The sequence below is a fragment of the Lutra lutra genome, chromosome 3, assembly GCF_902655055.1.
Source record: "Lutra lutra chromosome 3, mLutLut1.2, whole genome shotgun sequence".
NCBI lineage: Eukaryota > Metazoa > Chordata > Mammalia > Carnivora > Mustelidae > Lutra > Lutra lutra.
In genome coordinates, this window is record NC_062280.1 from 102495787 (window position 1) to 102639965 (window position 144179).

Genomic DNA, 144179 nt, shown 5'->3' on the forward strand with positions numbered 1-144179 from the left:
CACCCTCAGTTTGTTTTGTGAGATTAAGAGTCTCTTATGGTTTGTCTCCCTCCTGATCCCATTTTGTTTCATTTATTCTTTTCCTACCCCCAACTCCCCCACGTTGCATTTCCACTTCCTCTTATCAGGGAGATCACATGATAGTTGTCTGAAAGGTAAATTCTTATGGGGAAAAATGAGTAAGAGGAAATTAGGGAAATATGTGCTACAGCTGGTTGACAAGAATGGGGAATCAAGAAGAGATATAGAGTAGAAGTTTAAAAAGGGATTGAGGTTATGGGTTTTAAAGAATGATCACAGAGGAAGTATTGTAATAGTGATATTTAGGCAAAGGCCTGCAGAAGGTAAGTCAAGCTGATACCTGGGGAAGAAACTTCCAGAAGTCAATATACTGAGTGAGAAGTTTTTGGTTTGTTCTAGAATGATTGAGGATGCCAGTGTGGCTTGATGACTGTAGTGTTATGTCAGACTTAGTCTCAAAGTGACATATAATTCTTATATTTTGGATCCATTTCCTGAAGCCTTTACTTTGCCCCTATTTATTGGTTTGTGTCTCTTTGTTTTTTACCAATCACTTAATTTTTTTCTCACATTATTAACAAGTCTTTAACCATTTTAGTCAATGCAGAATACATTATTTTGGATATATCATGGTTTATTTAAACATTACTTTTTGTGCACATTTATTTATCATCATAAATCAGTGTAAGTATTACTGCAATGAGCTTCTTTACATATAGATTTTTGTTAATATTTCTGATTATTTCCTTAACCACAGTGGCCAATGAGTCGTAGGTGACAACAGAATTGAGAAATGATTTCCTATGAATAAGTATCGCAATTTCCTCCTAGAAATACTAGGGTACCTAGAGAGAGAGAATAAGTAGAGGTATCCTTAAATCATGAAGTCTAACTAGGTTATTTTCCCTCAAGAAGAAGAAATATTACACTATATCATTAGTGTAAGCAAATTGACATTGAAGAAATCAGAATTTGGGGCTCAGGCTGGCTCAGTAGGTTAAGTGTCATAGTGTTCATACTCAAACTCCCATGGTCCTGGAGTTCTAGGATCAAGCCCCACATTGGTCTCCCTGCTGAACAGAGGGCCTTCTTCTCCTTCCCCTCACCCCACTCATTGTCACTCTCTCTCATTCTCTCTCTTGCTCTCTCTCTTTAAAATAAATAAATAAAATCTTTTTAAAAAGAAAGAAATCAGAATTTGTTTGAGCAAATGTTTTCTTAGATTATAGAGGCCAAAAAACTATCACTAATGCAAAATACAAACAATGAATAAAATATATCCATGAGTTATTGTTTAGTCAATAAGTTGTGAGGGAAGAACAAGTAAATACTTAACTTGTGGGCTATACATTTCCTTTAGTGCATTATGAAAGGAAAAAAAGAAGAAGAAAGGAAGAAAGAGGGGGAGACAGTGAGAGAGGGAGGGAAACAGGAAGGAAGGGAGAAATAAAGAAAAGAGGTAGGAAGGGAATATCAGGCTTCAAAGTCAATTTTGGGGAATGGGGGTCTAAAATCTGACCTGCTCACCATCACCAAAGCCCAGATACTCAAACTCCCACTATTCCCCCATTGATAAGATATAGAGAAAATGGAAAATTTGAAACATATGATAATCACTAGAGACCATTAGATAGAGAAGATGGACAATAAAACATAAATAGCAATTATTTGAGGTCTGGACAGAGATGGTCCATACCTCAGCTCTCTCCAGCTTGGAGGATGTGATCATATTTAATTACACAAGAGAGCTCAATGTTACCTTTCAACAACTTGTAGTCAAGAATTATGGAAGGATGTGCTTCTTGGTGAACCCCCTAAATTACAGAGTTACAGAGCTGTCTTATTCAGATTGACTCATAAATTGCTGTAACAATGATTGCAAGATAGGAGTTCACACCTTTTGATAGGCTCCTAACAACTGGAGTTTCTCCTGAACTTTTAGAAGGTGGTGGCTGTCATGGCTACAGCCAAAGATCTTAAGATCTCTTGAATAGACAATTAGCTCTAAAGGCAAGGATATTTTATATCTTGCTTTTCAGTAAAATCATGGTAATGAAATTCTCATTTTACTGGTTTCAATTAAACTGATGCCCCTATTATTTCTCTTTAAAATAAAGCAGGGAAACCATGACCCGAATTAAAAAATGTTGATGAATGGAGAGAGAAAGATAGCTGGATGGGAAAGTCATAGTGTTCTAAATAGCACTAAAACAATAAAAAGTTTTTATTGGATTATAGGAAAGCAACATATCACATAGTCGGCTAGTGGAAAACCTGGATCAGTCTGTCTGGGGTATTAGTATAAACCTTCTTAACGGAGAAAGACACTTTTACCTAAAGGGCTTGTAAAAATGGATGAAGGTCTTAAAAAGCATCTGGTGACTCAGCTCCTCAGAACTGCTGATGTAGTTTTCTACATCCTGAAGCCCAGTCTAGACATGATACAAAGTCACTGAGAAGGCAGTTTCTAAAATACTCACTCGGTAAGTCCTGGTGAAGAAAAACTTTGTGTGGTAGAGTTGAATGAGAAAGCCAGGTAAATCCGAGTATGAATTCCATTTCTCTACCTTCCAATAGCCATGATATAGATTAAAAAAAATCAACCTCATGAATTCTCATCTTTAGTATTGAATTGCTGATCTCCATAATGTAGAATTGTGGTCGAGTTGTGTGGGAACATTTGAGTGTAAAAAGCTCATCATCCAATGACTGTACAGAACACTCATAACACGGTAGCTCTCTCTCTCATTCTTCCTTCCCAATCCAGAAATATTATAATGCCTCAAAGTTTTTCTGTTTAATTATCCTCCATAGCATAGATTCTCAAGTTTTGCTGTGATCTTATATAAAATCACCTGAGAACGTTTTTTGAAGCATACCTTTCTCAGAGTCTACCCTCAGGGATTTTGATTCAGGAGGTCTTGAATGTAGCACGAACCTGCATTTTGTCAAGTCCTTCCTGTGACTTTAATGGCCCCTTGAAGACACTAATATTTGTCTTCCTTGGTCTATATATGGTGCATTTCCTTTGTATTATTGAATAATTAACTGTATTATCCCCAATTACTGAAAAATTTTTTTCTAAATTCATAGTTTTACTTTGTTTCTTTCTGCTCATGCATTTATTGACACAGCTCTTGATTTTATTATTTCTGTCAAAATCATCCATGAACTTTTAGCTTTTGATGCCTTATACTAACCAGGAAAGGTATTTATGGTCTTTATTTTTCAGCCAAGGAAACCGGATGAATCAATAGCTAGCGCTCATAATTTAGAAGAAAGAGTTAAAACTGAGATCTATGAGACACTCCTTAAATATTCAAACTTACAAAGAAAAATCTTAACTTAAAATAAAATATCTGTAAGTCACTTTCCTAACACTTTATGTGAGAGCTGAAGTGGTCTTGGGCATTGAACATGGCTTAGAAGAAATGTCAACATGTAGGACATATTTTAATTTGGAATCAATCTCACAGAATTATAGCAAATACAAAGATCAGTAAATCAGACCACACAAGAAAATGAATAGCCAAGGACTGATGACGTTTCTCCAATAGAAAGAGATTTTTTTTTTGAAGTGTAGTATCTTGGATTGAGCTGATACATTGTGATAAGAAGCAAATGTAAAGTACAATATATAAACTCAACTAATATAGATCCAGCAATAACTTGATTCATCCAAGAAAATTTTGAGGCAAGTATTGATTTGTTAGTAGGATTTTATTTTTTTATTTTTTTATTTTTTCAGCATAACAGTATTCATTATTTTTGCACCACACCCAGTGCTCCATGCAATCCGTGCCTCTACAATACCCACCACCTGGTGCCCCCAACCTCCCACCCCCCACCCCTTCAAAATTCTCAGATCGTTTTTCAGAGTCCATAGTCTCTCATGGTTCACCTCCCCTTCCAATTTCCCTCAACTCCCTTCTCCTCTCCATCTCCCCTTGTCCTCCATGCTATTTGTTATGCTCCACAAATAAGTGAAACCATATGATAATTGACTCTTTCCGCTTGACTTATTTCACTCAGCATAATCTCTTCCAGTCCCGTCCATGTTGCTACAAAACTTGGGTATTCATCCTTTCTTTTTTTTTTTTTTTTTACAGCTTTATAAACATATATTTTTATCCCCAGGGGTACATGTCTGCGAATCGCCAGGTTTACACACTTCACAACACTCAACATAGCACATACCCTCCCCAATATCCATAACCCCACCCCCTCTCCCAACCCCCTCCCCCCATCAACCCTCAGTTTGTTTTGTGAGATTAAGAGTCACTTATGGTTTGTCTCCCTCCCAATCCCATCTTGTTTCATTTACTCTTCTCCTACCCCCTCGACCCCCCCATGTTGTATCTCCTCTCCCTCATATCAGGGAGATCATATGATAGTTGTCTTTCTCCGATTGACTTATTTCGCTAAGCATGATACCCTCTAGTTCCATCCATGTCGTCGCAAATGGCAAGATTTCATTTCTTTTGATGGCTGCATAGTATTCCATTGTGTATATATACCACATCTTCTTTATCCATTCGTCTGTTGATGGACATCTAGGTTCTTTCCATAGTTTGGCTATTGTAGACATTGCTGCTATAAACATTCGGGTGCATGTGCCCCTTCGGATCACTATGTTTGTATCTTTAGGGTAAATACCCAGTAGTGCAATTGCAGGGTCATAGGGTAGTTCTATTTTCAACATTTTGAGGAACCTCCATGCTGTTTTCCAGAGTGGTTGCACCAGCTTGCATTCCCACCAACAGTGTAGGAGGGTTCCCCTTTCTCCGCATCCTCGCCAGCATCTGTCATTTCCTGACTTGTTAATTTTAGCCATTCTGACTGGTGAGAGGTGATATCTCATTGTGGTTTTGATTTGTATTTCCCTGATGCCGAGTGATATGGAGCACTTTTTCATGTGTCTGTTGGCCATCTGGATGTCTTCTTTGCAGAAATGTCTGTTCATGTCCTCTGCCCATTTCTTGATTGGATTACTTGTTCTTTGGCTGTTGAGTTTGCTAAGTTCTTTATAGATTTTGGACACTAGCCCTTTATCTGATATGTCATTTGCAAATATCTTCTCCCATTCTGTCAGTTGTCTTTTGGTTTTGTTAACTGTTTCCTTTGCTGTGCAAAAGCTTTTGATCTTGATAAAATCCCAAAAGTTCATTTTTGCCCTTGCTTCCCTTGCCTTTGGTGATGTTCCTAGGAAGATGTTGCTGCGGCTGACGTCGAAGAGGTTGCTGCCTGTGTTCTCCTCGAGGATTTTGATGGATTCCTTTCTCACATTGAGATCCTTCATCCATTTTGAGTCTATTTTCGTGTGTGGTGTAAGGAAATGATCCAATTTCATTTTTCTGCATGTGGCTGTCCAATTTTCCCAACACCATTTATTGAAGAGGCTGTCTTTGTTCCATTGGACATTCTTTCCTGCTTTGTCGAAGATGAGTTGACCATAGAGTTGAGGGTCCATTTCTGGGCTCTCTATTCTGTTCCATTGATCTATGTGTCTGTTTTTGTGCCAGTACCATGCTGTCTTGATGATGACAGCTTTGTAATAGAGCTTGAAGTCCGGAATTGTGATGCCACCAACTTTGGCTTTCTTTTTCAATATTCCTTTGGCTATTCGAGGTCTTTTCTGGTTCCATATAAATTTTAGGATTATTTGTTCCATTTCTTTGAAAAAAATGGATGGTACTTTGATAGGAATTGCATTAAATGTGTAGATTGCTTTAGGTAGCATAGACATTTTCACAATATTTTTTCTTCCAATCCAGGAGCATGGAACATTTTTCCATTTCTTTGTGTCTTCCTCAATTTCTTTCATGAGTACTTTATAGTTTTCTGAGTATAGATTCTTAGTCTCTTTGGTTAGGTTTATTCCTAGGTATCTTATAGTTTTGGGTGCAATTGTAAATGGGATGGACTCCTTAATTTCTCTTTCTTCTGTCTGGTTGTTGGTGTAGAGAAACGCAACTGATTTCTGTGCATTGATTTTATATCCTGACACTTTACTGAATTCCTGTACAAGTTCTAGCAGTTTTGGAGTGGAGTCTTTTGGGTTTTCCACATAGAGTATCATATCATCTGCAAAGAGTGATAGTTTGACTTCTTCTTTGCCGATTTGGATGCCTTTAATTTCCTTTTGTTGTCTGATTGCTGAGGCTAGGACTTCTAGTACTATGTTGAATAGCAGTGGTGATAACGGACATCCCTGCCGTGTTCCTGACCTTAGCGGAAAAGCTTTCAGTTTTTCTCCATTGAGAATGATATTTGCGGTGGGTTTTTCATAGATGGCTTTGATAATATTGAGGTATGTGCCGTCTATCCCTACACTTTGAAGAGTTTTGATCAGGAAGGGATGCTGTACTTTGTCAAATGCTTTTTCAGCATCTATGGAGAGTATCATATGGTTCTTGTTCTTTCTTTTATTAATGTGTTGTATCACATTGATTGATTTGCGGATGTTGAACCAGCCTTGCAGCCCTGGAATAAATCCCACTTGGTCGTGGTGAATAATCCTTTTAACGTACTGTTGAATCCTATTGGCTAGTATTTTGGCGAGAATTTTTGCATCTGTGTTCATCAAGGATATTGGTCTGTAGTTCTCTTTTTTGTTGGGATCCTTGTCTGGTTTTGGGATCAAGGTGATGCTGGCCTCATAAAATGAGTTTGGAAGTTTTCCTTCTATTGCTATTTTTTGGAACAGTTTCAGGAGAATAGGAATTAGTTCTTCTTTAAATGTTTGGTAGAATTCCCCCGGGAAGCCGTCTGGCCCTGGGCTTTTGTTTGTTTGGAGATTTTTGATGACTGTTTCAATCTCCTTACTGGTTATGGGTCTGTTCAGGCTTTCTATTTCTTCCTGGTTCAGTTGTGGTAGTTTATATGTCTCTAGGAATGCATCCATTTCTTCCAGATTGTCAAATTTGTTGGCGTAGAGTTGCTCATAGTATGTTCTTATAATTGTCTGTATTTCTTTGGTGTTTGTTGTGATCTCTCCTCTTTCATTCATGATTTTATTTATTTGGGTCCTTTCTCTTTTCTTTTTGATAAGTCTGGCCAGGGGTTTATCAATCTTATTAATTCTTTCAAAGAACCAGCTCCTAGTTTCGTTGATTTGTTCTATTGTTTTTTTGGTTTCTATTTCATTGATTTCTGCTCTGATCTTTATGATTTCTCTTCTCCTGCTGGGTTTAGGATTTCTTTCTTGTTCTTTCTCCAGCTCCTTTAGGTGTAGGGTTAGGTTGTGTACCTGAGACCTTTCTTGTTTCTTGAGAAAGGCTTGTACCGCTATATATTTTCCTCTCAGGACTGCCTTTGTTGTGTCCCACAGATTCTGAACTGTTGTGTTTTCATTATCATTTGTTTCCATAATTTTTTTCAATTCTTCTTTGATTTCCTGGTTGACCCATTCATTCTTTAGAAGGATGCTGTTTAGTCTCCATGTATTTGGGTTCTTTCCAAATTTCCTCTTGTTATTGAGTTCTAGCTTTAAAGCATTGTTGTCTGAAAATATGCAGGGAATGATCCCAATCTTTTGATACCGGTTGAGACTTGATTTAGGACCAAGAATGTGATCTATTCTGGAGAATGTTCCATGTGCACTAGAGAAGAATGTGTATTCTGTTGCTTTGGGATGCAATGTTCTGAATATATCTGTGATGTCCATCTGGTCCAGTGTGTCATTTAAGGCCTTGATTTCCTTGTTGATCTTTTGCTTGGATGATCTGTCCATTTCAGTGAGGGGAGTGTTAAAATCCCCTACTATTATTGTATTCTTGTCGATGTGTTTCTTTGATTTTGTTATTAATTGGTTTATATAGTTGGCTGCTCCCACGTTAGGGGCATAGATATTTAAAATTGTTAGATCTTCTTGTTGGACAGTTCCTTTGAGTATGATATAGTGTCCTTCCTCATCTCTTATTATAGTCTTTGGCTTAAAATCCAATTGATCTGATATAAGGATTGCCACTCCTGCTTTCTTCTGATGTCCATTAGCATGGTAAATTCTTTTCCACCCCCTCACTTTAAACCTGGAGGTGTCTTCGGGTTTAAGATGAGTTTCTTGTAGGCAACATATAGATGGTTTTTGTTTTTTTGATCCATTCTGATACCCTATGTCTTTTGATTGGGGCATTTAGCCCATTAACATTCAGGGTAAGTATTGAGAGATATGAATTTAGTGCCATCGTATTGCCTGTAAGGTGACTGTTATTGTATATTGTCTCTGTTTCTTTCTGATCTACTACTTTGAGGGCCTCTCTTTGCTTAGAGGACCCCTCTCAATATTTCCTGTAGAGCTGGTTTGGTATTTGCAAATTCTTTCAGTTTTTGTTTGTCCTGGAAGCTTTTAATCTCTCCTTCTATTTTCAATGATAGCCTAGCTGGATATAGTATTCTTGGCTGCATGTTTTTCTCATTTAGTACTCTGAATATATCATGCCAGCTCTTTCTGGCCTGCCAGGTCTCTGTGGATAAGTCTGCTGCCAATCTAATATTTTTACCATTGTACATTACAGACTTCTTTTCCTGGGCTGCTTTCAGGATCTTTTCTTTGTCACTAAGACTTGTCAATTTTACTCTTAGGTGACGGGGTGTGGACCTATTCTTATTGATTTTGAGGGGGGTTCTCTGAACCTCCTGGATTTTGATGCTTGTTCCCTTTGCCATATTGGGGAAATTCTCTCCAATAATTCTCTCCAATATACCTTCTGCTCCCCTCTCTGTTTCCTCTTCTTCTGGAATCCCAATTATTCTAATGTTGTTTCGTCTTATGGTGTCACTTATCTCTCGAATTCTCCCCTCGTGGTCCAGTAGCTGTTTGTCCCTCTTTTGCTCAGCTTCTTTATTCTCTGTCATTTGGTCTTCTATATCGCTAATTCTTTCTTCTGCCTCATTTATCCTAGCAGTGAGAGCCTCCATTTTTGATTGCACCTCATTAATAGCTTTTTTGATTTCAACTTGGTTAGATTTTAGTTCTTTTATTTCTCCAGAAAGGGCTTTTATATCTCCTGAGAGGGTTGCTTTAATATCTTCCATGCCTTTTTCAAGCCCGGCTAGAACCTTGAGAATCATCATTCTGAACTCTATATCTGACATATTACCAATGTCTGTATTGATTAGGTCCCTAGCCTTTGGTACTGCCGCTTGTTCTTTTTTTTGTTGTGAATTTTTCCGCCTTGTCATTTTGTCCGGATAAGAGTTTATGAAGGAGCAAGTAAAATACTAAAAGGGTGGCAACAACCCCAGGAAAATATGCTTTAGCCAAATCAGAAGAGATCCCGAATTGTGAGGGGGGAGAAAGGGGATAAAAAGGGGTTCAGAAAGAAAGAAAAGAAAAAAAAAACTATTAAAAAAAAAGAAAGCCGATAAAGAATAAATATAAAAAGAGGAAAAAAATATATATATATTAGATAAACTATTTAAAAAACGTTAAAAAAAGAAAACGGTAAAAGTTAAAAAAAAATTTAGCAGAAGAAGAGAAAAAAAAATTGAAAAAGAAAAAAAAATTAAATTAACTGCAAGGCTAAAAAATCATGGGGAGAAAGCCATGAGTTCCGTGCTTTGCTTTCTTCTTCTCTGGAATTCCGCCACTCTCCTTGGTAGGTGAACTTGGTCCTGGCTGGGTTTCCCGTTGATCTTCTGAGGGAAGGGCCTGTTGTAGTGATTCTCAAGCGTCTTTGCCCCAGGCGGAGTTGCACCGCCCTTACCCGGGGCCGCGCTGAGTCATCTGCTCAGGTTCGCTTTGGGGAGCTTTTGTTCCCTGAGCCCTTTCCGTAGAGTCCGGAGGACGGGAATAAAGATGGCGGCCTCCCGGTCTCCGGCCTGGAGGAGCCGAGAGCCCGGGGCCCCACTCCTCAGTGCGCCCTCAGAGAACAGCGCCCAATGACTCCCGTCAGCCTGGCCTCCGGCCGCGCTCCTAGCTGACCGAGCCCGCGACTGGTTCCAGGCAACCCTGAGCTGAGAGTCACTCCTCGGCTCTGTCTCTGCAACCGGCTTCCCCGTTCTAATACCGGTAAGCTCTGCGACACTCAGACACCCCCGATCCTTCTGCGACCCTGCGGGACCTGAGTCCGTGCTGACCCCGCCTGGGCTTCACCCCAGTTAAGCCTCTGGAGCGATGTCCCTCAGCAGAACAGACTTTTAAAAGTCCCGATTTTGTGCTCCGTTGCTCCGCCGCTCGCCGGGAGCCGGCCCCTCCCCCCGCGGTCTATCTTCCCGTCGCTTTGGATTCACTTCTCCGCCAGTCCTACCTTGCAGAAAGTGGTTGATTTTCTGTTTCTGGAATTGCTGTTCTTCTTCTCTTCAATCTCCCGTTGGATTTGTAGGTGTTTGCAATCTTTAGATAAGCTATTTAGCTGATCTCCCGCTACCCGAAGTAGTCTCAGCCTGCTACTTCTCCGCCATCTTGACTCCTCCTCTGTTAGTAGGATTTTAAACTTCATCTTTCTCAGGTAATGGGCCAAAATTTGACAATACTTGGTAATAGAGCCTTTAATATACATAAGAATGAGGATGATATATTAAATTAAAACTGACACTCCAGTTTGGGTTTTAAAAAGAATCAGATTATTGTCAGTTATAGATTAGTCTGTCACTGCTCCTGTTGGTTCATTCCCTATTGGTGTTGTTTTTCCTTTTATCTTCCTTTCCTATCACACTTGTATTCTTTCTCTCAATCTCTTTGTATTCCCTCCCTCTCTGTCTCTCTGTGTTACAGAATTTTTGTAAGTCTACAACCATGAATTCATAACTATAAAAATAGAAAGAAAACATTGTTTATAAGAATCTCAAGATGTACCCTCTCACTCACTGAATTGAGATCTGGCTAATTAATGGTGTCTCTAAAGAAAATAAATACTTCTGACTTACAATGGAAAGAATCACTGGGGCGTGTTTCTGATTCAAAAATCATTGCGAGAGCATTTTTTTAAAAAGATTTTATTTATCTATTTGTCAGAGAGAGAGAGAAAGTGAGCACAGGCAGACAGAGTGGTAGAGGGAGAAGCAGGCTCCCTGCAGAGCAAGGAGCCTGACGCGGGACTCGATTCCAGGACCCTGGGATCATGACCTGAGCCCAAGGCAGCTGCTTTAACCAACTGAGCCACCCAGGCGTCCCGTGAGAGCATTTTAAATGGATGTTTTAACATATGGCTCTAACAGTTGCTGCCAAGTACAATATAATTTTGCGACACATTGTTATTCCTAAAAACTTTTGTTACTTCAATAACAATTTGTTTTGACTCACTCTACCAAGTGGTCACTTGGCTAATTTTCAAAATTTAGAGAAAGATATAAGTACAGTTCATTTATAAGTTTTCTTCAGGTTTTAGAACCTCAAACCTGACAAATGAAAAGTATTCACTTAGATATAATAAATCAAATTTCTTAAAAGACTTAAAATATATTATTCCCATTAATGACATAGAGAAGAAAGCTTATCTTTCAACTCCATCTGTCCTCACTCCTGAAATACAATATATATGTTGAATGAATGTGTGAGTAAACCAATGATACAAAAACAAACAAATGAGTCATCTGCAGATATTAAGGGCATAGAAAGGTTTGTTTTAAAAATTTTTTTATTAAGCTCTTTATTTTGATTCCAGTAGAGTTAACATACTGTGTTGTATTCTTTTCACTTGTACAATATAGTGTTTCAACGATTCTATACATTCCCTAGTGCTCATCATGATAGGTGTGTTCTTAATCCCCTTCACCTTTTTCACCCATCCCCCTACTGACCTCCCCTCTTTTCTTTCGTTTTTCTTTTAAGTACACAATTTATTGGATTATGAATATGTTGGGAATCATTCCAAAGCTGTGAAGCCTCCTCTACTCCTACATGGTTTGTTTTTTTGTTTTTGTTTTTAAGCTTTTATTTATTCATTTGCAAGAGAAAGAAGAGTGAGCATGGGCAAGGGGAGGAGACAGAAGTGGGGGAGAGAGGGGACCCAGAAGGAGAGGGAAGGAGCAGAAGAGAGGGAGAAGCAGATTCCCTGCTGAGCTGGAGCTGGAATGGGGCTTGATCCTAGAACCTTGAGATCATGACACTGCCCTGAGAGGGAGACACTTAACTGACTGAGCCACCCAGGTCCTTCTGCTACTACATGTTTTAACTCAAATTGCCCCCTTCTACATCCTCTCAAAAATGAGAAATGGGTTGCACTGGCTATAGAAATAAGTCAAAGCAGCTACCATCTACTAAGTTAGTTCCGTTCAGTGCACGCTTTATTCACACACATTGATGTCCCCTGTAGCAGAAGTATTGCTTATTCTGTAGTTCTTAACCCTCAGAGTAGAAATGAACCTTAATACTCTTCTTGATGCATTTGATGTTTGGTTCCGTGTGACTACATTTAAATTTTATACTTGCAAGTTGGATGCCTACAAAAGGAAGGAAGTCCAGCATAACCTAAACTGATTACCCTAAAATTCCACATTTACACCTTCATGTATGTGAACAATGAGAGGATGATAAAAATTTGTGAGATATATGGACATTTGTGCTCTTGTAAGTCTGAAAGTATCATATTAATAAAAGTGATAATCCCTTAGTAAGTGTAAGAGAGAGAGAGGTAGCAAGTGAGTGAGCTCATTAGTCAAAAATACAAGAAAATGTAGAGGCAAACACCACTAGAAATCCTGCAGACTCCAAAGATAAGACAATGTTATAACAACAGTACCATTACATTTAACAACCTAGATGAAACCAATGAATTCTTTCAAAACACACTTTGTCTATCAAAATAAACCCAAACAGAAACAGAAAAATTAAATAATATATATATTAAATAAATGTAATCAATAACTTAAAATGTTCCGAGAAACAAAGCTTTGAGCATAGATGGCTCACATTTGAATTCTTCCTAACATTCCATTAGGAATAACATGATTTTTCACAGAATTTTTCAGAAAGGAGAGACCACTTCCCAATTCGTTTTATGAGACAAGCATTATCCTGACACTATCACGAGACAAATATTACATGAAAAGCAAATTATAATACCACATTACTCATAAATATAAATTCAAAAATCCTAAAACAAAATAAAATAGAAAAGGACAATACAGGGGCACCTGCATGGCTCAGTCAGTTAAATGTCTGCCTTCAGTTCAGGTCATGATCCTGGTGTCCTGGGATGGAACCCCAAGTCTCCACTTCCTGCTCAATGGGGAGACTGCTTCTCCCTCTGCCCTACCCTTTTCCTCCTACATCCCCTACCCTCTACCCTTTCCCCTCCACCCTCATGCCCTCTCCCTCTCTCTCAAATAAACAAATAAAATCTTTAAAAAGAAAGAAAAGGACAATACATCTGGCCAAATGAGGTTAAAAAATGTTTATTGAAGAATAGTTGACATATGATATTTTACTGGTTTCAGATATACAACCCAGTGATTTGATATTTATACACATTATCAAATGGCTACCACAATAGGTGTTGTTAACATCTGTCACCTTACAAAGCTGTTAAAATATCATTGACTACATTCCCTATACTGTTCTCATATCTTATTTATTCTCCTATTACATTCTCATATCTTATTTATTCTATAATTGAACACTGAACTTCTTACTCCCCTTCGCCTATTTTGTTCACTGCATAACCCTCCCCTCTGGTAGCCATCAATTTGTTCTTTGTTATGTGTCTGTTTCTGTTTTGTTTGTTTTGTTTTTGTAGATTCCACATAAGTGAAATCATGTGGTGTTTTTGTAGATTCCACATAAGTGAAATCATGTGGTATTTGTCTTTCTCTGGCTAACTTACTTCATTTAGCATAAATCCTTCTAGGTTCACCCATGTTGTCACAATGGCAAGATTCCATTATTTTTGATGGCTGAGTAATATATATTTATTTATTCACCTATCAATGGACATTAGTTGCTTCCATGTGTCGACTATTGTAAGTTATGCTGAAATGAACATAGGGATGCATATGTTTTTTTGAATTAGTGTTTTCATTTCTTTGGATAAATACCCAGAAGTAGAATTACTGGATTGTACGGTAGTTATATTTATAAGTTCTTTTTTTTTTTTTAAAGATTTTATTTATTTATTTGAGAGAGAGACAGTGAGAGAGAGCATGAGTGAGGAGAAGGTCAGAGGGAGAAGCAGACTCCCCATGGAGCTGGGAGCCCGATGTGGGACTCGATCCCTGGACTCCGGGATCATGACCTGAGCCGAAGGCAGTCGTCCAACCAACTGAGCCACCCAGGCGTCCCTATTTATAAGTTCTTGAGGAACCTCCACATTATTTTCTATGGTAGCTGCACACATTTACATTTCTACTAACAGTGCATGAGGATTCTCTTTCCTATAAATCTTGCTAACCCTGGGGCACCTGGGTGGCTCAGGGGGTTAAGCCTCTGCCTTCGGCTCAGGTCATGATCTCAGGGTCATGGGATCGAGTTCCGAGTTGGGCTCTCTGCTCGGCAGGGAGCCTACTTCCTCCTCTCTCTCTGTCTGCCTCTCTGCCTACTTGTGATTTCTGTCTGTCAAATAAATAAATAATCTTTAAAAAAAAAAAATCTTACCAACCCTTGTTACCCTGTCTCTCTCATACTAGCCATTCCCACAGGTGTGAGGTCATATCTCATTGTGGTTTTGATTTGCATTTCCCTGATGATAAGTGATGCTGGACATCTTTTCAAGTGCCTCTTGGTCATCTGTATTTCTTCCTTGGGAAAATGTCCACTTAGGACCTCTACTGACTTTTTAATTGGATTTATTTTAATAATTAGCTGTACAAGTTCTTTGTATATTTTGGATGTTAACCCTTTATTGGATATATAATTTGTGAATATTTTCTCCCATTCAATAGGTTATCTTGTCAGTTGATAGTTTCCTTCACTGTGCAAAAGCTTTTTAGTTTGGAGGTATGAAGAAAGTTCTTGGGTGATGAAGTGCTCTGAATGTTAAAAAGGTTATTGAATAAGTTAAGTAGATGTATTCATCTGTTAAAATTGATCAAACTATACATTTAAGATCTATGAATTTCACTCTATATAAATTACACCTCAATAAACTTAACATTTGGGGAAGGAAGAAATTAAGAAATTAAATCATAAGAATTGTGGAGCTGAGAGTTTTTTATTAGTAATATCCAAAATAAATATTCATATTTATTACTAGTAACTTAGTCTGCTTATATTTTAACTATGACAATGTAGCTGCTTATAACTCTTAAGTGTACCAATAAATTATCAAATAATTAGTCTTTAGGAACATTGCATATGACCTATTACATATTTATAATATTTAGCATGTAGTTTTGATATACTCCATCTTGACATTAAAGAAGAAGATTAAGCAAAGGGGAACTAAAAATAAGAAAGAAGTTGATAAAAATGAACAGTGTAAAGAAAGGTATGGTATAAGCCTTCATGGCCTCCTTTATTCACTCAGCACCAAACAATGATTATGTGTTACCACTAAACACATTGTTATCTGCTGGAGGTTTGTAAAAGAAAATATAAAACATGAAGTGAGGAACGATTTCTGGTATAATTTAATTTAAGGATAAGTTTTACATGTAAGAATTAAGTAACAGCAATGCAATGTTTAATTATTTCTCAAAATCAGTGATAGAAGTTGTGAATATGTAGAGAAAGATGGAGAAACAATATTCACAGTACTGGTTTTGTTTTATTTTCCTGTCATTGAGTCTGAGAATTTAAACTGAACCCTTAGGCAGGGGACATTATAGTGGCAATACTTCTTCCTTCTATCTCTATGAAGGTAATGTCAGTCAGTGGGAATGAATCCCCAGAGTGGTGTTGGGGTTGAATGTGAGGACCCATAGATTAATGTACGTAGGAGAGGTGTATTTGGACGGCAGATTGAGAGTTTTGGTTACATGTGTCCAAGATTGCATTTGGGGCGCTTATACCATAAAAAAAAGATAAAGTGCAAAGCAACGTATTTGATCCTAAATCGTTGATTTTTGTTGTTGTTGCTGAAATAGGAACACAAATGCTTACTAAACCTCCAGATGTTTCAAAAGATGCTAGGCTTGAATGAGATGACAATCTCAAGGTGGACAGGCTAAGAGAATTTCCAAGGACTACCAACCCCCATGAACACAATCATATGCATACTGAGACTTCCATCTTTCTTCTCTTTGAATATCATTCTATTATGTTTTGTCTGTATTAAAAATAAATTAGGTAATTTGCTCTGTTTTCCTTCCTCATTTCCTTGAACATTTCATTTCTTAAAACAAATGAAAATATGCTGTGATCGCAATGCATGACAATATAACTCAGAAGATTGAAACTGAGCATCTTAATTGCCATTTAAAATCATTTGATATTTCATTTACAAGCAGAACTTTTCATATTGTCCTCATATGTGTTTCTGGGATACCCAAATAAATGACATCTTTCATCATTATTTCATTGTCACCCTCCAAAATCCCTATATTCTGAGAACTGAAAATGAAATATTCCTTTGTATCCCATAAAAAATTAGCCAAGTTTATTTGTTGCAACCAGTAATGTCCTATATAAATTTAGCTGATTTGCCAACTTATTTTTCTCATTTACAAAGAGAAAGCAAATGATTTTGTCCACATAAACAATTTCAAAAATTATGCCAAATGGGATGTTATAAATAAAAGTGTTTTACATATCTAAGAAAAAGAGGAAAAAAATAAAATTCTTACTATAATTATAAATATCAACTATTCAATTTATTTGTAGTCATTTTGAAACAGGCATGCTGGAAGAACAGGAGTCAGTCTAAAGTCAAGGATGAGGACCCTGGAAGCGGAGTCTGAGAAGGAATCCAGAGTCCATTAAAGGACCTGGCTCTAACACAGGTTACTTGGGTTCCCTTATTTTCTCCCTAGAACATGGGCAGATTTATACTGTTTAAATTTAGTATTAATGATACCACTAAAAATGAAACATTTTGTGTAATCTCAAGATGGAAACCAAATGAAATAGGAACTGCTTTAGTTGAATCTAGGAAGCTGGGCTCAGAGTTTCTCCATCTGCCCTCTCATTTTCCTCCCATTAGGGAATTTCCCAGATTCCGAAAGGCTCTTGACATTGACTATCTCAGTGATCCTTTCCATTTTAAAAATCCTATAAACAAAATTCCTCAAGTGTGTGCTGATTCAAATCCTTTGTTCCCGTGATCTGTTTCTTTTCTCCTACTTCTACTGGACTGTAACTGACTTGACATACTGCCCTCCTGACTTTCATCAGTTCAAATTCTGATTGCTATATTCCTTTTCTTTTTCCCAAAGCATGTTGCTGGCACTTCTCTTTTGATAATCTTGATATGCCAACTCAACTAAAAAGTTCTGGCTCCCTCTCTTTCAAGTATCAACCAATTCCATTGTGCTGTTCACCAGCTGCAAAACCTTTGTAGGCACCACTGCTTGGGGGAATCTAATACAAACAAATCTACCAAGTCGTAATCTGTCTTCAAACTCTATTTGTAAGCTTATTGTCAAAAACTGCCCAGTGTTAGTTAATTTCATGATAAATACACACCCTTCATATTTTCAAACATGCATTGCAAATTCCCATCTCCCTGTATCTTTTATTTCTGTCTTTCCACATGAAGTATCTTACTACACATTTCTCACTTATGTGAATTCAAGATCTTTTTCTAGTCAAGATTGTTTTTTAAAAACAGTCCTTTGAACACAAGCTCACTCTAACTGAAGTAACAAATGGAAGGTTTACTTTTGTTAGATAGTGATTTCACAGTTCCAAGGAATGAGACATAAACTGCAGTCAAATACATGCACAGGAACCAGAAAGTCAGGAACCTACAGCATGTTCCCCATTTCTCTCTTCTCTGCTTATCTCTAGGTACCTCCCCAAATCCCTTCTCCCTGTGGACAAGTTCCCTCCACTTACTCTTTTACATGTAGCCCAAGAGGGCTACCAGAGTCACCTCTGTATATTTAAACCAATACCAGTTCTGATTTGGTTTGGATGTTCTCTCTTTAAGGACCACAAAAATCCCCCATTTTCCATGGAGTCTTGCCTCTAAGCTCTTTGTACACACATTTACAGACTTCAAATAACTCCTAGGATTGCTTGAGTGTGAACTGTTTGGATTGGGGGATAGCAAACTTGTTCATGAACTGAAACGGCAAACTCCAAGGGTGCCCTCTCTTCTATGGGTTAGTGGAAAGTGTTTAGACACAAGAGCGAAATTTTGTAATAGGGAGAAAAGGTGCTTTTTAAAGTTTGTTGACTAACCTTAAGACAAGCTTTAAAATGATGAATCTTCCTCTTTGCTATGTAACCTATTTAAATAATCTCTTTAGATGTTTGGACCCAAATTCATCACCAAATTCATCAGTAGTACCTTTAGAATTAGGTATAGGCAGAGAGAATTATTTTGGTCTCTGGACCTCTAATTAAAAACAAACAAACTTTGTTTTATCATTCCAACTGTGGCTACTTACCTAAGGATTTACCTAAGCATATGTCAGTGAAAATTCTCAAAGGTGTGGAAACTAATTGGAAGAATGCCAGTGTTTAATAGGAATATCATAAGCTCTCTCCCATGCTCAGATAAATCTAAATTGCAGAGATGTTTTCCTAATCCCCGTGCTAATATATGACATTGTCTTCATAGATTTGTAATAATTTACATGGCAGGGAGCATTAGAGATAATTAAATATATTGTATCTATTTTATCTACATACTGCAATTAATTTCTGCTTACTTGCATGTGCATGTCTCCACAGCAGTAACATCTGCTTTTACTCATTTTCCCCTTGCACTTCCAGGATTCAACAAATATGGATTATCCAATTCTAGACTGACATGCTTTTGAAGAGAATATATTTGCAGCTCACGAAGTAATGCCTTGGGCTATATATAGAAAGGGGATTTTCTGACAAAAAAGTATCATTGATATCTCTTATATAAATGTTAATATCAGTTTACCCTAACAAAATCTATAAATGGCTCCCTGAGGCATACCTTGCACTTATTTATATGTTTCCATAAAGAGAAAAAGACAAAGAATGACCCTATCAAGGAACAAGTACATTACAATTAAATACATATGCCATAAATATTGCCTCTTTTCTATGTCCTGACACGTAGTGCATAGACCTACTGATTAGGAAACCAGTGGCCTGTGCTATGGTCTGAATGTTTGTGTTCCTCTGAAATTTACATGTTGAAAGCCTAATTCCCAAGGTAATGATATGTGGGGCTTGGGGAGTTGATTTGATCATGAGAGTGAAGTCCTCATGATTGGGATGAATACCCTTATGACCAGAGACCAGGAGAGCTAATTTGCCCCCTCTGCCAAGTGATACTACAGTGAAAGACAGCCATCCAAAAGGAAGTGTGCACTCACTAGACACTAAATCTGCTGGCTTCATGATCTTGGACTTCCCAGACTCCAGAGTTATGAGAAATCAATGTTTGGTGTTTGCAAGCCACTCAGTTTATAGCATTTTTGTTATAGCAGCCTTAATGGACCAAAATAACTCAAGATTTCTGAGAATTTGGATTTGATGGTCTAAGTATTGTTTTTGAACTGGATGGTGAAAAATCTTAAACTGTGAAAGTAAGTTGTCTGAGTTGTTTTTATGTCTGCTCAGCATCTAAAATAGGAGTAGTTGTCCTTCAATAATTATTTCTTAATAGATGGAAAGAATGAAGCCAAAGGGAAGTTAAGGAGACATTGACTTTATACAATTATTTTCAAACTTGCTTTGTAAGTATAATGGATGAACTTGTATCTTAAAATGCAGCCCCTGAGCAATCTACATCATCATCATACATGACCTTTCTTTAAGTGTAGCCCATCTTCCATTCCTCAGTCTTCTTGCCTAGATGAAGAACAGGTTTTACTCCCTTCCTTACTGTCCATTTTATGTTTCCAAAATTATGGTGGATATGGACGCTAATTATAGCCCACAAGCCATTTCCTCTCTCCCCACCTCTTTAGAGGCTCAGCAATTGCCTTAATCAAATGGGGAAGGGGGTAGACATTCTGAGAAATCACCACTTCCTGTGGACATCCATATAGTTCTTTTTAGGTCTGGTTTTTTTATTCTGCTAGGGAAATCTTTGCAATTCTGTCTTTTGTCCTTACCAGTGTAAAACAATAATCAGAGCTGAACAGTAGTTAAAATGATAAAAGCAAATTTTGTTTAGAAGTATTGTAATGGGGGAAAAGAAACCTCAGTATTGAGCTAGTCTCAATTCCAAATACAAGATGGACACATGGGAAGTTATAGCCAGAGAATAGAGTGGGGTTTGATGGATGGAAAAGTATTAAGGGGAAGCACTAGGGATAAGAGGAGATTATGGTTAAACCCATCTAACAGGATTCTTACTGAAGGCTGGCTAGGGTGATCAAACCTGGGGAATGGCAGAGGATGAGGAACTCAATTGGATATCAGGGGTGATCAGATATGAGGGAACTGCCCATTCATTAACCTGCTAAGTAATTACTGGGTAGTATCTTTGGATATAATCAAACAAATATTTACTAAGCAACAACTGTATTTATTTTTAATCATTTAATGATATTTTATTGAACAACTACTATCTGCCTGCTGTATTTCTAGATGTGAGGTATATAGCAATAAATAGAACACAGGTTGTACCCTGATGGATTTGACTTTCTAGTTGGAAAGGAACAGAGTATAAACAAATCAAGTAAGTATAATACATGGTATTTGGGTGGAGTTAGATTCTATAGAGAAAAAATGAAGCAGGGAAAGAGGACAGAAAAACTGAGTTGGTGGGAGTGTTACAGTATTAGATAGTGTGGCCAGGGTCTCACTGAGAAGGCAGCATTTGGATAAAGACTTAATGGAGATGGAAGGGATGGCATTGGGTTTATCCAAGGAAATGTGTTTCAGGAAGGGAGAGAAGCAACAAGAAAGTCTTCACGTGGGGGGTAGCAGACAGATTTGAAGAACAGAGATACACCAGTCTGACTGGGGCAGCGAGAGTTAACACTAGGCTTACAGGAAATGAGTGCAGAACAGTAATGGAGGAAAGAGACCAATTAGGTAAATCCTTAAGAAATTTCACTGGCTTTGATTCTAAGAAGACCAGAAAATATTAGAAGGTTTTAAATAGCTATGTTGGATGAACTGACTTAGGTTTTGCAGATATAACAATGACTACCACTCTGTAGAGATTAGATTAAAAGGGGCCACAGGCAGACTCAGGGAAACCGAGGAGATCCTTGACAATAAACCGGGTGAGAGATTGAGGGTGGGCTTGGAATAGAGTGAAAGTGGGTGGAAATGAGAATAGTGGTTGGATTGTGGACATATTTTGAAGGTGGAAACTAAATTATTTGCTAATGGATTACATGCTAATAGATGGGTTTGAAAGACATAGAAGAGTCAAGAATGATCCTAAAAATTTTGACTTGCACAACTGGAAGATAGGAGATGCCATTTACTGAGGTGAAAGACACAGTAGGAACAGCAAGTTGGGGAGTTGGTAATCAGGAGCCCAGATTATAACATGTTAGCTTTGAATGCCAATTTAATATTGAATAGAAGTGTAAAATAGCCAGTTGAACAGAAGAGGGAAAAAACAACTCTGAATTTTATGAACACATTTAGGTAGAGATGTCAATTTGGAAGTCAACAGAATATAGAGGTTCATACAGATGTAAGGTCTAAGGGAGATCTTGAGGAAAGCAGTGTGGAATGAAAGGAGCTGAGGCCCTAAGGTGCTCCAATATTTAATGCTTGAAGGGAATGAGTAGAACCATGCCAAGGAGACAAAGAAGGAAAATCTAGAGAGATGCCAGTGAATATGGCCTCCTTGGAGCAAGTGGAGAACTGTGGGTTCACACAGGAGAGAAAGGACAGCTGTAACACAGGCAGCTGATAAGGAACAGGAAGATAGAGTACTGAACTTGGGATTTAGTAACATAGAAGTTCTTGCTGACCTTGCTAAGAGAAGCTGGTGGAGGGGTGGTAGTCACCTCCTGATGAGAGGAGGTCCAATGGAGAACAGAGGAGAAGAATTAGAAATAATGTGGTGCATAAACAATGAATTTTGGAACATTGAAAAAAAATAAAATTTAATTTAAAAAAAGAAATAATGTGTATTGAAAAAATTTTTAAAGAGTTTTATTTTAAAAAGAAGAATTAAGGGGTGGCTGGAAGGAAAAGTGGGGTTACTAGAGGGCCAGGAATTGTGTTATGTTGAGGAAATATGAGAGGTATGATGCATAGGCCTATTCTCAGTGAACATAGAGCTTTAACACCTAGTTCCAGTCCAGGAGGAAGTTAACATCTCTTTGTTTAGATAATAATGTAATCTGTTAAACCATTGAGTAAAAACATCCACTAGCCTGCATCCAAAATGAGTGGCACAATGGACGTGGGAAATTAGAGAAGAGTGAACCGAGTCACTTCCAGAGACTTCCTGGAAGAGGTGAAGCAGGAGCTAAGCACTGACATCTCAGCGCATGAGAACAAGTGGAGGAAATAGTTGTACTGGTGTTTTTATTCTCAACATTTTCATAAGACTTTGAAATTTGTATCACTTTGACAAATCCTAGAAGACAGTGATCATTTCTCTTGCTCTCAACTGTTACCGTAAATTGCCCAATGCGTTCAGCCGGGCCCAGCATATGTCACTCCAGCAGACAGATTGCAGACATGGCAGCCACAGGCACTGAACACTGTCGTGCCGAGCCAGTTCCTAATGAGGAGATGCCAGCTCTGCCCCGTGAGTCAGGCCTAGAATCACAGACTGAAACCAGCACTTGGAGTCAATCTCAGAGTCATTAGCTCTTCTCCTTACCCCAATGTGAGTTAAAGGATTTCTGATAAACTGACTTCACAGACATTGTATTAAATCATTTGACCAGTTTAAGAGCTATCCTTCTACTTTGTCCAATTCTTACTTTAGCTGAAGAGCTGCTTCCAGGAGACTGACAGGAGGAATTAATTTCTTGTCACCAGGCAGGTCACCCATTGGATTTGCTGGCTGTAGGGATCATTTATTGTAGGAGAACCTGAGATTAAGATGTGAATTGTCCTGTATGATGATTTTAAAAAAGCTCACCAGCTGGCCGTTGCACAGTTGGAATATTACCTCTCTGGGGTGTCTGAATTGAGTGGTACTGGTTAACTTACTTATCTCCATTTGCTCCTTCCCAGCGATATTATCTTAGAGCTGGAAATGACCATCATGCATACGATTTCTGAAGAGTCCCATAATTTGCTTAAGTTAAGTCTTACTGGCTTGCATCCTATCTCCGCCACAGTAGGGTGTGAATAGATGAAATCCACGGAAGTGAAAATCAGAAAGGGACTCAAACCCGATGGCATTTACTGAGTAGCACTGATGAGATCCACCTATAAAGCAAGAAATTTGTAGGGCAGATTTCGCGCCTTCAGTTAATTACTTGGTTGGAAACAACACTAACATAAAATCAGCATACGATCTACAGGAAAGTACAGGTGATAGGAGGCGTGGCATACAGATTTCTGTCACCCATGAGTTGACATATTGGGAACTGTAAGTCAAAACCACTGGGATACTAACTGCCAAACTGGTGATGAGGGATCAAATTAATTATAGGGGGCTGGGGCGCCTGGGTGGCTCAGTGGGTTAAGCCTCTGCCTTCAGCTCAGGTCATGATCTCAGGGTCCTGGGATCGAGCCCCGCATGGAGCTTCGCATCTGGCTCTCTGCTCAGCAAGGAGCCTTCCCCCCCCCCCCTGACTGCCTCTCTGAATACTTGTGATCTCTCTCTCTCTCTGTCAAATAAATAAATGAAATCTTAAAAAAAAAATAATGAAGGGCCACTAGAGGTGTAGCTACCTTTACACACACTAGCTAGAAAGAGGAATCTTTTCAGATGAGGACTCTGCTTCATGAAAGACTTTCCTGATTTACGCATCTTCTTTCTTTAAAAAAAATTTGTTTTAATTTTGTTATAAACATATAATGTATTATTAGCCCCAGGGGTACAGGTCTGTGAATCGCCAGGTTTACACACTTCACAGCACTTACCATAGCACATACCCTCCCCAATGCCCATAACCTCACCACCCTCTCCCTACCCCCCTCCTGCTGGCCACCCTCAGTTTGTTTTGTGACATTAAGAGTCTCTTATGTTTTGTCTCCCTCCCGATCCCATCTTGTTTCATTTATTCTTTTCCTACCCCCCAACTCCCCCACGTTGCATCTCCACTTCCTCATATCAGGGAGATCACATGATAGTTGTCTTTCTCTGATTGACTTATTTCTATGCATCTTCTTTACAATATTTATGTTTTAAAAAAAATAGCAGAACAGAACCAATAAGAATTTTAGAAACATGCTCTGAGACAAAAGAAGGTCAGCAGGCCTTTATTTCAACTAAATTCCTAGACTGAATTTAGCTCTTTAAAGGAAAGACCTTATTCTAGGCTTCCTGGGGCAGAAGTTGAATACTCGTTCTTTATTTTAGTTCTTACAAGGCTTGGATTGTTGGACCATAGCTACCTCTCAGGATGCCAGTAACCACCTGTATAAAGGAGCTTCGACAGTCTTTGGGGTATTCACATGAGAAAGTGAAACAATCATCCACAGAGTGGCATGGAGAGACTAGCACTGTGGATTCTCAGTACAACCTTATTTTCCTTTCTATTACTGAGGGAGAAATACTGAAACAAGACTATTACTTAAAACTTAGGTGTTTTATCTCAATAGATGCTGAAAAAGCATTTGACAAAGTACAGCATCCCTTCCTGACCAAAACTCTTCAAAGTGTAGGGATAGAGGGCACATACCTCAATATTATCAAAGCCATCTATGAAAATCCCACCGCAAATATCATTCTCAATAGAGAAAAACTGAAAGCTTTTCTGCTAAGGTCAGGAACACGGCAGGGATGTCCATTATCACCACTGCTATTCAACATATATTAGAAGTCCTAGCCTCAGCAATCAGACAACAAAAGGAAATTAAAGGCATCCAAATTGGCAAAGAAGAAGTCAAACTATCACTCTTCGCAGATGATATGATACTATATGTGGAAAACCCAAAAGACTCCACTCCCAAACTGCTAGAACTTGTACAGGAATTCAGTAAAGTGTCAGGATATATTATCAATGCACAAAAATCAGTTGCATTTCTCTACACCAACAACAAGACAGAAGAAAGAGAAATTAAGGAGTCAATCCCATTTATAATTGCACCCAAAATGATAAGCTACCTAGGAATAAACCTAACCAAAGAGGCAAAGAATCTATACTCAGAAAACTATAAAGTACTCATGAAAGAAATTAAGGAAGACACAAAGAGATGGAAAAATATTCCATGCTCCTGGATTGGAAAAATAAATATTGTGAAAATGTCTATGCTACCTAAAGCAATCTACACATTTAATGCAATTCCTATCTAAGTACCATCCATTTTTTTCAAAGAAATGGAACAAATAATCTTAAAATATATATGGAACCAGAAAAGACCTCGAATAGCCAAAGGAATATTGAAAAAGAAAGCCAAAGTTGGTGGCATCACAATTCCGGACTTCAAGCTCTATTACAAAGCTGTCATCATCAAGACAGCATGGTACTGGCACAAAAACAGACACATAGATCAATGGAACAGAATAGAGAGCCCAGAAATAGACCCTCAGCTCTATGGTCAACTAATCTTCGACAAAGCAGGAAAGAATGTCCAATGGAAAAAAGACAGCCTCTTCAATAAATGGTGTTGGGAAAATTGGACAGCCACATGCAGAAAAATGAAATTGGACCATTTTCTTACACCACACATGAAAATAGACTCAAAATGGATGAAGGACCTCAATGTGAGAAAGGAATCCATCAAAATCCTTGAGGAGAACACAGGCAGCAACCTCTTTGACCTCAGCCACAGCAACATCTTCCTAGGAACATCGCCAAAGGCAAGGGAAGCAAGGGCAAAAATGAACTATTGGGATTTCATCAAGAGCAAAAGCTTTTGCACAGCAAAGGAAACAGTTAACAAAACCAAAAGACAACTGACAGAATGGGAGAAGATATTTGCAAACGACATATCAGGTAAAGGGCTAGTGTCCAAAATCTATAAAGAACTTAGCAAACTCAACACCCAAAGAACAAATAATCCAATCAAGAAATGGGCAGAAGGGGCGCCTGGGTGGCTCAGTGGGTTAAAGCCTCTGCCTTTGGCTCGGGTCATGATCCCAGTGTCCTGGGATCGAGCCCCACGTCGGGCTCTCTGCTCTGCGGGGGGCTTGCTTCCTCCTCTCTCTCTCTCTGCCTGCCTCTCTGCCTACTTGTGATCTCTGTCTGTCAAATAAATAAATAAATAAATAATCTAATAAAAAAAAAGAAAAAGAAAAAAGAAATGGCAGAAGACATGAACAGACATTTCTGCAAAGAAGACATCCAGATGGCCAACAGACACATGAGAAAGTGCTCCATATCACTCGGTATCAGGGAAATACACATCAAAACCACAATGAGATATCACCTCACAGCAGTCAAAATGGCTAAAATTAACAAGTCAGGAAATGACAGATGCTGGCTAGGATGCGGAGAAAGGGGAACCCTCCTACACTGTTGGTGGGAATGCAAGCTGGTGCAACCACTCTGGAAAACAGCATGGAGGATCCTCAAAATGTTGAAAATAGAACTACCCTACGACCCAGCAATTGCACTACTGGGTATTTACCCTAAAGATACAAACGTAGTGATCCAAAGGGGCATGTGCACCCGAATGTTTATAGCAGCAATGTCTACAATAACCAAACTATGGAAAGAACCTAGATGTCCATCAACAGATGAATGGATAAAGAAGATGTGGTATATATACACAATGGAATACTATGCACCCATCAAAAGAAATGAAATCTTGCCATTTGCGACGACGTGGATGGAACTAGAGGGTATCATGCTTAGCGAAATAAGTCAATCGGAGAAAGACAACTATCATATGATCTCCCTGATATGAGGAAGTGGAGATGCAACATGGGTGGTTAAGGGGGTAGGAGAAGAATAAATGAAACAAGATGGGATTGGGAGGGAGACAAACCATAAGTGACTCTTAATCTCACAAAACAAACTGAGGGTTGCTGGGGGGAGGGGGGTTGGGAGGAGGGGAGTGGTGTTATGGACATTGGGGAGGGTATGTGCTATGGTGAGTGCTGTGAAGTGTGTAAACCTGGAGATTCACAGACCTGTACCCCTGGGGATAAAAATATATTATATGTCTATAAAAAAAAAACAAAAAAACTTAGGTGGTTTAATTTCTGGTTACAGTTGTGATTTAATTACTCCCCTTCACAAAACAGTAAATTTGTCTTGTTATCCTCCTTTTATAAAAGAAAATAGTAGCTGAATGATTAAGAAGCATTTTGGATGCCTAGAGAAGAAATTAATTTATAAGTGACAATTATTGTTTCTGCCTTAGTTCCTGTCTTAGTTCCTGAACAAGAAAAATGAGATAATTATTTAAGAATACTGGATACCTCGGGGACCTTCCATCCTCCTTGTTTTTTGTATGATTAATGCCCCCACAAACTCCTTTTTTTGGACAATGATGAGTTCTCCATCAAAATATCTGTAATGAGGCCACCTCCAGGCTGCCACAACATTTAAGAAGTATTTATGGCCTATTCCTTAATGGAGGTCCTCTTTGTCAAGGTAAGAAAAACAAGAGTTCTATTAAGACATAAAACAGAAATATCTGAGGGTTTCTTCTAAATAACAAATCATTATCATATGGTATCTTTTCCTTGTCATACAATTCACATGAAGAAATACTCTCCTCTCTTTTTGACTCTTATAACTTGGTACTTGAATTTCTAACATTTCTATTATATACATGAAGGTAAAGTCTCATTTGATGACTTTTTAAAAAATTAAGGCAATACAGTTTCTGAACACCAAGCATATGTAATCTAAACAAGATAGCACTGGTGTGAAGAAGGAGAGAGAGACCCAGAGACCAAGAGACAGAAAGGAAGGGATGAAGGAAAGAAGGAAGGAAGGAAAGAAGGAGAGGAGGGAGGTAAGGGAGGGAGAAAGGAAGGAGGGGGGGCAAGGGAGGGAGGGAAGGAAGGGAAGAGAAGGGAAAGGAAAGGGAAAGAAAAGTAAAGAAAAAGAAGAACAGAAAAATTAAAAAAAAGAATGAACTAAGAGAGAGAGAGTGAGAAAGAATTGTCAAGTTCAAAGAAAATGTAAGGCCAAGGCCTGATTGATTTGATCTATAAAGCTAAGATCACTCTCAGATATGGACAATGTATTATTTACATAGACAGTGAAAAGAATGAGCCAAATATGCTTCTTCTGGCCTTTGCCCCATACCCCCCCAAAGACCACATGAAACAAAAATTTAATGCCACACGGATTATGAATTGAAGAGCCAAATCTAGAATGTAGCTAAAAGATTTTAAATTCCGTAGCTCTATTATTAGGGGAGCGCTGTAGAAAGAACCTTGGAGGTGATAAGAAACTGTCTTGTGACAAGGGGTAGGTGATGTCTTAGTAGCTCCTTACAGCCCTCCATCCTCTGCTGCCCATGAGTTCTCCCTAGACTCAGATTAGCTAGGGTTCAAGCCTTCACCTACAAGGGCATGGGTGAAGTGACCAGGATGCCACACATTGTTCCCCTACAAGAATCAGGATTGTGAAAAACTTATTTTGGTGATTGAGAGCCGTAGACTGCAAATACAGATCTATTACCTTTCCTGTATCTTTCAGATTTCATTCATTCAATAAAAAATATTAAATAACACTTTTTAAAAGATTTTATTTTTTCATTTGAAAGAGAGAGAGAGAGAGAACAAGGCAGAGGGAGGGTGGTGGGCAGACAAGAGGGAGAGGGAGAAGCAGACTCCCTGCTAAGCAGGAAGCCAGGTGCAAGGCTTGATCCCACAACCCTGGGACCATGACCTGAGCTGAAGGCAGACACTTAACCTATTGAGACACCCAGGCACCCGGTGTAACTTATTGAACTTATACTTTCTGCCCGCTATGGAGACTGATAGTGGAAAAACAAAAGCAAGCAAGATTGTTACCATTCCTTAAGAAGATAGAGGAGCGATGAGCAAGATGGTCTTGAAACTATATCTAAGAGTGCCATGACAGAGCTGTGTACTGGGACCAGAGGGCCCAGTGCACGTCAGCTACTTCATGGCAGAAAGATTCATGACCAAGGCAACACATGCTATGTAAATTTTGAAAGGTGAATATTGTACTCTATTTCGGAAAGGGAACTAAGAAAGAAACCTCAGACAAAGGTAGCAAAAAAAAAAAAAAAAAAAGACACATTGGTATAAGTAAACGAATTTTGAGTAGTTCACTGTGACTGAAATTTCAAATGTTTGACTGGGAGGGATAGTACAGACAGAAACAACAACAGGGACCTGGGCAAAGAAGCATAGACCTGGTGTGCAGCCATCATAATCCTTGCATACCATTGCTTTTTAGGTTTTATTGGCAAGGCTTTAAGGCATTCTGAAAGATACTGAATGGAGGGCTGACAGTGGTATAATTTGCATATCATTTGTCCTGATGGGGAGAGGGAATGGTTCTGAGAAGCATAGCCCAGGGGTCCAAAGGTATATTAAGAAATTGTCACCGATGCCAAAATGGAAATTATGGGAAATCTGGTTTTAAAAGAAAAGGCCTGCAAACTCAGTGTAAATCTCAGAAGGGATCAGGTTGGAGAACGTTGTTAGTTCACATGGAGAAAAACACTCTTCTCTTTTTGACTCCTACAGCTTGGGACTTGTTTTAATAAAATTGCTATTGAAATTAACAGTTTAATTTACTTTTCCATTTATGAGATAAGTGCTCATGTAATATAGTGCCATGGTGACACTTGTTTGCTTTGGATTTAATTTACATTGACGGCCTATTTGACTGTTTTTATGGGAACTGAATTAGGTTGTCCATGTATAACACACAGCAAGTTTAATGAGGTTCAGACCTGTCTCCCAAAGCTACCACTGTATAAAAAGTGTTTCACTTGGGAAATTAGAATCTCTGTTGCCACCTTCATTAATCTGCAGAGGGGAATTTGCTCTCTTTTGTATTACATATCTATAACAAGTGGAAACAGGATGATAAATAGTGATCTATCAGTTCCCCAAACAATTTACACTAAATCATTTATGATTGCTTCCCACGTCTAGTCGCTTCACATGGAAGTACAAAGCAAATGCACATGCACATTAGAGTTCTTGGGGTCTTTTCTACAAATACAAAGGCTTTTTGGTAACTACCACATAAACAAACACGGAAAGATAAATCCTGTAAAGTCAAAGAAAACACTCCTGCGCAGTTAATTACTTGATAAAGAGAAAGCAAGCATGACCCGCAAATCTAACAAAGGAAGTTTTTTTTTTGTATTAATGCTCCTGATCCTTCTATCACTTTATACATTTTAAGTCACTCTCATATATTTCATCCTAGGGGAATCTCATAAAGGCCTTAAAAGAAAGCTCAGCCAAGTTATCTCTGAGAGGTTAAGAAATTTGTCTAAGCACAGTGCCTAAAGGAACGTATTCTGTTGCGGTCTTTCCATGTGGATGTGTAATTAAAGGAACTGCACAATGAAAAAGGCATCCATGCTATTCTCTTACGCAGGACCGAAAGTCTAATTATAAAGAGTTATACTCCACTGGAAAGGAAGAATCCCATGGCATCTAAGTATATGAGACCGTAAGCTCTTCTTGGAACCCAGGCATATCCTACAAGAAAACGGTCTGTCTTAGACAATCCAGCAGGAGACAAATGATTAATCACGGTTGTTTGTCTGCAAGAAGGGTCTAGAAGGAAACTAAGAAAGCTGGAAGCAAGAGGCTGAAGGCTATTGGTGAGATAAGATTGGTTTGCAATTCTCTAATCCCGTCTGTATTTGCTCCCTAAGCTGTAGAAGGGAGAGTTTCTTCTTTGGCTAAAGTCTCTCCCATTTTATATTTTTCACAGCAGAACCAGGCTAAGGGCCATTTGAGTCAAAATGCTCATTCACACCAGAATGAGACGATCTTTACGTGTCCATTATTTAGCAAATGCAGTGCAAGATATTTTTCATGATCTGATTTATGACTCCTTCTAAAAAAAATGTTTTATGGCCCCGTTTTTAGGTACAAAAACGGAGACGCGGTCTGTGAATGTCCAAATTCACACGCTATGAACTTCAAAAGCAAAGAGAAAGGGATTCACCTTCAGACATAGATCCTCTAAGTCTGCTATTTTTCTGGGAAAGTGTCTTTCACTCCCAGCGAAAATTAAGGAAGGTGGGCATATTTGTAATGGTGAAATGTCAAGAATGTATAAGATACAGGGCTAGTTTTAGCAGGCATGCCAGTGATGGTTAAAATTTGAACAGATCTGTCTGGAAAGCCTAGGATGAGTGTTGGCACCCATGGGGATGTCAGTATACTACTGCCTGCATTGCTTTGGACCATAGCTTGCCACTAAATGTGTTCACAAGGGGAAGATCTTTCTGAGCCAATAGAAATCACAGTCTGCTTCTTTATATACTACATGCGAGCTGGGATATCCCCCAGTTCTTGTAGCATGGCCACTGTCTGAGTGCAAATATTGAAAATAGGTACCCAAAGTCTCCAAAGCCCAAATATCTAACTTTGTTTCAGAACTTTAAAAAAATCACATTCTCAACTTGAATATTTTGCTGGTTATATGGGTATTTTCTACCAGTTTATAGTTTGACTTTCACCATTTCTTTTTTAAGACAGTTGTAGCAATCTTTGTTTTTCCTTTTTATTTAATTGATTAATTTTTATTCTAGTACAGTTAACATACAGTATTATATTAGTTTCAGGTGTACAGTATCATGATTCAACACTTCTATACATTACTCAGTGCTCATCATGGTTAAGTGTGCCCTTAATCCCTATCACCTGTTTCATCCATCCCCTCACCCACCTCCCCTCTGGTAACCATCAGTTTGTTCTCTGTATTTAAGAGTCTGGGTGGTTTTTTTTTTTTTTCCTCACTTTTTGTTTGTTTGCTCATTTGTTTTGTTTCTTAAATTCCACATATGGGCCTTTCTCTATCTGACTTATTTTACTTATCATAATACTCTCTAAGGTCATCCATGTTATTGCAAATGGCAAGCTCTCATTCTTTTTCATGGCTGAGTAATATTCTATTGTATAGATAGATAAAACATCTTCTTTATCCATTCATCTATTGATGGAGACTTGGATTGCTTTCATAATATGGCTAGTGTAAATAATGCTGCAATAAATAGAGGATGCATGTATCTTTTTGAATTAGAGTTCATTTTCTTTGAGTGGAGACCCAGTAGTGGAATTAGTAGATCATATGGTAATCCTATTTTTAATTTTTTGAGGAATTTCTGTAGTGTTTTTTACAGTTTCTGTACCAATTTGCATTCCCACCAGCAGTGCACAAAATTTCCTTTTTTCCTACTTCTTTTCTAATGCTTATTTCTTATCTTTCTGATCTTGGCCATTCTGATAGGTGTGACGTGACATCTCATTATGGTTTTGATTGGCAGTTCCCTGATGATGAGTGATGTTGAACATCTTCTTATGTGTCCACTAACCATTTTTATGTCTTTTTGGAAAAATGTCTATTCAGATCCTCTGCCTGCATTTAATTGGATTATTTGTTCTGTTTTGTTTTGTTTTCTGGTGTTGACTTATATGAGTTCTTTTTATATTTTGGATATTAACCCCTTATCAGATATGTCATTTGCAAATATTTTCTCTTATTAAGTAGAGTGTCTTATTGTTTTGTGGATGGTTTCCTTTACTGTGTAAAATCTTTTTCATTTTGATATAATCTTATTTTAGAACTGTTATGTGGTTTTCCTCCCTTTTTGACACCAGTAGTGGCTGCATCAGCTTTTCTCCTCCCCTTAGTAGAGCATACTGTCATTGATCAACTCAGCCACTATTTTGTCTGTTAATTATGCATAGCTAATCTCATTACCATCCTATTTCTGGACAGTAGAGGAAAGGTACTGCCAGAGCTCCACTGTGGACTTTCACCCGGATCTTGCATTGCTGATTTGAGCTGGGATTTACATATGCCTGTGATTATGTAGAAAAGGATATAATGTTCATTTCCATGATCCACAAACTTGTAATCTCCCATTGAAATATGGAGCTTAGTAGAGATATGTACATAACATATTTTGGTGTGGTTGAGGGAAAATTACAAAAATGTTTTTCTTTATTTTAACCAGCCTTCCCAGGTACCATTCTTGATGTTTTTCCAGTGACAACCTTTGTAGCTGGAGCTCAATTCAAGTGTGTTTCTGGCCATTATTCACTCCTAATGCTAGTGATGCCTCCCCTTTCATGCACAATCTTGGCTTTGAAAGCACTTGTCTATTCTTTATAGCTAGTTTTTGGAAGCAAGGGATAACCAGCAATTCACAAGTAGATCACATTGCTTAATACTTTGCCTCAGTGCACTTGCAAAGTGCTGCTTGTGCCATTACCCCACTGAAGCTTCCCACGGAGAATTGCCTGGGCATCTGGATCCATTCACTCCCCACATGCATGCACTGTAGACACACCTGTCTTCTGGTTTTATCTTAGTCTCCTCCAGCACCACTAATAGGGGTTCAAGTTTAAAAACTCCTCCTTAATCTTCCTCCCTACCCTGCTGATGTAACATGTGATCTATTGGTGCTGAATACTGCCTGGGTGATGGTGTTAAAATATTTTAAAATTTCACCTTGAGTAAAGGGCGGCTTCAGGATTCATTAGCTGATCTTGGGATACTGGCTTGGGTTTTGTGCTTTTAACACCATCTTCTTTTCTGTCCTTGCCAGCATTAAGATGCCCCTGCCAGCAACTGCATTGTTAAAACCCAAGCCTTTGTAGCCAAATTCTTCCCATAGATCAAGCCAACAGAAAACCCTGCCTCTGTTTAATTTCTGCTCAGCTCAAACTTTTTGCTGCAGTGCTGAGAGACAGGAAGCCACAGGCTTTCAAAACATTCTAGATATATATATGGTTACCAATCTTTGACATGCAAAACTGTTAAAAATCTCAGCACTTACACCCTGGGGAAGTGCCGCTAGACTGGAAGGCATGAAGTCATTGAGAATTCACAACTCATTTCTCTGAAATGCCAAGAACAAAGCTGTTAAAGCTCAGAAAGCATAGAGACAAGCCCTCTGAGGTGAAGGAGGGTGCAGGAAAGCTCAAAATGAAAGCTCAGAGAGATGAACCAGGTAGCGCCATTTCCGCCTCAACCCAGGTAACAGGATATGCAGCCCATATCATGTTCTACCTCAGTGCCCATGGTCTATCTTCATACTGAATTGCCTGGTAGGTACAGATTGACATTGGGTATTTAAACGTAAATATTCACTTCTGTTTGTCTCATACATCTTGAGGTGAAAAGGACACATTCTTACTGTGAAAGATGAAAAAAAAAAACAAAAAACAATTAACAAGTACCATGAAACCAACTGAAAAGCATAACTCACATTTCTTCTCATCAAAGTTACAGAGCACTGAAAATTTCCATTCATGAAGTTTTTCCTTCTTCATTACTACCCAACTGTCTTCTCAATCAGGTCTGCCTGGAATATTGCAGTCAGTTCCCAATTTCTCTTTCTCCAGCTCTTTTTTTTTTTAATTTTTTTTTAAGATTATTTATTTATTTATTTGAGAGAGAGGCAGTGAAAGAGAGCATGAACGAGGAGAAGGTCAGAGGGAGAAGCAGACTCCCCGTGGAGCTGGGAGCCCGATGCGGGACTCGATCCTGGCACTCCGGGATCATGACCTGAGCCGAAGGCAGTCGTCCAACCAACTGAGCCACCCAGGCGTCCCTCTCTAGCAGTTTTAGCCACCAATCTGGAAACCACTGCGTTGTTTATCCAAATAATGCTGTTATGATGCTGCTCACATAGAAGCACACTTTACTTTATAAAAAATTTTAAGAAATGTATTTACTTGAGAAAGAGAGAAAGAGAGAGTACGAGTGAGGGGAGGGGCAGAGGGAGAACCAGAGAATCTTCAGCAGACTTCTGGCTGAGTGAGGAGCCTGACATGGAGCTTGATCCCACTGCCAATGAGATCATGACCTGAGCTGAAACTAAGAATCTGATGCCTTAACTGAGTGAGCCACTCAGGTGCCCCTATAAACACACTTTAGATTACTTCCCTGTTTTTAGGGATAATAAATATCTAGACTCCATTTTAAAAAAAAATTATATTTTCCCAACTGCCACTTATTTTTTAGCAGCAACATTTAAAGTTGTATATCTACGGTTTCCTCTTTTCTTTGCATATTTGATTTTGTACCATCCCTTCCCTCCTCTTAGTTTCTTCCCTTCCTGAACTCTTTCACTTTCCATTTTTATCTCCATTAAATTATGCAACCTTAAACAACAAAGGTTAAATTAAAGCCATAATAATGAGATATCAACACATCAGCCCTAGAAAGCTAAAATTAAATAAACAGAACATACTGTGTATTGGCTAGAATGTAGCACAAGCTAAACTTTAATACTCTATGGGTAGATGTAAAATAATGCAACCACTTTGGAACATAATGAAGAAGTTTCTTAAAAAATTAAATACCCAGGGGACGCCTGAGTGGCTCAGTGGGTTAAGGCCGCTGTCTTCGGCTCAGGTCATGATCCCGGGGTCTTGGGATCGAGCCCCGCATCGGGCTCTCTGCTCGGTGGGGAGCCTGCTTCCTCCTCTCTCTCTGCCTACCTCTCTGCCTACTTGTGATCTCTGTCTGTCAGATGAATAAATAAAAAAATCTTTAAAAAAAAAAATTAAATACCCAGTGCTCCATGCACCACATGGTGTGGTGCAAAAACAAGGAATACTGTTATGCTGGAAAAACAAAAACAAAAACAAAACAAAACAAAAAAAAACCCATTATGCTAAGTAAAGAAGCCAAATGAAAAAGGTCATATACTGTATGATACATTTTTTTTTTTTAAAGATTTTATTTATTTATCTGACAGAGAGAGATCACAAGTAGACGGAGAGGCAGGCAGAGAGAGAGAGAGGGAAGCAGGCTCCCTGCTGAGCAGAGAGCCCGATGCGGGACTCGATCCCAGGACCCTGAGATCATGACCCGAGCCGAAGGCAGCGGCTTAACCCACTGAGCCACCCAGGCGCCCCCTGTATGATACATTTATAGGAAATGTCCAGAATAGGCAGAAATAGTGGAAATAAAAAATAGGTTATTGGTTATCTCGGGCTGGAGAATGAGGAGTGATTGCTAATAGGTACTACGTGTTTCTTTTTGGGGTGATGAAACTCTTCTAAACTTAAGTGATAGTGATGGTTACACAACTTACATGTGCTATAAATAAACAAATTGTGCACTTAAAAAAATGTTTGGTAGAAATTAAAAAATAATAATAAAATAAAATAAATAAAAATTAAATACCCTTCTTCTTTAAAACCCAGCCATTGCACTTCTAAGTATTTACCTAAGAAAAATGAAATGAAATGCTTATGCAAACAGTTGTATTCAGAAGGTTACACCAGCTTTAATTGTAATAGCCCTGAACTGGAAACATCCCAAATATCTATGCAGAGACAAATGGATCAACAGATTTGGTATATCCATGGCAGTATGAAAATTACAAATGAACTACGAGTGCACACAAAACCATGGATGGATGTCAAAATGATTATTTCATAAGAAAGAAGTCGATCCTACCAAAAAGTTTATACTCTATAATTCTCTTTTTATAAATTATTAGAAAATTAAAACAAACCTATATTGAGAGAGAGATCAGTATTGCCTGGAGAATGGACAATTGATGGGGCATGATTGGAAGGAAAAATTCCAATCAAAAATTCCAAGGAAAGTTTGGGGGTAAATATGTATGTTTATTATCTTTATTACAGTTATGATTTTATGGGTATTTAGGTATGTCAAACTCATTATTTAACTCATATATTTAAATACATGTGATTTAGCATAAGTTGAAAACATTCTGTTAAAAATTAATGCTAGGAACAATCATCTTGTTTATAACTCAGAGACTTTATTGGTCTAATGAATAGAAGACCAGAGAGAGAATAAGGCACAGAGTTAAGACAACCCTCCAAGTAAGTCTGACATTTTAAGCTCATGAACCTGTGAAGGCTGAGGGTCCACATATGGGGAATCTCTCCCAATGAGTAGGACCTAGGAAACAAACTAGGTGGAATGATATGTAGCTGGGACTAGGGACCAGCACAGAAAGGTTTCAGTGTCTTTGGGTAACAGTGAGTGCTAGAAAAGAGATGAGTCCTGACAGCAGGAACAGAGAATAATTGCAGAGATAGTATTAAGCTAGATTGAGAGCCAGCTGGTGCTGGACCAATCACCAGTAAGTCTTGTAGGACCATGACAGTGCCCTGGGCCACTGCACAAGCTGCTTCTAGGTTGCTTTACCCAGTACCACAGAACCTTACAGTTATTTCATGACAGGAGCTTGTCCTTATCATCTTGGGTAGGGGATTTATTAACAGGCAATAGTCTTAGAAAATGGACACTTAGAACCCCCTCAGACCTTTGAGGGGCTTCTCTTGTCATCATTTACATGTAGTTATCATTATATAGCTTGAAAACTAAGATATCAGACAGAAAGCCTGGAAAGGCTTAAAGGTATGTGGATGTATAGGCAAACCTGAGGTCTTCTGGGGACTTCCTTTCCACAAAACCCACAAATCTACCTGTACAAATCCTGTACACTTAAAATTCTACCTCCATCATGAAGCTTTTCTGGACCAATACTCTGTGGCATTTTCTGTATATTATTGCACTGTGTTTTGAGCCTATTAATCTCTATCATAAACCTTGAAAATTATTTCTTCCCCCTTTGAACTCCCCAAACTTATATTATCCATATTATTCATATGTTACTTCATTGTATTTGTCTTACTGTGCTGTTTAGATGGGAAGACTGTGTCTTTTGTTGACAGGCAAGTGGACTGTAATTCTGAATGAGGCAGGAGTTATTATCTTACAGGATACATATCCCCAAATGCATGTTACAGAATGGAGTCACATGTTATTCTTTGTTACTATGATAAGATGAAAAGAGAGAGAGAGAGAGAGAGAGCGAAAAAGGAATAACAGAGGAAACACAAAGAGAGAAAGTTAATACTGATATTGATTACTATTAGTTTTATTACACATTTTTAAATTTCTATTTGTTTTTCTAAGATTTCTTTTTTTTGAAAGATGTTATTTATTTATTTGTCGGAGAGAGAGCAAGAGTGAGTGAGTGAGCACAAGCAGGGGGAGCAGCAGGCAGAGAAAGAAGCAGGCTCCACGCTGATGCAGGACTTGATCCCAGAACCCTGGGATCATGACCTGGGATCATGACCTGAGCCGAAGGCAGACGCATAACTGAGCCACCCAGGTGTCCCTGTTTTATCAAGATTTCATGATTAGATCTTGACATTGGGCTTTCTATTTCAACCATACAGTCATAAAGTTAATCAGTAAACAAAAATGTATTAATTGAGTGAAATATATTATATATTTAATATGTGCTGAGCCACTGTTTTGAATACCTGTAATGTCTTAACCTGCAAAATATCAAAGGTGCCTTTTTCTATCTGAACTGTTTCATTCTGTAATACCCTAACCCCACTTGGGGCAGGAAAACGCTGCTCCTCTATTTTTTAATTCCTTCCTCCCTTGCTTCCTTCCTTATTGTCTGCTTGTTTGCCTTCTATTTTCTTCTCTTTCCTTCCTTCCTCCCTCTCTGTATCCCTATTTCCTTCCTTTCTTCCATTTTTTTTTCTTTCATCTATGTTATGGGTTGACTGTTGTCTCTTAAAAATATATCTTAAATTCCTAACCCACTGTACCTCAGAATGGGGCCATATTTGGGAAAAGGGTCATTGCACATGCAACTAGTCAAGATGAGGTCGTACTGAAGTAGGGTGAGTAATAATCCAATGTGACTGGTGTCCTTATAGGAGGGAAAGGCAGAGACACAGAGGGAGAGACACCAAGGCAGAGATTGGAGTGATACTGCTACAGCCAAGGAACATCCGGGCCACCAGAACCTGGAACAGACATGGAAAGATCCTCCTCTAGAGGTTCTGGGGAGAGCACAGCCCTCTTAACACCTTGATTTCAAACTTCTAGCTCCAAACAAAATGGTTGTTTTAAGCCACTCAGTTTTTGATGCTTTGTTAGTTAGGGAAGCCCTAAGACACTAAGGCAATCTATTCTAAATTTCTACATTTTTATCTTCCTTGTTTCCCTTTCTTTCTCCTCCACCAATTTTGTATTCCTCCCTAGTTTAATTCTGTTCTCTTCTGTGCAACTTTTCTATCTTCTCAATTCTTTTTTTTTTTTGACAGTACAGTTATTTGGAAAAAAGTTTGTTTTCTGGGCACTAGATTAGATTAGGAAACCAACCCATAATGGAATGGAATAGAGAAATACAGATTACCAACCTCTGGGAGTAGAATATTTCCTGTGAATCCATGACTTAATGGCACAATAGTGTTGCATCATATGCATTTCATTTCTGAATATAGCTACTTATTAATGGGAGAGGAAGACACAGAGAAAATGATTGGTCCAGGAACCAGCTCCAGATCCTCTCTGCTGTACTCTAGAAGCCCTGAAAAATATTATTTAAGACAATCACCAATGGACAAGAGAGACTCTGTGAAAATCCAGGTTTCTGGTAGGTAAGTTCCAGTATACTGCTGGAACAAAAAAATATATGAGTTTTAATGCATTAAAGAGGTTAAGAAGAATAATTTCACTTTACCTGTGTTACCCTTCTTCCAAGGTAGCATAGCTCAGTGCCAAGAGAGACTTTCTCTGCCTGTGATTTCTCCTGCCAGGAAAAATGAAAGCATATGACTGACTCATGGCTTGCTCAGCTGTGTAGAATAATACCAAAGAGGTCTATTTACCTCTTGTATCATTTTGAGCTTTAAGCTGCATGACTAGGAGGTAAAAAGAGGCTGGGAGAGTGGCAGATAGAAACCTTGGAGGGCATTACAGAGATGTGGACCCTATTAACTGCTTCACAGCCTCCATGAAGGAGCCTTCAGCTGAGCTTCTAGGGATGCCTTGCTCATAGCTCCCCATAACTGGTCCATAGGCACCTCCACTGCCCCATACCCCCCTCCCTATGGCTGGCTCCCTGTGCATGCTCCCTGAGAATGACGTTTGCAGACAGCTAGTGAGCATGTGTAGAAACTGGCCATAAGCTGTAGGAAAGACAAGAAGCTTGAATTTTATCTCCCTCCATGAGAAAGCAAAAAAGGAGGCTGTCAGTACATGGTCTTGTGTACAGCAAGATTAAGAGAAGATATACAAGCTTAATAATTCTGCCACCAGAGAAAGTAAGATGCATAGAGGAGGCATAGAATTGAAGGTCTGAGAAAGCCTTAAAGTCTCTGTCAGGGCTAGAAGTCAGTTAGTACAAACTGGAAGAGGTGACTTCTACTTCAAATGGGAAGACAGTGGTACAAAACTTCGAGGAACATGGAAAATCAAGGAAACCTGATAACACCAAAGGATCACAATAATCTTTCAGCAACCATTCCTAGAGACATGGAGATCTGTGATTTACCCAATGAAGAGTCATCTTTAGGAAATAGCCATCTTAAGGAAGCCCAATGAGGTACAGGAAGGAACACAAAGATAATTCAATGAAAACAGAATATAAGGAGAAGTCTAACAAGGAGATAGAAATCATAAAAAATGAACCAAACAGAAATTCTGGAGCTGAAAAATACAATGAATGGATTGAAAAATACAATAGAGAGCATCAGCAACAGAATGGATCAAGCAGAAAAAACAATCTGTGAATTAGAAGGAAGGGCATCTGAAATGGTCTAATCAGAGAAGAAGAAAAATAAAGTAAAAGAGGGAAGAAAGACTACACAATCTACAAGGTACCATTGAAAGAAACAATCTGTACATTATAGGAGTCCCAGATGGAGAACAGAGGGAGAAGGGGCTAGAAAGTTTATGTACAGAATTTATGGCTCAGAACTTCCCAAATCTGGGGAAAGAATGGAGGTCCAAGTTCATGACACTCATATTCAATAAACAAATGCAACTTAAACAGATCCTCTCCAAGACACTTTAAAATAAACCTAGTAAAAGTCAAAGACTAAGAAAGAATCTTAAAAGTAACAGGAGAAAAAAAGTTTATTATTTACAAGAGAACCCCCCAAAAGACCATCAGCAGATTCCTCAGCAGAAATCTTACATGCCAGGAGAGTAAGATGATCTATCCAAAATGCTGAAAGAAAAATTGCTTCAAATACTCTTGTGTGGCAAAGTCGTCCTTGAGAACAACTCCATGGTCAGATTGTCACTCTCCTTGGACTCTCATTCTCCGAACACAACAGCCCCTCCTGAGGCCACTGTAATCTGTGCTGGAGTTATAGTAGATATTTGGGATCCAACTTTTCCCCCTTGAACTGTCTCTGGTTTCATTTCCTTTGCAAAGATAAGGCATAGTCTGGAGTAGAAGTTGGAAGGAAGTGGTGAAACAGAACAGTTCTTGTGGTCTTCTTTGATCTGAGCCCATTTCAGCTGAATGAGGCTTGGACAAGGAAGCCCTCCATGTTCTGGTCAACTGGAATTCTTCATCAGCTTTTGGAACCCTTGTCCAGCTAATGAGCAAACCTCACTGTGTTTTGCCTTGTGTGACTTATTTTCTTCATAGATCTATAACAGGGATTCTGCACCAAAATGTGATTGTGGGGAAGATTAATGATTTTTGGACCCATGGCTAATAAATAATTGTAATTGTACTTTAATGTGACACAAATTTGTAGGGAGTGTTTAGCCAGTGAATTTTAAATAATCTAGCCTTATTGGAAAAGCCTTCCTTGTTTTGGATAAGGCAGTGTCTGAAATTTTGAACTACTCTACTACAAATTGCAATATCATCACTATTTTGGAATATGGCATCAGGACTTTTTTTTTTTAATTATTAAGATACTTTTATTGAAGTTATTACCTAGTTACCAATGTAAATCTGCATAGCATGGAGTGACTGAGCTGGTTGTATAGGTCATATAGTTCTATGACAGGTATCTTTCATTTTAAATCTGGGGGAACTCTGTTTATGATTTGGTCTCTGACTCAGCTTGACGACATGCAGGTAAAGAGCGAAATAATCATGGGCTTGCAAATATTCTAGTTTACATCTATTCTAGCTTCAAGTGTGCCCCTCTGGCATCTTTAGACTGGGGCGTCAGGGTGGCTCAGTTGATTAAGTGAATGTCTTCAGCTCAGATCATGATCCCAGAGTCCCAGAATCCTGGGATCGAGCTCCATGTCAGGCTCCCCATTCAGCGGGAAGTCTGCTTCTCCTTCTGACCCTCTCTCCCTCAAGTTCTTTCTCACTCTTTCTCTCTCTCTCTCTCAAACAAACAAGTAAAATTAATAATAATAATAATAATAATAATAAAGGACTTTTCTCTGACTTCAAGCAGGAAGTGTCACTATCCTTTTCTGGAAAAAACACTATCTCTGCATGAGACAAGTTCACAATACAATCTGGTGCTCCACCCAAAGTGATGGGAGGATACCGCATGGTGAGAGAATGGTTAACATTAAAGCATTCTCGTTACCTGTAGTTGTTATTTTCAACAGCTCTGACATCTGATTAAAGGAGAGAAAACAGAAACAAAGGCAATACTTCCAATAATTCAATAATTGTAATTCCTTCTTCACACTGATGTGACTTTGTAATTCAGATTTTTATTTTGTCTTAAATGAAAGAATCAATATCACAAGGCAGATGGTGTTTAATAGGGTAAATTATATTCAGAGAGAAGATTTAATCCTTTATGTAATTTAATTAAAAATTACTTTATGTAACAAGACCACTATTTTACCAGTATATTAACCATTTTCTGAACAATTTTTTAAGCAGGGAAATAGTCATAAGAGTTCATTTGGCCAAGCTATTTAGTTTCTTCTATTTCCAACTTATGAAGGGAGGCAATAGACATGGGTTTGAGTTTATAGATTTCTAAGTGACTTATCCAATCCAACTCTTTAGTTTTTCTGGAATTTATGTAGTTAGAAAGCAGATATGAACTCTTTCAAGTGCATAGATAACCTAAGCACTTCTTGATGATCAGTGGATTGTTGGATGTTACACTTGTAATAACTGTTGTCAGTGTGAGTGCCAATGACATTTCTTAAAAATCTTTGCAAATTGGCTTCTGTATCTAAAAGTCTGGGCTCCAATTAAACATACAGGACATATGACAATAATTGCCAGCAATAAGAAAGTCCTTCCCCCTGAGCTGTTAAGTGAATGAAAGCAATGAGTGATGGGTAGAAATGTGCAGAGAGAAAAAAGGGCTGAAATGTCACTGTCAGTGTGCCCAACGGAAAAGCCCTGTCAAAGAAGGAAGGAAGTCAGATTCTTTCAGAGCTGACACAAGGAGGGAACTACTAAGGCTGCTTCATTTGCGAAGTCAAAGCTATTTAGTTTCTATTCAGGAATGACAGGAAAAGAGGCAGCAACATTCTCTTGTTGTCTTCCCCTTCAAATCAGACACACTTACATTTCAAGTTAAAATGTGCAAATCAGATTGTGTTGCTGGCCACGCGTAGTTTAGTATCTGTACATTAAATGAAAGGCTAATTTATTTTGTATGCCGCAGTTTCTGGAGTTTTCTTTTCATTCTGGCAATTATGCTAGAATTGTTGGTGACATTTGCCTAGAATACCCCCCCCCTTTTGTCGCTTTAGAGAGTTTTATATTCTGTCACTTATTATTGGGGACAAGGGGAAAACAGGATGTAAGACAATTTATCCCTGCCAGAAATCAGGTTATAATGTATTGAGCCTCTTTACAAAGAATATTTCTATAAATAGAAGTCATGAGGATCTGTCATAAAATATCCAGAGGCTTTGGAAACCCAGTAAGCAGGTTATATAGAGCTGTCCTCCAAAGTACCACTAGAGTCCTTGAAAATGTCAAATTCACTCTGTGTCAGCATTTCCTAGCCTACCTACATGCAGAATAACTTCCAGAGACTAAAGCATGGAAAATAAATATTTAGCAACCCTAGCTGCTTCTGAAATTGTCTATATGAATCTGCCCAAATTACTGAATACCCTGTAAGCATTCTTCTCATGTATTTTTACAGAGTGATTTAGAAGCTTTCTTCAGCAATAATCACTGGCCTGGATTTGAAAGTGGCTAGCTATAGCAGTTGTTTTGCACAATGTCTATAACAGGTTAATTAAAGGACTATTCAACGTAATTGAGGTCTCCTGGGCTCTAAATAGTTCTTCAATTCTGTAAATCACTCTGTCCATTATTGAAGGTTCAATGTGAAGAGTCTTGAGGAATAATGCAAAGGTTTTAAAGTGAGGCATATCTGGATTGAAATTCTCTCTCTACTACATGCAAATTGTGTAATCTTAGGCAGTCAATTTATTTTCTCTTCCTTTCAGTTCCTTTATCAGCAAAATGGAAACTATATATATATATATACATATATATATATGCAGATACACACACATATGCACACACAGAGAGCATTGTCCCTGCAAGGATTAAGTAACATTTTCAGTATAGATTGTCATTCATGCAGCATATGTTCATTACATGGTAATTTTCTTGTTTCTTGAATGTGCTTCTATCTGTGTGGGTCTGCTCACAGCAAGCATTTGAAATAAAAGATTTATAACCTCACAAAGAGAACTAGCTGGCTAGGTTTCAGAAAGATACCACCTTGGCAAATTTCAAGAGCTTGGCGATGAACTTTGAGAGACCAGAGTCATGAGCTTCTCAAGGACCCAGACACGGAGTATTTCAGTTTCAGAGTACAAATGTTAACAAAGGTCTATGTATAATTGCAATAGAATAGATCCTCTGTCTCGTGAAATCTTCCCCTCTGGGAGCTTTGTGTGGTTCTATGATATGTACTTATGGAGATGTTTGGTTTTGGTTGTGTTACTGCAGTGAAACGTAGATCTCTGATTGGGATATTTTAATCTTTTTTTAAAAAAGATACTATTTAGGGGCGCCTGGGTGGCTCAGTGGGTTAAGCCGCTGCCTTCGGCTCAGGTCATGATCCCAGGTCCTGGGTTCAAGCCCCACATCGGGCTTTCTGCTCAGCGGGGAGCCTGCTTCCTCCTCTCTCTCTGCCTGCCTCTCTGCCTACTTGTGATCTCTCTGTCAAATAAATAAATAAAATCTTAAAAAAAAAAGATACTATTTATTTATTTGACAGAGAGAGAGAGAGCACAAGCAGGGAGAACAGCAGAGGGAGAGACAAGCAGGCTCTCTGTCGAGCAAGGAGCCTGATGTGGGACTTGATCCCGGGACCCTGGGATCAGGACCTGAGCCAAAGGCAGATGCTTAATGGACTGAGCCCCTCAGGCGCCCCTGATCTGAATATATTAATATTATTTTCTGGGAGTTGTTGTGAACATCTCCATATAAATGTGGTACCTAGATGGCATCCTCATAATAAGGTTTTACGCTGACCCCAAGGGCCAGGGACCTCTCTTCCTGAAGTGTGTGTAAATGGATTATGTGGCTTTCCCTTTTCTTTTTTTTTTTTTTTTGAAGATTTTATTTATTTATTTGACAGACAGAGATCACAAGCAGGCAGAGAGAGAGAGAGAGAGGAGGCTCCCTGCTGAGCAGAGAGCCCGATGCGGGGCTTGATCCCAGGACCCTGGGATCATGACCTGAGCCGAAGGCAGAGGCTTTAACCTACTGAGCCACCCAGGCGCCCAGCTTTCCTTTTTCTAACCATATTTCAGTTTTGCCTTAGTGGATTAACCTATGTTAGATATAATACTTTTAGGACACCTCTTTTATCTTTATAAAGACTTTGTCTATATCATCATGTCTTTTTTTTCCCTCTATGTTTGCTACTCGGAGGTTCTGTGATAACTCATTGTGTTATAACTGGATTTTCCCCAATGATTAGTGAATAGAGTGTGTTTTTATATATTTATGAGTCATTTAGATACCTTGCTTTGTAAAGGAGATTTTTAATATCACCATGTATATTGTTTGATGTATATGGGACTGACCCTAATCCAAAAATATTTAAAGCAACTTTAAAACATGTGGTGTCATATAATAAACACAAAATTAACCCAAGTGGGTGGAGAACTTAAGGGCCAAATAAGCACAGATTATGACACAAAACTGAAGGTAAGTTTAACAAATTAAATGTATATGTTGTTTCAGATCATACATTCAGATCTGGATTCCAGTGACCAGAACAAAGTGGAAAACCTTTTCACCACACAATTCAGAATCCATTACTAAAAGGACAGCCACCTGCCATTCAGAAAAAGTTACTTCTAGAACTGGGATTTGGAAACTTTTCTTTATTAGAGCAGAGGATGGAAAGAGGTCGGGTCTCACATGCAGATTTATCAGGCTTGGTTTTAGGGCACAGTACATTACACACTTTTGAATTAATTATCAACATTTTGTATGTATGTTTTTAAATTTTATTTAAACCCTATACCACATGTGGGGCTTGAACTCACGATCCCAAGATCAAGAGTTGCATGCTCTACCAACTGAGCCAGCCAGAAGCCCCTAATTATTGCTTTTTAACATCAACATGCTTATCTACTAAATTCTGGGCTCTGGGTTCCTGTTCACAATTCAAAACAGTGGGACACAGTGTGTCTCTGTGCCTGCATGTAGCCAAGTTCCAGCCCTTGCAGAGAACATGTGCTCTCCATTTTACAAGGATTTCCATCAATTCCTGGTGTCAGATGTCATTCATCATCATTCTTCTGCTGGTCCCATTTATTTTGTATTTAGTGATTTTCTGCCACTTTACCAAGCCCATTCACCTCATTTCTGTTTCCAGCTGGTCCCTGTAGGCATCCGAGTTTGTATTCCTTGAGGAGTAGATCAGATGTATATGCATCAGTTAAGCCCTTAGAAATGTTATTTCTCAAGGAAACAATACACTGTGAGATCATCAGCTTCTCATTTTGTCGCTAAGCCTAAAAGGAAAGCACAGAAAATCCCAAGAGGCTAATAATCTGAAATTTATGTATGCTTGTTTTGGCATATGTTACCTAAGTATTTTTTGGAAATGCTATGCCTTCCAAATTATTTTCTGTGTTTCTTAATTGTGAAATTCAAATGTCAACAGCAAAATAATGCACAGGCGAAGAAGAATGGCATTAATAATGTAGAGAAATCCATCTGGAATTATTTTTTCCAAGATGATTGATAAACCACATAATACTCATATGAATAATTGAAACTTGATCACTTTACACAGTGTTCCAGACACTATGCATAATCAAGTAAGAGGATTATGTAATTCTTTTAATGTATGCATTTTTCAAGTAACTATTTTATTTAAGGTATAACAAAAAATATGCAAATTGTAAGTATGTCGCTGAATGAATGTTTGCAAGAAAACACATTGTTGTAACCGTCATCACTGAGACCAAAAATAGATCACCAAATCCCAAATCCTCCCCATCCCTTCTGCTTATCATTAGCTACCTCTTCTCATTCCCACACCAAAAGATTACCACTCTTGTGTGACTTTTATTTCCATAAGTTAGTTTTGACTCTTAATTTTGTATAAATAAAATCATACAGTATGTAACTTTATGTAATATTTCATTAGTTCAATGATTGGAGCATCAATTCATGTTTTTATATTATGAATAATATGTACTTTCTTATAGCTATATAGTATTCCACTGAAGCAACTTTTGTTTTATTTATTTATTATTTATTTTTATTATATTATGTTAGTCACCATGCAGTACATCATTAGTTTTTGATCTAGAGTTCCATGATTCATTGTTTGCATTTAACACCCAGTGCTGCTTGCAATACCTGCCCTCCTTAATACCCATCACTGGGCTAACCCATTCCCCCACCCCTCTCTTCTCTAAAACCCTCAGTTTGTTTCCTGGAGTCCACAGTCTCTCATAGTTTGTCTTCCCTTCTGATTTCCACCCCTTTATTTTTCCCTTCCTTCTCCTAATGTCCTCCCTGTTATTCCTTATGTTCCACAAATAAGTGAAACCATTTGATAATTGTATTTCTCTGCTTGACTTTTTTCACTCAGCATAATCTCCTCCAGCCCATCTATGTTGATGCAAATGTTGGGTATTCATCCTTTCTGATGTCTGAGTAATATTCCATTGTGTATATGGACCACATCTTCTTTATCCGTTCATCTGTTGAAGGATATCTCGGGTCCTTCCACAGTTTGACTATTGTGGACATTGCTGCTATGAACATTGAGGTGCATATAGCTCTTCTTTTCACTACATCTGTATCTTTGGGATAAATACCCAGTAGTGCAATTGCCAGTAATGCAATTGCTGGGTCATAGGGTAGCTCTATTTTTAAATTTTTGAGTAACCTCCACACTGTTTTCCCAAGTGGCTGTTCCAACTTACATTCCCCCCAACAGTGTAAGAAGGTTCTTCTTTCTCCAAAACCTCTCCAACATTTGTTGTTTCTTGCCTTGTCAATTTTTGCCATTCTAACTTGTGTAACATGGTATCTCACTGTGGTTTTGATTTGGATTTCTCTGGTAGCTAATGATGCTAAACATTTTTTCATGTGTCTGTTAGCCATCTGTATGTCTTCTTTGGAGGAGTGTCTGTTCATATTTTCTGTCCATTTTTTCCATTTTTGCACCAAAACCCAAAATATACCTTGAAATACACCTAACCAAAGAGGTAAAGGATCTATACCCTAGAAACTACAGAACACTTATGAAAGAAATTGAAGAAGGCACAAAAAGATGGAAAAGCATTCCATGCTCATGGATCAGAAGAATAAACATTGTTAAAATGTCTATGCTGCTCAGAGCAATCTATACTTTCAATGCCATCCTGACCAAAATACCAACAGCATTTCTCAAACTGCTGGAACAAACAATTGTAAAACTCGTATGGAACCAGAAAAGACCCTGAATCACCAAGGAAATGTTGAAAAAGAAAAGCAATGCTGGGGGCATCATGTTGCCTGATTTCAAGCTATATTACAAAACTGTGATCACCAAGCCAGCATGGCACAAAAACAGACCTAGATCAATGGAACAGAACAGAGAGCCCAGGTATGGACCCTCAACTCTATGGTCAACTAATCTTCAACAAATCAGGAAAGAATATCCAAAGGATAAAAGCCTTTTCAATAAACAGTGCTGGGAAAATTGGACAGCTATACAGAGAAGAATGAAACTTGACCATTCTCTTATACCATACACAAAGATTGAACTCAAAAGGATGAAAGACCTCAATGTGAGATAAGAATCCATCAAAATCCTAAAGGAGAACATAGGTAGTAACCTTTTCGACATTAACCACAACTTCTTTTAAGACATGTCTCCAAAGGCAAAGGAAACAAAAGCAAAAACGAACTTTTTGGGGCACCTGGGTGGCTCAGTGGTTTAGGCCTCTGCCTTCGGCTTGGGTCGTGGTCTCAGGATCCTGGGATCGAGCCTCTCTTGGGGCTCTCTGCTCAGCAGTGAGCCTGCTTCCCCCTCTCTCTCTGCCTATTTGTGATCTCTCTCTCTCTCTGTCAAATAAAGAAATAAAATCTTTTTAAAAAAATGAACTTTGGGGACGTCATGAAGATCAAACCTTCTGCACAGCAAAGGAAACAGTCAACAAAACAAAGAGGCAACCCACGGAATATTTGCAAATGACACTACAGATAAAGGGGTGGTATCCAAGATCATTATGGACTTCTCAAACTCACCACCCAAAAGACCATAATCTATTTAAATATCCTACTACAGATGGACATTTGAGTTATTTCCAGTTTTGACTATTACCAATTGTGCTTCTATAAATATATTGTATGACTTAACGCTGCACATGTTTACATATTTCTGTTACATGGGAGGAAATACTGGATAATAGGTTTTGTTTATACTCTGCTTTAGAGGATACTGACACATAATTTTCCAGAATGACTGAAAGAATTTAAACTTCCACCAGCAATGTGGGAAGGTCCCAAGGAGTTACTCCATATCCTCATGAATACTTGCTATTACCTAGCACTCCACACACCACCCCCCAAAACAACCTGAGGAGATATTGACGAGGGTTACATTAAATCTAAAAATAAATTCAGTGAGATTGCTTTAAAATATTGTCTCCCCTGATCGGTAAATACCGTATATCTTTACTTCAAGTCTGTAATTTTAAAATTATTTTTTGTTTTTTATTTTTTATTTTTCAATGTCAATTTTTTTTAAAGATTTTATTTATTTATTTGACAGAGAGAGATCACAAGTAGACGGAGCAGCAGGCAGAGAGAGAGAGAGGGAAGAAGGCACCCTGCCGAACAGAGAGCCCAATGCGGGACTCAATCCCAGGACCCTGAGATCATGACCTGAGCCCAAGGCAGCGGCCTAATCCATTGAGCCACCCAGGCGCCCCTTCAATGTCAATTTTTTATTGGTATTTCATATTTTTGAGATAACTCTAAATGTTATACTTTCCTTTTATTTTCTCTTTGTTTCATTCTGATATATGTAAATATTTTTATATTTTTATAAATATGTGTTCAACTACCTTGTCAAACTCTTGTAATTAATTCTAGAACTTTTTAAAAAAAATTCCTTTGGATTTTATAAGTCCCCAGTCATGTTGAATAAAAAAAATTAGTTTAATTTCTTCCTCTCTAAAATTTACACATTTTATTTCTCTTACTTGTCTACTGCATTGACTAAGATATGATGTTGAACAAGAGAAATGATAATTGGTCTCTGTGTGTAGTTCTTGATCACAGCAGACAGACTCACAATATTAATCATTAAGGATAACATCTGTTGTAGGTTTGTTTGTATATAACTTTATCAGATTAAGGAAGTTATTTTCTATTAATAGCTTGTCAATATGATGAATGTCAAATTTTATCTCCTTTTTAAAAAAATCTAGAGAGAATGATGGCTTTACTCTTTTATTTTTAACTAATATAATAAAGTGCATTTTCAAATTTCCATTATTAGCCAATCCTTCCATTATGATTTTATATTGCCTTTTCTCTGAGCATAGGAGAAAATCTTTGTTATCTAGGGTTAGCCCAAGATTTCTTAAAATATATTCCAAAAGTATAACCTAGACAAAAATAAATTAGATTTCATCAAATTTAGAATATTTCATTCTTTGAAAGGTACTGTTGTTGTGCCCAGGTGGCTCAATCAGTTAAGTGTCTGCCTTCATCTCAGTTCCTGATCTAAGGGTCCTGGGACCAAGCCCAGATCCTGGCCCCTGGCTCAGTGGGGAACCTGCTTCTCCCTCTCTCTTTTCCCCTCCCCCTGCTCATGCTCATTCTCTTTCTCTCTCTTTCAAATAAATAAATAAAACCTTTTAAATCTTTTTTTTTAAAAAGATACTGTTAAGAAAATGAAAAGTCTTTGCCTTGTTTTAATTCCAATATCAACATCATCTGTGAGTTCTATTTTAGTCAACTGGTCTTGTCTACTGGCATACTTGGTAATTTTGATGGAAACTCAAGAAATTACATCTATAAATTTGCAGTGATTCCATATGATATTATCTTCTTTCAGAGAGGATTTATTTTTGCTTGGCTGGCAATTATAGTAGAAAGAGTTAACCCAAAATTCACAAGAAATTTGGATAATTTTAGGAACGTTTTGCCCTTTTGAGAGTTTAAAAATATTTTAGTTTGCCTTCTTTCTTATGGTATGGATTTTTAGTAGTCTCAACTCAAAGTCTGAAATATTAATCAGTTCTCCTCATTCTTGGTCAGTCTTGAACTCTAACTATTTTTCACTCTAGTGGAATGAGACTACCAAAACTGCTACTTATATTTTTAGCTTTTAATCTCTCACTTGGCTTCTAGCCCTATCATCATTCACAGGATAAAAATCAGCAAATATCTCAAATGCAAAAATGGTAAAGAATGTTGAGCTCACCTCAATTCATTTCTTTTCTCTCTGGGATGCAGGTCCTTCAAATTCTGGATGTGTTCATTCTTACTCTTGTATCTTCAAATTGTTATTTTGTAAAATTCATTTTATATAGCTTTTATAGTTGTTGAAAGTAAAGATATTGGTCTGATAGAAACTATTTTGTCATTGACAGAAGTGCATGTCTGTCTTCTAGGTTGTTTAATAATATAAAGCCATTAAATATGAGAAAGAAAGTGGCATACAATTTTCTCCAAAGAGTTTTGAGTAATTTATTGAATCCATATCATCGATCTTTACCATACCCTTGTCAACACTGGTAACTCATTAACTATCCAAAGGTCACCCAAAAACCCATCAGAAGTCCAGAAATAGAAGCTGAACATCCAGCTCAATCCCCAGAGCCACATAGACTATTGATGCCTGATATAAAAATTACATCCTCATTCAGGAAGTACTAAGTAATTCCATCAGTGACCTATCTATCTTTTTCTCAGCTCCATATCCTCTGTAACAGAAGGAAAAGAATAAATGAGAGCATTTCAGTCTTAGATTTTCAGTAAGAGGGGTGACTAGTGTTATTTTTTAAATTCTTTTTAATCTTACAAAGTATTTTTTCCTATTCACAATAGTAAAAGTAAAAGGGCAAAGAGTCATCTGGTTTCTGATTATCTTTTCTAGAAACTTAGATAAAATGAAAACCTGGTTTTATGTTAGTTAAATCCTAGGCTAAAAGTGAGGAAGGAACCAATATGTAATCCTAACATGTCACAGAGATAACCATCAGTTATTCATTCAATAAGTATATATTTAAGATGTACTATGTGAATCACTGTTTTGGTACTAGGGACATAGCACTGCATGTAACATAGAAATTACTAAACACATGAAACATATTCTTATATTCTTAGGGAGAATAGGGATAATAAATCAATATATTTTATGTCAAGAATTAATAAATGCTATTAAAAAAAGAACAAGGTTAAGAGAAGAGGAGGAATCCCACTATACTTTTTTAAAGATTTTATTTATTTATTTGAGAGAGAAAGATAGAGCACAAACTGGTGGGGATGGTGTGGAGGAAGAGGGAGAAACAAACTCACTGATGAGCAGGGAGCCTGACATGGGGCTCAATCCCAAGACCCTGAGATCATAACCTGAGTCGAAGAGAGAGGCTTAACCCACTGAACCATCCAGGCACTCCAGGAATGCCACTTTAGATAAAGTGAGGAGGGAAGGCCCTTATAAAAAAGTGACTTCTGAATAGGGTCTTAATGAAGTCAGGATTTTGGGAAAACCATGTAAATTACTGTGAAAGCACTTTCCAAGCAGAGGAAAAATAAAGTGAAAAGACTAAAACAGGAAGGTTCTTGGAATGTTTGATAAAGAACAAGCAACGCTGTGGTGTAGTACACTGAGTGGAAGTGAAAGGTTAGGAAATGAGATGGGATAAAAAGTAAAAGGTAAGATCAAGTATGAACTTGTAGGTCATGGTTAGGGCTTGAGTTTGTTGTAAGTATCATGAAAAGCCATTGGCTGACTAGTTAAGGTGAGAGGAATAAAGGATAAAGAGATTAGAGCAGAAGCAGAAGGAGGGGATAGATTAGGAGGCACTAACTAAGGAGAGTGATAATTGGGGCTTGGACAAAGATGGCAGGAGAGAAAAAGATGAGACATGGAGGATTTCCAAATAGATTTCGTTGATGGAGTTGACAGGATTTGCTGATGGATTGGTTGGAGAAAAAAGTGAGAAGTCAAGGATAATTCCAAGATTTTTGTACAAGAAAATGGGTGAATCATGGTGCCATTTCCTGAGAGGAAATGTACTGGAAGAAGGGCAGATTTGGGAGAAGAAATCATGACCATCTTTCTCCCAAATTTTTCACTGGCTTGGAGCTCATTAATATAAATATGAATAACAGAAAATAAAATTCCTGCTGCCTATTGATTTATTTCCCCATCCTGTGCTCTTTCTTCTCTGAGAACCTAAGTTATCAATGAGTTCAAGTGGAAATCCAAGAGAATAGGAAATCAAAATATAGGAATACAGGAGTCAAAAACAAAGTGGAAAAAGCAAGTCATTGGACAAGACAGGTGATGATATCCTGAGCCAAAATAAAATTTAAGCTTAATGAAAATCAAAAGTATACTTTCCAGATTAGTGTAAAATATGTAGTGTAATGAGAGATTAAAAATTTCAAATTTGAAGGGGCGCCTGGGTGGCTCAGTGGGCTGAAGCCTCTGCCTTCAGCTCAGGTCATGATCCCAGAGTCCTGGGATCGAGCCCCACGTCAGGCTCTCTGCTTAGCGGGGAGCCTGCTTCCTCCTCTCTCTCTCTCTGCCTGCCTCTGTACCTACTTGTGATCTCTGTCTGTCAAATAAATAAATCTTTAAAAAAAAAAAAAGAAAAAAAAATTCAAATTTGTTGTTCAACCAGTGTTCAGCTTTCTTCTATAGCTCCAGATCTGTTTTTGAATAAGTATAAATAACCATTCATTCTCATCCTCATATACTTTTCTTATCCTCCCCATCTCCCCAAAGCTTATAGGGCCAGAAGCTGAAAGAAGTAACCAAATAAGTGTAAGGACACTATTTAATTTCCACTTATTAACTCTTTTGAGACCTGACACCAAATATTGTAATGGTCCATGTGTAGGTGATCACGAAAATGCTCTATTGTAATTTATTATCCCCACAGTAGTTGGATCACTCTCATCAGCCATTATTACAGGAGCATACTAATAAGTCAGTAGTGGGCAAGTTGACAAAGGTACCAAGACTCTTAGAAGTATCACCAATTCCACAAGATTCTATTCAAGTCAATTCTGTTCTCTCAGAGTCATCTCCTTTTCTTTGGCAACTCCTTCGGGCAATGTAACTCTTGAGAGCTCCAACTGGGGAAAATATTGAAAAAGTGTCCAATTGACCATACTTGTCATGCTGCATTGTCATAAAAAGATGTGATTTCATCTTCCTAGTAGTTAATTGTGAAGATGTTCACTAAATATATTGAATGTGGTATGCTGCTCATTGGCTGAAATATTAAATTTTTAATAGCTTCCCATGCATTCTCAAATATGAGTATGTTACACACTTCTATTGCCTTTGAAAGAACTCACAATCTCTGAGCAATAATCTGCCATCTAATTTACATTTTTATAATGTGTCACAGATAGGAAAATATTCTCCCTCAAGTCTACATATCTTTCTCTTCTGAATTTTTTTTTTTTGTACTGCATAAGGAGCTACAGATTTCATAAAATAATTGAGGCCAAAGAGAAGACCCTATACAATTTCTACAGAACACCTGATTGTACCACCTGAGAATTTTGAGGCATATTGCTATCACAGAATTTCTTATATTGGGTCAGAAGTATTCCTAACTTTGCTCATTCATCCTACTAACTTGATCAATATGTAAGTCTTTTTAGATACCTGTGTGTATATTTGCCATGTTTTTCCATACACCCACTATTCTTTTTCAGGTATGATACATACCAGAATAACCTGACTGAGCAAAACCACCAATGTCCATTTGCCCTCAAAAATTGACAAAACTTTATGTTCTCTATTTTCACTAAGTATTTGCAATCCCTTTTGATGGTGTATCTGGAATATAAGGTGCATCTCAAAACTACCTTATAGTTTAAATATCAAAATAAGGTAAAATGATGATAATTCCACCTAATTTACTGGTGGTTGGAGAAGAGTTCATTGACCAGTCCTGGAAAACAATGTGTTTCTCAGCGGAGCACCAAGAGAAAAGTCTGAAAACACAGAATGGGCCTATATTATTGAAGGTTCTAATCAATACTGACTGATAAAACTGTCAAAATTCTTTAAAAAGGACAAACCAGAAGGGTGAAAACTAAAAATACCATGTACTTCCTGGGAGCCATGGAAAACTCTCACCTTAATAACCCAGACCTTGACCATCTGCCTGTTTGACATTGTGTCCTCTACTGTAAACAACTACCTGCAAAGAGTCAATAAGAAAGCATGCTACAGCAAATTTGAGGTTCTTCCACCTCCCAGATAACCTAGAACAAGAAGATGGAGAAAAATTGTGTTTTTTTAATTCAATAGAAGATTATAAAAAATCCTGAATGCATACTCTGTTGTGACATTTCCCTTAGAGACTTAGAAAGCATCCTAAAAAAGGAAAATTTAAATCATCTTCACTCTCTGAAAGGATATGTAGTGTATGGTCAAACACTTAGATCTGGTGAAAGGCCACTTTTTTCTCTGTTCCTGAAAAACAGGATGGTGTTAAGTGCATTCAGATAGCTGAAGCATTTAAAGAAAATTATGGCTTTACAAAGGTGTTGAATATAGATAACACTCAGTTATGATTTAATGACTAAAAAATAGAGAGACATATTTTTTCTTTTTTTTTTTTAAAGATTTTATTTATTTATTTGACAGACAGAGATCACAAGTAGGCAGAGAGGCAGGCAGAGAGAGAGGAGGAAGCAGGCTCCCCACCGAGCAGAGAGCCCAATGCGGGGCTCGATCCCAGGACCCTGGGATCATGACCTGAGCTGAAGGCAGAGGCTTTAACCCACTGAGCCACCCAGGCGCCCTGAGAGACATATTTTAAGTCCTCTTCCAACTGATGTTTTTTACATTGTTGAATCTTTCATTTAATGCTTTATTTTTTTTAAATGTTTTAATTAAATTTGAATCTGACAAGGAAAAAAAATGTCTCAAGATCACTTACCAAAATGATATGACTGCATTTGTGATGTTTTTATTTTGTTTTGTTTTACTAATGTAAATTTTCTTAATAACTGCCCACCTGTAAAAGTCCTCTCAGTATGGTATAAGAGCCAGAACTATTAATTTATATAGATAGACAAATTAAGAAGTGCAAATCTAGAGCTAGAGGTTATGCCAACCATTAGACTCCATGGGATTTCCTATCAAAGATTTTGGCTTTAGTGTAAATATACACCATTAAAAAAGAAAACATGAATTAGGCCAACATTAGGGAGAATATAACTGCCAGTTCACCATTGGCTTATTGTGTTCATTTTTCTTTTATTTTCTAGAATCTTAGCATTGACAAGTAGCTTCTCATATCATAATTATGTGGAGCCTTTTGTCTCCAATAAAAATCTCAGTTCTATGCTTTGGTCATGGGTAAAATTTAGGTATTCTTAGTATAGTCATTAATTTGGTAAATACATTGGGAAAAAGGCAAGTGAAATGGCATAGGTTTGAACCAAAACGAATACCACATTGACCACAAGAGTATTGAGAATGGGATTATTACCTCATGCTTACCACTTTCAAGGAGAGAGTTCATGAAAGATCTAGATGCTTATTGGTGGGCACACAAGGAATAGGGGACTGACTTTGGTACAAAACACATAGGCTTGAGGTCTGGCTCTTAAAAAATATACTACTTCATAATACATACAGAAAGGCAATTCATTTCATGCTTCCCTTCTTCAATCTGAAGGCAATTGAACCAACTAGCCTTCCTCCCATTTGCATTTCATCCCTAAATTTGCTGCCTTCCAGTAGCTTTTCTCCATAATCAAGGTTTCCTTTGGAATCCATTTGTACCTGCATGCATACTTTGTCCAGTGGTTCATCAGTTCTCAGGAATGGGCTCTTGCATGGATCTGATGATGCAGGATGAAGTCCAGGTGGATGCAGGATGAGGTCCAAGTGCAACTAACATTTGCTGAATATGAGCTCTAGGAGGTCTGCCCTTATTCTCCTATAGGACCTAATTGTCCTTTCTTTTCTGAAAGACCAGAAGGTAAAGATGAGACAAAATACACATCAACTCTGTCAGAAAGACAGTTGGCACTCATTGTTGTCCCTTTCTCCAAGCAATGTTGATTTATCTTTCTTCTTCCAAAGTCAGTGCCTTTCCAGTGACCCAATTAATCTCTCAGAGAATGATGGGAGTTCTCATCTTATTTTATGGCATTGCTCCCTCTGTTTGACAGTTAAACTGTTCACAAGCATTTTAGTTTGTCCTCACCTTTATCAGTTTACCTCATTCTCAATTTTCTCTCCAAGATTCTCTTTTCTTCAGTTGTGTGAAATCATCATTCTACATATTCTACTAAAATACTTTCTTTTGGTATTTTATAAAATCTTCTATCCATTCTGAAGACATAGAGGATGGAAAGAATGCAGGTAAAGCATGAGAGTTTCCATGTCGTTAGGAATTACCTAAATTCACACACTGGCAAGATGAATCCAGCATTCTGATTTTGTAGAAGAAGAACTAAAGAGTCGGAGATACTACATAGCTTACTCAAAAGAGCTACAAACGGGCAGGTAGGTAACTCAACTGCAGTTTGAAGCTCAGTTTGACTCCTAACCCTATGATATGTTACATTTTCTCATGATTTTGAGCTCTATATGAATTTTAGAAGATTATCTCACCAAAGGCTGGTAATTGTAATTGAGTGTAAAGTAATAAAGGTTTTAACACTAATATTCCAGGTTTGGAAAGAACTGGATGTGTCAGCCCACAAGCTGTAATTTGAGAGTTAACAAAGGCATCATGTGGTTTCTTGGTATCTTTCCTCACCTGCATCCCTACTTCTTTGGAAACAGACATCTGGCGCAATTCCACCTATATGTGTGGGCTGCAACCCAGGCTAAGCTGAGCTAATCATAATATTCCATCTCCCTGGCCATGTTGATTGATCCCCAGATGGGCTCTTGAGCCAAGCAAAGCTAATTAGAATCCTCCTCTGGGACATTTTTGCTGGAGTGTTACACAAATACCTCTCCTGTCTCTTGGGTCATAGAATTCCAACTGGCTTTATTCCCTGGTTTATGGCAAAACCCTTCAGCTTTAAAAGCAATGTATGCCATTTTAAAAACAATTAAAGCAGCATGAAAAAGAATATAACCGCTAGTTCATCATGGGAATGCAGCAGAGGTGAGAAGGTAGGAGAGAGGTAAAAAAGGAGAAAAAAGAGAGAGACAATGAGATAACTTTGATTCCCTGGATTTAGTCATCATAATATTCATGAAATTTCATCCATGAAACTCTATCCCTGTACTTTTTTTGGTTAAATGAGCTGAAAAAAAAAACTTTTTTTCAAGAAGAATTCAAATGGGCTCCTGATATGCTATTTTTCTGTAACCAAAGATTTGTAATTACATACCGCCCCAAATTAATTATGCTATCCCCAATAAACTCTATTTAAAGACCTGAACACTAAGATAAAATCCAAGAACGTAATACATTACTTGAAAAGATCAAAGATGAACTCACCTGGACATAGAACATGTCTCTGTAACATACTGGAAAAAACACTTGTCTTGGTGTCCAGCACCTGGGTTTTGATATAAACTGCCAGTAATGATCTGTCTTACTTGGTGCTTCAATTTCCCCATATATAAAATGAGGAGAATTGTCCTAATGAACTCTAGCATCCCTTTCTGTTCTAAAATTCAATCGCTCTCTACTATATAATGCTTTTCAGATTAGCTTCAGTCACTTGACAAAAGTTTGTATATACCCTAAAAGGATAGCGTGAGAAATAGACAAAAGGCTGCAGGGATTGGACTAAGCCACCAACCTAGTCGCACAGACAGTCCAGGTCTCATGCTGCAATGAAGTGTGTGAAGCATGAACACAGCCAGGAAGGAGGAGCTGAAGGAACTCCTGAGGGATAAAATGCACCATGGTGTGGGATAACCCCAAATCTTATGGAACTAAGGCTAGGTATAAGGGCTGTTTGGTTTATAGGTTTTGGTCCGCTTACATGAGGTAGATAATGACTTTCTAATTTTCATTGAAACTTATCAATTAGGGCAACTTCGTTTTCCCCAGTGATTGATCACAAGTTGTGTTTTCTCAAATGCAAAACCTTATATCACAACAGCTTCCTTTATATAATATATACGTGGACCGGTATTCCTGTCCCTTTTCACCTTTCATTTTTTAGAATATACACACTTCAGTATGGTATGGTTTTGCAAATACATCCTATTGTATTAAACACTTCCATTCTTTCAACATCACTCTGCAAATCAGGTCCTTTGGACCCAGGATGACACAAGCCTGGGTGCTGCATTTTCAGTGCAGTGAAGTGGAAAAATGACAGATTTTACAATAGACAAATCTGATTCCCAAACCTATCATGTATTACCCTGTAGATATGGGCAAGATCTTAGTATACCTAAACCTATTTTTTCATATGATACTATGTAGATTATAAATTCTACCACATAGGGCTACTAAGAGCATTCCTTTAGATGGCTCATGGAAAGCAGCTGGCACACAGTAAGTGCTCAAACATGTTCACTTCCTTCTAAATGGTCAAACCTGGTTTAATGAATAAAGGATGTTATTTTTTTTTCTTAATTTTACTGAAATAACTCCATGCCCTTTGTTCCCCATAACCCCCTCCAACTCGACTTAGTGAAATCTTTAAGTCATTCCTAACTTCACTAAATTCTTGGTACCAACCATATTCTTAAATTGTTTCCTAGATTTTAGGGATAAGTGTGAGTGATAAAGCCTAATGAGGCATCATTAGGTGTTTTTCTGGTTTACTTTTACTGTAAATACTCTGTAGTCTCCTAGGAAACTCAGAGAGGTACAAAAGCTCAAGATTATTCTGCTTTTCTCGCATTCCTCAGATCGTGATTATTAGCGGGCTCCGATTATTGGTTCTTCCCACTTTAAGAAGGAAACAGAGATAATTACACCACAGGATTAACAGGATGGAAATCTGGTGAAATTTTAGGAATTGGATTGCTTACTCTGTAAGGAAGATGAATAATGTAAATCCAAAGCCATCTTTTAATTATGTTGTGATTTAATCTAAGTAAGATATTGACCAGATTTTCTTCTTTTTCACTGAGCACAGAAATAGGGAGAAATTGTTATTGTATCAAACAGAATCTGAAGCTTGACATTCTCAGACCCTTATGAGAATAAGAGTGACTAATTCTGAGTCATGCAATCACAAAAACCATGGAATTTCACATTTTAATAGTGATTACAAAAATACCATTACATTTATTTTGTGCTTCTGTTTTTCAGAACACTTTAATACACATTCTTAAACAATTCTAATAGCTCCCTATGGAGCTGAGAAGAAATTAAAAAGTTGAACTGATTCTTCTATACCTTATAAGCTTTTATAAGCTTAAAATGACATGATAGCATAAGGTAAATTCCTGTTTTTTTGTTTTTTTTTTTTTAGATTTTATTTATTTATCTGTCAGAGAGAAAGAGCGAGAGCATAAGCAGGGGGAGCTGCAGGCAGAGTGGACAGAGGAAGAAGCAGGCTTCCCAATGAGCAAGGAACCCGTTGAGGGACTTGATCCCAGGACCCTGGGATCATGACCTGAGCTGAAGTCAGATGCTTAACTGGCTGAGCCACCCAGTTGCATCTGATACAAGTTCCTTGTATTTTGATAGGGTATTTACACACTGGCTGTCACCCCCAGCTGGCTCACAGAGTTGGAAACCATGGTGCTACCCACCACTTGTGATCCTTCCCCCACCTACAGCACTGCCACAGCTGGACATGAGCCCCAGTGAACAGCCAAAGAAAGTAATATGCCTCAGAGTTTTTCTGGCTCTCTGCATAGAGGACCCCCAGCAGCTAGATACACTCAAAACAGATCCTAAATAAAATAGAGTTGTGTGTATCAGAGACAATGGTAGGTGCACAAGGAAGGAGACAACAAGTTGAACAAAAAATATTAAAGAACACTCTAGTGCTAAAAAAGAAAAATCAACATCATGCTATTTTTTAAATATTAAATGTAAGTATTTTAAGAGTATTAAGAATTTGTTAACTGATTTCTGCAGAAACTAGTGATAAGATCCAAAAATCTGACATCTCTCTTATTACAAAAGAATCTTTCTTATGATTTTGTCTTATGCATTGGTGCTTTTTTTTTTGTCTAAATTGTCCTGTTTGAAATTTTAGTATTTGTATAAATGAATCTCTGAATATCACTGTTGTAAAATTTGTCGATCATTCCCACCCCATTTATGTGCTAAAATCTAGTGATGTTTTTCCACACTAATATATGTCATTTGAATTAAGGACATCCTTCCAAATTTCAACTCATATGACATTTTCTTTAATCTATTCTTTCCTCCTTCACTTTCTGGGTCTCCTTACCTATCAGGAGCCAAGGAGCATCCCAGCCTCCAAAATTGGCCTACAATATATACTCCGTCTAACCCTATTTGATCTCTCCTAAAGATGAAATCCAATAATCTTATTAAAATCAAATGAATGACCAGATCTGTTATAATGTGTTCCCTTTTCCTTGAAGCATAGCCACTTTAGCAGACGTTAATGTTTTAACCTAAAACCATTCTCTAGAATTCAGCACCATTTAGGATCAGGAGAAGGAATGTTTGGGTCGTTGGATTTTCCATCTCTCTTCCGGTATACTATATTAGTGACTTCCTTTTGCATGTACAGCCAGCTCTGACAAGGCAAGCTCTTTTGACTTATTTCTTTTCATTTTTTTTTAAAGATTTTATTTATTTATCTGACAGAGAGAGATCACAAGCAGGCAGAGAAGCAGGAAGAGAGAGGAGGAAGCAGGCTCCCTGCTGAGCAGAGAGCCCGATGCGGGGCTTGATCCCAGGACCCTGAGATCATGACCCGAGCTGAAGGCAGTGGCTTAACCCACTGAGCCACTCAGGCTCCCCCCATTTAGCTATTTTAATGTAACTTATTCACTCATTGGGTTTTCTTGTAGTGGAAACAGAACCTGAAATGATTTTCCTTTAAGGATGATTATATACTTACATTACATATTAACTTACACTTATTTATATTCAAATTTCTTAGGAACATCCATAATCTAAACCCAGTTATCTCCCTTATTTCCTATCACTATCACATCAGGCACTAAAATCCAACCAAGAAGACCTTCTTTCTTCATTGAACATAAAAGCTTTACACTCAAATTTTAGATATACTGTTCTCTTCTGGAATGGTCTCCCCTCAATACTTCATCTAGTTAGATCATTCTTATTTTGTAACTTTCTGATAAAGTATTATCTGCTCCAAAGTAGTTCCTTACTACTCCAGTAGAGAGGAAACCCCCTTAAATACACAGACAAGACACACACACTTCTCTCAACCCTGTTTTTAAATTCTTTCTCATCAGTATCCAAATCTTTTTTTTCTTTCTAATTGCATTTTTTTTAAATTTTATTTTTTATAAACATATATTTTTATCCCCAGGGGTACAGGTCTGTGAATCACCAGGTTTACACACTTCACAGCACTCACCATAGCACATACCCTCCCCAATGTCCATAATCCCACCACCCTTCTCGCAACCCCCCCTCCCCCAACAACCCTCAGTTTGTTTTGGGAGATTAAGAGTCACTTATGGTTTGTCTCCCGCCCAATCCCATCTTGTTTCATTTACTCTTCTCCTGCCCCCTTAACCCCCCATGTTGCATCTCTACTCCCTCATATCAGGGAGATCATATGATAGTTGTCTTTCTCCGATTGACTTATTTTGCTAAGCATGATACCCTCTAGTTCCATCCACGTCGTCGCAAATGGCAAGATTTCATTTCTTTTGATGGCTGCATAGTATTCCATTGTGTATATATACCACCTCTTCTTTAACCATTCATCTGTTGATGGACATCTAGGTTCTTTCCATAGTTTGGCTATTGTGGACATTGATGCTATAAACATTCGGGTGCACGTGCCCCTTCGGATCACTACGTTTGTATCTTTAGGGTAAATACCCAGCAGTGCAATTGCTGGGTTATCATAGGGTAGTTCTATTTTCAACATTTTGAGGATCCTCCATGCTGTTTTCCAGAGTGGTTGCACCAGCTTGCATTCCCACCAACAGTGTAGGAGGGTTCCCCTTTCTCCGCATCCTCGAAAGCATCTGTCATTTCCTGACTTGTTAATTTTAGCCATTCTGACTGGTGTGAGGTGATATCTCATGGTGGTTTTGATTTGTATTTCCCTGATGCCGAGTGATGTGGAGCACTTTTTCATGTGTCTGTTGGCCATCTGGATGTCTTCTTTGCAGAAATGTCTGTTCATGTCCTCTGCCCATTTCTTGATTGGATTCTTTGTTCTTTGGGTGTTGAGTTTGCTAAGTTCTTTATAGATTTTGGACACTAGCCCTTTATCTGATATGTAATTTGCAAATATCTTCTCCCATTATGTCTGTTGTCTTTTGGTTTTGTTAACTGTTTCCTTTGCTGTGCAAAAGCTTTTGCTCTTGATGAAATCCCAATAGTTCATTTTTGCCCTTGCTTCCCTTGCCTTTGGCGATGTTGCTAGGAAGATGTTGCTGCGGCTGAGGTCGAAGAGGTTGTTGCCTGTGTTCTCCTCAAGGATTTTGATGGATTCCTTTCTCACATTTTGGTTCTTCATCCATTTTGAGTCTATTTTCGTGTGTGGTGTAAGTAAATGATCCAATTTCATTTTTCTGCATGTGGCTGTCCAATTTTCCCAACACCATTTATTGAAGAGGCTGTCTTTTTTCCACTGGACATTCTTTCCTGCTTTGTCGAAGATTAGTTGACCATAGAGTTGAGGATCCATTTCTGGGCTCTCTATTCTGTTCCATTGATCTATGTGTCTGTTTTTGTACCAGTACCATGCTGTCTTGATGATGACAGCTTTGTAATAGAGCTTGAAGTCCGGAATTGTGATGCCACCAACTTTGGCTTTCTTTTTCAATATTCCTTTGGCTATTCGAGGTCTTTTCTGGTTCCATATAAATTTTAGGATTATTTGTTCCATTTCTTTGAAAAAAATGGATGGTACTTTGATAGGAATTGCATTGAATGTGTAGCTTGCTTTAGGTAGCATAGAAATTTTCACAATATTTATTCTTCCGATCCAGGAGCATGGAACATTTTTACATTTCTTTGTGTCTTCCTCAATTTCTTTCAGGAGTACTTTAGAGTTTTCTGTGTATAGATTCTTAGTCTCTTTGGTTAGGTTTATTCCTAGGTATCTTATCGTTTTGGGTGCAATTGTAAATGGGATTGACTCCTTAATTTCTCTTTCTTCTGTCTTGTTGTTGGTGTAGAGAAATGCAACTGATTTCTGTGCATTGATTTTATATCCTGACACTTTACTGAATTCCTGTACAAGTTCTAGCAGTTTTGGAGTGGAGTCTTTTGGGTTTTCCACATAGAGTATCATATCATCTGCAAAGAGTGATAGTTTGACTTCTTCTCTGCCGATCTGGATGCCTTTAATTTCCTTTTGTTGTCTGATTGCTGAGGCTAGAACTTCTAGTACTATGTTGAATAGCAGTGGTGATAACAGACATCCCTGCCGTGTTCCTGACCTTAGCGGAAAAGCTTTCAGTTTTTCTCCATTGGGAATGATATTTGCGGTGGGTTTTTGATAGATGGCTTTGATAATATTGAGGTATGTGCCCTCTATCCCTACACTTTGAAGAGTTTTGATCAGGAAGGGATGCAGTACTTTGTCAAATGCTTTCTCAGCATCTATGGAGAGTATCATATGGTTCTTGTTCTTTCTTTTATTAATGTGTTGTATCACATTGATTGATTTGCAGATGTTGAACCAACCTTGCAGCCCTGGAATAAATCCCACTTGGTCGTGGTGAATAATCCTTTTAATGTACTGTTGAATCCTATTGGCTAGTATTTTGGCGAGAATTTTTGCATCTGTGTACATCAAGGATATTGGTCTGTAGTTCTCTTTTTTGATGGGATTCTTGTCTGGTTTTGGGATCAAGGTGATGCTGGCCTCATAAAATGAGTTTGGAAGTTTTCCTTCCATTTCTATTTTTTGGAAAAGTTTCAGGAGAATAGGAATGAGTTCTTCTTTAAATGTTTGGTAGAATTCCCCCGGGAAGCCGTCTGGCCCTGGGCTTTTGTTTGTTTGGAGATTTTTGATGACTGTTTCAATCTCCTTACTGGTTATGGGTCTGTTCAGGTTTTCTATTTCTTCCTGGTTCAGTTGTGGTAGTTTATATGTCTCTGGAATGCATCCATTTCTTCCAGATTGTCAAATTTGTTGGCGTAGAGTTGCTCATCGTATGTTCTTATAATTGTCTGTATTTCTTTGGTGTTCGTTGTGATCTCTCTCTTTTATTCATGATTTTATTTATTTGGGTCCTTTCTCTTTTCTTTTTGATAAGTCTGGCCAGGGGTTTATCGATCTTATTAATTCTTTCAAAGAACCAGCTCCTAGTTTCGTTGATTTGTTCTATTGTTTTTTTGGTTTCTATTTCGTTGATTTCTGCTCTGATCTTTATGATTTCTCTTCTCCTGCTGGGTTTAGGGTTTCTTTCTTTTTCTTTCTCCAGCTCTTTTAGGTGTAGGGTTAGATTGTGTACCTGAGATCTTTCTTGTTTCTTGAGAAAGGCTTGTACCGCTATATATTTTCCTCTCAGGACTGCCTTTTTTGTGTCCCACAGATTTTGAACCGTAGTGTTTTCATTTTCATTTGTTTCCATGAATTTTTTCAATTCTTCTTTAATTTCCTGGTTGACCCATTCATTCTTTAGAAGGATGCTGTTTAGTCTCCATGTATTTGGGTTCTTTCCAAATTTCCTCTTGTGATTTAGTTCTAGCTTCAGAGCATTGTGGTCTGAAAATATGCAGGGAATTATTCCAATCTTTTGATAACAGTTGAGACCTGATTTAGGACCAAGAATGTGATCTATTCTGGAGAATGTTCCATGTGCACTAAAGAAGAATGTGTATTCTGTTGCTTTGGGATGAAATGTTCTGAATATATTTGTGATGTCCATCTGGTCCAGTGTGTCATTTAAGGCCTTGATTTCCTTGTTGATCTTTTGCTTGGATGATCTGTCCATTTCAGTGAGGGGAGCGTTAAAGTCCCCTACTATTATTGTATTATTGTCGATGTGTTTCTTTGATTTTGTTATTAATTGGTTTATATAGTTGGCTGCTCCCACGTTAGGGGCATAGATATTTAAAATTGTTAGATCTTCTTGTTGGACAGTTCCTTTGAGTATGATATAGTGTCCTTCCTCATCTCTTATTATAGTCTTTGGCTTAAAATCTAATTGATCTGATATAAGGATTGCCACCCCAGCTTTCTTCTGATGTCCATTAGCATGGTAAATTCTTTTCCACCCCCTCACTTTAAACCTGGAGGTGTCTTCGGGTTTAAGATGAGTTTCTTGTAGGCAACATATAGATGGGTTTTGGTTTTTTATGCATTCTGATACCCTGTGTCTTTTGATTGGGGCATTTAGCCCATGAACATTCAGGGTAAGTATTCAGAGATATGAATTTAGTGCCATTGTATTGCCTGTAAGGTGACTGTTATTGTATATTGTCTCTGTTTCTTTCTGATCTACTACTTTTAGGGTCTCTCTTTGCTTAGAGGACCCCTTTAATATTTCCTGTAGAGCTGGTTTGGTGTTTGCAAATTCTCTCAGTTTTTGTTTGTCCTGGAAGCTTTTAATCTCTCCTTCTATTTTCAATGATAGCCTAGCTGGATATAGTATTCTTGGCTGCATGTTTTTCTCGTTTAGTATTCTGAATATATTAATGCAGCTCTTTCTGGCCTGCCAGGTCTCTGTGGATAAGTCTGCTGCCAATCTAATATTTTTACCATTGTATGTTACAGACTTCTTTTCCCGGGCTGCTTTCAGGATCTTCTCTTTGTTTCTAAGACTTGTCAATTTTACTATTAGGTGACAGGGTGTGGACCTATTCTTATTGATTTTGAGGGGGGTTCTCTGAACCTCCTGGATTTTGATGCTTGTTCCCTTTGCCATATTGGGGAAATTCTCTCCAATAATTCTCTCCAATATACCTTCTGCTCCCCTCTCTGTTTCCTCCTCTTCTGGAATCCCAATTATTCTAATGTTGTTTCATCTTATGATGTCACTTATCTCTCGAATTCTCCCCTCGTGGTCCAGTAGCTGTTTGTCCCTCTTTTGCACAGCTTCTTTATTCTCTGTCATTTGGTCTTCTATATCGCTAATTCTTTCTTCTGCCTCCTTTATCCTAGCAGTGAGAGCCTCCATTTTTGATTGCACCTCATTAATAGCTTTTCTGATTTCAACTTGGTTAGATTTTAGTTCTTTTATTTCTCCAGAAAGGGCTTTTATATCTCCCGAGATGGTTTCTCTAATATCTTCCATGCCTTTTTCAAGCCCGGCTAGAACCTTGAGAATTGTCATTCTGAACTCTAGATCTGACATATTACCAATGTCTGTATTGATTAGGTCCCTAGCCTTTGGTACTGCTTCTTGTTCTTTTTTTTGTGGTGAATTTTTCCGCCTTGTCATTTTGTCCAGATAAGAGTATATGAAGGAGCAAGTAAAATACTAAAAGGGTGGCAACAACCCCAGGTAAATATGCTTTAGCCAAATCAGAAGAGATCCCAAATCGTGACGGGGGAGAAAGGGGATAAAAAGAGGTTCAGAAAGAAAAAAAAAAAAAAAGAAAAAAGAAAGAAACAAAAAAAGAAAACCAATAAAGAAAAAATATAAAAAGGAAAAATATATATATATATATATTGGATTAACTAGTTTAAAAATGTTAAAAAAGAAAAGGGTAAAAGTTAAAAAAATTTAGCAGAAGAAGAAAAAAAATTAAAAAAGAAAAAAAAAATTAAATAACTGCAAGGCTACAGAATCATGGGGAGAAAGCCATGAGTTCCGTGCTTTGTTTTCTCCCCCTCTGGAATTCCGCTGCTCTCCTTGGTATTGAAACTGCACTCCTTGGTAGGTGAACTTGGTCCTGGCTGGGTTTCTTGTTGATCTTCTGGGGGAGGGGCCTGTTGTAGTGATTCTCAAGCATCTTTGCCCCAGGCGGAGTTGCACCGCCCTTACCTGGGGCCGGTCTGAGTAATCTGATCGGGTTTGCTTTCAGGAGCATTTGTTCCCTGAGTGCTTTCTGTAGAGTTCCGGAGGGCAGGAATGAAGATGGTGGCCTCCCGGTCTCTGGCCTCGAGGAGCCGAGAGCCCGGGGCCCCACTCCTCAGTGCCCCCTCAGAGAACAGCGCCCAATTACTCCCGTCACCCTGCCTCCAGACGCGCTCCAAGCTGACTGAGCCTGCAACCGGTTCAAGGTAACCCCGAGCTTAGAGCTTATTCCTCGGCTCTGTCTCTGTAGCTGGCTTCCCTGTTCTAATACCTATATGCTCTGTGACACTCAGACACCCCCGATTCTTCTGTGACCCTGCGGGACCTGAGGTCATGCTGACCCTGCGTGGGCTTCACCCCAGTTAAGCCTCTGGAGCGATGTCCCTCAGCTGAACAGACTTTTAAAAGTCCTGATTTTGTGTTCCATTGGTCCGCCGCTTACCGGGAGCCGGCCCCTCCCCCCGCGGTCTATCTTCCCGTCGCTTTGGATTCACTTCTCCACCAGTCCTACCTTTTGGAAAGTGGTTGATTTTCTGTTTCTAGAGTTGCTGTTCTTCTTCTCTTCCATCTCCCGTTGGGTTTGTAGGTGTTTGCAATCTTTAGATAAGCTATCTAGCTGATCTCCCGCTACCTGAAGTAGTGTCAGCCTGCTACTTCTCCGCCATCTTTGGTCAATATCTCTTTTGACTTATTTCATATACAACTTACATCTAAGTGACTTGGTGCTTAATATATCTGATACATTTGGTGTTTTTCTGGTGTGTGTTTTTTAAGCCTATATTATGGTACATGAAGAGTTCAGAGACTGAAATGCAGTCATCTCACAGTATTTAGAAGTTTTGTTATAATGTTTTTTGAAATTACAGTGTTCTACTAACCATGTGATAATTTTGGATAAAACCACAGTTGCATGCAATTTTGGAATTATATGGTTTTGTATTGGTTTAATTCAATGTTATAAAAATTGAACAAATAATATATTGATGTCTCTGGTAAAAGAGAAATTTAGCATCCCATTTTTCACAGTTTTGAAGAGCCTTTTCTCTCTTTCTGATTAAAGACCCACATTTCACTACTGGTTGCTATTTTATTTATTTATTTAAAGATTTTATTTATTTATTTAACAGAAAGAAAGAGAGATCACGAGTAGGCAGAGAGTCAGGCAGAGGGGGAGAGGGAAACAGGCTCCCCACTGAACATAGAGCCCCATGTGATGTTCGATCCCAGGACCCTGAGACCATGATCTGAGCCAAAGGCAGAGGCTTAACCACTGAGCCAGCCAGGTGCCCCTACTGGTTGTTATTTTAGATGAGAATATAAAAAAATTTTGTAATATGTGTGTGTGTGTGTTTGCTATTATCTTGCATTGTTGGCTTCTTCTGAAGTTTCTCTTGCTATCTATGACTGCAAGGTCATTGATATTAACTCCTTACGTGTTAAAAACATGAAGGTTTACAGAACTGTATCCATTTCTAATGTAATCTGTCTTCACAGACATTCTTCTCCATCATCTCTGCAATATTGCATCTGAAAGATCCTGCCATGTCACACAGAAAGGAAGGACACTGGGGGATTGTGAATGTGCTTCCTGAATTCCAATCTCTTGGAGATGAAATTTGTCTCCATGTATACCACTACCCTAGTCAAATATTGGGCAGAATGAGATTCAAGCCATCTTCATCCTCTATCTGGCCAGATTCCTGTGCCTGTTTCTAAGAGCATGAAAAGCTATGAGAAAGTGTAAAGAACCCCAATAAGATGAAAGTAAAAAGTAGAATTCAGCCAAATTATATTAAAAAATGTGTTCTTTGCATTGTATAAATATTTGAATACTAATTAATTTAAAGTACATTTGAGCTGTGAGAGAAATGAGTAAAAACCTGCTACAAGAAGAGAAAGAACTAGAATAAGTGCATTATTTTCTCCTCTGCTTTTTCTCTACCTTAAATATGCAAATTACCTTCCCTCTGGGGCTTAATTTCTATAAAGACCTCACAGGACAAGCAAGAATGCACATTAGTCCTCTTAACTATTCAAAGTTGTTTAGTGTCCTATAAGTTTACCATGTTTGTAGTTGATAATATTTGAGAAAAGATAGATTGCTGAGTTAGTAATTATTATATTTTGTTGTTATACTTTTCATATGAATTTATACTTTTAAAATATATACCTCTTAACTCTGGGCCTTGGAGAAGCACAAGAAGTTGAATGAATTTGTTACCACAAAGCTAGATTAGGGAATATGTTGGGGTTTTCTTTTTTCTTTTTATTTATTTATTTATTTATTTGACAGACAGAGATCACAAGTAGGCAGAGAGGCAGGCAGAGAGAGAGGAGAAAGCAGGCTCCCTGCTGAGCAGAGAGCCCGATGCGGGGCTCGATCCCAGAACCCTGGGATCATGACCTGAGCCGAAGGCAGCGGCATTAACCCACTGAGCCACCCAGGCGCCCCTATGTTGGTGTTTTCAATATTTCTCCCAGATCCTATACCTCAGCATCTCCAATCTTCCTGCATAGACCTCATCTAAATCTCTAGATGCAGGCCAGAAAGCGAGAGGATGCTGAACAATGAAGACTATCTTGCAGGATCTGCTATCTAGATGGAGAGGAGGTCAAATGTCAGGTCAACCTGGGTCTACCCAGATCCTGGAATTATAGCAAGAATAATATACATACATACATATATACATACATACTCTAGGAGGCCCCAGAAAGTTCCCACTCCACTTCTTAAAATAATTTGAACAGAACAGTTGCCTAACCCAAGGAAGTAAGCTTGCTGCAAATCAGTTTCCCAAATTTCACTGGGGTTCAGAACTACCCAGACAGTATAAAGTGCCAGCCCTCGCCGTAAGATTCTGCTTTAGTTCATTTGGGTTGGGACTCCAGAATTTTTGAATTTATAGTTTCTTACCTATTATTTTATAATGCTCCAGGTAATTCTTGGGTTCCAGGCAAGGTTTTGAATCACTGCTCCATTGACAACAAGGAAATCATCACTACTGACAACAGAATAGGAACTAATACATGTTCATTATAATTTTGTACAAGACTATGCAAGACTCTCTATTTTTCTTTAGTATATTATATCCTCATTTTATAGATGAATCAACTGAGGAACAGTGATATTAAAGCCCAAGGTGTCACAGCAAGAATTGGTAGAACAGAAAGATACCCTCTCTCTCTCTACCTCATTTTATCTTCCAGGTAGCCTTGGACAGAAACCCAGCAGTATAAGGTAACAGTGGAAAGGTCTCATTGTGTCTACTGAAAATTCCTCATTGTGTCTACTGAAAATCCCATCACCCATTCCATGCTGAGCTGAATCTGTGTGATTTTCCTACTGGCAGGCCATTTATCACTCCCTACCAGCTGTCAATAATTGATTAGGAAGATTGGATTCAGCACAATGCAGATCAGCCCATTTTATCAACATAGAGTACAGTTTGTGCCAAAATGTGGTAACCCCTGGGTCTCTCTGCTTACTCATCTTTGATAGACTGTCTGGAGATTTGCACTTACTCCTCTCACACCAAGAGAGAAAGGAAGAATTGTGCAAAATGGAAAATAAGCAGCTGGTTCTGTCATGCCAATAGTCCTAAAATAATGTGCTCCTGGCCATGTGCATTTCCCTCCCTTACCTGAAAACAAGGAAGAATAAAAGGATGCTTTAGGTCAAAGAGGCAACCCCATAGCTTTTTTCAGGTAAATCCTACAAGCCATTCTTTATATCCCCAGGCAGGGGCTACGGATTCTCCACCCAGTTCCTTCTCTCATTAGAACTACACACTATCTACTCCCTTCCCATGTTTCTGTTTCCACAAAACCCCATAGCAATGTAGCACCCAAGCTCGCCCGCTTTTGTGCTGACTGAAGAAAAGTGTACAGGTCATTTGGTTTAAAGCATCACAGCAGAGAAGAGGAAATAAAAGCAGTAAATATGAGCAAGCAGCAATGATTACGGACTCTTGACAATCCCTTTCAATGATACTTCAGGGTTTACTGGTCCTGATTCTTGGACGGAAGGAAGGAAGGAAGGAAGGAAGGAAAGAAGGGATTTCTGTCCCTGCTTTGAGTTCAGCAGGTAGGATTCATCAAATTTCCCTCATCTTTGGATCTGTATTGAGAGAAATCTCTTCTCTTTTTATAGTGCCTCTTTGGAACAAAGGCCTGAAGATTCAATTAACACAGAACAACGGGGACCTCCCCTGGTCTGAAGTGAGTGGTTGGCTTTTCTGAAGCATTCTCATCAGGACAAAGTAGAAAAGGAATGAGAGCAACTAATACTGAGAGTCTCAAATGTGCCAGCCTGGTCTGTTTTAAGTGGAAAAACTCATTCATTTCTCAGGGCAGTTCTAGGTGTGAGAACTCTGTTCCATCCAGACTGTAAACAAGGTTGGTGGGGATCTAGAGCTTGCACTCTCTTACATCTTCCACAGCTTCTCTGTTTCTGAACTTTGTGAGCGTACCCCCCATCTCTCCACACTGGAAGGTCATCTTTTGGCCTTGACCTTGATTTTAAAGTGCTTTCTCTTTTCCCTAGGGACTTATGTTTACCCCCATATGTTTGTTATGTGTGATGCTGGCTGTCAGCTGGTGTGGAGCTAGGGCTGGTGGCTTCTTGAAAACAAGATTTTGAGGCATTTTTCCATCCTCCTCCCCTTACCCATCCCTCCAGCTCCCCCTCTTCTCATGACAAGAGTGACTGAGAAAGGCTGAGGTAATCACTACACACACCAACATCAGCCAGGTCAGATCAAAACTAGCGGTCAGCCTTTAGTAATATTATTTTCCCCTGCTATCAGCAAAACAATCTGCCTGCATAAATAATATAAAAGAAAAACTTAGCTTCTTCCAGAATATGCACCTTTAGAGAAATGAACAAACTTTCGAGCTCAAAGACTGCCCAACGCCTTTTAAATAATTTCTTCCACTCATTTAGGACGGAAGCAATATTATGTTGTTACCTCTATTTTTATTCATTTTTGCTTTGGTAATATGATCAAGGGCCTAAGCTCCCCCCTGATGCCCTAATGTTAATAGGACATATAAGTAATCTTCAAAGAGGCAGTGATGCTGCTCGTCCCTGAACAGTCATGCAAGAGTGTATCTTCCCTACTTCTCCCTAACCTCTAGCTATACACACACACACACACACACACACACACACACATACACACACACGTATGTGTGTGTCTGTGCATGAAGCCGGTGACTAACACTGCCCTTTGATGGAGTCTAATCTCCCTCCAGAGCTTACTTGATCATATATCTTTTTTTTTTTTAAAGATTTTATTTATTTGTCAGAGAGAGAGGAGAGCGAGCGAGCACAGGCAGACAGAATGGCAGGCAGAGGCAGAGGGAGAAGCAGGCTCCCTGCCAAGCAAGGATCCCGATGTGGGACTCGATCCCAGGACGCTGGGATCATGACCTGAGCCGAAGGCAGCTGCTTAACCAACTGAGCCACCCAGGCGTCCCTCGATCATATAAATTAAGAAATACCTGTTTCCTATATTTTTAAAGAGAGGAGAAAATATTCAATATTAGAAAAGAACTCTGGGCATCTGAACAACAAAGGGGAAAATTAACTTTGGCTGTGTTTTTTTCATTTAAAAGATGAAACGTATCTAGAAATTCATATAAAATATAGAGTGAAATAATTCAGAATAATACCAAGTATAGGTTAACTTATGAACAAAAAGTAAATATCAGATATATTGTACCCATAACAAACATAGGTAGTCCTGAGGAAATTAAATGAGGAAGAAGATAAAGCTTATTTATGGTATTATACAAGGAACATGACTGAACTTAAGAGGCTCCCATTACTTACTGGTGGTAGTACTAGAAACTGAGGTTTTAGAAATGAAAGATATGGCACTTTCACTGCAAGGGCTCATACACCTATAATGGAGAAAGACAAGGATAATTAAAAAAAATCAATCATGTATGATGTATGGGACACAGATAGATATATTATATATATAATACATAACAGCTCTTAACTCAGTCCCAAAAGGAGCAAGAAAAAAATTGCAAGAAAAGGAGGCACTTGAGGAGTTGTTTCAGCAGGAAGGAAGTGTATCATGAAAAATCAAGGTGGGCAGAGCATTCTAGGCAGAAGGAACAGCATGTTGGTGAAAGTAGAGTGTATTTGGAGAGAACTTCAAGTTGTTACCTGTGGTTAAATATAAACTCACCATACAATCTAGCAATTGCTCTTCTAGCTATTAAGTCAGATGATTTGAAAACCTGCACATAAATCTTTATAGTAGCTTTATTCATAATCACTCCAAACTGGAAGTAATCCAGATGCTTTTCAATAGGCAAATAGACAAGGTCTATCCAAACAATGGACTACTGGGGCACCTGGGTGACTCAGTGGGCTGAGCCTCTGCCTTTGGCTCAGGTCATGATCCCAGGGTCCTGGGATCAAGCCCTGCATCTGGCTCTGTGCTCAGCAGGGAGTCTGCTTCCCCCCCGCCCCCTCCCACACCACCTGCCTCTCTGTATACTTGTGATCTGTGTCTGTCAAATAAATAAAATCTTAAGAAAAAAAATGGACTACTACTTAGCAACAAAAAGAAACAAGCTATTAGTCACGCAAGAACATGAGTGAGTGAAAGAAGCCAGACCAAAACGGATGCGTATTGTATGATTCAACTCATATGACAGTCTGGAAAAGGCAAAATTCTAGAGATAGAAATATACCAATGGTTGTCAGGAATTTGAAGGGGACAGTATTCAACCAGGGGACTGTAGAGGAATCAACCAAGAGAGAATGCAGACTGTGACCGAAGAATCTATGACATAAACTCACTGAAGATGGTCGTGGGGCAAGTTTCTGACTTAAGTAACTTTGGAAACTGTGCTTTAACTAGAAATTGTAGGACTAAAGAGACAATGACAAATGCGCACATACAGATTATACTCTAGGTTGGGGATATGAGTTAAAAACTCTCAAACTGCTTTGGAAATATACTGGGATTGAACAAATAAGTAATTGGATGGTGGATGGTGGGAGCCATTTCTCACTGTTGGACATAGAAGTTAGAGACAAGCAAGGGAAAGAGCTAAGAGCCATGAAGAATAGGATTGACTCAGTGACGTCGGTGTGAACTCATGTTTAATACATATTATAGACATATTATAGATACAAGATTATAGGTATAGAAATAATTATAGATATGTGTGTATATGCAGGTATACATATGTATATGTATATATATACATGTATATGTATATATGTATATGTATAAATATAAATTCATATTTATATTATATTATATTATATTATTATAAATATAAATATGAACATATAAGTTATATAAATATAAGTATTTATATTTACATAAATATATATACATATTTATGTATAGGTATGTATGTGTGTGTGTGTGTGTGTATAAAACCTAGTTCTGTCCATTGAGAGAACCTAAAAGCAATGATGCCTGTGTAGTAATAAGCAAGTCCAATGGCGAGATCTTGATTTCTAACATCATTTTCTAGTAAAAGGAACCTAGCTTTGGGGATTTTAAGGTGGAGCAGGAATACACTGGGAGCTTTTAGAACATCCTGTAGTTCCAGAAAGCAGTGATCAAGAATAAAGAGTCACGAGTACCAACCCAGAAGAGCTCCCAATGGCCAAAGCTGGAGCAATTTCAGGACAAAAATAAATAACATGGAACTGCAATATAACCCAAAAGTTAAATAAATATCTAATTGATACTGATATAATTAAATGTTTGAATGAAATAAATAAATTGGGGTTGAAGACACATACCTCACATAGAGAAGAATTTCAAATAATTTTTGCCGATACCACCCCTTCCAAGAGATGTAGCTTTAACAACCTTTCTCCCATTCCCACTGAGTATGAGCTGTGCTTTCAAAGAGCAGAGCATGGAAAGGTCAGTAGGAAGAAGGTACCTTTGGTGGAGAAACCTGGTTAACACTACGCTGGCCAAATGCTATAGGGGCCCACAGCAGTCCACCCCACATGCACCACAATAACATAGTGATTATTTCAAATTGAAGCAACTTGGGAAACAGTTGGCACAGGGATACTTAGACTCTCCTTTGTCCCCCAGAAAGCAGGAAACAATTCTCCCATCTGAAAGTTACCCTCTTTGTGCTAAGAAGTGAAAAAGTAAAAGGACATCCTTATCACCAGAGATAGGAACTTTAAAGCCAAGAAAGCCTGAGAAACAAACCTTGTTACTTTTTGACTAATCTACTATCTCAGCCCAAATTCCTCTTAGAATCTCTTATTAACTGAAGCTCCCAAACATCTGTTGTCTTTATCCTGTCAAGTCCTCACAAACTGATTGTCTCTGTCTAAAATGTATAAAAACTGCCTGTTTTGGTCTTTTGCCTGGATCACAATTTCATCATTGGATCTCCATTAGTACATAATAAAACTTAATATTTTTCTCCTGTTAACTCTGTAAATTTAGTTCTTAGTCCAGCTAGAAGTGGAAAATGTCTTCCTTGGTCAGTGGAAATGTCTTCCTCCCTTTCATGATCAGGTTTTACATTATCCCTTATAAGCCATAAGGACAATATGTGCCCTTGATGTGATGTGACGAGGATGGAACCTTACTTCTATGGTCCAAAAATCCATAACCTGAGTCTAATAATGAGAAAAAAATCAGACAAATCCAAATTAAGCGATATTACACAAAATCCCTGACAACTACTCCCCAAAACTGGCCAGCTCATTAAAAACAATGAAAGTCAGGAACAGTTAAGATCTCAAGGACAAGGTAACTAAGTATAATGTGGTGTCCTAGATAAGATTCTGGGACAAGAAAAAAAAAGGACATTAAGTAAAAACTAGTGAGCTCCAAAAAATGGTGGAGTTTAGTCAATAATACTGCACCAATGTTGGTTCGTTAGTTGTGACAATTGTACTAAACCACACATTACAAGATGTAACAATAGGGAGAGTTGGTGAGGTTTAAAAAGGAACCCAGTATTTGATCTGTGAAACTTTTCTGCAAGTCAGAAATTATTCCAAAACTAAATGTTAAAGAAAATACTAAACCTGGGGATAGAATGTAAAAGATGGGAAGGTGGAAAAGGTGGAAAATGGAGGTCCCTGTAGGGTCTTGAATGTCATAAGGGTTGAAATTATTCAGGATTGTGAAGGATTGGTACAAGGAGGATACTCATACTGGGACCTGGCAATAGCCCTCTGTTGTAATCCAGATGAGAGATCTTGAGCCAAGTAAATATTTGTGCAGTCAGAAAAGCAGAAGTGACATAAGCTAGTGGCAAAATGATTATAGGAACTGAGGAAAAGGAAATATCTCAGCATCAGAACCTGGTTTGTTTGAGCAACTGAGGAGAGAGTAATCCCCTTACTGAGCCAGGGGCCATACATAACAATTATGCTTAGGAAGAAAAGATTTTAAAGATGCTTTGTCAGAATTGGCCATGAACAAGCTAAGAGGATGTTTTCGGTTTTCAGGAGGCAACAGGAGCTTTCCTACTTTCTGCCTATGCTCCCTTCTTTCCATTGCTCCTGGTATCCATGCCCACACACATTCTATCTTCTCTCTGTATTGACATTTGCCCTCAAGTAGATTATCAAGTTGGTAAGACCTAATAAGTTATTTCATGCTAAGAGAGGAACCACCTTCATTGAGTACTGTTTCCAAATTTATTTAACTTTAGACAATATCAAATCATCAAACAAAAACCAGGAGGAAGCTGGGAATGAGCAGGGCTGGAACAATTGGGGGTGGGGCTGGGCACCAGGACAACTATATACCTCTTGCCTGAGGCGTGGTGAGGCAGTCCTTTTAGGGGGAAGCTTACTCATCAGAGTAGCAGTCTCCACATGAAGGGACCCCAGGAACAGGAGGTTTAGTCAGCAGGAGTGGCAGAATGGGAAAGAAGATGGTCTCGGTCACGTCTAATGAAGACTGCAGACAAAGAAAATAGCTAAACTTGAAGGTTTTTTGAAAAGGCTTTTCATGCATTTATGTCACACATATTTGTGGAGTACACAGTACATATGCCAGGCTCCATTTTAAGAAGTTTGGTAGATAAGGAAATCAGACAAATAAAGCTTCTCTTCTTGACAGAGTTTCCATTCTAGTAGAATAACAGAGATAATAATATAATAAAGAAAAATCACAGCTTCTGTTGTTGAAAGCACTATGAAGGAATAATTGAGGTGATATTTGAGCTGAAACTTGATGGCTACGCCTGAGACACCCATTCAAAAAAGGGGGCAACAAGCACCCAAAGTCTGTGTTCGATGTTTAAAGCGGAGATGCGGAATAATCTCACTCAGTCCTCCTAACAGATATTAAAATCCTCAAAGAAGTAAGTGCTATGTTTACCACTATTTTATACATCAGGAAACTGGCCTTTAAGTAACTTGCACTCTACATGCTATGCTTTATGTTGTTTTTCATCAAAATTCATATGTGGAAGCCCTAATCCCAGTTACTGCAGAGTCGACAGTATGTGGAGATTGGGCCTTTACCGAGGTCAGTAAGTGAAAATGAGGCTGTTTCTGTGGGCCCTAATTCAGTTTGACTATTGTCTTTATAAGAAGAGGAAAGGTGGACACAGGAACAGACATCAGGGAGGGGCACGCTCCCTAGAAAGACCATAGGAGGATACAGCGAGTGGGCCACCATGTGCAAGCCAAGGAGAGAGGCTTCAGACGAACTCAACCCTGCAGATAGCTTTATCTTAGACTGTCAGCCTCCAGAACTGTGAGGAAAGAAACTTCTGTGGTTTAAGCCACCCAGTCTGTGGTACAGTTATGGCAGCCCTAGAAATTCAATACGTTACTTAAGATGATGACACAGGGATTAAAATCACGTGTATTTAGTCCCACTTGCTGTGATTTTTTTTTAAAGATTTTATTTATTTATTTGACAGTGAGAGATCACAGTAGACAGAGGCAGGCAGAGAGAGAGAGAGGGAAGCAGGCTCCCTGCTGAGCAGAGAGCCCGATGCGGGACTCGATCCCAGGATCCTGGGATCATGACCTGAGACGAAGGCAGCGGCTTAACCCACTGAGCCACCCAGGTGCCCACTTGCTGTGATTTTAATTACTATTTTATATAGACCATCCCAGAAGATATTTCCAAAAATTTTTTTTTAGAAAGCCCAAGGAGAATACGTGTTCTTTCAAGATTATTTCAAAGGCAAGTGCACAACAAACAAGGGGGAAAGCACAGTCAGGAAATAAAGCTGTCTTGGTGGACCCTCCGGTACACCTGAATGACTCGATTTCCATAACAAGCTTGACTGTTTCAGGTGAGGCACTCAGGGAAGGTCAAGAATAAGCATATTAATTAAAAGCTAGGCTCTGGAGTAAAATCCAGGTTTGCCTACTAACTAGTTGTATTATATTGGACAATTTGTCTCTAAGTTTCCTGATTCTCTCATCTATAAAATGGGGAAAATAGTATCAGCCCATGCAGAGAGGTACAATGCAATCAGAATGAGAGCTGATTTATGTAAGGGCCTATTTAGCCAGAACGATTTCATCTCTGTTAAACAGTGATTTTGTTGTTTATACAGTAAAACTTAAACTGACCCTGCCCCCCCACACCCCCACAGAGGAACTTACTTAGAAGCAAGTCCAGGAAACCAGTAAAATATGGTCGACCAGTCCCTGATAACAGAGCCCAAATACAAGGGCAGGTCAGGTCAGGTGGAGATAACAGAGCCTGAATGCAAGGATGGGTCAGGCCAGGTGGAGACATCCAATCACTATCTCCCTAAAGAATGTGGGCCCCGCCTTTTGGGCGCCAATTCTGACCAAGGTGATAGGCTAGTCCAAATAGTTACTATAGGGTGAATTGTAATTCAATTGGCCACCCGTGTGTGACCTAGCATGACTGTGCAGCTTTCTCTGTGTGTTGTAATCTCATTGGCCACCTGTGTTGCTCAACCACATGGCCGTTGCTCTATAAAAGTTAGTCTGTGAGGCTGGGAGGGGTCGCGCTTTCTGTAAGAGGAGGCCCTGTCTGGTCGGTTTGATTCTCAATGCTTGGTGCGAAATAAAGCTTTGCTTGACCTTCGCTTTGTATCAGTCTCGCTCCTTTGATCACGGACCCTAACAATTTACTAGAAGCATTCAATAGATATTAGTTAATATTATTTATAATGCAACAACCTGTACCTGTTGAGAGAGCCAGGGATGGGGGTGATAGTTGCTGCCTTGTTTCGCTCGCTCTGTATGCAAAACCTAGCAGGCTATGAGGAAATAGTTGTTGAATGAATCCACCTATCTCTGTGAGAAACCAACTAGAAAGCATGTTGTTAAAAAGAGGCATACAAATCTTAAGAGACCAAGATAGAAGATGAGTTCAATGGTTTTCCCTATTATGTGACTACTGTGTCTCTTTTCCTTTTGTTCCCACTTCTCCGAAGAGCCACCCAAATGGAGAACCCTGCCTGTGGTGGCTGGTTTGGCCCTGGGCCAAATGGACAGGGTCACATGCACAGAATTATCTGAAAAGTTGGTCCTTCATTGTGTCCAGCAACAAACACTTCCCTTTTGATCTGCCTTCTTTGGGAAACAAAGACACAAAGCAGCGCAGACGGCAGTATTAGGCACAGGGAGGCTATCAACTTTCCATGTAAACAGTTCCGACAAGGAACACCTTTCTTTCCAGCAAGGACAGTCTCTGCAAGTTCAAAAAGCTTCCAGAACAGAGACTGAGTACATATAACTCCTCGGGGGCACATATAACTGCACCTTTTGGGTGGTAGACTATCTAGAGGGACCAAATAAAATAAAATCAAATCCCTCAGAATAAAGAGATGTGCCAGCTAATTGCTGGACACCTGAGAGCAGGCAAGCCGGTGACCTGTTTGAGGTCTGACAAGTGTTACATAAGGTGAGTTGGCTCCATGTGTAAAGGAAATGTGATCACCTTGAGAAAGTGCTGCTGCCGGAAAGGTTCTTGTTCTCTGATGATTAACAGGGTTATTATTTATCTTTTTTGTGATTACCCTTGAATATGGGACACAGCTCCTTTGTCATCAAAAGAAACACTGGTTTTACATTCCAGTGAGAACCTAAGAAGGGTTTAATGACTATCCACGGCATCTGCTTATTTGAGTTGTCTCATGAATAATCATGTAGACCAACGTATCCAGATGGCCAGGCTGTCTTCCCTTTTCTGTCTTTCTCTCCCTTTCTCGTGATTAAATTCCTTTTAGTTTATGTCTGGGAAGGTCACTTATGAAAAGATGATTGGGGATGTGACTCCAAATGACCAAGATAATATGGAAAAATAAATCCCAGTAATAGGAGAGCACACGACATTCACACCAATCAGTTGGTGGACATTTGCCTCCCCCTAGTAGTGTGTTACCAGCTAATCAAACAGCCCTTTGCTTTTGGGCAAAATCATCCCCTTCACCACAAATGGGAAACTTTGTTGAACTATGCCTTTAGAAGTAGGAGAGGTTTGATTTAGAGCATGTAAAACGATAGATGATATCTGATAAGAGGTAATTTGCAGAGGGCTTACTCTGTTAAGACACAAATAACCGCAAAAGTTACAAAATCATCACTAATTCATATTGATATACACGTACTGCAAGATGTTTTCTAAATAACACATAGACCAGGACATGTTACTTGGTACCTTTCTCAAAAGAAAGTGGAGAGGGTCGTCCATGATCGACTATCTTGAATACACTTAGGAGGCATTATCATATATCTTCTAAAGATTCACAATAAGGCCCAGAAATTTTATCGTAAGTGGTCTAAACCTATTCAGTATAGGTCCCTAAAGTCTTTGATCTTGGAACAACTTTGGTTTTCTGTTGTTGCTTTTACAGAAGTCCTGCAAAACCCTGGCTCTGTGGATCTCAATTGGGAAAGACGACCTTATGGATGTAAGCTTACTTCTGTAGATCCCTAAGACATGTTTTTCTTCACGAGGGTGCATTTGAAACTCCAATCATTTAGAACTACATTCGCTTCCTTTGGATGACCATGCTGCTTTCCGAACCAGTCACAGGGCGGAGGGCACCAGCCAAATAGTCTTAGAGAATTAGCCTCACTTTGAGCTGGAGAGATATTTTATGGCGTCCAAGGTAATAAAGTGGTCTATTCTCAATGCAGTACAGAAACGGTAGTTGCTTCTCACACAGACTAAAGATTAACAGCGGACTTGGATGGATTTATAGGGCAGGTTATTATGCCCTGAAAATAAGAGGGTGTTACTAATTCTCTTTCCTTCGCTTTAATAGACTGACAGCCTCCTGAGCTCCCAGGAGCTTCAAGAGACAAATAACTCTCTAAATAAACCACCCAGGAGCAGGGGAACTTGGAGGTGACCCTGCTTTCTGGGACCTATCCCTGCTCAGTGCTGCAAAGGAAAGCAGCCAAAGTAGGTTATCATACCCTGCTTCTAAGAGTATGCAATGACCTTCCTGTGTCTACCCCGGAGGAATTTGTGGTTAAGCGGGCAACTGGAATGTCCACCCGTCAGCCACTCCCTTGCACTCATTGGACTCTCCTGGGACTATCTATAGTCATTGACAATCTGTTTCCATCTCAGGACCAGTCCATAGTGTCTGAATCAACTTGCAGCTCTTAATCTCTTCTTTTTCACTCTTAGGTGAGACCCCAAGGGATATAAATCCCCAGAGACACGGAAATAACCTTTAATTCTACAGTGTGAACCTGCAGGGATGACTTCATCATGTCTCTCTTTGTTGTACCAACTACTGGGACCCCAGGTTAGATTATCGGGTTTCAAGTTTCCACTGGTCCGTCCAGGGGATTTTGAATCCATTATCAAATAGGAAACTGCCTTCATGGTATACTTTGAAGGATTTTGAAGATGCTCCTCCTGTTCAAATAACTACGGTTTGCCCCTGAACCATCTGAATTATCTGAATTCAATATTAATCCTAAAACCCTTAGAGAAGATTAAGATAGTGATAGATATTTTAAAATAATTTCAATAATATTATCTTATAATAATTTGTGGTCATCTGAATAATGATTTGTAATCCTTGTTTATGACCTAGCATTTGATTTTGGGAGTTATAGAAGGTATGGGACATTACGATGATCTAGTTCAAGTTTTCAATCGGATTCTCGAGAGAAACTGTTAAAACCAGCTCCTCTGGAGATACACATCACATCCCCTCCATCCCATCCTAACGCCCTGACCACGAGTAACGTAGAAGTCAGGGCATTCCATTGGATCAGGTGTATGTGGGAGGCAGTGTGAGTCGTGTTTAGTGGGAGGGCTCCTAGGACATGGCCTGCATTTCATCCTGACTCTGTCACTAGCAAGAACTAAGATGGGCCTCTTTTGAATTTCAACTTCCTCATCTGTTAAATAGTTTAAATATTAAAAATTAGGGGTGCCTGGCTAGATCAGTCAGTAGAGTGTGTGACTTTTGAACTTGAGGTTGTTTAAGTTTGAATCCCACATTGGATGTAGAGATTACCTGAAAAAATAAAATCTTTAAAAATATAATAAAATATTAAAAATTACTGTTAAGAAGAAGTTTTTGTTAACAAAATTTCCTATTTCATATGCTTCGTGTAAGGACTTGATAAGTTAATAAGTGTAAAGAGCTTAAAACAGTGTCTAGCATATGCCAATTTTTCAATAAATGCTAATTTCTTGGCATTTAGCCCTAATTTAATTTTTAAAGGCCCTACTGAAGTAGGTATCATGATACCCAATTTATAAAGAAATAGAAACTCAGGCAGGTTGTCACTTTCCCAGGGTCACATATTCAAGAGGTAAAATTCAAATCCATTTTCTCTAACTCCAAAAACCCCTGCTTTTATCCACAACACTGAGCTATATCCATTTAAATCCTATTGCACTTAAAGGCTGAAGTACTTTCTATTTCTAATTCTACTCCAGGGACCTTAACAACAATTCCATAAATGAATATATGGCTGCACGGAATGTAGAAGTCACGCATACTTAGTGACACTTTACTATCAATTGGAGGAGTTACTTAGGAGCCAAGGAGATTGACTATGTATATCCAGGTTGTTTTCATCATGACAAACACATACCTCTTGCTCCTTACTCCCTGTGGCCACAGAAGAATGCCTGTCTCAGATCCTCTGTTGTAGGGTGTCAGTTTCTGTGCTGTGAAATCCTTCACTGCATTTGCACTGAGGCTGTTCTTCCTATTTTCCTGTTCCCAGGAGACTTTGGGCTCCTTTCATGGTGGCTTTGGTTTAAGAACACTCTGGTCGCCTTGCCTAACTTTCTTTAGAACTGCACAGTGGTCTAGGTTGCTTCTCTTCTACTTTCTTTTCTTCCACTCAACCTGTATTTTCTTCCTTCCTTCCCTCCTTCCCTCCTTCCTTCTCTCCTTAAATGAGAATCAGATCTGTATCACAATTTGTCAGTTCACTCAAGCTCTTCCAGTGTCCAGCCCATTTTTTTTTCCACAAGTATTTTCTCTAATTCATTTCTTTTGTACTTAATTCCATCTTGGCTTCTGCTTTCCAGAGGACCTGAATGGATACACGGAGGAGCCCCAGGATAAACTACAAAATAGCTACTTGCTATCTTTAATTTTACCTTTCATTCTTCTCTTAGTATATAGATATCCATTAGTATTTTTTAAAGTACATCTGTACGAAAAGGGCAATTATCACATTGTGTATACATTTTCAATGTCAATGCTACCATTTATAGTCGAAGTGACTTTTTTTCCTAAAAAAAGGAAGGAAGGAAATGAGGAAGGGAAGAGGGAAGAAAAGATATCATTTATTAGGTGTCTACTATGTGCCAGATATACTGTTCTGATAAGATATTTTATTTCAACCTCAAATCTTGTGATTTAGAATTGTGTATGAGACTGGAAAAGTTTAAGTATCGTATGAAGAACCTAAGGATCAGAGACATGGATGAACTCAAATTTCAATCCTGTTTTAAGTCTTCTGCTCTTTTTGTACATCAGAAAGAATCTAAATGATAGTATTATCTACTGCATTTTAGAGATACTTTCCAGATGTATCTGAATATAATTTTCTGAACATATACACATATGTGTATACCCACAAACACTGAGCTATACACACATACACATACACACACACACACACGAGAACACAGAAATAGTTGAGGGGAAATAGGATTATAAGCATATATTTATATATCTATAAATACATGGTATAAACATGGATGTATAGCCATATACATAGATTCTGCAAACAGAGGTTTTTTGTGCTTGCCATACAGAGTTTGATTTATTCAAAGAAATTATACATATTACCATTAGAGTCTTTTCTTACACTGAAACAGTACTAAGTAAAGATTTTAACGTGTAGACAGCTGAAGATGTCAAAGAAGACAAAGCATCAATAACGCTCCTTGGGGTTCTGATCTGTATTGGAGCTCCATTCGGTTCAGCCAGTGCTGTTAAATGTGAGCGGTAGGAGGGGCTCAGGTGTCTGTGAACCGCATGGGAAACCAAGATCTCTGCCTAGGAAACCGACATTCTCCTATTGAGTCCTGTAGAAATCTATTCCAGTCTCTTAATGCAATCACATTCATTAGTAAGTGGGTGAGATGATCCAATAACTCTAGAAAGGAAAAGCAAAAGATATTTGCTTTCATAAGTGCCTCAATTTGTGAACTTCTCTATGCACAATTGAAAAGAAGGTACACTTGGTCTGAATTAACAATAGTTCCCATGTAGTAGACTCAGGTGAGGCATTTACCGTGAAGGTAAATTATTTGTATTATAATCCAAACTGGATAAGAAGCCATTAGAAGATTTCAAAAATAAGGCATGGCCATGATCTCAGTTGCATATATTGAAATACCACACACTATTATGAGGATATTTTTTCTTTCTCTCCTTTATTTATTTTTATTTTATTTATTTTATTTTTATGGTGGGCACAGGGTATTTTGAAGCTACTGTCAACACCTTTACCTTACTGCAAAATATTTCTTTTTGTTACTATTTAACTCCTAATGCCTTTTAGAACACATTGCCACCAAATTTTTCACCCAACAAATCCCTGTCTGTTTTTATATTAATACTCTCATTGTTTGGCGTACAAACATTGTTGGCAATGAAATTGGGAATGGAGCTCTGGTCATGTGCACAATCTGGAAAAAAAAAAAGGATTTTGTGTCTTGGCTGTAGGGAAAAGCATTTTCAATTTTCAATCTTTTGAAGAGGTTGTGTGTTAATGAAATGTAAAATTTTAAATAGGTAGCATACATGCTTATTATAACAGATTAGCTTGCAATGCACCAGTCTTCTACCAAGAACAAGGATTAATATTGAATAGAACACAAAGCGCATTTGTTTAAATACATCATAGAGCTACCAAGACAGCCAGAACTTAGGAGACCAGTATCCCAGGAGGAAAGCACAAACATGTGATTCCAACAATGAGAGTCAGTGTTTCTCTCAAGGCATTTGGAGAAGTAACCTAGGTCTTAAACTCACTTCTCAAGAAAAGCGAAAATGGGGAAACACTTTTCAAGTCATTTTGTAAGACCAAAAAATCTTAATATCAGAACCTCATGAGGTTATAACAAAGGAAAAAAATTCAGATCAATCTATCTCATGAATATAGCTACAAAACCACTAAACAAAATATTAGAAAATTGCTCTCAGTAATGAATATAAAAATCTAATATAATCCATATGAAGCTAAATCCTATTAAAATGCATGTAACAGGGGCACCTGGGTGGCTTAGTCATTGTGCGTCTGCCTTCGGCTCAGGTCATGGTCCCAGGGTCCTGGGATTGAGCCTCACATAGAGGCTCCTGCTCAGCAGGAGCTCCCTGCTCAGCAGAGGGTTTGCTTTTCCCTCTCCTAGTCTCCCTGCTTGTGTTCCCTCTCTCACTGTGTCTCTCTCTGGCAAATAAATAAATGAAAATCTTAACATAAAATAAATAAAATGCACATAACAAAAGTATATATCAATAATGCAATATTGGTTTAAATAGGAAAGTTATCAAATTCTCTCCTTTGTCCTAAGTGAAGCAGGAGAATTACGTGATCATGTCAATAAAAAAGAAAGCTCATACCCATGCTGTTTATGAAATCAATTCCAGATGAGGCCTACATCTAAATGTGACTGATAAAAAAATAAAGGTTTTAAAAGATAGAATATTATTATATTTTAATGACCATTGGAAAGGTGTAAATAAGCAATAACCATGGAGAAAATAGAGATAAATTTAGACTACTAAAAATTAAGAATATTTATTACTTGAATAATCGTGTCAAGAGAGTGGAAAGGCAAGGTAAGCCAGAGCAGAGGAAGATACAGAAACTACATATCTTTGACAAAGCCCTTGACTCCATAATACATAAGGAAGTCCTATAGGTCAGTTAAAAGAGACAACAAGGAAAATCTAAAATGGAATATAAACAAGACTTGAATAGACATATCACTAAATGGGATACCCAAATAGTCAACAAACGTATTAAATGAGCAAACGCAAAATGTAAGTAACTTCATTAATCAACAAGATACACAAGTAATATCCACAAGAAGATACTGTCATTCAACAATCAAAATGGTAAAGTCACGAAAGATATTAAGTATTGGTAAGCATATGAAGCAACAGCAGCTCTCAGAATTTGCTAGCTGAGATATAGGCATTATAATAATTACTTTGAAAAGCTCTTAATAGTATCTTTAAAGGGGGCCTTCAACATAACATACGACTCAACATTTCCATTTGTAAGGAGGAACACAGGACAAATGTATACCTATGGGTATCAAAAGATATATGCAAGGATGTTTACAGTAACACTTTTTGAAAAACCTTAAATTGATAACAACTCCAACATTCAACAGAATTAAAAGTGGTGAAAAACAGTGCTCTATTCATATACTGGAATATCACACAGTAACAAGAACGAACCACCTACTGTTTCTCACAACAACAAAAATATATATTTAAAAAAACCACATTGAATGAAGGAAGTCACACCCAAATGAACACAGAGAAGAAAAATTCATCTGGGAAATAGAAGTCAGAAGAGTGTTGTCTTTGAGGGGAAGCTGCGACCGGAAGGACCCAGGAGGGCGTTTCCAGGATGTTGGTAATTCTGTTCTGGAATCCTGGATGCTTTGACCTCACTGCATATGTGCATTCCCTCTGTAAAAACCGACAACACTGCTCTGTAATGATCAGGACTCCTATTGCCTATCTGGTGGGGTTTGGCTGCCATGTTCTTGCAGGACATGTTCTTTTCATTCCAGGACCAAGGCAGAAGGAGGGGCCCCTTCTTGGTAATGCCAATCTCATAGTGGAGGGAAAAAGAGCAAGAGTTGTACAATTATGTGATGTATCCTTAACTGCTGCTCAGTGGAGGGATGAGCCATGGCCACTCACTTATCATGCCCCAAGCAAGTCACAAGGCCAAGTCTTATGTCAGTGGGGCAGAAAGAACAATCATTGCACTAGGAGGAGGTCTATACTGAGGGGAGAAAATATTTTGACAAATACTACAATTTTCCCCCAATGATTTTCTTTTTGGCAGAGTAATTCCACACTTAAGTAGCAAACTGTTTCTTTCTTGATAAATTTCAACTTGAACAAAGTTTTAAAAAAATGGTTTTTAAGAACTCCCTAAAATTCCCAAAGAAATTATATGAAATGGATTCCAAATAAAACTGTTTGTAAACCTGTGCAGTAAGATTTTTCTTATAGCAAGATTTACAAATGCCCAATTAATGTCTCTCCTCTATCTAGTATGTCACTAATCATACTGAATTGCAACCTTAGAACTATTTTGGAATCTGCCTTTATTCTGACCCTAGAGTGTTATTTGTAAAACCAGTGTAGAAATTTTTATTTGGGTCATTAAACCATTCTTCTCCCTGACAAAATTTCAAATAGTATATACACACATGTTTATCCATTTCAATGCAAATGGTTCAGATTAGGTTGTTTACAATGGGAATTCTTTAAATCACGGGTAATTTTAAAAAGTGAGTTTTGTATTTCTGATAAATAAGATTATACTTTCTGCCCAGTGAATAAAACCAAGATTACTTTGCACTGTCCTGAGATAGTTCTTTGAAATAGTGTATATGTGAAGAATGGGGTTTGTCACCATGGGGGCTGCTCATGTTTATGGAAGACCTACTGTGTGTTGGGCATCCTGTTAAGCTCTTTTTGTACACTATCTCATGTTTCTCACAGTTACTGGAACATTCTATTTACATTGATAACACTGATGGTGGATCACTTTAACATCCCTAACAGTCTTGCAAAAGAGTTCCCTAAATCTTACCCAGACTGCAGAGCTATTAACCCAAAATCTACATGCTCTCTGACAAATCACTCACTCCTGCTTTCATCTCCTCTTTATTAATATTTGGAAACTCCCAAGTATCCTATCAGTGCCAACAAATAATAATCCAAACAGACTGCAATAACCCATGCATACTAATTGTCATTTCAACTTCAGTTCCTTGAGAATATATATATATATGTGTGTGTGTATATATATATATGTGTGTGTGTGTGTATATATATATACACACACACATATATATATATATATATATTTATTTATTTATTTATTTATTTCTCTCGGGACAGTAAAAGACCCCTATAAGTAAACTGCTACACGAGTGGTTCATTGTCTGGTGCACAGCGAGTTACTTACAATTTTTTGTAGTGTCATACAAGACCTCTTCATTACTCATTGCCGAAGCTTAGAAAATGAAGGTGGTAAAAACAATGCTGGTGTGTGTGGGTGTGTTATGTAGGCACAACCTCACAAATGGGTTTGGGATAAAGATCTCGAATGGACAGATAGGAGGACCCCTTGATAACCATGTAGTTTAGTAACACAGGCCATCATAAGCACACCAGCTGCTTGGCATTACCAACTTTGATTTAGAGCACAGATAGGATAGAAGGGAGTTCCCAGAAATTCATTTACATGCCCCTGAATTAGCAGAGTTTCAACTAGAAAAAGAAGACCCCAAGGACACAGCTTCATGACTTGATCTGTATTCCTTAACAAATGATGTTAAAAACTCAGCTTTAACATGTTTTCAAGTGATTTCAGGAAGGAGGAGAAAAAGGACAAAGAGGAGGAGGAGGAGGAAAGAGAACAAATAATAACTGTTGCCTGTAGGCAACGGTCCAAACTGTCATTGGCTCATGACTGATTTGGGTCATTCGTTCTGATCTATACCAATGCGTATGCCATCCTACGTCCATCTCTACAGCGACTCATTACACATATCGATGTTCTTCCATTTCATTATTTCAAGGAATGGCACAGCTTCTATGGCTATGGTCCCAGTCTTCCCATTCAATCTTAGAACAACATAAAAACTTGGAGACAGGGGATCAAAATAGACCTCTTATTAATTTATTTTTCCGATAAGAGGACACGGAACTTAGATGCCTGGATGGGACTTCAAAACGTTCTGATGTTACACAAAAAGTCAACCTTCACTTTTATTCGTAAAAATACTTAATTAGGACAACACAACTGTTGTTGCATCCAAAGAGTTCTATTTTCTAATGAGGCTTTCAACTATCCCATGCCTGTTGCTCCTGAACAGTTAGCATCTCAGAAAGGTGCAGGTGATGCTGGCTGAATTAGCGCATCCTTCTAAATTGTACCTGTTTTTGACATTTCTGTATCCCGAACCACTCACCTTTTAAATAATTCTGTTTAGGGCCAGATATATACATAAATACATAGAGGCATATATTTCTTGCTAGAAAGTGAAGGAGGGGCAGTAAAGTATCCTCCAGACTGATAAGGCATTTCGAGACTGAAAAATGAAGCAAGCCACTCTGTATTATTTACAGAGTTTTATTCAGGGTAACTTACTGATTACGGGGGGAGCGGATCAGGCAGACCACAGGCCAGTGCTATGCAGCTCTTCTCCACAAAGTCTGGACCTTAACCCACAGCTTTCATGGAGCCAGGGGCATTGCAGTGAGGTCAGAGTGTAGTTAAGTAAGGCGGTGCCCTCTGAGTACCAGAGGGAAGATCAGAACAAGCTTTCCTACATTCTAGTGAGGGCATACATTAATCTCCAAGGGGCTTGGAACATGCAGCCCAGAGGGAGGTCATCGTGCAGGCAGGAACAAGATGGAGGGCAAAGATAGAGTCAGTATCCTTAGCGGTTCTACAGTTACATCATGTTTAGGTAAGATGCTTTGATTTTTAACCTGTCAGCACCAATAAAACATGTTTGGCTTTGGAAAAGGCAAATAAAATGACAGGAAATAGAAAGCTTCTTTTTTTCATTTGGATCTGTTATTTTAATTAATAATAACCTGTCGCCATTTATTTTCATTTGCTAAATGCCAGTCACAGTGATAAGGGCTTTCATATAAATTACCGTATCTCATTTAATCCTCACAGTTCATCTACGACAGGAAGACCAATCCTATTGCAGTAAGTGAAATTTAAAAAAAATTTTTTTTAAATGACATAAAATGCGGTGGCATGCTGTTAACAAGATAATAGAATGACCAATGTAAATTTGTGTGGTTAATCTGGGGGAATTAGGGGCGGTGGTGGGGGTGAGAGAGTTCTTCCGACTGCAACCTGAAGCTCCACGGGTTCAGCCTGGACTTTGGCGCCACCTGCAGGTGGTTATTAGTTCCAGCTGTTCCGTTTTCAAGAAGGTCTCAGTCAATTTAGGTATCAATCACTCAGTTAGTTGATGCCCATTTTATAAGCCCTACTCAGGGATATTAGGACTCACCCACTGTTCCTTTCCCAACCAACTTGGAATGTAAGAATTTTAGCCTATCTCTCCTGGAGAAGAGAAGTGAAAGAGAACTTGGTCTACTCTTCAGCCTGTGGTAGGCATGGTAGCTTGGGCATGGTATTACAAAATTTTAATGTATTTGCATTTTGAGGAGTGAATAATTTCTTAAAATTATTTGTAGCTATTCAGAGGTGGATCTCCAGGTTGTAGGTCATGCTGGTAAGGAAGGAAATTTGTCCAAGCCCACATAGCTATTCATGCCAAAGCCTAGATTAAACCAAAGTTGGTTTACATTTCACGTCTATACTAAACTATCCAGGAAGCAAGATGAGGAAGAAATCAAGAAATAACGTATATTTAAAAAGTAGTAATTCACATGCCATACCTCATCTGGGAAATTCTTGGTGCAGGAAAAGGAACTGTTATTTGTAGATGGTCTATGATGCTTTAGGTCCTATTACGAAAATTTGCAGAGGTAAAACATCCAATGTCTGTAATCTAGTATAATACCTCATTTAGGAAATTGAACACATAGTAAGCTCTCACCAAATGGAAATTTCTTTCCTTCTCTCCTGTTATCTCAAAAATTTTAAATTATTGTACATAAACAATAATTTTAATGAGTTTTATCTCAGCAGTCTAAGTCTTACAGCTGAATAATCTGGTCTGTGAAGAATTAAATAATCTTGCCAATTCACAGTGTGTTCCAGAGCAAGGATGAATGTAAGTTTGTCTAGCTTTGAAGTCCTTAAGCTTCCCTGAATGCAATCCCACTTCTCCTTATGCAGCTAATTTAGAAACTCACTATAGGATCTTGCCTTTATTGTCTTTATTTAAATCTTTAATATCCCCTTCCAAAAAGCAGGCAGCAAAATAGGTGAACTGGCAATTATTGTTAAAGCAGAGGGAAAAGAAAAACATGCTGGTCCAATCACTCACATAAGAACGTATCACCATCCTTTCTGCCAATGAAGTGTTGCCAACGCGGTCTCATTTTCTTTTCTGTTAGAACAAGCAATTTAGGGCGCCTGGGTGGCTCAGTGGGTTAAGCCGCTGCCTTCGGCTCGGGTCATGATCTCGGGGTCCTGGGATCGAGTCCCGCATCGGGCTCTCTGCTCAGCAGGGAGCCTGCTTCCTCCTCTCTCTCTCTGCCTGCCTCTCTGTCTACTTGTGATCTCTCTCTGTCAAATAAATAAATAAAATCTTTAAAAAAAAAAAAAGAACAAGCAATTTAGACACAAGAGGATAGATGTCTGCATATTGGGCTTTCAGGACTGACAATCTACTGGTTGGTAGCAAGAGTGTTCTTCAAGGACCACGGGTACAAATACTATGTAGTGAAGCATCAAGAGAATATACCAGAAATACCCCAAAAGAAAAGCATGAATAAAATAAGATTTAAGTGCTTTTTTTCTTTTCTTATCTTTTCTTTTCTTAGTTAGTACTTAATGTTATTTGGGACAAGTCAGAGATTAAAAACAGCATTACGCAAATGAAACAGAAATCCTATATAAACAACCAAGATCTATAAAACAACCTTGTATCTTTACTATATAACCCAGGGAATGCATTCTGGAAATGTTTATTGGGTGAATCAACAAAATAATGGGTTAATTTATATGTTGTATATTTTTAATCAGGCTGAGGGTTATTCGCAATGGTGTCACCTGCATTTATTGTAGGCTTCCTGCAGCCTATCCCAACCCAAACGGTTACCATCACCTTAGAGACAATGTCCCAAAACTCTCTTACCCAGAAGGAAAACACATTTTAAAATCACTCCAAAGCAATTTATAAAAGAGAGGAAGAGAGGGAGAAAAAGGCATGTGTTTCTATCAATGAAGATTGACTTTTGTATAATAAGATTCTCACATGGTCTTCATAACGAATACCTTTAACTCTGATTTTCATGCATTCATACCTGTTCATTCTTGACTAGAGTCTTTCAACATTTCATAAGTATCAGTTTCGTCCTAAGCATCATCCTAAACATAGGGAAATATAACATTGAAGAAACATGGTTTTATGATTTGCAATTGAGAACAGTTTATTAAGGAAGATAGATAGGAAAACTAACAAGTTTGAGATAATCAGGTAAGCTCTGTCCAGGATTATGGCTATGATGTTAAAGAACCCCAGTGAAGAAGTATTTAAATCAAACATAGATGTGTGTGTGTGTGTGTTTTTAAGGAAGGTTATCAAAGAATTAAATATTGAAGACAAGTAGGAGAGAACCATTTGTGTTATTGTTAAGGGTGGAGGGAATTCTTTGCAAGCAAAGACAACAGCTGGTCCAAAGGCAGGGAACAGTGTGGTGTTTGGAAAGCCACACATAACTTGGTCTCTCCATCTGCCGAAAGGGTATTCAGATCCACATCTATAGATAAGTAAAATCATACAATTCATTAATTTTATAGCCTTGCTCCTGTCTTCGGATTTTTCATAGTTTGGTTCAGTTTTGTTTGTTTCTCTTTGAAATGAAAGCTGATTGACCTTTGGAAGAGAGAAAGGGATATTTATATGCATTGGCAATCGACCTGTCTCAAAGTCAAAGCCACGCAGAGGTTATCTTACAGAGCTTCACAAATTTAGTCGGCGCATTGTTTACTGTAGTAACATTTCTACTTTGCCTGGAGCATTTTTACATTGCCTGACCTTTATATAACACTTTAATATTCATATTTGGCTGCTGAACTATCACAGCCCTATAGAGTTTTAAAGCTGCTAATCTGATTGTTTTTCTCTATTCTTCTCACCTTCCTCATTTTAGCTACTCCATTGACAGCAAAAGAAGAAACAGATTTAATTTAAATTTTGTACCATTCAGGACTGATGACCCAAGGGAATATTCAGGGCATGGCTTCCTTTCAACATGAATATTGTGGGTAAAGAAATTCAAATGAATACAGTAATTCATAGTATGGACTCGGTTCCATCAATCAATAATTATTGCTTGCTTTCAACCCTATGCAGGCAATGTACTAGGTGCTGAGGCCAATAAATTCATGTGATTCCATTGCGAATAACCTCAATCTGATTAAAAAGATATAACATATAAATTAATTCATTATTTTATTGGTTCACCCAATAAACATTTCCGGAGTGCATTGCCTGTGTTACATAGTAGAGATACAACAGTGAACAGGACATAGCCATTACCTTCAAGGAGCTTGTATGTTTTTGTATGGCAGATGTTGACAAGTTAAAAGAAAATTGCAATACACTGTGACAATCATTAATATAAACATAAGCAAGAGTTACCAAAGACAATCTTGGAAGCTCCAGCAAAGCCCTCTAAAGAATGTGACATCTTAGCTGGTATCTGAGGAATGAAGTGGTTTCCTAGTCTATGAAGGAAGGAAAGAGTCTTCCAGACCATTTGTTGTAACCCTTAAAATGAATTTTTGGAAGCTCTAATTTCAGAATATAACTATATTTAGAAATAGGGCATTTAAAGAGATGATTGCATTAAAATGGGGCCATCACGGTAGTCCTTAATCCAATTTAAGAAAAGAAAACATGGGGACACCTGGGTGGCTCAGTAAGTTAAGCCTCTGCCTTTTCTCAGGTCATGATCTCAGGGTCCTGGGATCAAGTCCTACATCGGGCTTCTTGCTCGACAGGGAGCCTGCTCCTCCCCTGCTTGTGCGCACTCTCTCTCTGAAAAATAAATAAATAAAATCTTTTAAAAAAGAAAGAACGAAACACAGAGATGCTAGAAACACATTCACCAAGGAAAGCCCATGTGAGGACACAGTCTGAGGGCAGCCATCCATCCTACTGGAAGCCACGGGGTGAGGCCTCAGGAGAAACAAGCCTACCAACACCTTTCTCTTGGATAGCCAGCCCACAGAACTGTGAGAATATTAAATTCTGACATGCAAGCCATCCAGTCTGCGGTACTTTGTAATGGCGACCCTAACAAACAAACACACAGGCTTTGGGAAGAGAATGTTCAAAGACTCAGAAGTAAGTGTGAGCTTAACTGGAGATGGAGTCAGTCAGACAGAGAGAATGACGACAAGCCGGGGCTCGCCGTGTCGACTGAAGCAGAAGTGGGAGCACACTGACAATGGAATTGGCCATATAAATGACTAGGTGCTAGGAAGCAGAGAAGTGACCAACAAAAAACAAAGGGGTGCCATGAAGTAGAGATGCAAGATGCATTTCCTGGTCTGGGTGGGTTCTCAGAGTCATGGTGATGGCCCTGTGCACTAAGGTATAATAGGAAGTAAAAAACCAAAACCCGATTGTTCAAGGGTCTGGAGCTCTGTGGAAGTGTCCAGGAAATGGTGTGCTTCAGACCCTCCAGGGATCCCTCCCCCAATTCTCTGTCACCTTTTCATGGGAGTATCCCCCAGGGTTCCATTCTTGATTCTCCTATCTTCATTTTTCAGATTTATTCCCTTGAGACCTTCAAATGTCACCCATACACCCTTGACTCCCAAATAAATAATTTAAGCCTAGATATTTCTCTATAACTCAAGACCCACCTATTCAACTGCATAACTGATATTTCCATGTAGATGTCTAACAGGCATCTCCTATTTAGCACAGCCTAAACTTAAGGCATGACTTCAGCTCTATCCCCCAAATCCTGCTGCCAGCCCAGTCACCCTCACTACCACTGGTGTCACTTTGTTACTTATGGAAGTTCAAACCAGAAACCTCACATCATCCTTGAGTTTCACCTGTCATTCACACCCCAAATCTAGACCATCAATAAATTGGGGGACTTTACTTTCAAAACATATCTGGAATCCCCCCATTTCTCAGTAGCCCTACTCCTATGCCTGAATCTAAGCCAATGGCATCCCTTACTGGATTATTGCAACTTCCTCCTGACTGGCCTCCCGGTTTTTATCCTTGCCTTCCCTGTGGTTATTCTCATGACAGCAGCTTAAATCAAACTTGTGGAAGTTAAATCAAGTTTCTAAACCCTCGTCCCATTGACACTTCTAACCAGATGATGCTTGGTTATGCGTGTGTTGGGAGGGATATGCTGCCTAGTAGAGGATATTAATTCAGCAGGATCCCTGGCCTCTACCCTCTAGATGCCAGGAGAGTCTCTCTTCACAGTTGTGACAATAAAAAATGTCTCCAGATATTACCAAATGTCCCCTGGTGGACAAAATTGTCCTTGGTTGTGATCTACTAAGATAAATCAAATCGTAAGATTAAAAAAATGCATCAGGATAAAAACCTTAGTCCTCATAAGGGATTATACAGCCCTCTGTCCTCTCTGCATCTCCAGCCCTTTACCTTTCTTTGCTCATCTCTCACCTTTTGCTCCAAACCCACTGGGCCCCTTATTGTTCTGCTCCGTGGAATCCAGACCTGTTCCTGCCATGAGCTTTCTGCCAGCTACAGGTCACCCCTCACTTCTTTCAAGTCTTGGCTCAATTTTCACATTATAAATGAAGCTTACCTGATGACCCAATAAGAAATCACAATTTAGTGCTGGGGTCTCAATGGCACTAAGAGCTATGGCTTTCTTCTCATTTTGTTCTTCTGTATCATTTTCTAACATCTGTAACTTACTGATTCAATCATTAGATATTTACAGAAGACCTACTTTCTAGTAGACACCAGTCTATGCTCCTGAGGTTTAAGAATAAATAAAACACAGATCCTAGATTCTAGCTGGGGCAAACAGACATTAAACAAACCAACCACTAAAAGATGTAATATGTCAGATGGTGCTAAATGCTTTGGAAGACAGAAAGCAGGCAAGGAGGTGATTAGTTGTGGTAGGGCACTGTAATTTTAAGTAGGATAGTGAAGGAGGCCTCGTTGAGCCTTTGAGATCTAAAAAATCATCAGACTTTATATTTGTTTTCTAAAATGTTGCCTATCCTTCTCCATAAGCTCCATGAGGTCAAGTAATTTTTATTGTCTGACTTTGATCCAAGAAAAGTCTACTAACTTGAATAGAGCCTGACATATAGTAGGTTCTCAACAGCTATTTCTTGAGCTTTTCTTTTCTTTTTTTTTTTTTTTAAGAAATTTATTTATTTATTTGACAGACAGAGATCACAAGTAGGCAGAGAGGCAGGCAGAGAGAGAGGAGGAAGCAGGCTCCCCGCTGAGCAGAGAGCCCGATGCAGGGCTCAATCCCAGGATCCTGGGATCATGACCTGAGCTGAAGGCAGAGGCTTTAACCCACTGAGCCATCCAGGTGCCCCTCTTGAACTTTTCTTAAATCAAAATGATTTGTGTTATGAAATGTTCACAATTTTATTTGAATGGTGTGGAGGAAAAGAAGGTTCAACCTGGAAACACGTCTTTCATTCCTTGTATGAGTCTGTTATGGATGTTATCACCAACAGCTGGCCTTGGGATTAGCTATTATGTCTGCATAGAAAGAGAACAGCAACATAAAATAATGTGGTAACCATTTTATAAATGGTGCATGCAGGGTTTTCAAGATAGAGATAAGACAGTCCATTTCAGGAGGCCAGAGAAGGGATTTAAAATGTGTCTTGAAGGAAAGGTTGGTTTTCATTCCAAAGATAAAGAACATAGTGAATGAAATTTTACCAGAACCCTGCTCTGAAATTGTGGCCATGGCATTCACCAGCCTCTTGCCTCCTTGGCTTATGACTAATGTGACTAGGGTGACCGTGGATATTACTGCCCAGACCAGGATACTTTGACAATATTAATAATTATACCAGGACAATGAATACAATTTGAGTCTGTTACAAGCAAACCTTATTTATATTATTATAAACCTTACTGCTACCTCCTCTTATCATTGTTTCTTCTTTGATTTGTTCTCTATCATGTATGTGTCCCTGTGTTGCTTCCTAGCTCAGTGACAAAGGGATGAGGTCCTGCCTCTGCCCAGTCCTCACTCCCCATCATTCCATTGATGGGGAACAGCAGAGAGATCCCCTGTGTTAGTTGTTAGCTCAGAAGAATGCCAAACTGACATAATTTGGGCTGGCATATTCTCATCCCCTTTGCAAGAAACAGTGGGAACAGATGAAATATTTTCTGAACAATAGTAAGAGTCTGATGCAGTAGATCTAGTTCCCACAAGGAGGCACAGGAGTGAGAGGAAAAAGGTGGGGTTTGAGCCAAACTAGGTCCTGACATGTGAACAAAGCTTTGTTAAGACTAAATTAAAATGTGAGTCTGCAGGAGCCTCAGCCTGAGACTCCTAGCAGATCAACATTTACTCCACCTCTAGCGGCAGCAAGAAGAAAGATTCCAGGTTGAATTCCTAGCAGAGCTTTCCAGAAAGCATAGGTCTACATTCCCTGCTCTTTCAGAAAATGGAAAAGGACTACCACCTTCTCCCAAATACAGTGCTCCTGTTTTGTGACTCAATCTTTGTATTTAGAGGGCTTGAACCCCCTTATCAACTTCTCATAAATTTCAAGCTGAAGTTGAAATGTCACCTTCTCAGGGGAGGCCCTTTTGACTTCCTCCGGTGAGTTTTCCCTTTCTATTTGTACACTATTATGACATCAACACCCAATTAATAGAGTAGCACTATGGTCTTGGACCTTACTTATACCTCCATGAAATGCCTCATTATTTCTAGGAATTTCCACCTTTTCCCTTTCTCTCCCTGTCATCCTCCCATGGCCATCTCTAACGTGGAGAATGATTTCAATTGCACTTTTATGATTTGGATCCATAGTATTAAAAAAATAGGCAATAGTAATTTGTTGACCTACTTCATCCAGCCTTTGCCTTCTGATGTCCATCCATCTCTCCATCTTCTCCTCCAACATTTACTAAGTACGAAACTCTGGCACCACTCCACAGAACACAGCATGCCAGTTCCATTTCTTCTCCATGGTTCTTTATGCTAAAAAGGCAAAGACAGAATCCTAGCTAGATGATGGCAACAATCAAGAGCTAGAAAGGGAATGTTTTCCAAAGGGAAGGAAAATTAGGGAGCAGAAACATTTTATTTTCTAACTTTCAAGATAAAGCTACAAAACTGTGGGAGTTCAGAAAACAAGATTTAAAAAGTACTTGACTAGAGCCTCCCCAAATGGCTTTTGAAGAGATTCAGTGTATTTGGATAAAAGCTTTTAGGCTTTAACGGCCTTTCAGAGCGTGGGCCTGGTGAAGGTGGTGCTATCAGTGTGTGATTAGAGAAGCTGATTTAAAGTACACGCAGTCCATTAGAGCACACCAAATACAGTCACTGGCTCAATGAGTCATTTTCTTCAAGCAATGTTTGTGTTTGTTTCACCTCCATTGTAGATTCTGCCAGTAAATTGTCTTAGGCCACAACAGAGATTGCTATTGTGTGATTTTTGTAATCATCACTCATATGTTGTGAATTTCTTCAAATTATATTTCTTTTGTGGTTATGGAGCTCACATGCATGGGTCTGAGTGCTTGAGCATGCTTTGCAATGGAGTCACCAGAGCTTCTTGTAAATAACCCAAAATAAAATTATCTGAAGTCTTTTCACCCTTCCCCTTTCCAAAGGAGAAGTGATTGTAGTGCTGCTGGTGATGACAATAATGTTACATGGAATAAAGCTTAATGAAAAACATTCAACCACTAATAGAAGTGTATTTGGGGCATTTTTCAGTGCTAAATCAAGGCTAAGTCAACAGATTTGTGGCTTTAGAATTTATAGAGCTTTGTGCTAAAATTCCTAACACCTTCACTTGCAAATAGTGCTCTTTTCTGTGACTCTCTTTTGCTTGTTCAATTCTATGTAATCTGAGGGCTAGGGGGATTATCTATCTGAAGTTCTTCTCTTGTGAAACACAGTGCCATGTACAAAGCCTCACCTGAAAAGACTTCATTACTGAAAAACCAGTAAGTAATTGTTACCCAGGTTGAGAAGTCCTGTACTGATAGGTAACACATAATGGAAGAAATGTAGGAAAAGGCATGACTGGGTGGAAGAGAAGGGATGAGTTTGGACAGGGAACAAAGATAATTTTTACCAGAAAATTTAAGGGGAGAACAGGATCCTCCATGACATAAAGAAGAAAGAAGAGTTTTCTTGGGTACCCAAATAGCACCAACAGGGCTTGGAGGTATAAAAGGATTTGGTAAGTTGAGGATTCAGAATTAATGGGCCAACAGCAGAGCAGTGAGACATGAGTAGAGAGACATCATATGCTCGGACCATGTTGTGAGACCTATTTGAATAACTCAAGGAGTTTGTTGTTTTTCTGCAGATAAGAAGAGCCCACAGAAGAATTCTGATCAGCAGAAGGTTCATAGTGTCTGGATTGTTTTATATAGTAATGATATCCCACTTTACACCAAATCCCATGATGGATAAAAGGTGTATTCTAATGATAGAATAGGAAGTAAAAGCCAAAATCACTGGGCCTTCATTGTTGCAGTCTTTTTTTTTTTTTTTTGGCATATCTTCAAATAAGATAGTTTTTGTTTTTCTTTCTAATTTATCAGTGATTCCTGAAAGATGCATTCACTTGTGAATCAGCCATCATATGCTGGATTCAGGTGAAAAAGGCAATTAGTAACAAATTAGTAACAATAAATTGACAAAACAAAACAAAACCACCCTGAGATATTATATACTGGAAACTAATTTAATGATATATGTCAATTATATCTCAATTAAAAAATGTCAAAAGTAATATGGAGATCTTTTATTGAGGATAACAGCAACTGGGGTATTGGATGACAGGTAAAGCATATAGATATATAAAACCTGTGATTTAGAGACATGATTTAAAACGAAATATATATTCCTCATGGGCTTAAAAAAGAATAGTTGGTAGTTCTGGGGATATTTGAGAATTTAACACTCATGGAGTAGTTCCCACTCTCTTTCTTTCTTTTTTATATGTGGCAGGTGGGTGTCAGATCAAATGCTGCCCAGTAATATCACAAATAGTATCTCTGAATAGAAAATCTAGATCACTCCTTAAAAATTGTCCATTTCTGCCATTTGGGGGTGAGCTGTACCATCCTGTCAAAGTCCCAACTCTTCGCCCCCATTCAGCCACACATAGCCTGGATATACAATAGTGGAGCCCAGATGTTCAATGGGAATGAGATAGGTAGTCAGTCCCACAGTGCTGAAATCCCATTTGCGTGCCTTTTGTATCACGTTTTTATGATGTACCATATTTACCATGATTCATTAGCCTGAATTTTGCATCACGTAACCCACATAGACCCCTGATGTTTGTGACTCTCTCAGCTTTCAGTTTTACAGTACTCCCTAGAGTCAATTCTGAAGCGATGTGATGTTGCTAGATGGTGTATTTCTTCCTAGGGATGCTGGCGTTGCTGAGAGAGTCTAATGTCTTGGGGCAACGTTAGCTGTTCTCATTCCCTACGTTGTTCAGTGCAGGAGTTCCCATTAGCCCACATGTCTCACCCCAATTTGTTATTGTAATAGTTGTTTAGAGTCAGAGCGAAAGATACTATATTGTAAGAACTTGAAAATATTTGACAAAAGCTTATACCTCAACAGAAGTGTTGAAGAGAGTTTGTCCATGGGTCCTAATCAATTTTACTCAGAGACTTAAAGTGAAAGAGTAGAGTAAGTTCAAAAGAGGAAAGCACTTGCAAGCAGCCTAATGCATCACTTTGTCTATCATTATCACCCACCATCCTCACCATCACCAGCATCACTATCATCACTATTAATATATTTCACCATACCAGCACTCAGAGATGCAAATTGAAACCATTTGCTTGCTGATTATTGTCTAAATATTAATGCCTGATAACACAAAACAATTAGTTCACTCAAGAGTAGTTCTCTATAAAAGCTTATGGGAGTCAGCACTGTACATTTGTTTGACACATAAACTGTGTAGTATGAAAAGGCAAACATCTGCTCATACAGGGATTCTAGGGGGTCCTCGAAGCCTTTTGTAAGTTTTTAGGCTTAAAGAATCTCATTCTTCTGCTGAACTGAAAATACTGAAGAATCTCACGCTTCATTCCTAGATAGCTAATGAGTTTGGCATTGGACTGAGGGTGGATATTTTATAAAATTCCTCAGATTTTTAAAAAGATTTTATTTATTTATTTGAGAGAGAGAGGGGGGTAGAGAGCACAAGCAGGTGGAGAAGGGTAGAGGAAGAGGAAGAAGGAAATGCAGACTCCCTGCTCAGGGAGGAGCCCGATGTGGGACTCCATCCCAGAACCCCGGGATCATGACTTGAGCCAAAGGCAAATGCTTAACCCACTGAGCCACCCAGGTGCCCTCCTCAGATATTTTTACTGTGCAGCCCAAGTTGTTAATTTTGGGGATAGACAAGGCTGCCCAAAGTGGAGTGCTGGCCCTAAACAGTTCCTTACAATCCACAGTGTGATTTGCTCATAATTTAAGAATAAGAGGAGTTCTGAAATTGAGAGTAAGCATATAAAAATGTTTACAGAAATATGACAGTGCTGTGACATTCAAGTGAGCCATCAGTGAATACCACTCATTAGACAAGGTATAGTCCAGTCCGGGTGCTTTTGAGGTCACTTGATGAATCACATGACCAGCATATCTCTTAGGTGCCAATGCAACTATCAGTTCATGATGAAGTGAAAAAAATAAAACAACAAAAACGAGTCCATCAGGATTCAGGGTTTAATGTGCCTAATTTCCCAGTTACCTTGTAAGTTATTGACTATCCCTCATAGAATTTAACACAAACTATACCTCTAGCAGATCCTCCAAATGTTTCTTGAATTGTAATGAATGATGGTTTAATGTTTCTTCCATTTAAGAAATTAATTGAATTTTAACTGGGGCCATCCATGTCATGATGTTTTTACAATGAAATAATTTACTTAGGATAGTGGAGGTTTCTAATACTGCAGTTAGACTAGCTTGAGATACATTTTGCAGCAGAATAAGCTGTTTAATGTCCTTTAGATGATCCTATGTCTCTTCTTTTACCTGGTTGACCTACTTGTAACAGTCCTTACTGGTCCAAATCTACTGTCTCTCTTGCAGTGAGAAACTGTTAATTACATCAGTGGCACCATTAAGACTACAGCTCAGCTTATCTCAACCTTGTAGACATAATACATAGACCTACATTTAGCTCTGCCCAACCAACACTCTCCTCCCCTCTTTCACATTTTGGGCATTTGAGGTTAGAAGATATTTACCATGCATGAAAAACTAGATTGTTGAAATGGCACATTTTGTAGAAGAAATATCTTCTGTTCCAATTTGAGAAGCTTGTTTGGCGCTGAGATAACAGTATCATTGAAGTCCAAGACTGGGTCTTCATGAACTGATTTTGGAATTTACCTTGACTAAAACTGTCCTCAATTATCAGCTGAAGTTGGACACAATAATGGGTTCCATAATTGTAACTGATGGATATAGGCAAGGATAGTTATTGTCAGCAAAGGCAACAAAGTTTAGTTTTATGAAATAGTTTGAAAAAGCTAAAGAAAGGAACAATGTGTTATAATGAAATTTCCTTAAAATACCGCTAATAGATAAAGACTAGAAAGGAGTTTCACATGGTTGAATGCCATTAGCAAAGACCGGGGGCAGGGAAGACAGATGGTTTAGTTAAGAAATTCTAGATAAATAAGTCTGGCTGAAACAGGGCTTCGAGGCTACTTGAGGAATGTGTTGTGAGATAACTAAAGAAATAAGTAAACTAAAAAAAAAAAAAAATCAGAGAATGTTAAGGAAGAAATTACTCTGACACTTTTTGAAATGGTAAAGAAGACTTTATGTAAAACAATTTAGATAGGTGTTAAGACTACTGAAATCTGGGAGACAGATGGAGTTCAATTCCAAATACAACAAGGACAAGGAGGGATTCACAGCCAAGGAAAAGAAGGAGGGACTCAGTAGATAGAAAATTACTAAGAGAAGACATAGAGGGCAGGGACTTCTTGCTAGACCAATTGAATAGGAATCTTGCTGAAGATAGGGCAGGGTGATCACATATCAAAGGTAGGTAGGAGATGAGGAATACAATCACAGTCTCTAGAGTGACCAGATATTTCTAGAGTGACCAGATATCAACACAAAGTTTCAGAGTTGTGGTGGGGGGTATTATCACTAAACTGACTTAGCAGGATTTGTTCTAAAAGTGGACGAGGCAGGTGAGGACAAGGCCCAGGCAACGCCTAGTCAAAATGAGGACTCTTGAGTAGCTGTCTAAGGTTTGGTCAAGGAGATAGTCTTTCCAAGAGTCCCATAAAATATGCAATTACATGTATGCATATGCTTTACATGTTTAAATAACCTCTTTAAAATAAACATGCTTTTATAGAAAATGTGAGAAATATAGGACACTTAGGAATGAAACACCCATTATCTCTGCACCCCCAAAGGACATTTTTTTACATTCATTGTATTTCCTTCCAGTATTTTAATGTGAGGATAGTGTTAAAAGCATAATGATAATAAACCAATACAAACAACAAAAAGAGAACATGGTGCATAAACAATGAATCTTGGAACACTGAAAAAAGAAAAAAAATAAAAATAAAAAAGACCAAAAATGTGTGCAGACATTATTCAAGAGTGAGTTAAAATTCTTAACTCTATACAGCACTGAGGACAGGATTCTTACCCTTCGCCACCTCCAATAACATCTTGCAGATGGAATTGTTGATTTGAGGGCAATCGTCTCCTATGAATTTTACCAATGTGTGACAATTACCCAAGTTCCTGGGCTGAGAAGCAGCCCTGCTGTGAAAATTTATAGTGCTCAATAGTCCTCAAAATTTCTCATTTGTTACCCAGGGTGAGGTGGAGAGGTAGCCATGGGGGGTTGGGGAGGAGAGGGGATTGAGTACAGAAAGGAGAGCAAGAGGATTTTGCACTCCAGTTTGAAGCTTGCAAAACAGAAGGGCATAGTTTAGGTTTTTGGCAAGGATGAGTCATCTTTCTGATGTGCTTTTTGCCTGGCAGCTATACTGAACCTCTTTAAATTGGGATCTATTAAACCACTTCCTTGGCTGTTGTATGAAGATAATGATACCTACTTTCCTCATTCATAGGGATTTTGCAGGGATAACATCATATCGTTGATCTTCAAAGACCTAGAAAAGTTTAAAGTATTAAATCTACATGAGCTGTCGTTTGTGTGATTTATAGAGAAGGTGGCAAATTTTTTCAGTAAAGGGTCAGATAGTAAATATTATAGGCTCTGCAATCACTTTGTCTCTAGACTGCTCCACTCTCCATGGTGCTGAGAAAGCAGGCACAGACTGTAAGTAAGCAAATGTGCATGGCTGGTCCAATACCACTTTATTTATGAATGCTGAAATTTGAGTTTCATTTTCACATTCCTTTTACATGACTTCATTTGCTCACCATGTCTTATTTCCTTCACCATGTTTCGAGCTTTGAGGGGACAAGGCCCTGCTCTTATGCTCTAGTGCTAGACAATGGTTCATGTCCTTTAATTCTAAATAAATATTGAACAACAGATCAAAAGCACTAGTTCTGTTTTAGCTAAAGAACCATAGGAAAGAAAGATATCAGGTGGAAGTCTTGCCTCCTTAACATAAGAAATTCACGCTTAGTCATTAGTGAAGGACTTGGGATGCCAACATCTACCCCCCCCCCCTTTTTTTTTAACACAGAAACAATCTCTTTTAAGATCACAGTGATAACCAGTATGGGCTGGAGAACCAGAGTGGCCAAGAGAGCAAGCAATCAATTTCAAGAAAAATAGTTTTATTACAGGGAAAGAGCTGCTGAGGAATTTCAATTTCCTGGTGCTCCCCAAGGCCAGCCACAGGGGCTCGGGGCTGGACAAGTCCAGGTTGGCCTGCACAATGAAATGTTTCCTGGGATGAAAAGTAGCAAGGCTCCTCAGGGAATGAAGGAGGGCAGCAAATCCCTATTTTAGGGGAATCTGGAAATAATATCTTCTCAGAAGAGTGGGGAAATATGTGACTTACTTGATAGGAAAATGGGAGAAAAAAGCAGCGTGTGAGGGAGCAATACTGTTCACTGCTTGGACTTCTGGTCATTCAGCTGCTAGACGGCTTACCATTGAGTCAATGAAGGGAATTTAACCTCTAGACTGCATTGCCTGTCTTAACAGGAACATACCAGGCCAAGTGGTAGAATATCAGGCCAGTGGAAGCAGCTGGAACTTTGACTGCCCAAACCTCATGTCTTGGAGGAGGCATTACCTTATATGCAGAGGAAAGAAGATTCATTTCTGGTGACCCTATGAGCTCTGACTTTTCCTAACCTGACAAATAGTCTTTCCTTGAGCAAGCTTCAGTCAGCTTCCTCCGACCTCTTCCTAACAAGGTCTCATCCTCATTCCCTGTCTGTCTTTGTATTGCCCAATTTTTAAGAACCCTGTTAGATTGATATAGTCAGAAATCTCCACCTTCCATATCTGATCACCCTCCTTATCTGATTGCGTTTCTTGTCGTCCACCATCCTCAGGTGATGTCTTGATCATCCTGGTCTGTCTTCAGCAAGTATCCTGCTAGGTCAGTTTAGTAGGAATCCCCTCTTACCCCTAATGTTCCTCTTCTTAATTTTCTATCCCCCAACCCCTCTCCACTCTGCTCTTTGTCTCTGAATTCTCACCGTTCCTTATTCTATTCAGAATTGAGCCCAATCTTTCTCCCTTACCCCAAATCTCCATGTTTGCCTTGCCATTTTAACAAGTGTCATGAGTAATTTTTTCTTTAATGAATCCTCCTACTAAGGATGTTCATGCTTTAGGAACAGTGCCTTAGGGATGCTCAGGAAACATTTCACTAGTGTTGCAACTCTGACTAGTGAAGGTGAAAAGGTAAACGGACTGCTCTTGCTCCCATAGACTTCTGGTCTGCCTTTTGAAGGATATTCTTGTATTCTCGCCCTGGCAAATACCAGTCTTTATTGACGGGTGGAGGAGACACGAAGGGAATTAAGCCAAATATCTAAAATTGACCTGTTTACAAGGCCTACTGCATTTCTTCCTTTTCTCTTCCTCCTCCTCCTTTTTCCCATTGTTGTATTACTCTATTGCATTTCCATTAATCATCAATGAACTTCTGGTACATTGATCTTAACAATTAATACCAAAGTGCTATCTTCAGTCCAAATTAAATAGAACTGAGGATATACCTCTCTTCCACTAAAACAACAAACAACAACAAAAACAGCAACAACAAAACTCTCAAATCTTCCTGCTTCTTTTCCAACTGACTTGCATTTAGGCAGTTTCCTTAAAAGGTTTCCATATTTCCCCTACATTGCAATTTTCCTGAGTAGCAGCTGTCTTATCTATATGAAGAGAGTTGTCAGTAGAGAGAATAATCCAAAACGGTGGGTCATTTTAGAACCTTGGTGTTTGGATTTGGAATGCAGAATCCTGTCCGGACACCACCTCAGCTTCTTCCTAATACCGTGGGTTTCAGTCAAATGCACAACCACTGACAGTGTGTAGGGAGCGATTTTGATGGGAAACGAACTCTTATTGCTTTAAAAAAAAAAATTCCCCAAAGTGGATCATTTTCAGATAGAAAATAGAAAAGAAGTCACTGGGAAGGATGAGTTTTGTCCCCTAAGTAGCTTATCTTTTAGATCTGAGGCTATAGAATTAACTACTTAGCAATTTAATGAGCATTCTGGCTGCTTTGACTGCAGAGAAACTCGTTCACATGGTATTTTGCTAAAAGAGGTTTTGTTGGAATGGGAAGCTTTTGTATGCTAAAGAAAAAATCTATGAGAAAAAGTTTTTATGTGCCAATGAATTTGTTGAAAGCTCTGTGGACTGAACAAAGGAACACCCTTAGAGGGCAATATTAAATTCAACCCTGGATACTCTGAAGGTCTTCTGTGTTTTATTGATCCCAGAAAGACAGGGGTTATTGAGGTTGAGATGAAGTTCATATCATATTATCTTTTCCAACAACTCTCCAGAGGGCCATGAAAGTCTTGGGCATGACATTTTTTCTTCTACTCTCCGGTATTAGTTCTTGGGAGTCGGGTGGTTGAGACCCTTCCAGTTTGAAGAAAACATTTGCTGTCATGGAACATTGTAGAACTGTGCCTGAAAAATCTCAGTGAGGTGTTTAAAAAATTGCTAAAAAAGTGTTTTGCTCTGACAGAAATAAAAGCTTTTTAAGAATCAGTTATTTAAAAAAAAAAAAAAGACCTCCTTTAACCAGGAAATCTTGGCTAAGAGCAGATTTAAAACGAAGGTTGCTAGAGGGTGCATCAAATTTTAAGGGCAGTGAGTGGTATTTAATTATGTAGAGCAGCTAGCAGCCAATTAAGAGCAGAAGGTGTTCCATAATGTTCCTGGATTTTGAAAGGGCTGAATCTCATTTCACAAAGGAGAATGATTCACATCTGAAGTCATGGGTGTTTTTATTTCTAACAGGAATCCATGCCACTTACCTTAGCCGCCTTCTGCTTCCACTACCGGTTTGTTCTCTTTCATATGTTCTACAAATGTGTGTCACTCATTCTTGCTTTCCTTCTCATCTCATTATATGAACAGATTCTAAATTGAAATGTCCAGCCTTTTTTCTAAGAGAAGTCATGGAGGACTTTACAACATAAGTCACACTGAGAACGGACAGGCATAATGCCCTGCCTGCTAACATTTCTGGTCAGGGAATGGTATGCTGCCTCACACCCAATGTGCCACACTCATGGTTATTCAGTTCCCCAGCCTTCCCAGACTGTTTCCTGAATTCTTTTTCAACTAACAGCACTACAAAGCATTCATCTGTCCTTGCTTGACATCCCAAGTCATCATAGTCACCATGTATCCAATGATTTCTGTGTATGCTACGTCCTAAACACCTATCAAATCTATGACTTACTCTATGTCCACTGTCATTCCCTGTACTCAGAATATTGCCTTCACTCACTCACACTAGTGTAATTACTTTCTAATCGATACTTCTGCTAACAGAATGAACCTCTCTCTTACAAACTAGAAGCCAATTATGGATCAATTGATCTCCCTATAAAAGAAATGAATCACCTCACTTTTAGGGTTCAAAACTATCTCTGGCTCAGTGAAGGTAAAGGACTGAATTCAAATGCTTTGCCCCAGTATGTGGGGCCGACCTGTGACTCTAACATGAGCATGCTTTAAGTGTAATCACAGCCCATCTGAGAAGCTTCACCTCACTTTGTGTCTCTGTTTTGTTATTTTTCTCTTGATGTCATGAATATTTTCACTGGCCACTATTGATGAAATATTTTCACGTATGAGATTCCCCATCTGACTGTAAGCTTCTGAAGGACAGGGAATGTCTTAGTCATCTTAGCATGCCCAGCACATAGCAAAATTGTGTACATAGTACCTACTTACTCAAATGAATGAATGTATGACATTCTGTGTGCATTCTACTATGTTCCACTATGTTTTCTTGTTATATGATGAGAAATAAACATTCAAACATTAGAGGCACAACTGCAAATATATATATATATATATATATATATATATATATATATATATATATATGTAGGTATTTTAACTCCCAGAGAAGAGGTTGAAAGGAAAGGAGAGGAGCAATTATTCTACCATCTATGTAATCAGTACTATACCTTCTATCTCTTACATGTTATATTATTATTATCATATTATCTTAGTATTGTTATATCTTTACATATAGGCCTTCTATCTTTATATATTATTATAGTACTAATTACAGCTTGTCAGGACAATGTTATTATACCTCTTGTATTCATTTATTTGTTTGTATTTTTGTTTAGTTTTAAAGTTTTATTATTTAATTTTAATTAAAACAAAGAACCAAAAATGGCCCAAAATTTTACCGCTCTGTTTTTTACACACACACACACACACACACACACACACACACACACATTATACATGCAGTGCAATTACTCAATTCACTAACCTAGTTTGTCTTCCTAAGGTAAATGCTGGTAACAGTTTCTCTTTTTAACATTTTATTTATTTATTTATTTACTTACTTACTTATTTATTTGAGAAAGAGAGAGAGAGAGCATGAGGAGGGGGAAGACCAGAGGAAGAGGGACAAGCAGACTCTGTGCTCAGCATGGAGTCTGATGCAGGGCTTGATCCCAGGACCCTGAGATCATGAGCTGAGCTGAAACCAAGAGTGGGATGCTCAAGCAACAGAAGCACCCAGGAACCCCATGGTTAAGAGTTTCTTTTGATTCTTTCCAGAATTCCTTTCTGAAATTGTTTCATGCTTATATAAGCATTCTTATAATAGTCATCTATTTTATACACAAACTATTGAAATATGTAATTTATAGTTATAACATAATTATATATATATCATATATATAATTTATACCATGAAAGTGATTATCCTATACTCAACATTCTGCCCAGGGCTTTTCATATTTAATAACAGAACTTTCAAATCTTTGTTTTCTATCTCCTTTTTTGAATAGCTACATATTATTTTTTCATATCTTTTTTAAATGCACCCTATATTTGTTCATTTTTAAATTCAAAGAATGGTTCAAAAATGATGTAACCGAGTCTCTTGTAATCATCTACAAAACATCATTTGTTTCCAGTTTTTGCTACTATCAAAAAATGCTATAATGAGCATTCTCATCGAGACCTTTGTAAAGGGTTGTCAATACTTCTGTAGGGTCAATTTCTTGTAGCAGGATTACTAAATAAAAAGACTGTGCCTTTTAAAATGCAATCTTTGCTGACAAATCACATTCTAATTAGGCACAAATGCACCCTTCCCAGTTAGAGTGCTCCTGCCCTCATCCTCCTGCCTAATGTTTAAGGACAGAGATTCTGAAAGAAATAAATAATGAAATTGATATCTGATCTCAGCCTTGTTCAGTTTCCCAAACTGTGCTTGTCTCTATAGCATCAGAATTATGATTCAAAGAAAGCCTCATTGATGCCTATGTGTTACAGACATGTGCAGCCATTTCAATTCTATTAAATCTGGGACTCTTGGATTTCTACAATAACCAATGAAACTTGAAATCAAAGTGATTAATTGAATTGCCTAAGGACATGTGCCTGCCCTACCCTCAGCTACCATTACCCTACCCTTGGCTGTTTTCCTATTCAGGACTCACCCTCTGACAATCCATGTGATCCTAACTGCAAAACTTTCTTATCCAGTTTCTGATGTGTAAAATGCGGAGGGGGAGAAAAGGAGATTGAGTTAGATGAAGTTGATGGTAACTTGCAGTTTCATTTTTTTTATTCAATTCATTTAGGGCAAGAATGAACATTGAAGTAGAATCTTATTTTTAAGTACAATCAGCAGTGAGTATTATTGGGTTGCGAACTGTGTGTGTGCGCATGTGTGCACGCTCTTATTCACACCCATGCATGTGTATAGAGAGAGAAGGGCGGGGGGAGAAAGGGAAGAGAATTCAAGCCCTTATAAGTGTTTTTAAAAGAAACATACCAGCCAGGTATTCTATCTGGTTGCAATGCAAGAGGCTTCTAACTAAGGGACACTTTGCTATCATGAATTTTCGTTACCTTGCAGGATTTAGAGTCAAAATATCCAGCTACAACTGTGAAGAACTCTATTATAAACTCAGGGGTTCCTTCAGTTATGTAGAAGCAAACAGTATTCTCTGTTAAGCACTGATCAGACAGAAAACATTTTTAAAAATTGCAATAACTAAAAATTAATAAGAGTTACTGATTGTGCCCTAGTGTTTTGACTTCTTTAAAGTTTTCTCTCCCTGTGTGTCCTCATTGGTCTGGCTCATACTGAAGTGAGATGTTTTCCTATTTTTCCATCTTCTTTCATGTTTATAAAAAGAATGTGAGACCATGCTGACTCTGGACCAGAGTCTCCACTGAATCGTTACTGCACTGGGTGACCTTCAGATTGGGCGCCTGAATATTTCTGTTTCTTTATGTGTAATTGAGGATGAAGAAAACTTTAAATACCACACATATTGGAGCTTCCGTGTAGACAAAATGACGATGTGAGAAAAACATTTAATCCTAAACACATGGCTACTCACTGCTGTCCACCATATTATTTAGCTCTTATGGAGCTGAGAGGGGTTATAATCAAGCACAAAAGACCTGGTTTTGGAATTGTATCTATTAATTTCTTAAGCTCAAAGAAAATAAATGAAAGGTCTAATAATATCCATTTTGATGTTGATTCTTATTTTTACTAAATAAGAGTGAAGTCGAGTGCTTGCATTCTGTGAACTGTACTTGGGTACTATGACATCATTAGTCAGCACATTTTTATACTCACAGTCTGGCTTCTACATCCTCGCCTTTTACTCTTGTTTCCTTTTCCTTCTTTGAATGGCTTCTCTGAAAGCTGAAACTTATTCAGGGCTTCATCAAGTTACCCTCATTATAAAGCATCTTTTTAAACCATCTTCTTCATTCCAACCAGATTTAGTTTCCAGATATATGTGCATTCAGTCATGTCTTCTTGTCTGGTTTCATATCAGTTTTTCTTTGTTTTCTGCTATATAAGCCCATACTCTTAATTATAACTATCAAAATTCTTCATAATTTCACTCCAAATTCACTTTTACATCATTTTCAAAATTACTTCTTAGAGTCAAAACTCAGTAATTTTCTTGATTTTTTTGAAGATTTTACCTATTTATTTGGGGCCGGGGGAGGGGTGAGGGAGGCAGAGGGAGCTGCAGGCCAGGCTCCCCTCTGAGCAGACAGTCAGATCCCAGGACCCTGGGATCATGAACTGAGCGGAAGACAGACCCTAACTTACTGAACCACCCAGGCACCCCACCTTGATTTTTTTTTATAAAAAGGAAGAGAATGAAAATTTATTAAAATTTAAACAAATGGACAAACAAAAACTTTAGCAGCAAAAGAATTTAATTTCTTTCGGCTAAGGTATATGTCTAATGTTTTTTCTGTAGGATGCTCTACAACTTCTTAAAATCTAGTATAAGTCAGTAAGTGATAAGAACTTGCGTTTCCTCAGTGAATCCCTCCCAAATATTAGTTCTATCTGACCAAGATGGATTTGTTCTCTTTGCAAAATGGAACAACCACATTATGCCCATTCATTAAAAGGTTGACTTCTAATAGGCTTGGCCAGACGGGGGGGCCTGCCTAGCCTAGGTAATAACACACTGTTCATTTCTTCAACTAGTAGTTATCCTTTCAAAGGCAATTCGTCGTTTTAAGTAATGAGGGAACTCTTGGTGAGAATCACAAAAGCAATTATTCTTGCCAGCTGGCATTTGTCAGTGAGTAATAGATCATCAAAGGGATTGGACGCTTTTGATGGGTGAAGCTAATACATCATCCAGATGAAATGCTGTGATGATATACAGAAGATCAGGACGTCCAAGAAAGAGATGGGATCTTTTCCTTTTTCAGATGGAGAAAAGAAGGGAAAGAGCAGGAGAAGCTCTTAAATTTATAAAAGTAACAAAAACCCCTGTGGATCTTTAAATGACAGCTGTGTGATTTGTGAAGTGTAATGACGGTGGTCAAAGGAAGGAGGCAATTTTTCTTCAAAAAGAATAAAAGAAGTATCTTTCCAATTATAAAGCATTATAAAGTGAATTTCCTTAATAAGCCAACTGTACATCAAGCCTGACTTCCTGCAAAGTTACCAAGCAGTGTCAGGCCTTACCTTGGTGTTATTAAGCAAATAAAACTGCATAGAAGTGTAGCTCCTTTGTAAAAGGAGGAAATCTTTCACTCCGGGTGGATGGATGGGGAGGGGTTGCTCTTACCGGCCAAGTGTGTTTCTAACTTAATAATAAACGAGGTCTCCAGTTGCCATGGCAATGTAAGAGTATAATTTGTCCCTGTATGAAATTTAATAAAGCTAGCTTTTACATGAACAACAGAATTTCAGAATAACATGCAAATGTTATTTAAGAAAAAAAATAATTGTTTGCTTTTCAAAACTTCAGATCATAGCAAACTGTTCACAGGTGCTTGCACACACGAGTGTGTGAAATGTCAGCCTTCTGAAAGAAAAAACTGATTCATTCATTCATTCATTGCTCAATAACAAAGAGACTGTAGTTTGAGACAAAGCAAATTATGGCAAAGCCTAGGCATGTCTGGAGAACTGAGGAGAACATCTTTTCTATAGAAAAGGAGGAGGTTGGGAGGAGGTGTTGTGACTGAAATTCATTGGAGGAAACTGAGAGTTCCAAGTGGTGGGGGTTTCTCATTGGTGGAGGCTTCTCACAGGCATGGAAATGTGCTGTGGCTGGGCTGAGAGAAATCTTCCTACTTCCTGCTGGACTGTATAAATGTATGTGCATGAGACTCCTCCCTTTCTGGCTTCCCAACTTCAATTTTGAGTCAGGTTTTCTTAACACATCTTCAAACTAAACACACACACAGGCAACAACTCTGAACCACTTCAACCTTAAAGGTTCTTGGGTTCTTGAGAGCACTCCCCAGGGCCTCTGTCTTTACTAATATGTAGCTTAGGTTTGAAGTGCTCAGTGCAATCATGCTGTTACTGGAAATATAAGCTACAGATATCAATAATTTAAGACAGCAGCTAGCTTCTACACAGAGGACTGATAAGACCTCGGATAAAATAAGTCACAGTTCCTGTGGGTGGTTGTGGGTTTTCACTGCTCTTCTGTTCTAAATATTATGACTGATTACTAAAAAGTATGAGCATTGTGTTTGAACCAATGACAGCTGCTTGATGTAACAACAAGTTGGCCACCATCTTGGGGGATCTGAACATCAAAAAGACCAGGAAACTAGTCCAAGAAACTGACCAACCCTGGAGAGAGACTCCATAATGAAATAGCGAGCTTCAAAAATAGGCACATTTATTATGAGTGTAGAATATGGTTATTCAAGAGGTCCAAAAAGAAATTTAGTCTGAAGAAAAATGTAGAAAATAGTAAGATCATTTGTTCCCCTTCCCTCTGTATTTCATATATGTCCATTTTCTTGGAAGTGCAGTAACAACCCCAATGAAAATATTTATTGAGCCTTGTCACTTGCCTGACCCTTTACTTGGTGCTATGAATAAAAGATAGGTCTTTCCATCAAGGAGCTTCCAATTGAGGGGAAAGTGGGTATTGGGAGCAGAAAGGAGAAAGGTATAAAAAAACAAGACAGAATGAGATAAGACAAAGGAAGGAGTTGGTTAATGCACACAGCACAACTTTCCTAAAGGAGATTATTAGAATCCTGCTGCTTAGAAGCTGGGTTATTGTCTTGCCTTTTCTTTTTTTTTTTTTTAATTTTATTTTTTATAAACATATAATATATTTTTATCCCCAGGGGTACAGGTCTGCAAATTGCCAGCTTTACACACTTCACAGCACTCACCATAGCACATACCCTCCCCATTGTCCATAACCCCACCCCCCCCCCCAAACCCCCTCCCCCCATCAACCCTCAGTTTGTTTTGGGAGATTAAGAGTCACTTATGGTTTGTCTCCCTCCCAATCCCATCTTGTTTCATTTATTCTTCTCCTACCCCCTTAACCCCCCATATTGCATCTCCTCTCCCTCATATCAGGGAGATCATATGATCTTTGTCTTTCTCCAATTGACTTATTTCGCTAAGCATGATACCCTCTAGTTCCATCCACGTCGTCGCAAATGGCAAGATTTCATTTCTTTTGATGGCTGCATAGTATTCCATTGTGTATATATACCACTTCTTCTTTATCCATTCATCTGTTGATGGACATCTAGGTTCTTTCCATAGTTTGGCTATTGTAGACATTGCTGCTATAAACATTCGGGTGCACGTGCCCCTTCGGATGACTACGTTTGTATCTTTAGGGTAAATACCCAGCAGTGCAATTGCTGGGTTATCATAGGGTAGTTTATTTTCAAATTTTGAGGAACCTCCATGCTGTTTTCCAGAGTGGTTGCACCAGCTTGCATTTCCACCAACAGTGTAGGAGGGTTCCCCTTTCTCCGCATCCTCGCCAGCATCTGTCATTTCCTGACTTGTTAATTTTAGCCATTCTGACTGGTGTGAGGTGATATGTCATTGTGGTTTTGATTTGTATTTCCCTGATGCCGAGTGATGTGGAGCACTTTTTCATGTGTCTGTTGGCCATCTGGATGTCTTCTTTGCAGAAATAACTGTTCAAGTCCTCTGCCCATTTCTTGATTGGATTATTTGTTCTTAGGGTATTGAGTTTGCTAAGTTCTTTATAGATTTTGGACACTAGCCCTTTATCTGATACGTCGTTTGCAAATATCTTCTCCCATTCTGTCAGTTGTCTTTTGGTTTTGTTCACTGTTTCCTTTGCTATGCAAAAGCTTTTGATCTTGATAAAATCCCAATAGTTCATTTTTGCCCTTGCTTCTCTTGCCTTTGGCAATGTTCCTAGAAAGATGTTGTTGCGGCTGAGGTCGAAGAGGTTGCTGCCTGTGTTCTCCTCAAGGATTTTGATGGATTCCTTTCTCACATTGAGGTCCTTCATCCATTTTGAGTCTATTTTCATGTGTGGTGTAAGAAAATGGTCCAATTTCATTTTTCTGCATGTGGCTGTCCAATTTTCCCAACACCATTTATTGAAGAGGCTGTCTTTTTTCCACTGGACATTCCTTCCTGCTTTGTCGAAGATTAGTTGACCATAGAGCTGAGGGTCTATTTCTGTGCTCTCTATTCTGTTCCATTGATCTATGTGTCTGTTTTTGTGCCAGTACCATGCTGTCTTGATGATGACAGCTTTGTAATAGAGTTTGAAGTCCAGAATTGTGATGCCACCAACTTTGGCTTTCTTTTTCAATATTCCTTTGGCTATTCGAGGTCTTTTCTGGTTCCATATAAATTTTAGGATTATTTGTTCCATTTCTTTGAAAAAAATGGATGGTACTTTGATAGGAATTGCATTAAATGTGTAGATTGTTTTAGGTAGCATAGACATTTTCACAATATTTATTCTTCCAATCCAGGAGCATGGAACATTTTACCATTTCTTTGTGTCTTCCTCAATTTCTTTCATGAGTACTTTATAGTTTTCTGTGTATAGATTCTTAGTCTCTTTGGTTAGGTTTATTCCTAGGTATCTTATCGTTTTGGGTGCAATTGTAAATGGGATTGACTCCTTAATTTCTCTTTCTTCTATCTTGTTGTTGGTGTAGAGAAATGCAACTGATTTCTGTGCATTGATTTTATATCCTGACACTTTACTGAATTCCTGTACAAGTTCTAGCAGTTCTGGAGTGGAGTCTTTTGGGTTTTCCACATATAGTATCATATCATCTGCGAAGAGTGATAGTTTGACTTCTTCTTTGCCAATTTGGATGCCTTTAATGTCCTTTTGTTGTCTGATTGCTGAGGCTAGGACTTCTAGTACTATGTTGAATAGCAGTGGTGATAACGGACATCCCTGCCATGTTCCTGACCTTAGCGGAAAAGCTTTCAGTTTTTCTCCATTGAGAATGATATTTGCGGTGGGTTTTTGATAGACGGCTTTGATAATATTGAGGTATGTGCCCTCTATCCCTACACTTTGAAGAGTTTTGATCAGGAAGGGATGCAGTACTTTGTCAAATGCTTTCTCAGCATCTATTGAGAGTATCATATGGTTCTTGTTCTTTCTTTTATTAATGTGTTGTATCACATTGATTGATTTGCAGATGTTGAACCAACCTTGCAGCCCTGGAATAAATCCCACTTGGTCGTGGTGAATAATCCTTTTAATGTACTGTTGAATCCTATTGGCTAGTATTTTGGTGAGAATTTTTGCATCTGTGTTCATCAAGGATATTGGTCTGTAGTTCTCTTTTTTGATGGGATCCTTGTCTGGTTTTGGGATCAAGGTGATGCTGGCCTCATAAAATGAGTTTGGAAGTTTTCCTTCCATTTCTATTTTTTGGAACAGTTTCAGGAGAATAGGAATGAGTTCTTCTTTAAATGTTTGGTAGAATTCCCCCGGGAAGCCATCTGGCCCTAGGTTTTTGTTTGTTTGGAGATTTTTGATGACTGTTTCAATCTCCTTACTGGTTATGGGTCTGTTCAGGCTTTCTATTTCTTCCTGGTTCAGTTGTGGTAGTTTATATGTCTCTAGGAATGCATCCATTTCTTCCAGATTATCAAATTTGTTCGCGTAGAGTTGTTCATAGTATGTTCTTATAATCGTCTGTATTTCTTTGGTGTTAGTTGTGATCCCTCTCTTTCATTCATGATTTTATTTATTTGGGTCCTTTCTCTTTTCTTTTTAGTAAGTCTGGCCAGGGGTTTATCAATCTTATTCTTTCAAAGAACCAGCTCCTAGTTTCGTTGGTTTGTTATTTTGGTTTCTATTTCGTTGATTTCTGCTCTGATCTTTATGATTTCTCTTCTCCTGCTGGGTTTAGGGTTTCTTTCTTGTTCTTTCTCCAGTTCCTTTAGGTGTAGGGTTAGATTGTGTACCTGAGACCTTTCTTGTTTCTTGAGAAAGGCTTGTACCGCTATATATTTTCCTCTCAGGACTGCCTTTGTTGTGTCCCACAGATTTTGAACCATTGTGTTTTCATTATCATTTGTTTCCATGAATTTTTTCAATTCTTCTTTGATTTCCTGGTTGACCCATTCATTCTTTAGAAGGATGCTGTTTAGTCTCCATGTATTTGGGTTCTTTCCAAATTTCCTCTTGTGATTGAGTTCTAGCTTCAGAGCATGGTGGTCTGAAAATATGCAGGGAATGATCCCAATCTTTTGATACCAGTTGAGACCTGATTTAGGGCCCAGGATGTGATCTATTCTGGAGAATGTTCCATGTGCACTAGAGAAGAATGTGTATTCTGTTGCTTTGGGATGAAATGTTCTGAATATATCTGTGATGTCCATCTGGTCCAGTGTGTTATTTAAGGCCTTTATTTCCTTGTTGATCTTTTGCTTGGATGATTTGTCCATTTCAGTAGGGGAGCATTAAAGTCCCCTACTATTATTGTATTATTGTTGATGTGTTTCTTTGATTTTGTTATTAATTGGTTTATATAGTTTGCTGCTCCCACGTTAGGGGCATAGATATTTAAAATTGTTAGATCTTCTTGTTGGACATATCCTTTGAGTATGATATAGTGTCCTTCCTCATCTCTTACTATAGTCTTTGGCTTACAATCTAATTGATCTGATATAAGGATTGCTACTCCTGCTTTCTTCTGATGTCCATTAGCATGGTAAATTCTTTTCCACCCCCTCACTTTAAATCTGGAGGTGTCTTCAGGTTTAAGATGAGTTTCTTGTAGGCAGCATAATGAAGGGTTTTGTTTTTTTATCCATTCTGATACCCTGTGTCTTTTGATTGGGGCATTTAGCCCATGAACATTCAGGGTAAGTATTGAGAGATATGAATTTAGTGCCATTGTATTGCCTGTAAGGTGACTGTTACTGTATATTGTCTCTGTTCCTTTCTGATCTACTACTTTTAGGGTCTCTCTTTGCTTAGGGGACCCCTTTCAATATTTCCTGTAGAGCTGGTTTGGTGTTTGCAAATTCTTTCAGTTTTTGTTTGTCCTGGAAGCTTTTAATCTCTCCTTCTATTTTCAATGATAGCCTAGCTGGATATAGTATTCTTGGCTGCATGTTTTTCTCATTTAGTACTCTGAATATATCATGCCAGCTCTTTCTGGCCTGCCAGGTCTCTGTGGATAAGTGTGCTGCCAATCTAATATTTTTACCATTGTACGTTACAGACTTCTTTTCCCGGGCTGCTTTCAGGATCTTCTCTTTGTCACTAAGACTTGTCAATTTTACTATTAGGTGACGAGGTGTGGACCTATTCTTATTGATTTTGATGGGGGCTCTCTGAACCTCCTGGATTTTGATGCTTGTTCCCTTTGCCATATTGGGGAAATTCTCTCCAATAATTCTCTCCAATATACCTTCTGCTCCCCTCTCTCTTTCTTCTTCTTCTGGAATCCCAATTATTCTAATGTTGTTTCATCTTATGGTGTCACTTATCTCTCGAATTCTCCCCTCCTGGTCCAGTAGCTGTTTGTCCCTCTTTTGCTCAGCTTCTTTTTTCTCTGTCATTTGGTCTTCTATATCGCTAATTCTTTCTTCTGCCTCCTTTATCCTAGCAGTGAGAGCCTCCATTTTTGATTGCACCTCATTAATAGCTTTTTTTATTTCAACTTGGTTAGATTTTAGTTCTTTTATTTCTCCAGAAAGGGCTTTTATATCTCCCGAGAGGGTTTCTCTAATATCTTCCATGCCTTTTTTGAGCCCAGCTAGAACCTTGAGAATCGTCATTCTGAAGTCTAGATCTGACATATTACCTATGTCTGTATTGATTAGTTTCCTAGCCTTCGGTACTGCCTCTTGTTCTTTTTTTTTGTGGTGAATTTTTCCGCCTTGTCATTTTGTCCAGATAAGAGTATATTAAAGAGCAAGTAAAATACTAAAAGGGTGGCAACAACCCCAGGAAAATATGCTTTAGCCAAATCAGAAGTGATCCCAAATCGTCAATGGGGAGAAAGGTTCAGAAAGAGCTTCAGAAAGAAAAAACAAAAAACCAAAACAATTAAAAAAAAGAAACGAATAAAGAAAAAATATAAAAAAGAAAAAATATATATATATTAGATAAACTATTTAAAAAACGTTAAAAAAGAAAAGGGTAAAAGTTAAAAAAATTTGGCAGAAGAAGAGAAAAAAATTGAAAAAGAAAAAAAAATTAAATTAACTGCAAGGCTACAGAATCATGGGGAGAAAGCCATGAGTTCCGTGCTTTGCTTTCTCCTCCTCTGGAATTCCGCTTCTCTCCTTGGTATTGAAACTGCTCTCCTTGGTAGTGAACTTGGTCCTGGCTGGGTTTCCTGTTGCTCTTCTGGGGGAGGGGCCTGTTTTAGTGATTCTCAAGTGTCTTTGCCCCAGGCGGAGTTGCACCGCTCTTACCAGGGGTTGGGCTGAGTAATCCGCTGGGCTTTGCTTTCGGAGCGTTTGTTCCCTGAGCTCTTTCCGTAGAGTTCAGGAGGACGGGAATGATGATGGTGGCCTCCCGGTCTCGGGCCTGCAGGAGCCGAGAGCCTGGGGCCCCACTCCTCAGTGCTCCCTCAGAGAACAGCGCCCAATCACTCCCGTCACCCTGGCCTCCGAGCTGACAGAGCCTGTGACCGGTTCAAGGTAACCCCGAGTTTAGAGCTCACTCCTCGGCTCTGTCTCTGTAGCCGGCTTCCCCGTTCTAATACCTGCAAGCTCTGCGACACTCAGACACTCCCGATCCTTCTGTGACCCTGTGGGACCTGAGGCCACGCTGACCCCGCATGGGCTTCACCCTGGTTTAGCCTCTGGAGTGATGTCCCTCAGCGGAACAGACTTTTAAAAGTCCTGATTTTGTGCTCCGTTGCTCCGCCGCTTGCTGGGAGCCAGCCCCTCCCCCCGCGGTCTATCTTCCCCTCGCTTTGGGTTCACTTCTCCGCCAGTCTTACCTTTCAGAAAGTGGTTGATTTTCTGTTTCTAGAATTGCTGTTCTTCTTCTCTTCGATCTCCCATTGGATTTGTAGGTGTTTGCAATCTTTAGATAAGCTATTTAGCTGATCTCCCGCTACCTGAAGTAGTCTCAGCCTGCTACTTCTCTGCCATCTTACTCCTCCCTGGGTTATTGTCTTATACAGGTCCATATTACTGGTGCATACATAGCAAAGTAACTTGCATTGGTGACACTAAATGTATAAATGAAGTAGTAAATGAAAAAAGTCAATGAATATATAAAAGGACAAATTAGAAGTGACTTTTTTGAATGTCAAATTTTGTGCAATATATGAGTTTCTCTTCTTACACCAAAAGAGTTTATTAGACAGGGGAGGAATGTTCTAGAAGACCCTCGTAGAATCTTGCCTTACGTGTCAATGTGAATTTGGCCATTTTCCATGAGACATGGGTTTCCTTTATTTATAACCATGGAATTTGCAGTTTTAACTAGGAATTTGCAGTTTTAACAGAACAATAAGACTTAGACCATATGGTTTGTACCACATTGTTTGTGAAACATAGCAAAAGTGAAAGAAAACGAAACCTTCTAAGGTCTTTAAATTTCACGTTTTGTTATGAGAACATTTGCATGATTATTTCTTTGTAAAATCTTTGTAAGAGAATAAAGGAAGGCCACCTCTCAGTGAGCCAAATAAGAAGGAAAAGTTGTCATTGGATGTCATCACTGTTAATCATCTTGACTATGGAAGAGGGAGGGAGGTCAGTTATAGGAGACAAAGTGACCAGGTAGTATCAGTGCATGTTGACCATTGGATATATAGATGTACATATATTTACTTCTTATGCTTAAACTTGAGGAAAGAGACCTCTAGAGTAACAGAACTGAACAATCAGTGTTGGTAATATCAGGTAATATCTGATTAATAAACTGTTTTCAATAGAAAATAAAGGGATATTGTTGATAACCATTTTGTATGGTGTCTTATCTTAGAATTAAAAAAAAATTCATTCATTGCTTTATAAAAAGAACTTATCAAACAGCTTGGAGCCTTAAAAGAGAGAGGGAGTTCTCCATGATCTTAATGGAAAATTCCTCTACATAGTATGCTATGAAAGCAAACAAAGGAATTGGGGTGGTTGGAGGGAAGAGATTGTACCAAAGGAAAGAGTAAGAGCAGAGATATGGAGGCAGGGAATGTATCTTGTGTTGAGAAAAAGAAATCACAGAGCTCTGCCACTTCATCTAATGTCTGAGGCTCAAATGTTACTTTATGTAACAAACACCAGGAATCTTACTGAAAAGGAAAATTTCTAAACTCTAGATAAGAAATTCTCTATAAAGGGTCTAGGTAGAGTCCAGGAAACTGCACTTTTAACAAGTGTCTCTGCGATTTTTTTTTTAAATCATTTTGAGAACAACTTTACTTGAAAAGTTCAATGTAGAGCTCCTTTTGAATACCTATTTATGTTAAACACAGAGTGTGTATGACAGCAGCCGCAACCTGCATGTATGTGTCAAGCAGGTAATGCACAAATGTGAAACATGCCAGAAATGTGACAATGGGATGTCCAAGAACAGTGTAGTCAGAAACTTTGGATTCTGGTTAGAGAATCAACAGTCACATAATTCCAGCCAATTGTTGACATGTTATGATCCATTTCTTCATTTAAATGATTGTGTGTGAACCAAACTGACATGTGTATGGATGTGAGATGGTCCATGAAAGGCTTGTTTTCTACCTCCATCTAGAGTTTAGGTTTAGGTGAATTTGAAGGAAAGGGAAGAGAGGAAGCTGCAGAAATTCACTGACTCTGAATGCATGATACTGCAGGACTCCATGTTAATACCCTGGTTTGTAGGCAGTGGAGAGGCATCAAAGGCTTGTGAGCTGAGGAATGACATATACCATAGAGTTCCTATGTGACCATTGGAGCTCCAATTAAGGGGGCAATTTGTTGTAATGCACTGGGCACTGGGTTTAGTGACAAAACCTCCTGTTTGTGTCCCAGTTGGACCACTTATTTCTTGATTTAATGAAGGAATGCTACCCGATTTCTTTGAGCATTGTTTCCCTTTTCTGTAAAATAAGCAGAATAGGTTTAGTATGAGGATCGGACTAAATAAGCAAAATAAGTTTAGTACGAGGATTGAACAGTCCATGGCAAGGGATCTATGGCTTGTTAAAAGATATTCAAATATATATTTTTCTTTAGTTTTAGGTCAAAGGGAAGAGAGAACAGAATCTCTGAAATGCACTGGAACTCTACTGTAATGGTCCAAGGAAGAAAGGATGGAATTAATATTTCCATAGTGATCAGGCTGATGGTATAACTGGGAGACTAAGGAGGATGAGCAAACTCCTCTGGGAATCCTCCTGCTCTATTATACATGGGTGACAGAAGAAAATACACAGAAGACAAACTAGAACTACAAATGAGCATCTGCTGTACCATCTGGGAGGTGCTGTAGTGGTTGGGAGAACAGAATCACCAATGCCCACATTCAGGCTACCATGGGTCTCTCTACTATCAAAGCTTCTAAGCTCAGAGGTTCAGAAGTTGGCCTGTTGATTCAGATAGACCTGGATGAGGATCTTGGCCCTACCATAGTATTATCTTAGCTAGGTTCCTGAAACTCTAAGACTCAGGGTGTGCATCTGTAAAATAGGAAGGATCATAAAACCTGTTTTTTAGCAGTGCTGTGAACATTAATGAAAATGGTACATGTAAAACATGGAGCAAAATGCCTGTCCTAGAAAGTAGTGAAAGAAATAGTCATTGTTATTGACAGTGGCCAACTTGTTCTTCCTGTTCATGCCTGCATGATTTGAAAACAAAATCTGTACACACTACACACACACACACACACACACACACACACCCCACTCTCTTACTCACACACACACCAGCCATGTGATGCTAGTTTGGATACTTGGAGGAATATAGAAATTGGGGCAGTTCATTTGTAAGTTTAGAGAGCACCACAGCCATGGAGTTAAAGAATGTTGAACATAGATTTTTTTTTTCCTTTTTTTAAAAAATATATTTATTTATTTATTAATTTATATTATTATGTTCAATTACCCAACATATAGTACATCATTAATTTTTGATGTAGTGTTCAGCGATACATTAGTTGTGTATAACACACAGCGCTCATCACAACCTGTGCCCTCCTTAATACCCGTCACCTAATTTCTCCACCCCGGCAACCCCATCCCTCTGTGAACATAGATTTTTAAACAAATCTTGGTTCTCATAGAAACCTCAAAATCAGAGTAGAGATATGTTTTTAAAAGCATAAACCTATGTGGCTAGAGAAAGCAAAACAGGAAGCAGCAGTAACAAAATACTAAAATCCTGGGAGCCAGGAAGCAGATGGACAAGTAGTAACTGACTCAGCAGAGAGAACAACAACAGAAAACAGTGCAAATGATTCCAGCATCAGTGAGTTTGGAAAATTCCATACACAATCAAGCTGAGTTTTCCATCATAAGCCCATTAGAGCTCAGAGATTGTAGCCCTAGTACTTCTGAATGTGAGAGAGCAAGGAGGGCTGGAGGGAGGAGTTGTGGTCAAAAGTCCCCACAAGAAGCAATTAGATGCTCAGATTCTCTTTTTCTGTCCAATGCTTCCAGATCGTTGCTATTTTCTCAACTCGATGGAAGTCTGAAGGCTTGTCCTCTAGAGAGAATGATCAATAAAGTTTGGACTCTGGGCACCTGGGTGGGTCAGTCAGTTAAGCAGCTGACTCTGGATTTCAGCTCAGGTTGTGTTCTCAGGGTCCTGGGATCAAGCCTTGTGTCAGGCTCTGTGCTCAGCAGGCAGTCTGCTTGAGTTTCTCTCTCCCTCCCCCTCCGCCCCTCACCTCTGCACGCATACACACGCACACATGCATGCAGATGAGTGCTCTCTTTCTCTCTCAAATTAATAGATAAACATTTTATTTATTTATTTATTTATTTATTTATTTATTTATAGATTTTATTTTTCTGTTTGTCAGAGAGAGCACAAGCAAGGAGAGCAGAAGGCAGAGGGAGAAGCAGGCTTCTTGCTGAGCAAGGAGCCAGATGTGGGACTCAATTCCAGGACCCCAGGATCATGATCTGAGCCAAAGACAGATGCTTAACTGACTGTGCCACCCAGGTGTCCATAAATAAATATTTTAAAAAACTTTTTTAAAGTCACCAATAAATTGGAGACAGGAGATAATCCTTTTTGAAAGATTCAGATAGAAATAATCACTGTGTATCCCCACCACAACCTCCAAGGTTTCAAGTATTCCCATCCTAATAGGCAGAGGGCTTCCTCTTCCCATTGCGGTCACACATTCACTCAACTTCTGTCTTGTGATGCTCAAAGTGAACTCATTTATACCCACACTGTGAGGGTGGGCCATCCCAGCATCTACCTGGCAAGATATCTGGATGAGAGGCACAATATAGCAGAAAGAAGAACAAAGATAATGCATATGTTCCTGCCACAGTGGGAACACACATCATCAACCAGAAGATGACAGTGATAAAGTATATCCTGGCATAGAGCACTGCCCAGATTTCTAGCACCCTGAGGGGGACTGGGTAAGAAGTGAAAGAGAAAGGGATATCCATGTTTCTCTATTCTATACCTTCCCACCATCTGGCTCTTTGGTCACTAACAGACAGCTGAAAACAGATGGATCCCTGCAGGGGATGGCCATATTTTGATATCAAGCCAGTTTACTGGTGAGTGGCCAGATCCTGGTTAGAATAATTTGTTTTTGAGTCAGCCATTGTCCTTGTTTTCTCAAGAAGATATAAATGACAAGGCATAGCCATTTAAATGCATGCTGGGTGACCTAGAATTTTGTGGTCAAGAACTAAAGGGTTTCTATTTTTGGATTAGATGCAATCTGGATATGCCAATAGGAAACAGAGTTATCTCACAACTCCAAGAGTTCTGGAAGGTAAGGGGACATCCATAATTAACTAACCAATGCTCCCTTCTCAAGGTTGAAGTTAGCAGATGACTCTGAAGTCTTAGGAAACAGTTGACTAATTTTACTCTGTGACTACACTATTAGATTGAATTTCATACTATTCTAATCTCAGAAAGATGGTGTACATGTTTGCTGTCTCTTTTCTCTGTCTTCTTGATTGTCCATGCCTCCATTAATATTCCTTCTCTAAAAGCACTTAGTTGTCATTTTGTTTTGGGGGAGGGTCTTCTACAGCTGAGAATTTTTTTTACAGAGTTGTATGGATCAATTCATACATTTGATCTATCGATCTAAAAGCCATAACAAAGTGTTTTGAAAAGGATGGCATTTGGGGGAGGCCCTCCTAGTGGTTCTGTTGGTTTACATGGTCTCCTATGGGGACCTCCATCAGTGGGAGGGATGTGGAGTCATACTGGTCCCATGCTTATATTCTTTTTACTAACATTTTCAGTGCACTAGCAATATTGTACTGTCCCAATAGCAGGAGGAATGCCAGGGAAGTTGTTCATTTGTTTGGTCCTATTTGGATAAGTATTTCTAAATAAGGCATGTATTATGGATCCTGTATTACCCACTAGAGCTCTGAAGTTTCAATTTTATTAGGAGTGCTTGTTCAACCTTTTCTTCAGTGAAGCCATCTCCTTTTGGACATCTCCCTTCAAGACTGTCATAAACAATCATGAGATACTATCTCAGAAGAACTTTAGGGCCTCAGAGGAATAATTACCAGGGCCTGTGATAAGCTGCCATTCCAATGTTTGAAGATAACTAGCCAAAACACCACAAGCAGACCTTTCCCAACCCAAGGATGGATCCTCTGTCTCAAGAACCTTGAGTTCACTTTCAGAAGGTCATTGTGGCTACTAGGCCTGATATTGTTTGCTCAATGGATTTTCTAGCAAAGAAGGGTGAATCATTATAGCATATACATGAGGAATATGCTAGAGTTTATTAAGGAAAACACATAAGCAAGTATGTGATTCACCATTGCTCATCTCATTCAGATTGCCACACTGGGATATGTCTGGTAAGATTATATATCAAACTCTGAGAGATAGACCTCAACTCTTAGGCTGAAGAATGTTAAACTACATAATTGTAAAACCAATACCTTTACTCTGAGATCAAGGCCTGGGATCCAATAACAATAGAACAAACAACCTTGACCTTGTTCTGCCACTTCATCATTTGTTAATAGGGACAATACCAATTAGTTCCCTGGCCTAATCAGGGGGCTGAGGCTGAAGCCTCAAGGATATAGTAAAATAAAATGGCAGAAAGTTTCCCCCTTCCAGCCCTACTCCACTTGCTCTGTCTTAGCATTCATGGTTGGGGGCACACCCACTCTTTCCCTGCATGACCAAGGTGTCCAAAGTCTCAGGACAGGGGATACATGTTGTGTCAAATCAATAGCCTCTGGTCTTAATCTATTGCAGGATCCATTGCTTTAAGCAGTCACTGTTAGTCAGTTTCCATAAAATTACAAAGGAACCAAAATGCCAGCCTGTAGGGGATCAGTCAAATTAATTCTCACCTCTCATTGATATGCCATCTCAATCTCAACATGTCCAAAAAAGAAATCTTAAACTCTCTCCACCAAAGCCCAACTTCTCTATAGTCTTCATTTTAGTTATTCACAATTCTATCCTTCCAGAAAGGTTGCAGTCACCTTTGACTTCTGTTTCTCTCACCGTTTCACATCCAATCCAATGGTGACTGTTGTTGACTCCCCTTTTAAAATATATCCAGAGATCAACTACTGTTCACTGGTCCCATCATTATCTGACCCACCTTCATGTCTCCCCTGGCATGTTAGTTTGTGAGGGAGGCCACAACAAAGCATCACAAGCTGAGTGGCTTAAGCAACAGAGATTCATTGTCTCCCAGTTCCAAAGGCAATCAGTGTGAGATCAAGGTGTCAGGGTGGTTGGTTTCTTCTGAGAGCTGTGAGGGAGCATCTGTTCCATGCCTCTCTCCTAGGTTCTGGGGTCTACAGGCATTTTTTTGGCTTATAGAGACACCACCCTATCTCTCTGTCTTTATCTTCATATGTGTTCTCCCTTAGCACACGCTTGTGTCCAAACAACCCCGTTTTATAAAGACACAGTCATAGTGGATTAGGGCCCACCTTCATGACCTCATTTGTCCTTGACTACCTCTGAAAATACCCTTTTTTCCAAATAAGGTCACATTCTGAGATACTGGGAGTTATTATTTCAATATATTTTTGAAAGATACAGTTTAATTCCTAACGCCTGGACAACTCCAACAGCCTCTTAACTGGTCTCCGTACTTCCACTCTTCTCCCTATTCTCAACTCTTCAGACAAAGGGAAGCAGACATGGAATTCAGTGATCCTTCATGCCTCTGAGGAAAGTTCTTCAAAAGCCAAGTCCTTATGGTATTCTCTCATGTCCTTTGTGATCTGCTGAGAAAATCACACAGACTATGGTCTACTGTTCACCTAGTATAAAAGTTGAAAATCTCAACTGACAAAGGAATGATTCAAATTTTGTCCCTCTAAACAAGCACTGTCATCAATTTGTTGTTGTTTAACAGATAAAGAGTCATCAAGCCATAGGCTGCAGGCCAAATCCTGCCCCTCACCTATTCTTATAAATAAACTTTGATTGGGGCATAGCAGTGCTCACTTGTTTACATATTGTCCCTGGCTGCTTTCAACTCTAATGACAGAGTTGAATAGTTAAAATAGATCTGAAGGCTCCTAGAGAATGACTATGAAAGAATGACTAACTAGTCCTTGATGGAAAAAGCTTGGTGGCCCCTGGCACAGATGTTCAAAGTTTTAGTGCTCTGGACAAGCTACAACAATCCATTTCTAAATCCTAATATTACTGAACAAATACCAGGGGCCTCTTTCCAAATTGTACTCCTCACCTTCTCATCTGAAGTGTGTCACCTTGTGACTTTCTTCTGCATGGCTGAGCATTGCGAGGTCTCACTTTCCCTACGTAATTATGTGTCCCTTGGCCTTGTCTTCTGATAACCACAGTCTAAATCCTGAAGGGATTCTAAAGTATATCTATAACAAATAAGGCCTATAATTCTGAAGTGTTAAGAAATTGAGGTGGGATGATCTCCAGTCCTTGGTTGGTAAACTCTTTTTCCTTTTTTCAGTGTGGTTCTTAAAAAGAGCCAAGTCTTACTTTTAAAATCGTGTGTGTTAGATCTCTCTGTCTCTGTCTCTCTCCCTCTCTTTCTCTTTCCAACAATGGAGTTGGTCTCTGGAAAAATACCTCACTGGTAATATCTTCTATTAATCTTTTCCTTCCTCAATTCCCTTCAGGCATAATGTCCGTCTTCCTCCTTATGGAGCTTACCAGATGTGTTCCCATTTCATGACTTTGTCCTTGCCGCATTTTCCACTTGCATCCCCCAAATATACATGTGGCTTGCTCCCTACCTCCTTCAAGTATTTACTCAAACATTGACTCCTCTAAAAGACTTTTTTGACCACACTTAAAAGTGTAATTCCCAAACCTGTTACTCCCGAACCTGTTTTACTTCACCTCATAGAACTTATCACTATATAACCCACTATATTACTTGCTTAATAACTTTGTTACTGTCTTCCTTTCTGGAGTATGAGCTACACAATTATATATATGTGTGTGTGTGTGTGTGTGTGTGTGTGTGTGTGTGTGTGTGTGAGATTATTTGGTACATATATAATATAAATATATTACAATATCTATCTATCTATCTATCTATCTAACTATATGTATATATGGATGTTATTTCTGGTGTTCTCTCATGTCCTGTGTAATCTGCTGAGGAAATCACACGGTCTAAGGTCGACTGTTTACCTAGTATAAAAGTTGAAAATCTCAACTAACAAAGGAATGATTCATGTTTCATCCCTCTAAACAAACACTGCCATCAATTTGTAGTTGTTTAACATAGATCAAGAATCATCAAATATATATATCTATATATAATATCTATGTATCTATATATAATATCTATATCATAGATATTACAGATAGATAGATAGAATAGAACACTCAGTAAGTATAATGACTGACCTATAGGAGGCACAGGAAATGCAACTCAGTATATACAACACTCAGTAAAAACCACTGGCAGAAATTAGAACACAACCAACCTCACAAACAGTACAACTCCAAACCAATAGATTCAGCGTTGGGGTGAAGGTGTGGCAAGACTTACAAATCTACTGGCATCAATCATTTATAAAAAGGGAACAATACTTACTGGGTGCCTATTATATGCTTGGCTCTGTTTTATAAAATAGGGGGTGAGCACCCTGCCTTTTTCTCCTCCACACCAGTCCCTGTAACACGTAACACATACATGTTTACTTGCTTATTTATCATCTGCCTCCCCACCATTTCTGCAGGCACTCTGTGAAATCTGTTTCACTCTGTGAAATCTGTTATTTCACCTCTTTTACTCAATGCCGTATTTCTGGTTTTTGGAAAACACCTGCACACAGGTGCATAAGTTCAAAAGGTAACTGAACTGGTGTGATTTGATTTTGAGTCCCACCCACATGTGTCCTTCCGTTCTCCCCCAGACTTATCAACGCGACGTCCTTTACTAGCTCCTGCCTTTGGAATCTGAGGCTTTGGATTGTTTAGCATTTTGTTGAGGTGGAAAATCTTCACCCTTTGATATTTGCCACATTTTTTTATAGCAGCAAATATAATTTAGAGAGAAACTATTAAATCCAGTGTTCTTTTCAAACTTAATAATAGCGGTTTGCTCAAATAGAAGACAGGAGTGTAATGTAGCAGCACTGATTTTCTTACGTGAATTATAACTGGCTCTCAATGTTAGAGAAAAGGCAACAGAGCACTCTTTATTAAGTGCCCACTGTGAGTCAATCACATCACATAATTGAATTGTTACCTTGCATAACAGCCCTTTGAGTTAAATTCTACAACCACCACTTTACGCTTGAGAAACTGAGGCTCTTAGAGAGGAAATCCCTGCTCCAAAGTCATATAGCTCATGGCTGGCAGAGCTGTGTTTGCACCAAAGGACTCCTGGCTCTTGTCCTTTCTATCATTTTGTTCTCCACTTCAAAGTTACAAAAGCATTTTAAACCTCCACGAATGTGTGTGAATAAAGAGAGGCTTATTATCTCTAATAACAAGAGGCTCTATGTGGCTTTTAGGAAACAAAATTGGAGCATCAAAATCAAAGAACAGTAAGAAAAGAATAATCACAACCAAGAATACATTAACATGAAGTCACATGCACCTACTGGTCTACCCAAGGAGTGATCTGCGTACCAACTGTGAGAAGCTGAGAAAGAGAACAATGGTAGCTCTTGTATTTTAGGATTGTGTTTCTCAAACTTCCATAATGTATAAATCCCTTTAAAAGAGGGGGAAAAAATCACTCTCTGACCCCTGGTGTTTACATGAATCTTCTTTACTGCAGTGTTCCCTCACTACACTGAAAGTTTCATGTTTATTGATCTTATACAACTGAACATAATTTAAAATGTTGAAAACCACAAAACTGTAAAAACAAAATTTGGTATCAATACTTACTTAATGTAGTTCGCAACGCTGCTTGATTATAGTAAATGTCTATTCTCGATATGAATATAGTTCTGATGTACGGAGCACAGGAGTTCTTAGTTTGGCGTGAGTATAGTACCCAGGACTCTGTAATTACATAATTATCCCTTGACTTTTCTCTTTTGGAAATATTGCATAATCTTTGCATGGTGGTTGATTTTCATTAGGAAAAATACAATAATCCTCACCAAGTCCTCTTCTGTTTTTATTGATGATGTTTGGTTCAGTTTTTGTCTGAAGACAATTAAAATAATACTAATAGCACTCATTTGCCATAAATGTGTTTGAAAATAGACACTAAATAGGCTAGCACTGGATCATAAGAGGACTGTGTAGGCAATCCTAATTATGCTTATGCTTATTTTTAAAATTAATATAATAAAAATTCAAGAAATTAAAAGTTATTATAGAAAGCTAAAATGTTCTCAAGAATATGAGTGCACAACCATCCCTATCACACCCTTTCCTGTTCTGAATGTCAAGCCAGTTTACAAAATACCACAATGGGCTATTCCAGTTCAGTGTCCTATGGACTAACTGCCCCATCATGTAGCAGAATAAATTAACATGAATACAGCTAGAAGAGATTCTGCTACTTCACATCCAATGTCATTTGAGCAGGAAAGCACCCTAAATGTGAGCACTGACATTCACACATATGCCTCCAATCCATATTTATGTCTTTCAGTTGTCTGCAAAACCACTTCCCAGTAATATTAATGAACATCAATCACAGAGCAAAATGGGACCTTTACAGTTGCAGTGACTAGGATGTATTGATTGCTTGGTCATAAAAGAGGCTGAGACGCTAGCTGGCTGTACTCACTGGAGTCACAGGGAAGAAGGGGGTCTCACTTAGGGTGCTCACCACTTTCATCATGGGCAATGGATAGTGTCCAAGTGAGTACTGTGAGCAGTGGCTTTAAAAACTAGGTAAGGCACAATTCCTTAAGGATGTTCTTAAGCTCAGTCAGGGGCTCCAGAAAGACGGAATGTAGAATGCAGTTTTCTCCACCTTGTACAGACAGAGGAAGGAAGGCAAGACAGAAACCAGGAAAGAACAAGAAGATAAAGGGTAGAAAGGTAGGGAAAAGAACATTAAGATGAAACATAAAGTGACTCATGTCGATAAGACACCAAGACGAAAGTCTTGTTCCAACATAAATATAATTTATTAAAAGAAGGTTAATTTTGTGATTTAGAGCTCAGGCTGCAAAAATGGAGGGAATTGGATTAAAATCGTTGGCATGGTCAGATGCTAGTCACATGACTTTGGAAAAAGTGCTTCACCTAAAAAATGACAATAGGAATAGTATTCTCCTAATAAGACTTTATAAAGCAACTATCTATCCCTTAGCTACTTCTTTTGGAGGAAATATTTGCACACCTGGATAGTGTGTCTACTCACAAGAAATAAAGAACAGAAATAAAAAATGTAGTTGAGGGTTTTGGAGGGGAGGGGCAGGGGTTGAGTGAGCAGGGTGGTGAGTATTAAAGAGGGCATGTATTGCAGGGAGCACTGGGTGTGGTGCATAAACAATGAATTCTGGAACACTGCAAAAAAAAATGAAAAAAAAAAAAAAGAAGAAGAAGAAGAAGAAGAAACGTAGTTGGTATACCAAGAATGGAGGGGGCATTTCTAAAATGATCTCTCACTTTCTCTACCTTCCTGAAGGAAGGGGACACAAAATTAGAACTCTTCCTAAGGAAGTTTGCCAAGATTAAGGCCCTATCAAGGATTGGCTAAGGGAGCTAGCTAGATGGGAAGGTATGAAGGCTGAGGTCCTTTACAGAAAACAAAGCTGAGAAACCAAAAGTGGGGGTAAGGTCAACAGCAAGAACATCCTTGATTCTTTTATAATCAGTCACAAGCCGCCCTCTCAACTTCTATTCCTAGTCTTCAATGCCCCAACCTTCATTTCTGTCTTCAGAAATGTTTATCAAGGATTCTAATGTATTTGGCATCTTTGTTTGGTTCCCCTAGAAGGTGACCTTGATTGATAGAAGGGGTCAAATACAAGTAATTGATATTAAAATTTCAGAAAACTCGAGTAGTGGGACGTGGAAGTTAAACAGAGAAAGGGAGGAAGGAAGTCAGGAAAGGATGCACTATAAGCCGCTACCACTGTGAGTGAGAAGAGCCGAAACCCCTCGGGGAACTGTCACAGCTGGCATAAGACTGTCATGAGACTCAGGTCAACCAAGGCACAAGGGAGCTTGGGGTACTATGCACAGGAGTCCATCATTAGGTGCAGAAAGCACTCAGGAAGGGGGCGCATAATTCACTGGTGCTTCTGATCTGCTACTTAAGCAGATAGAGTGAGCTCCAAAGGGTGAAGTCAGGCATTAGGCAAGAAAGGACACTGGCAGTGGAACTTTTGGGCTGATGTGCAATGAAATTGTAAGGGGGGAAAAACATGAGCAGACACCCAAAATATCTATGGAATAGTCAGATCCATTTGTACACCAGGTTAAGTTGACTAAGTCCTGTAACTGATTCTTTAAGGCAATAGCCATTAAAATTACTTTAAAAAATAAACTTATAAAACCAAAGGAAAGATGGAGAGACAAGTTTTATTCCCCTTTACAGGTTAACTGATACTCATTATTTTCTTTCTTTACCACCCATTCTAAATTCTCCTCACCCTTAGTTGACTTGCCCTGTGGGGTATCACAGATATATTGATAGATGTTGGTAGACCATAGTTGTTGAAAATTCCCATTTAAAGATATTACTGGGGTGCCTGGTGGCTCAGTGGGTTAAGCCGCTGCCTTCAGCTCAGGTCATGATCCCAGGTCCTGGGTTCAAGCCCCACATCGGGCTTTCTGCTCAGCAGGGAGCCTGCTTCCTCCTCTCTCTCTGCCTGCCTCTCTGCCTACTTGTGATTTCTCTCTGTCAAATAAATAAATAAAATCTTTAAAAAAATAATAAAGATATTACTAAGGATGGAAGTATGTTCCCCCATCCCTGTGATTCTCCTGAACTTTAGAAATATGTGTCCTTATCCCTATTATGTGGCAGCATGACAATTGGGGTAACTTCCCTGCCAATATAGTCACTCATTTCTTGGCATCCTGGTCCACTGGCGTAAAGATCCTATCAGCATTCATAATGTTAAGTTTAGTGGGAATATTACTATGTTCCCCAGTAGAAGTTCCCCCTCTCCGATCACTAGGAATCAGAATATAACTATTAAGGAAAACCTAAAGTTATAGGACAACTTTAGTCTAGTAAAGAACAAAGTCCCACTAGGATCACTAACATGGAGGCTGGGTCTCGATTTCCATGCCTCAATTCATAGATATGGTGGCTTTACACTTTGCAGAACACAGCACTATCTCATGGTCATTGATTCAAAATTATTTGTCATTTTGAAAGACAATGACTATTCTTGCACTGCCATGACCATCTGAGAAGACTAGGTGAACCCTTAAGAGGCTATTTTAATGTTAAATTAAACTGAGTGATGTGATATTTGGTTGAGCCAATGGATGCCATGCCATTTGCCCATTGCCCTCATTCTTTTATATAAAGTAGATACCACTGTGTGTGGCAATGATGTACAAGATTCCCTCATCATACATCAGATCCTCTGTGAGGATTAGGATTAGCCTTGGTGAGAGCAAGTCCATACTGCCAGGCTAATGAACACCTTCATCTCCATTATCATGCTTCTACTCTGTTCGTGGTACTTTTGTGCAAATGGGGTGGCAAAGGACAGAAGCTTCTTGGTCCCCTTCACCTCCAGTAGACCTGTCATTCTATTCACTGGGCCATTCACTGTGTCTGTGAAAGTGGGTGCTCTATGTCAGGTATTGACATGAATTAAGATATCCACATATTTTATGTACACTCCCATGTGTTCATCCACATGCTGCTTCTTCAGAATTCTTTGCCTCTGACCTCCCATTGTTACCCATTCCAGGATCCTGGCCAATCAATTATACTATTTCCTCTCACCAGTCATCTGCAAGTTTTTATCTCATGCCACATCTCCTTTAACATTGATTCAGTGGCTTTCTGCCCAGTGGAAGTATTTCCCTCTCATACTCTGTGTCAGGGACACACTAGAGTGAGGCTGTAAGGTGACAGGGATCCATTTTTTAAAAATATTTTACTTATTTGTTTAAGAGAGAGACAGAGACAGAGAGAGCACAACCAGGGTGAGAGGAAGAGAAAGAAGGAGAAGCAGGCACCCCGCCAAGCCAGGAGCCAAACATGGGGCTTGATCCCAGGACTTAGAGATCATGACCGATGGCGAAGGCAGACATTTAACCATCTGAGCCGCCCAGTCGCCCCTGACAGACGTGCATTTCTGATTCATACCAACCTATTAAGCTGAATGAACCAAGTTTTTTTTCCCCTGAATCTTCAGTATGGAAATGTTCTATGAGGACACAGGTGTCAGCTGAGGGATAAGCACTGGTGTAACAGATAGAGGCACCAAGAAAATCTACACTACTTTTTGCCTTAACTTGTGCCTTCAGAACTATAGAGGCCCTTTGCAAAATGTACCTTTGCCATCACACAACAGACATCTGCTTTGTCCAACTGACTTTATGGCTTTTTGCTTGAGAATTCACAACTCAGGCTATGCAACTCTGGGAGCATAGTCAGTTCATGACCCATGCTTAAATTCTCTAACAGGAGCTACTTTTAAGATGTTGCATAGTTATCTGTATTGATAGCATGGCCTTACTTTAAAATGTTACAGCTATGCACAGACTCTCTCCTATTAGGATGTGGAAGAGACACATCCTATGTGTCTATAGATCCTAGGATCTATGGTGACCTTATCTACTGTAGATCCTTCTAGCACCATGGGATCTTCTAGGTCATATGGCACAAGGAGCAGAGTTATTTATATTCCAAACTGAACTTGCTATAAAATTCTATTCTGCTTTGAGATAGACTTGGGTTTGCACTGCAAGTATCAATTCTCTTTCATTTGTTCCCACTCTGACAGGGACCATGAGCCAGCTTAGACCTTGTACATAACTCTTGTATGTAATCTGGCTACTCTCCCTTCTCCAGTGGTTAGTAATTTAGATAGATGCCCAAAGCTTTCTTTGGAAACGGAATGGGAAATCACTGCTGATGTATTTGTCATTCTGTTGCAAGGCCGTCCTCAAGGAATCCTTCAGTTGGTAGAATTTGGATCTGATTGGCTCAATAGGTTATGATTTTCCATTAGGTCTTTAGTTCACTCACACTTAATAATTACTACCAAGCAATACTCTTAAATACTGCATCTCTTTTTTTTTAATTAACATATAATGTATTATTTGCCCCAGGGGTACAGGTCTGTGAATCATCAGGCTTACACATTTCACAGTATTTACAATAGCACACACCCTTCCCAATGCCCATAACCCAGCCACCATATCCCAACCCCCTCACCCCCCAGCAACCCTCAGTTTGTTTCCTGAGATTAAGAGTCTCTTATGGTTTGTCTCCCTCCTGATCCCATCTTGTTTCATTTTTTCCTTCCCTACCCCCCATAACTCCCCACCCTGCCTCTCAAATTCCTCGTATCAGGGAGATCATATGGTAATTGTCTTTCTCTGATTAACTTATTTCACTCAGCATAATACCCTCTTAAGGTCCATCCACATTGTTGCAAATGGCAAGATTTCATTTCTTTTGATGGCTGCATAGTATTCCATTGTATATATATACCACTCATCTTTATCCATTCATCTGTTGATGGACATCTAGGTTCTTTCCATAGTTTGGCTATTGTGGACATTGCAGCCATAAACATTCAGGTGCACATGCCCCTTCAGATCACTACATTTGTATCTTTAGGGTAAATATCCAGTAGTGCGATTGTTGGGTGGCAGGGTAACTCTATTTTCAACTTTTTGAGGAACCTTCATACTGTTTTCCAGAGCAGCTACACCAGCTTGCATTCCCACCAACAGTGTAGGAGGGTTCCCCTTTCTCCGCATCCTCTCCAGCATCTGTTGTTTCCTGACTTGTTAATTCTAGCCATTTTGGCTGGTGTGAGGTGGTATCTCATTATGGTTTTGATTTGTATTTCCCTAACTGCATCTCTATTTTAATCAGAGTTCTTCAGAGAAACAGAACTAATAGGATGTGTATATATTCAGAATAAGATTTATGTTAAGGAATTGGCTAATACAATTATGGAGGATGGTGAGTTCAAAATCTGCAGGAATTTGGCAGTCTGAAGACCCGGGAAAGCCACGTGTAGATGAAGATTGAAAGCAGGCTGCTGGAGAATTCCTTCTTACTTGGGGAGGCTTGTGTTATTATTATTTTTTTTTTTAGGACTGCAACTGATTAGATGAGGTCCACTGAGTTGTGGAGGGTAGTCTTCTTTACTCACAGTTCACTGATTTCAATGTTCATCTCACCCCACAAAAACTTCCAAAATGACATTAAATGAACATTTATACTATTTATGTTACCCCTTGGAACATTATCATGTATTAACCTTCATCACAGATTCTTGTGAGCCAGTACCCATTAGATTTCATTCTGGTTTTCTTGCCCATTATAGTAATTATGCCACCTTATCTCTGATGTCACTAGACTTTTTCTACTTCAGAACTGCATCATCTTTTTTGATACATGGAAGCCAATTTCATAACCTTCCCAGCTAGCAGCCCTGGACAACAAAAGAGGATCTCCACTGAGCTTCTCAGTGATGCTTGTTTCCCCCTCACTAGTACATTTATTATTGCTGTAGTGAAGGGAATATTTTCTGGACCCTGCCAGGAAACATAGTCATTTGGTGAGATCTCTGCTTATACTAAATCCCTGTTGGTATACTCACCTTTTGAGGTCTTTTGCCTCACCATGCTCATTATACCTGCCAGTGAATTTCTGAATACTCCGTCTCACTTATGGCAGCCTCTCACTGTTTTCTAGTTTTGAGAAGCCATTCCAGCAGCATATAAGATCCAGTTCAAGGTTTCCTTGTCAGAATATTAAATATTAAATAGTGAAAGACAACCTCATATCAATAAACCCTCTTTTATTTTACTAGTTTTATAAAGTGACCAGAATTTTTATGCTCAAATTGGTAGGTATTCATGACCATTCCAATTCTTAGAAAAAAAATATTTAAATTTTTAGTTAAAACAAACAAAATTCTGCACAAATGAGAATTATATTTACAGTCCCAGAATTTTCCAGTGGGTTTATGTTTTTGCATTAAACTTTGGTATATGTTGGAGATAACTTGGTTATTTCCAGTTCTTTCCAAATACATTCCTTTCTTCATTTCAATGCCCCTCCAAGCTTACTGGCACTGAACTAAAATCTACTAGCTATAGAAAAACAGAAATATTTTTCAAAAATAGATTTCAAATACAGACTGTTACAGGTTCATAGACCCTGGTATTTGCATTTGCAAAATAATAATGAGTTTGAAACTCACATTCATTATTTTAATACCTCATGAGACAAATATTAAAAAGGGAGCAATGTTATTTAGGAGAATTCCAAAATATTATAGGAAATGTTACTTTTTAAAATCTTTTGCTAGGGTTTTATTTGTGGTTATATAACTTGCTATTAGAAAGAAACAGAAAATACAGGTGTAAAGAAGGACATACAATTAAAATGGGAGATGGTAGGTTATCTAACTTATAGGCCATTGGCTTTTACCTCTCTCTGGACTTGTTGAAAAGTTTTGTTGAATTTAAAAATACTTATTATTGAGTTTCCACTTTTCATAAATGTATAATACTTTCTTCCTTTCATGAAGTCCATCTTAATGTTTAGGTAGAGGTACAATCTGTATGCTGGAGAGTTTTCACTATGCCCATATCTCTGGTGGTACATTTTTTTGTCTGCTTGTAGCAAACCCAAACCCTTTTCTGTGGCTTTCTCATTTGTCTTCCTGCCCTTTATAAGTATGTTTGCGTCATTCTTCATTCATGTACTCCAAAATCCTAGATTGACCCATCAACTTAACTTACTTAGTATGGTAATTGCTGAGCAGAAAAACTTAATTGCTTTGCAAAACTGTAATGCAAATTATTCAATAGGGACCTCTCCTAATTGCAGTCTGGTAATTTGTGTTTTACAATATTCACCAATTCATATAACCAGTACTTCAGTGTTACATTATAGATACATATCTAATAGCTACTCTTAAGCATTATGTAATTTGGACTCATGAATTTTAGGAAGAAGGAAGTGACTATGAAACAATTAAAAATCTCTTGTTAACCTTTTGATAATTTGTTATTACCTTATTTCATTTGATCTAAGAAATCATTGATTTTCAAGGTAACCATTATTTTATGAACTGCTAAGAAAGAAAAATTATAACTAAAATAGGCATTCTTCTTTTATATGATAAAGCTCAGGTTCAGACTGCTAATTTTTTTTTTTTTTTTTTTTTTTTTTGAGACCGAGATTGAGAGCAGGGACAGGGGTCAGGCAGAGGGAGAGAGAGAATCTTAAGCAGGCTCCACTCTTCCATGGAGTCTGACATGGAGCTTGATCTCACACTCCTGAGATCATGACATGAGCTGAAATAGAGTCCGCCACTCAAGCAACTGAGCCACCCAGGTGTCCCAGACTGCCAAAATATTTTTAAATCTTCATTTTAACACCTATAAAACATGATAAATAAAATGCTTTCTCCATCAAAAATGTAGATCAGTGTTCAATTGCATATCTTTATGAAATTCTCTAGAATATATTCTTAATAAATGTCAGATAAACTATAGTAGAATGCATTTAAATGTGCATGAAAAATATTTTTTAAATTTTTTAAAAGATTTTATTTACTTATTTGACAGAGAGATCACAAGTAGGCAAGGCAGCAAGCAGAGAGGGGGAAGCAGGCTCCCCACTGAGAAGAGAGCCTGATGCTGGGCTCAATCTCAGGATCTTGGGATCATGACCTGAGCTGAAGGCAGAGGCTTAGCCCACTGAGCCACCCATTGCCCCATGAAAAAATAATTTACCAAGAATAATATTGAATTGAATTGAATAATATTCAAACAACAGAAGAAAGGTTTCAAGTATTTTTCTGCCCTGGTTCTCATCCAGCAAAATCCTAGATCTTCACCCTGCCCAACATAAACTCAGGAGAGAATCTAATGGATTTTCTAAAAATAGTATTTCCAGAAAATTAGGCAATTTTTCTAAGATTACTTACCAGCCTCATGCTTAGAAAAGAGCGTATGTGTTTGTAAGTAGCAGTATTACAAGGTCTGCTCAACTTTCTTCAAGATGTCTTGATGAATAACAAAAAAATAAATTACCACTAGGGTAACTGGTTTTGTCTTGAACTCTATAATCAACCATGACAAACTCTGTACCACGATAAAATCTGTGTTCCAACAGGATTTAATAAGGAATGGCACCAGAGAACAATGTGTACATAATACTATAAGCAGAATATTGATTGAATTTCATACAGCATAGAAGAGTATTGCCTTATCCTAAGTAATTCAAAATAAATATTTAACAAGTATTTCTGCACTAATCAGTTACTGAATATCTAGTCATTTTTCATGCAACCCTTGTTTCTAAGTCTCAGGAACTATGAATAAAAGAAGGAAGAAATGAGAGAGAAGAATTCCAACCATGTCTAAACTACTCCAAAAATCAATTTAGGAAAAGGACTATTATAAAGAATGCCATAGATTCTGTACTATGTAATTACACATTATTAAAATCATAAACTACAATTTTTCTTTTGTTTGAATTCCAAATGTGCATACTTGACTAACGAAATACAGCTGCTCTGTTTTTAAATTATCTTTACTATAGCATTTATATGATGTAACATAATCATTGCTTGTGGGTTTATCTGAGTGTTTCATTAAACTGTAAGCTCTCCCTGCAAGGAATTTTGTATTATGTAATATTTGATACACTTGGAAGAATGTTAATGACTGTGTGATTTGTCTTAAGAATAATAAAATGGACGGTTGCGAACACACCACTCAATTTAAGACTGTGTATATTCCCAAAATGACTAATGCTTGAAGCCCTTAATTTCCCTGTCTCCATATTTCTCCACTTTTTTGTTCCACCTCAATTTTGTTTTTCATGCTCTTGCCATCTTGTTATAGTGTTATTCCCTCATGGGTGACTTCTAAAGTAATACACATTTTTTTTTAGCTTAACAAAGATGTTACTAAGTCACTTTCCTACTATCTATCTGTGCTGTTGTAAGTAGCTGTAGCTCCTTCATATTCCCTGTTTTATAAAATCCCACTGTTTGAGTCTCCCCAAATTTACTTACCTCGCTCTCCTAAAGACTTGGTTTGTGTCCAGGATTTTCTTTCTGCTGATATGATGAGACACAATGAATATTCATTTTCAGTCTTCTGGAAAAAGAGTAGGAGTTAGGAGTTTCTCTAATGAATGCTCACACACATACACACACAGACACACAGAGAAATGGTATTGTGTTGTATAAGGTGTGCTCAACTTTATACATCAATGCTTTCTAAAGGTGAATCACACATCCTCCAGAAGTATACAAATTAATCAATTTCCAGATTTTTGCCAGCATTCAGTATAGTCAGGATTCTTGATCTTTTTGTTATTGTCCTTAGAGTTTTAAGCAATCCAGGGGTATTAAATGCTCTCTTACTGTGCTATTAAATTTCAGATTTCTGAACCCTAATGTGATTGTGCTCATATTTCCTAAGTTCATTCACTTTTTTTTTCTCTTTTGTAGAATATCTCTTAATTTATTTCATGTATATTCAAACTGAATCATTTTCATGCATATTTTATCAGTACAATTTTTTAAAAAAATTCTTCCATTTTAGGAGTGTCAAAGGTTCTTTCCTTCTTATTGTTGAATAGCATAGCATTGTATACATGTAAGGTGATTAGTTTACTCGTCCACCTGTTGGCAGTGTTTGGCTATTATGAATAAAGCTGCTACAAACAAGCATTTGTTTAGAGACAGCCTTTGTCTGACCATAGTGTTTTCATTCATTTCTCTTGGATAAATAGCTTAGAGTAAATTTTAAGGATCATTCGGTAAGT